Source organism: Hemicordylus capensis, chromosome 1 (genome assembly GCF_027244095.1).
Source record: "Hemicordylus capensis ecotype Gifberg chromosome 1, rHemCap1.1.pri, whole genome shotgun sequence".
Lineage (NCBI taxonomy): Eukaryota > Metazoa > Chordata > Lepidosauria > Squamata > Cordylidae > Hemicordylus > Hemicordylus capensis.
This window is the reverse complement of record NC_069657.1, coordinates 141,613,972-141,757,323: the sequence shown is the minus strand read 5'-3', so window position 1 is coordinate 141,757,323 and position 143,352 is coordinate 141,613,972. Positions and strand designations below refer to the sequence as shown.

Below are 143,352 nucleotides of genomic sequence, written 5' to 3'. Positions count from 1 at the left end.
TCTCTCTCCTAAATGGGGCTGCACTGCCCCATTTGGGAGGGAGATCGATCAGTCCCGCTGTGTTGGCAGCAAGACCATGAGCAGCTCTCCCTGCCTTAAAGCAGGGAGAGTCACTCCGGCTATGCTGCCAACACAGCACAGGCCGATTTCTGCTCCAAATGGGGCCGCGTGGCCCTGTTTGAGACCGAAATAACGCCCCCCACATCTGACGTCAGATGCAGGGGACGTGTCTGGGGCCACGCTTGCGGCCCCTGATTGGTGGCGGCCCGGGTTCTTTGAACCCATTCACCCAGTGGTGGCTCCACCCTTGGGAAGAGCAGAAGGTTTCAAGTTCCCTCCCTGAGAGAGATTCCTACCTGCAACCTTGGAGAAGCCACTGCCAGTCTGTGTGTAGACAATACTAGGGATGTGCGAAACGTTTCGGATACAAAATATTTTGTACCCAAAACAGCCTGTTTCGGGTGTTTTGTAGACAAAACAAAACACCCATTTTCCAGATCCAAAAGTTTTGTATACAAAACAAAATGTCCCTGTTTCGGCTACAAAACGTTTTGTTGTTTCGGACCTCCATTTTGTGGTGATCTCTGAGTCAGTCTCCATTTTGTGTTTGACATCTCTTTGAATTTCCCACCCTTCCAGCCTTCTGATCAGTGACCTAAATCATGGGCTGGCCTGCTGACAATTCCCTCCTTGTTCCCCATTGGCTCTTTTGCTTCTTCCCACTCTTTACTGACCCCACATTGGCCAGGGGAAGGGTTGCTAACCCATGGGGTGCTGGGTTCTGCTGTTTCTGTGGTGTTCTAAGTGTAGATTCTCTGCTAGCATATGAGAGTGGATTCTTGTTTTTCACTGAAAATCGCATATGCTACCAGAGAATCTACAATGAACACCTCAGAAACAACAAAACCCAGTACCCCACAGGCTTGTGGGTATGGGGGTGGTTGGCACCCTATGTGCACTACACAACCCCTCACTCTGGGCAACCCCAGTGCCCCCCAAGTGAAATTATGGGGCTGCTGAAACCTCCATTATTCCCTATGGGAGAAATCTTAAAGACACGTAAACTTCAACAAACCACAAAAGATCAGCCCTTTGCCCAATTCCTTTGAAATAATTCTGGAAGTTTCCTTGCCCCCATTGGGCACTACCACCTACCACACTCTGCTCTGGGTCATCCCTTTCCCCTTGATTTGAAGCGATACATTTGCTGGAATCCCCATTATTCCCTATGGGAAAATTCTTATAGATGTGTAAACTTTAAAAAAGGTCACCCCAAAAATCAGCACTTTGCCTAATTCCTTTGAAATTTGGGTGGTAGCTTCCACCCATTGGACACTACCACCACCACCCACTCTTTTTGCCCTGGGACCCTTTTTAAAAATCCAAATCAATTCGGATTCGGATTCGGAAAATTTGGCTACAAAACAAAACAGGGCTGATTCGGATTCAGAAAATTTGGGTACAAAACAAAATGGGGATGTTTTGATTTGGATACAAATCAAAACAAGAAAATTCCAAAATGCACACCCCTAGACAATACTTCGCTAGCGAGACCAAAGGTCTGACTCAGTATATGGCAGCTTCCTATGTTCCTAACAGAGATGCTCCAGTTCACTGTGCCAGCCAGCCTTATGATCCAAGGCTCAAAGAGCGGGGAGATTTCAAGAGGGAGCCTTATGTATACTCATCAGCATTCATCAGTGGAAATAGGGAGGTGCTTGAAATATCTCTATTGGTATACCAAGGATCACTTCATGAGCCACACCCCCTCCATGATTACATATTTGCCTTGGAAAAGAGGCCACTAAGGGGAGACATGATTGAGGTGTATAAAATTATACATGGAGTGGATTGGGTGGCCAGAGATAATTTTTTTCCTCTCTCTCACAGCTAGAACCAGGGGTCACCCCATGAAGCTGAAGGTCTGGTAATTTAGGACCGACAAGAAGAAGTACTTTTTCAAACAGTGCATAATTAATCTATGGAATTCTTTGCCATGGGATGTGGCGATGGCCACCAGCTTGGATGGCTTTAAAAGGAGCTTAGACAGATTCATGGTGGACAGGTCTCTCAATGGCCACTAGTCTGGTGTCTGTGGGCCATCTCCAACCACAGAGGCACAATGTCTCTCAATACCAGTTGCAGGGGAGCAACAGCGGGAGAGAGGGCATGCACATACCTCTTCCCTGTGGGCTCCCCAGAGGTATCAGGTGGGCCACTGTGTGAACAGGATTCTGGACTAGATGGTCCTTGTGCCTGATCCAGCAGGGCTGTTCTTACGTTCTTATGTTCTTAAGGTGATCTGCTTGGGCAAGGGGAAAGAGGCTCTCCTTTCTTCTGCCCTTCAGACTCCCACCCCAAATATGTTCTTGAGGTTCCCACAATCCTCAGAGAAATATTTTCAGGGGGCTACAGAGGGAGGGTGAGATCAGTGAAAATCACCGCTTTTGTGAATGGAAATCTTCTGCTCATTAAACTACTAGTCAGGATGCTGTTTGTTGTTGAAGGTTCTTCACTGCCTGCTGTATGATCCTACTCTGTAGCAGCCTGTCCTCAGCTAACTTTAATACCAAGGCGCAATTGTACTTTGGAAAAGATATACTTGAAAAGCAGGATTATCCTACAATGGGCTGGTTCACACAATCCATGCAATGCTGGGGCATTGGGAATCAGGATATTTGTGCACCATGTATGCTCCTGATTTCTGATAGTAAGAACCTGGAAATTTTGTAGCCCTTAATGCTTATTTACCTAATACTATAATTAATGCAGCCCTGATTGCTTTTGCAGTCCTTAATGCTTACTTACAGAATACTATAAGCTGTTAGGAGCTCAGAGAGGCCAATTACCTGCCTACCTCCTCTTTCATTTTTTTTAAAGGGACACCTTCAGCATTCCATGGCTTAATTGCCCAAATAGTCTGGGTGTCAACGTGGCCAAAACCAAATGATGCCACTCTGTAAACTTTGGGCAATTTGTGGTATTTGGCTACAAAGTTTCAATAACGGGAAAAGCCAGAAATGGTCACAGAGCAGATAATCAGATCATTCCTCAAATAAATCTGCTCAGGCACCAATAAAAGGTTAGAACCCATGGTAAATGACTAGGAAATCATCAAGGAAATCAACCCATTGAACTGGTACATGAATGAAATGAGTACAGCTGTGTATTATAGGTCTATTGAAAGCCACACAACTTCTACAATGATTGCTTAAAGACAGATGAAGAAGAACATGGCTTCTGGAGCTTTTCCAACACAACTTGAGGCTTGACAACAAGGCATTGGCAGGGTAGCAGGCTGTAACAGGGGAAGAGAGATCAGAAATTTAATAGCTGTTACCCCTTCCAGCTTCCCTGCCAGCTATTGACTACTGCAATGTGCTCTACGTTGGGCTGCCTTTGTATGTAGTTCAGAAACTGCAGTTAGTACAGAATTCAGCAGCCAAGTTGGTCTCCAGGGTTGCCCAAAGAGATCATTTTACAGCCATTTTAAAAGAACTACACTGGATGCCAATAAGTTTCTGGGTGCTGGTTATTACCTATAAAGCCCTAAACAGCTTAGGCCCTGGGTATTTAAGAGAAGGAGCCGGGTCTCACAATCCGTGAGACCCAGTTTCTTCGGGTGAGCAGGGAGAGCGGGCTAAGCCCATTCTCCCCATTCACGCGTGGAGAGGGAGCCCTGAGTGGCCGGATCGGCTGCCCACACGATTGCCGGCTCCGAGACGGAGCTGGTGGGGGCTGGGGAGCTCAGGGGTCGCGCGGCCCCCGGAAGCCCCAGTATGCCCTGCACAAGCACACAGGGCATACTGGGGAGACCCCTGGAGTTGGGAGGCGTTTTTTTGCCTCCCCTCCGGGGGTCTACTCATGAGTAGGCACAGCGCGAAGCCGCGATGCGGCTACTCATGATTTTGAAAACCAGGTTAGCAGAGCACTCTCTCCACAAACCTGGTTTTGGGGCAGGGGTTCTTGAGCGAGTTACCTGCTCTAGAACCACCGGGTTCTGATGATCTGCTAGCCTGATCTCTCCTAGCCCGATTTTTGCAGATCATCAGAATAGCCCCAGTGTCTTCTTCGCCATGAGCCCCACCACCTCTTAAGATCATCTGGAGAGGTTCGTCTGTGGTTGCTGCCAATTCCTTTGGGGGCCTCTTGGGGATAGGCCTTCTCTGTAGCTGCCCCTAGACTTTGGAATGCACTCCCTGTTTAAATAAGAGCCTCTCCATCAATGGCAACTTTTAAAAAGGCACTGAAGACACATTTATTCACCCAGGTTTTTAATTTGATTTATTGTTTTAATTTTTAATGTTGGTTTTAAATGATTTTAATGTTAATGATTTTAATTGTTTAATTAATTTAATGTTTTAAATGATTTTAATTGTAAACCTCCCAGAGATGCAAGTTTTGGGCAATATAAAAATATGTCAAATAAATAAATAAATAAATTATTGATTATTTATTTATTACTTTCTAGATCACTCCATCCAAAGGCTCTGGGCAGTGCACAGCAAGTAAAAAACAAACAAAAGCAAACTCTATTTAAAACACGTTGCTTAAAACAATATAAAAAATAGTTATAAAACAATTTTCTCTTTAAGTCAAGAATTAAAGTGCACCTTCAATAAATTAATATAATTAGGTTGGAAGCATAGTTTGAACTTAATATCAGTGGTATGCAGGTATTCCATTGGTGATGTGGAACAGAACATGGCAAAACAAATCAGCATTAATACTTCATACGGCACTTTGGACTGCTTAAACCTTTGGACAGTTTAATGGCCTGAGAAGACCAGACTGGTTAAATATTTCAGGAATGTCATCGACCCCTACTGACAAGACAGCTCACAATCTTCTGCATTCCTGTTAATGGATTACCTTTCCATGGCAGTCAAGAACAAAGGATGCTGCAGCTGGCTATTACTGCAGCAATATTTACTTAAACCAGAAAGGGACATTTCAAAGGGCAATTTTTCAACTGAGCATATACTGTTTTCATCAAAAAGGGATTCCAAACAGAAAGAGAATAGTAGTGGGTCAATGTTAGAGCTTGTTGTTAAGAGAGAAATGAAGAAAGCACCACATAATCGCTTTTATTGATGAGCAATAAATTCCTGATTCTGGAATTAACCTCATGTGAAACCAGGCCCAAACTAAACCTTGCTAGCCATCTTGTACAAAATGACTGTGGGGTCAGACCTTCAGTGTTGCCCCCCATGCTGGCCAGCAAAGTTCTCAAGTGGGCAGGTGAGATGGCTGGGCAACAATCTGGTCCTGCCCCTTTCTAGAAATTATTACCAAGTGTGAACTGGACAACTATTAGGTAAATATTGATATCCTCACATAGGTATGAAATTGCCTTTGGCAGTAATAAAGGGCTATAATATGGCCCTTGATCCCTCAAAATCCCTTTAAAATGCAAGGCCTCAGCAAAACACTCTAGGATACTTTATTCCACAGCCGGAAAGAGTGCTGTAATTTGAATCATAACCAGGAGCTGCAGTGACCACATTCATCATTATGCGGTTCCTTGCCACCATGCTAGTGCAGTTGGGAGGGGGGCAGGGTTGGCATGCACGGCCACCAGGGTTGACATGCACGTGCCTGGTCGAGCATGTGATTATGCTTGACCTGACCAGTCAGAGGAGGGGGCAGCAGGCTGGCACCTAAGGGCCAGTCTCACCTCCATTAGAGCGTTCACTTTTAAGCATAGCAACAAGCAGGACACTCTGGGGAGATCTCTGATTGGCTGGGTGGCCGTGTGAGCAGTGGCTTGTGTCTGCTGAGTCAGGGAACAGCAGTGGGGCTGGCCTGGGAGAGAATGCAACCGGTTGGCCTTTGCAGAGTTGGGCACGGAGGCCTGGGTGGGCAGCTGGAGGAGCACAGAGCAGCCTTGGGGACATAGGGCTAGGCCAGGTGGGGCCTGCTCTTGGCCCGGTGTGTGGATCCTTCGGAGGGAATGCCCCAGGCTGGAGCACAGCTTGCAAGCCACTGGGGTGGTCGGATGTGGCCAAGGTGTGATGCTGCTGGGGCAGTCAGCTGCAACCCTCTATCAGGACACAGGGGAGTGAAGCACATCCCTGTTTGGGGCTGGGTGGGATGTTGCCCCTCACTGGTACTTGGGGTAGGGTGTTGAGCACACACTTGCTGGGGCCTGTGTGGGATTGCTTCCCACAACTGGTTCTTAGGGAGTGGTTGTGGTTCCCGCCCACCCACCCCCCATGGGCTGGTCTTGTGGTAGGAAGCATGAATTGTCCACTTTGCTAAGCAAGATCCACCCTGGTTTGCATTTGAATGGGAGACTACATGTAAACACTGTAAGATATTCCCCTTAGGGGATGGGGCCTTTGGAAGAGCACCTGTCTGCTTGCATAGAGAAGGTCCCAGGTTCCCTCACTGGTATCTCCAAGACAGGGTTGAAAGAGACTCCAGCCTGCAACCTTGGAGAAGCCACTGCCAGTCTTTGAAGACAATGCTGAGTTAGATGGGCCAAAGGTCTGACTCAGTATATGGCAGCTTCCTATGTTCCCCAATTGGACGAAGAGGTTCACCACTTTTTGTGTTTCTACCTATAATTGTGGGCCTGAAGTCACATTGCTGCTGGCAAACCATATTAGCGGAAATGGATCAGAGAACTGGAATTGGCGGTTGCAGTTACATTGCAGTAGTGCTTGCCATTTCAGATTTCTAAAATGCTGCCTAAGAAGGGGACTGGTAAGGAGAAGGGCAAGGGGAAGCTCTCCCCCTGCCCCGGCAAAAAACAACAACACGTCCTGCCAAGACATCCAGAGCCAGAGTCCTCTTCTTTCTCAGAGGATAAAGGCCAGTGAGTTTTGGCCCCGATTTTATACTGCCTGGAAGCACTGGAGAAGTAGAACAAGGCTTGTAGTGGTAAGGGCTCCAGGCCTGTCACTAGCAAGAGTTCTAAGAAAATTAGAGCTAATAGAAGTTTGCAATTGTTTCAGTCTATTGCATCGACAAGTCTGGCAACGGTTGCCAGACAGCTCCTCTCCTACCCCCTGACCAGTGTCCAGTGTGAGAGGGTTTTCTCCATGGCCAGGGATGTGGTGACATCCTCCATTTGGATGCTGGCTGTTGGGGATGGAATTCCAGTGCATTGACCTTTTGCACCAACTCGCCTAATGACCACTAGGGGCATTGAGTAGAGGTAGTTAGTGAGGGTCCCCTTACCTGTCCCTGCTTTGCCTCTACTCTGTGACCCCTGCTTTGACTCCTCAGGTCAGGTATTTCCTGTAGTGAGTCAATTTTACTTCCTTTCTCCTTGGCGAGCAGATGGGAGCATCACTCTCTCTCTCCCCTCCTATTCATTATGTAGCTCATTGTTAGGATAGGTCTTTCCCATCTCAAAAGTACTTAACCTAATAAATCTTATTTACTTTATACTGCACTGCAATCTCCATGCTTGTTCTTGACTAACTGCAACAATAAGGCTCTGCACTACTTCATAACTGGAGTGGGCAGCTTCCTCTTGGTGCTTTGCTCAACAATCTCAACAACAATTTGGTGGAGTAGCTGGTCTTCCTGAAAGCCAACATCCCCCTGCTGGGCTACCCCTAGCTGGATGTGGAGAGTGAGTGACTCATGGTCACTCCCACCCGCTGCAACACCAGCTCACCTTGGCCAACCTGAATGTGTCACAGTCTGTCCATTAGTGCTGCTCACACACACACACACACACACACACACACACACACACACGGTGAGGTGGGGTTTGAGGTAGTATTTGGCTACCACTTCTGAGATTCAGCCAAGTGGCAGGAGTGGGGGGTGGGGGGTCATGTCAAGTAAGTATCAAGAGGTGCCATTGGAGGCAGGGGTGACCAGGTCAGCCCCATGCAGGGATGTGGCTACAGCTAACTGTTCACAAACAGCTGTGTACCTGTGCATTGTTGATATAGTTTCCCTCTGCCTCTGATGCTGTCTCTGAACCTGCACTTTCAAAGATGTAACCCCCACCACACACACACTTCAAAGGCTGTCCAGATGTGATTGAGAACTACATCCCACTCTGTCTAATTGGTGATGGCTCCCATTGCATTAAGCAGACATAAAATGAAAATTATTTTCCAGGTTACTGAATCAGGCAAGGAACCCAAGGAAGGCAAAACAAAATGTTCAGAGCAACCACATTGTAGTGTGCAACAAGTTGTTCTAACATTATTTTTAAAGTGTGGCATTTCCTCTTCACAAGCCTCACAACCCCTGGGCATACAGGCTTCAGAAGGATGGGGTTCTAAGCACCCTGTGCTTCCTCCATCTGTCAGGGAGAGGGAATGTCTTTCTCCTCCCCAGGAGCCCATACAGGTAGCCATCCTCCATCTACATAGGAACATAAGAAACTGCCATATACTGAGTCAGACCATTGGTCTATCTAGCTCAGTATCATCTTCACAGACTGGCAGCGGCTTCTCCAAGGTTGCAGGCAGGAATCTCTCTCAGCCCTATCTTGGAGATGTCAGGGAGGGAACTTGGAACCTTCTGCTCTTCCCAAAGCGGCTTCATCCCCTGAGGGGAATATCTTGCAGTGCTCACACATCAAGTCTCCCTTTCATATGCAACCAGGGCAGACCCTGCTTAGCTATGGGGACAAGTCATGCTTGCTACCACAAGACCAACTCTCCTCCCATCTCCACTGGCCTCCTCACTGGCTTCAAGCCCATTATATATGTTCACAGGGTCAGTTGCCACCCCTCTTAACCCCTCCCCTGCCTTCCATTGCCAGCTGGCATTGGGGGAAAGTCCCAACATAAAGAGTGGTTCCAATGAGCCACTTGTAGATCTTTTTTTAAAAAGTGCTTTTATTAGTATTATAGGTAGGAACAGAAAGGTTACATCTCTGAGAATCCAACAGAACCATACAAGTTTACATACAAGGTCTTATCCATCAAAACCAGAACATAAGAAAAATACAATAGTATTAATTGTGTCTCTGCCCCAACCTGATTGATCATCACACTACACTGTCAGTCAGTCTAAAGAGGAGAGAACCAACCGAGTTATGACATACAAAATAGAAATAATTCGAGCACAGAACCGGACATCCCCAGTACTCTGTGGTATGAGTTCCACCCCACAAACCCATAAGCTCAAAAAATGTTGTTAAATATTAATGATTAGATTCTATATTCTATAGGAGAGAGTATAAGATCCTTTGCTCCAGTTTTGTCCTACATCTGATTTGAAACCTGTATTAATAAGAATGAGGAATGGAATTTATCCAAAAACTTTCATTAAGTGAGTTAATTGAATCTTATAATATATATGTTTAATAAAATTTGTTTTATTATGTATTATTCTTCAATACTAAAGAAAGAGGGAATTTCTAAGAGGTCAGAGAATTTTAAAATCCTTGCTCTATCAAAACAGGTAACAGGTTTGTGACAGGAACCTCAGCAGCAGACTTCACCAGCAAAATACTATAAAGTTCAATTGCACCTCTCTTCCACTTGAATTTCAATGTTATAAATGACAGAGGAAGGAATCTAGATAGAATTGATGAGTTCAATCCTGCTAGTAAGAACTATAAAATAGATATGTAATTTTAAATGTATCTCAGATGTATGTCTCAAATATGTCTTAGTATGCAATATTAAATGTGCTTCAGTACCCTTTATAATACCAATACAATGAGGGGGAAGGATCCCTCAGGAAGAATATAAGTTGGTTATGCATGGCTCTGTGCCCAAACCACACCATAGATCATACCAATCCCTTCATACTGGCTCTCTTCTCCAAACACGATTCAGCACAACTACCCCATTAAAAAAAAAAATCCATGAGAGGTTCAGAAAACAGCAATACAGAAAAACATATTAGTATCGGTAGGCTCGACCATAAATCTAATCATCAGAGAAAATAGAACTTGAAACTCTCACAGAACACTCCCCCAGTGTTCAATTAATTATTAGACAACTGTATAGGCAAACGATTCCAAACAAGAACTACAGTGAACTACAATGGTGGTCTCAACAGCTGACAGAGGAGAAATGGAAAAAGTGATATATAGAAAATATAGCCATGTAGATGAATCAGCCATGGACAAACAATCTCAGCTGTTTCTAAAAATGCAATTCTTTCTTTTAGTTCTTGTGAATCATGCAAGGTCAGCAACAGTATAAGCCAAAGCCTTGTATTTATTTGACACCAAGACTGAGCAGCATAGCTTTAACACCACTTTATCACAGCAATAGATTTTAGTCTTGGCTTATGCACCAGTGTGACAGTGTAAAAAAGGTTTCCCCTTTTTAGTTCTTTTAATTGAAATGCCTGATGTGTGGGACAAATTATTTTCAATTATGTGGTATGAAGAACAGGGCTATGCGTTTTAGCATACCAAATTATAATGGAATTTTTAGAAAGAGCCTTGTAGCACCTGGAAGACTAACAGAGACTTATTTTGGCAAACTATTTGTGAGCCAGAGGCCTCTTCATCAGTTGTTTTAAGGGTATCTTTACTTAGTTTGTTGTATCTGACCCCAGGCCCAAACTCCCTCCCTGGGGGTTTGTAATTTTTTAAAAATCATTTTTTACCCCCTCCGGGGGAGTTGCCCAAGGGAGCAGGGTGTGTGTGTTCCGCGGAGGTTTCCCCTCCCCCCGCCGGCCTCCTTTATCCCCTTATTGGCCTCTTCAGCTGGTTTTCAGCCTTCCTCCTTCGGCACGACGGCCATTTTGGAGGCTGCCACGCCTGTGCAATAGGCCTCTACTTAGAACTAAGTTCATTCATCATTTTGCACCAAAGAAGATTAGGAATGAACAATAATGTTCATCAACTTAGAATCCACTATCACTGCTCATCTTTGTTCATTCATAATCTGCTTTGGTACAAAATGATGAATGAACTTAGAAAGAATCCACTCTCATTTCCCACCAAAGAATCTACTCTCAGAACACCTCAAACACTGAAAACAACAAAACCCAGTACCCCATGGCCTTGTGGTTTTGGGGATGGTTGGCACCCTATGGGCACTATACCACAACCCTCTCTGGGCCACCCTGGTGCCCCCCCCAAGTGCCGTTATGGGGCTGCTGAAATCCCCATTATTCCATATGAGAAAAAGCTTAAAGACGTGTGACCTTCAAAAAATTGCTAAAAAATCACCCCTTTGTCCAATTTCTTTGAAATTTGGGTGGTAGCTTCCACCCATTGGGCACTACCACCCACCCCAATATTTTGCCCCGGGAACCCCTTTTTGCCCCAAATTGATTCAGAAAACTTGGGTATAAATCGAATCTGGGGTGATTCGGGGGGGCATAACCTTTGTGTTAACAGTCTGATACAAACTAATTTATAGCACATTGAAGGAAGATTTTGGTGGGATGTCCTCAGGGGATGGTTTTATTTTGATCTTCCATCTTGTTGCAAGATGGCAGCCACCCAAACTATAAGCACTTCCACTTTAGAACTTGTGTGTCAACAGTCCAGTACAAACCCAATCCACAAATCATGGGGAGAGGATCTGGGGTATCCGAATGACAGTACTTTTTTCTCCAATCCACCAACTTGAAACACTCAGTTTATAATCACCATCCCTTTAGAATCCAAGTGTTTACACATCAATACAAACAAAATTCACAGTTTATAAAAGAAGTCCTAGTGAATCCTGACAAGGGTCTCCTCATTAAAATCCCACATTCTGAAAACAGGTGGCAGTCACACACATTATACGTACTTCCCCTTTAAAACTGTATTGTAAAAATTAAGGATGAGCCTGAATCTTTGAAGAGGTGCCAAATAATTTGGCTCCCTGCTGCTGAAATGTTTCAATGCAGGGCAAGGGGTTCCCTTAAGAGGAGGCAGGCTGGTCCTACCTGCCAGTCTCCCAAGCCTCCGCTGCCCCATGCCACCCCATTGCGGCACTGTTCTTACTGAAGGTAGTCCATGAACGTGGCAGCCTGTGCCGCTTGTCCCTTTAAAGTGCTGCACCGTGGAGACGGGATGTTTTCCCCAACATTCCTCACGTGGTGTCAGCGAGCAAATGACATCGGTGCCATTTGCAGGGTGAGCAACAGCATGTTGGCCCTGCAAATGGCGTCAACGCATGCACTGACTCTATTTGCGTGCCGACGCCGCATGAGGGATGCTGGGGGAAGTATCTCATTGCCGCAGTGCAGCACTTTAAAGGGACAAGTGGCACAGGCTGCCGCTTTCACAGACTACCTTCAGTAAGAACATAAGAACAGCCCTGCTGGATCAGGCCCAAGGCCCATCTAGTCCAGCATCCTGTTTCACACAGTGGCCCACCAGATACCGCTGGAAGCCCACAGGCAGGAGTTGAGGGCATCCCCTCCCTCCTGCTGTTACTCCCCTGCAACTGGTACTCAGAGGCATCCTGCCTTTGAGGCTGGAGGTGGCCTATAGCCTTCCGAGTAGTAGCCGTTGATAGACCTCTCCTCCATGAAGTTATCCAAACCCTTCTTAAAGCCATCCAGGTTGTTGGCTGTCATCACATCTTGTGGCAGAGAATTCTACAAGTTGATTATGTGCTGTGTGAAGAAGTACCTCCGTTTGTTGGTCCTAGATTTCCTGGCAATCAATTTCATGGGATGACCCCTGGTTCTAGTGTTATGTGAGAGGGAAAAGAATTTCTCTCTATCTACTTTCTCACCATGCATGATTTTATGTCTCCCCACAGTCGTCTTTTTTCTAAACTAAATAGCTCCAGGTGTTGTAACCTTTCCTCATAAGGAAGGTGCTCTAGGTCCCTGATCATCTTGGTTGCCCTCTTCTGCACCCTTTCCAGTTCTACTATGCCCTTCTTTAGATGTGGTGACTAGAATTGTACGCAGTACTCCAGGTGTGGCCGCTCCATAGTTTTGTATACGAGCATTATAATATTAGCAGTTTTATTTTCAATCCCCTTCCTAATGATCCCTAACATAGAAGTGGCTTGGGTGATGGGCAGGTAGGATCTGCCTGCCTCCTCTTAAAGGAACCGCTTGCAAGCCTCGGGGTGTTGCTGAAGCAATTTGGTGCACATCCCTAGTAAAAATTCCCTTAATGTGATTTTAAATCCCTAATGTGGCAGGAAATGAAGCAGAAAGCAGGTTCCACTAGCTCTTCTTAGAACTTGTTTTTTAAGGTAGCAATTTTTAATTTAACAATTTTATAAAAGTGTATGAGCACCACCTACAGTCCAAATTGCACAGCCTGAAAAGTAAGCCTCACTCATGTTGCCAGCATTGCCTTTCTGCAGGCTCCCAGAAGCCTCTCTGCTCATGTTTAGGACTACAGGGTCGTAGTTCCCACTCTTAGCATACTCAGGGCCTCACGGGATCTAGGGCTCATCACTTGTCAGTACTGGGACAAATCACTTTGCAGGCAGTGGGACAATTGCCCCCAGGTTCACCAGCTATCAAGCAAATTGGAAGGGAATTAGCCTCTTGCCTTTTCCTCTGTTGGGAATGTCGAAGCAGACCCAAGTTAACTTCTGAGTTAATGTCAAGGTCTCTCTGTTCAGAGCTTAACCCTGTTACCTCCCCTCCTTGGTTGCCTCAAACAAGCTAAACTAATAATCTCAGCAGGAAAGCAGATAAGGCACTGTGAACGCTGCTCCTCTCCCCAGCAAAAGAAGTTGATGGGTCATAGGAACTCAGGAGATGTGCTCATTAAAAACACTGAATGGTTTACTGGTTCTTTCCAACCTGACAGATAAATCCTTGCATGTCCATTCAGTCCATTTACATACAGGTTGTTCTTGACCTCTTCACACCATTGTGCTTATGCTAGCACATCCAACAAAGACAATGGATTCTTTTGAGATCCACAGGAATTCCCCTCCTCAGGAACAAGGAGGAATCAGCATTTTGCCCCAGGGAACATTTTGGGCTATAACTGGCCCCAGTTTCTTGAACCAGTGTGTTTCCTTTGGTGTCTACACCTTGGAGCCACCTGCTGTTTGGGCGATAACATCTGGCCATGTCTTGCTCGTTGTGCTATTTCTGCTCTCCTCAGCCTCCAGATTGGTCTTCCTGACTGGCCCAATTTGCCCAGCACACCTTGCTGCTATGAGAAGGTGGCTACATAAGACCAGATCCCATATGGATTTACCCCTGCTGCCTAACCCCTGAATGGCATTTGGTTTTCCGCTGCTGCCTCCCAACTCCTGCTGGTCTGTTCCAAAGTAAAGAGGTCCTTTGGTTGAATTGGAGCCTTAAGGAATGAGACAGTATAATAACCACTGTGCCCCTCTGGGCCTCTCCCTCTCCCTGTTCTTTCCTAAATCCCCAAACCTGTTTCTTGGAACCCTTCTTTCTTTAGCCAGCCTGGAGTTCGTTAAATGCAGACACCAACCTCAAATTGCCTCTTTGTAAGTTACGTGGTTAATCTCTGTGACACATCTTAGTAATAATATTGCCTTAATAAACTCTTTTCCCACGCTACCCCTAAAGCTTTCAATAAACCGTATTTGATTGTATTTGTGAATAATAATAAGATTGTATTTGTGAATCTCAACCTACTCTTTGTCAGTTCATTTCCCCAGGACTAGAACTTTGCACAAATGTATTCTGGCATGGGACTGCTCCACTCTAGCTTGTGAATTCCCCACACAAGCCTGAACACATTTAGGGGTGTTTTACACCCTGGAGCAGTTCCATTAACATTCATGAGTAACTTTTTTGCTGGACTCATGAATAACTTTTTTTTTTTGCTGGGGAATTATCTGTTTGTACTCTTGTATAGCCAAACACTTGCTCATTTCTTATTGGATGAAGTCATGCTGAAAATAAAAATATTTTAATATTTCAACAGGATTTTGATATCTCAGTTCATTCTCAATATAACTCCCAGAATGGTTGAAAGTCAGAGCTCAGTTGCAGAGAAAATGCTTTGCCTGCAGTTGTTTCCAGGTTTAGGCCTTGGCATCTCCAGTTCAAAGATGTGCTGTTGGCTACTAGTTTGGATGGCTTTAAGAGGGGTTTGGATAACTTCATGGAAGAGAGGTGTATCAACGGCTACTAGTCGGAAGGTCGTGGGCCACCTCCAGCCTCAAAGGCAGGATGCCTCTGAGTACCAATTGCAGGGGAGTAACAGCAGGAGGGAGGGCATGCCCTCAACTCCTGCCTGTAGGCTTCCAGCGGCATCTGGTGGGCCACTGTGTGAAACAGGATGCTGGACTAGATGGGCCTTGGGCCTGATCCAGCAGGGCTGTTCTTAAAGAAGCTCAAGTGGGAAAGACCTGTGACTGAAACTTTGGAAAGCTGCTGCCAGTCAGCACAGAATGTCAGCATAGAACCCCTTCTAACTTGGCAAAGAGGCACCTTTTAATGTGGTGATTCTCTTTATTTAGCAGGGGGAGAATAACTGGCCCTATCCACCCCCAGCACAGTACCTCCAGTGACTGTTGCTGGTGTCTATCGTATGTTTCTTTTTAGATTGTGAGACCTTTGGGGAAGCCATCTTATTCATTCATTCATTCATTCATTCATTCCTCTGTGTAAACCATTCTAAGCCATTTTGGGAAGGGCAGTATGGAAAATCAATCAATCAGTGCTCTGTTTCAGTGTAAGGCAGTTTCATATGTTCACTTCATATATGGTTTGAAGTATCATCTAAGCCTGCTTCTTATATTACATTTTAGGGACAAGATGACTCATGTGAATGACCCCTGTGTTTGCAAAACAGCTGCATACAAACAGCTTGTACTAATAACTATTATACACAACTAGCACATATCCATGAAATGAGGCACTCCAGTGTAGGGCACTCCAGTGTAATCAGTTCACAGTCTGGCTAGGATCTGTCATGTATACTCCCACAGTGTTTTGCATGCCTTCACAGATGTGGGTGTGGCTCGTGGGAATCGCCCCAGGCTTTTAAAATATAACATGAGAAGCAAGCTTTAGAATCTGAGTAAACCTTGCCAGTATCTAAGGAATACTATCTCTGCAGTGCATCTGAATCTATGTGTTTTGAGGGAGGCAGGGATGAGATTAACTTGAATATATCCTTTCTGCATGTTTGATTTCAGTAACAGCAAATGTGCTGCTACAACTACCTTTGAAGGAGACCCCAGAGACTCATTTTCATTTTAGGCACTAGAGGAAAGGATGTTTTCCATGCAGTGAGCAAGGGAGGACTGAGAAACAACACAATTAAGGCAGAGTGTTATTTACCATCAGGCATTTTAAAAATGTAGCTATCCATGTTGGTGCATTAGAACAAAAATTCTAAAAATTATGGTAGACAAATATCTTAATTAGAACCAACTAAAATGGCAAGAAGGCTATGTACATGAGAGCAGCCCTATCCAGGTTAGGGAAGCCTTACCTTGTGTGCAGTGCTGCAATAGAGTTCAATCTTGGTGCTGCCTTCCCCACAAGCCCAGGTTTTGTACCCAGGCTTTTACCTGGGTTAAAGGATGCAAGTGCACTCTTTACCCCATGTACGGGATCATGTTTATGCTCGGGCTGCATGCAGCCTGAGCATTCAGGGAGTCAGGTGTCTAGAGCACCTGACTCCTGAGAGAATCCCCCAAAGCATTGTGTTCATCACATGGTGCATTGTAGGATTCTTGCAGGCCAGGATGGGTGGGTGCTAGCCTCCAGAGATCCATGTTGCTCTGTGCAGTGTAGATTGTGTAGGCACGCAGGAGTGTGCTGAAAAGAACATCAGAGCTCATCTGGGGGGAAAGAAGGTTCCACCCCCTTACCCCTCCTGCCCACCTGGTTGTGAGCATAGCCTCATAAGGAAGTAAGCAAGAATCAGAGTGTCTGCTTCATCGTGTTCAAAGGCAATAATATGCCAGAATAGAAGAGCTGCTCTGTAATATCTATTTTGAGCAATATTATATTTTCAAAGAGGCACGTGGAAGGAAAATAAGGGGAACTATTAAAATAAAAGGTGCTCTTATACAAGTGCAACTAGAGGAAGGGCTTCATTTGAGACCGTTCATTTTTGTGTCAGAGCAAAGTGGCTTTTCTGTTAATACTTAAGCAGGAACTGGAAATTCATATTGATGAAGGTCTCATGCAAAAGGAGAGTTCAGATGGCTCTTATTTTAACAACTGGAAGAACTGTTTCAATGCCCACATCCTGGAAAGCAACAGAACAAGCTATGTGGTGGCCTTCCTTTTAAACATTGTTTTCATCTTCTATAAATTCATTTTATGTACAGGTGAAACTAGAAAAATTAGAATATTGTGCAAAAGTTCATTAATTTCAGTAATGCAAATTAAAAGGTGAAACTGATATATGAGATAGACGCATTACATGCAAAGCGAGATAAGTCAAGCCTTAATTTGTTATAATTGTGATGATCATGGCGTACAGCTCATGAGAACCCCAAATCCACAATCCCAGAAAATTAGAATATTGTGAAAAGGTTCAACAGTCTAGGCTCCAGGTGTCCCACTCCAATCAGCTAATCAATCCATAACACCTGCAAAGGGTTCTTGAGCCTTTAAATGGTCTCTCAGTCTGGTTCATTAGGAAATCACAATCATGGGAAAGACTGCTGACTTGACAGTTGTGCAGAAAACCATCATTGACACCCTCCATAAGGAGGGAAAGCCTCAAAAGGTAATTGCAAAAGAAGTTGGATGTTCCCAAAGTGCTGTATCAAAGCACATTAATAGAAAGTTATGTGGAAGGGGAAAGTGTGGAAGAAAAAGGTGCACAAGCAGCAGGGATGACCGCAGCCTGGAGAGGATTGTCAGGAGAAGGCCATTCAAAAGTGTTGGGGACTTTCACAAGGAGTGGACTGAGGCTGGAGTTAGTGCATCAAGAGCCACCACACACAGACGGATCCTGGACAAGGGCTTCAAATGTCGTATTCCTCTTGTCAAGCCGCTCCTGAACAACAAACAACGTCAGAAGCATCTTACCTGGGCTCAAGAAAAAAAGAACTGGTCTGTTGCTCAGTGGTCCAAAGTCCTCTTTTCTGATGAGAGCAACTTTTGCATCTCATTTGGAAACCAAGGACCCAGAGTCTGGAGGAAGAATGGAGAGGCACACAATGCAAGATGCTTGAAGTCCAGTGTGAAGTTTCCACAGTCTGTGTTGATTTGGGGAGCCATGTCATCTGCTGGTGTTGGTCCACTGTGCTTCATTAAGTCCAGGGTCAACGCAGCCGTCTATCAGGAGATTTGGGAGCACTTCATGCTTCCTTCCACAGACGAGCTGTATGGGGATGCTGACTTCATTTTCCAGCAGGTCTTGGCACCTGCCCACACTGCCAAAAGTACCAAAACCTGACCATGGTTTTGGTCAGTAATGACCATGGGATTACTGTGCTTGATTGGCCAGCAAACTCGCCTGACCTGAACCCCATAGAGAATCTATGGGGCATTGCCAAGAGAAGGATGAGAGACATGAGACCAAACAATGCAGAAGAGCTGAAGGCTGCTATTGAAGCATCCTGGTCTTCCATAACACCTCAGCAGTGCCACAGGCTGATAGCATCCATGCCACACTGCACTGAGGCAGTAATTGCTGCAAAAGGGGCCCAAACCAAGTACTGAATACATATGCATGCTTATACTTTTCAGAGGTCCGATATTGTTCTATTTACAATCCTTGTTTTATTGGTTTCATGTAATATTCTAATTTTCTGGGATTGTGGATTTGGGGTTCTCATGAGCTGTACGCCATGATCATCACAACTATAACAAATTAAGGCTTGCCTTATCTCGCTTTGCATGTAATGCGTCTATCTCATATATCAGTTCCACCTTTTAATTTGCATTACTGAAATTAATGAACTTTTGCACGATATTATAATTTTTCGAGTTTCACCTGTATGCATGTATGTATGTATTGAATGTATATACCTCCTAATATTGAAATCTCTAGGCAGTGTACAGAATTAAAACATAATATAAAATACAAAACATTTAAAATTCATTTAAAAAGATACAAATCACAATAGATAAAAACACATTAATTTTTTAAAAATTTGGACTCAGTTGAAGGTGTGGAAAATAGGTACGTCTTCAGGGTCCTCCTAAAAACAAACAGAAAAGGAGATGCTCTTATTTCAGCAGGGAACGTATTCCAAAGCCCTTTAATATAAGATTAAAGATAGATATATAATAGACATATACACTGATATTTAGAGATCTGAAATATGGAAATCCATGACATCATAAACAATTTAAATCACATTTTAAAAGACATCATTCTGATCTGCTGTGCTAATAAGATACTCCAATAAAGGTCTCATATGGCTACCTTCAGTAAATGTACCGGGGGGGGGAGGAGTATCACCACTCCATAGCTCACGTCCCACTGAACGCACAGGAATTTGCTGCCAGGCCATGTTTGCTTGTACATAGAATTCACAAAACTGGGCATGTAGCAATTAGGGGTGTGCAATTCGGGTTTTTGGGTGATTCGGCTGGGACCCGAACCGAATCACCCCTGTTCTGTTTTGTGCCTGAATCTGGGTCACCCGAATCACCCTTGATTCGGTTCGGATTCGGATTTAATCTGAATCCGAATCGATTGGGGGGGGGGTAAAAAGGGGCCCAGGGGCAAAATTTTGGGGTGGGGTGGTAGTGCCAAATGGGTAGAGTCTACCACCGCAATTTCAGGGGGATTGGGCAAAGTCCTGATTTTTGGCGAATTTTTGAAGTTTTAGTGACTTTGGGGCAGTTCGGGGGCATAGCATGGGATCTGGGCAAAAGGAGTGGGGTGGGGTGGTAGGCCTAATGGGTGCAGGCTACCACCCCAATTTCAGGGGGATTGGGCAAAGGGCTGATTTTTGGGAAATTTCTGAAATTTTCATGTCTTTGGGGCAGATTGGGGCAGATTGGGGCAGAATAGTGGGGTGGGGTGGTAGTGCCTAATGGATGGAGGCTACCACCCCAATTTCAGGGGGTTTGGACAAAGGGGTGATTTTTTGAGAATTTTTGAAGTTTTAGTGACTTTGGGGCAGTTTGGGGGCAGAAAGTGGATCTGCCCCAAAAGAGTGGGGTGGGGTGGTAGTGCCTAATGGGTGGAGGCTACCACTCCAATTTCAGGGGGATTGGGCAGCGGGCTGATTTTTCGGGAATATTTGAAGTTTGGGTGTCTTTGGGGCAGATTGGGGGCAGAAAGTGGATCTGCCCCAAAGGAGTGGGGTGGGCTGGTAGATAGTGCCTAATGGGTGGAGGCTACCACCCACCCCCAATTTAAGAGTGATTGGGCAGAGGGGTGAATTTTGGTGAATTTATTTTTATGAGGTTTGTCTTCATATGGTGAAGTGTGCTAAATTGATTACTTCCTCATATTATTCATAGTAATAGAGGGTGTGAAAAAGTGAAAGTGGGGTCATGAGAGTTGTCTAATTGAAAAAAAATCTCATTTCCTATGATAGAATGAGAATTCACACCTCAGAAGTTTTTTCTGAGGTGTGAATTCTCATTCTATCATAGCAAATGAGATTTTTTTCAATTAAACAACTCTCACGACCCCACTTCCACTTTTTCACACCCTCTATTACTATGAATAATATGAGGAAATAATCAATTTAGCACACTTCACCTTATGAAGACAAACCTCATAAAAATAAATTCACCAAAATTCACCCCTCTGCCCAATCACTCTTAAATTGGGGATGGGTGGTAGCCTCCACCCATTAGGCACTATCTACCAGCCCACCCCACTCCTTTGGGGCAGATCCACTTTCTGCCCCCAATCTGCCCCAAAGACACCCAAACTTCAAATATTCCCAAAATATCAGGCCTCTGCCCAATCCCCCTGAAATTGGGGTGGTAGCCTCCACCCATTTGGCACTACCACCCCACCCCACTATTCTGCCCCAATCTGCCCCAAAGACATGAAAATTTCAGTAATTTCCCAAAAAATCAGCCCTTTGCCCAATCCCCCTGAAATTGGGGTGGTAGCCTGCACCCATTAGGCACTACCACCCCACCCCACTCCTTTTGCCCAGATCCCATGCTATGCCCCTGAACTGCCCCAAAGTCACTAAAACTTCAAAAATTCGCCAAAAATCAACCATGAACCGAATCACCCGAATTTTTTGGGTCCGAAATTCGGGTGATTCGGCTCGTGCCCGAAAAATATCGGGGGACATCGGGGGTGATTCGGTTCGGCCCCGAATCACCCGAAATTGTTCATTTTGGGCACAGATCGTTCTGTGCCCGAAATTTTTTGCACATCCCTAGTAGCAATCACAACTTGGTATAGAGCAATGAGAAATCTCAGGAAACATCACTGATGTGTTTGAATTGTTCAGTGAATCTGCAGTTAGGTTTCAATCTGAACCTGCCAAGTTGTTGTATCTGCGGTCTTTACTTCGTTTATTTGCTGCTCTTTGTAAATATACTACATGAGATCTTACAAATGGTGATGAAGGTGGGATACAGAAATGTGTGTGGTACAGAACCATAAGTATATGGAAGAGTTGTGAAGTGGCGGGCTATACTGATAACGCTATTGATGACTGTCCTGTTTACATAGAAAGGCTGGAGCAATATCTTGAAGTGAACACAGACGTGTGCTCAAGGTGCTCCGTGTACCTGTAGAAGTGCTGCTCCGCAGCCGCGTCTTTGCGTTCTATGGCACCCACCACCTCCCTCCCAGTCTCCCCGGGCAGCAATGACATGCCAGACTATATAGGCATCCACTGCCCTGTTCATGGCCGCCTGGAATATCTGCCAGTCCTCCGCTTGGCATTTCCCCTACCTCACACTGAGCTCTCGAAGCACCTTGCAAGTTGCCCGCGTGGTTTCACATGCTGAGCTGGCTACCAGGTCCTTGGAGAGTTGCAGGCAGTCAATCTTCCTCTTGTTTCTCAGCTGCGTGCAGTGTTGCTTAGGGGCCTCGCTGGGGGTCAGGTAGCTCCTTGGGGGGATCGTGCAGCAGGAGAGGCTCTGCTGGCTGCTTCTCGGATAGGGTCAATGGTTGCTGAGGGTTCTCCCTCCTTGGAGTGCCTGGGGTTGGGGGAGGAGGGTAAAGCTAAACATTAACTCCTAGCACTCACTAAGCCACTGTGCGATGGATGAGCCACCCCCCCCCCGGCTCACCTCCCCACTCTCTCAGCATGCCAAGGAAGGAATCCACTCTTGGCTTAATGTCCCTCCATGTTACTTTCCCACCATCTGCACCCCTCCCTCCACGAGTATGTTGAGCAAAAGAAACCCCACAACCCTTGGTGGAAATCACCCACATCTACCCACCATTACCCACCATCCCACACCTTGACGATTGGAAAAAAGTGTAATGCTGCCATGCACTCACCTGTGCCACCCCGGCCAAGGTTCCCCTGGCCCAGCTTGTCTGGCTTCTCAAACCATTGCTGCTGTTGGTGGGCCAGCGGGATCATTGCAATGAAATCACTGGATCATTGGAGCCAGCGTGGTGTAGTGGTTAGAGTGCTGGACTAGGACCGGGGTGTCCCGAGTTCAAATCCCCATTCAGCCATAAGACTAGCTGGGTGACTCTGGGCCAGTCACTTCTCTCTCAGCCTAACCTACTTCACAGGGTTGTTGTGAAAGAGAAACTCAAGGATGTAGTACACCGCTCTGGGCTCCTTGGAGGAAGAGCGGGATGTAAAATGTAATAATAATGATAATAATAATAATAATAAAATCTTGGGAGACTTAATGCTAAGCTTCCAGTGTTCTTTCTGGTATGGAAATAACCCAGGAAGCCTAGCATTATGTGTCCCAAGCATTTTGTTGTGATGTGGAGGAGTCTCTGAGTCCACAACTCTAGTTAATTTAAGCAAGAACCTTACTGTTTTTAATACCCTTTTCATTGCAAGTTGAAGAGGTATTACAGCAACATAGAGAATCAGTTACAGGGCTCCCCCCCCCCGCCAAAATCCACTCCTGACTGGAGTGTGCCAGTCCACATATTCACTGGATTTAATCCGACCTCCCTGCAGGCTATCAGGGAACAGGGCAGACAGGACTTTGATTCTCCCCAATGGAGTTGCGAATTCTGGATTAGCCTGAGTTATGTCCAGAGTAGAAAAAACACCTCTATTTCCAGCAGCTTTTGAAAAAAAACTCTGGGGCTTCTGCTTTCTCCAAAGGTGTTGATGGAAGTGCTGATAGCTATGTAAAGGAGGTGCTGATGGATATGTGAATGGTCCATCTAATCCCTCAAATTAAAATGCCTGGAATCTGCTGTGAAGCAGATTTGCTCTTTAGATACCCCAGGCATAGAGCCATGTGTGAAAAACCGCCTGGATGCTGTAATGCTGCTGTCCCATGTCCTCCTGATAGATAGTTTTTGAGTAGTGACAATTTAAATGTGGAGAAGGAAGAAACAGTTTCTGTAGCTGCTACATGATAGCTATGGTACACAGCACTGCTGAAAAAGCCCTGTCTGTCTTGACTGAGCAGACTGGCAAATCTAACTGAAAAGCACCAAATGCAACCACAGTAAAACTAGGAAACCTCAGGTTGCCTTCTGCTCTTTGTGAAGGCCACATCTATGCAACTGGAGGAGACAGTGTAGGTGGAGAACTCAACAGAGGAACCATGGAAAAGTGTGATACTGAGAGAGATGAATGGGCCGTGGCAAGCCTGCTGCCCTGTGCATGGCACTGGAGTACAGCAGTTGCTCTTCATGAGTGCATTTATGCAAATGGCCTCTGTGCATGTGTGAAGGTCACTAAAATGGCCTCCAAATGTGTGCGGAGACCTGAACCAGGCCAGAAAAGCTATTAGCTACTCTGGGGGAGGCCTCGTGGGGGGGATCTGATGCTGCCTCCCCTGCAGCCACCACCACCACCAATAGTACTTGTAAGTACTGACTCACCTTCTGCCACCTCTAGGCTTAGGGAGGCTGCCCCGCCTCTTTACTGGTAAAGGGGAATCCTCATCGGATTCCTCTTTACCAGCAGATCAATGAACCGGTTCGGTTTGAGTTAGGTCTGGCCCACACTTGGGGGGGGGGGGGCGGTAGGTGCCCCTGAAGTGTGCACTTAAAGCTGAGTGAGCAGTTGCCATAACTGATAATCATTTCCCCTCCACATGGCAAAGGAAGGGCAGAATAAGCACGCTCTCCATCAAGCCAGAAAGTGACAATGCTGGACATACATCATTGTAGTGACCATGTAATTGTTCTTGGGTACTTGAAAGCTATGTCTGTTCCTAGGGCACTTGTAAAGCTCACACATTGACTAGCCAGAATCTCACATTCTGGAGACCATTAAAAAGAGACATGTATGTGGTGTGCTCACATTAGAACGTATGGGAAACAGAAAAAAAAAATGAGACAGATGAAATCTACTGATAAAAGTATTATTGATCATTAGGTTGGAAAAAAAAAAGAATATTCCCACTGATAAACAACATAGAATCCCCTTCTCCCCCACCCGCCTGTGCTTCTAAGGGGAATAGAATTGTAAAGGTGTTTGCTCCCCCTGCTGTCAGCTTTGTGCAAGAACACAGAGTGGGGTGGAAATCTCTATTTTTAAAAAGCTGCTTTAAAAGGTTGAGAAGCAGAGATCAACAAAAATTAACTAAAATCAAACTGGAATTAACATTAATAGAGGAAGGAACTAAGCAAATGCAGATTCAAAAGCAATTAAAAAAGGAAAGGAAAGGAAAGAACAAGCAAGAACAAGCAGAAAATGAAAGGAAAAGACTGCTTACAAAAGCTGAGAGGCAGAGATTAGAGAAAATTTGAAAGAAGAATGGAAGTCCAAAACACAGCGTGACAGACTCACGATGCGACTAACAGGAATACAGGAATGGTCTGACTCAGTATACGGCAGTTTCCTATGTTCCTATTATGCGTTGTGTGAAAAAGTAACTCCATTTGTTGGTCTTAAATTTCCAGGCAATCGATTTCATGGGATGACCCCTGCTTCTAGTGTTATGTGAGAGGGCGGAGAATTTCTCTCTATCCACTGTCTCCACACCATGCATGATTTTATAGACCTCTATCATGTCTCCCCACAGCAGTCTTTTTTCTAAACTAAATAGCCCCAGGTGTTGCAGCCTTCCCTCATAAGAACGGTGCTCTAGGCCCCTGAATTGTAAAATACACTTCTTTTGCCTTCCATATTTATGGTGTATATTTATGGTACTTAGTAATGAAAAACTAGTTTCAGTGTTGAGTAATAAGCTGCAGAAGTGGGGGCAGGGGTGTAAAAAATTTTTATGTGCTGTGCTGCTATGCGCAGCAGTGCTAACATACATTGGTGTGTGAGAGAGATAATTATGTGCGCACACTGCCTTGAAACTGCCACCCAGAACAAAACTGTTTCCACTCACTGATGATAAAAATTAGAGGGAACACCGCTCCTGGTTCCGCCAGCTGTGCCCTGATCCTCAATAAGAGCTGCCTTTTATTCTGGATGAACGATGCATGCCCACCTCAGAATTCCAGAGACTACAAAGGGTAGGACCTTGAGATCCAGGAGCGTGGCGAATTACACAGCCCATGCCCGATAGAATGTTGAAGATGGTATGGACCAGTTTGACCTGGTCCATAAATGGAATGCCTAAACTGTATTTAAATAGTACTTCTTGTACATTCTAGCCCAGGGTGGAGAGACAACATAATAAACATAGTTATTCCATCCAAGTGTTAACTCCACAAATGGAATAAACCCAACATCCAGGTGTGAAAGAAACCATTGGGATGTTATAGAGGTATTTCCTTGAAACAGGAACAAACTCTCAGCAATGTGGGATGGAGGAAGCACCCTGGGAATGAGAATTCCAGAAAGGGCAAAGCAACAAGGTGGCATCCTGTTATTGAGCAGTCCATCAGAGCAGACTGGGGCCATGAGCAACAATGAGGTAGGGATCAAAACTCAACCACAGATCTAAGCTTAGCCTAGGTGGGCTGCACTTATTATATGGACACCTGAGAGCCCGTGTTGTGTAGTGGTTGGACTAGGACCAGGGAGACCGGAGTTCAAATCCCTGCTCAGCCATGAAACTCACTGTCTCTAGGCTCTCAAGCTAACTTACCTCACTGGGTTGTTGTGAGGATAAACATAACCATGTTGTAACTATCAGCCTCTGATCAGCCCCTTCCCTCCTGTCCTGTCTGACAGGTTGGTGACCTCTAGGGATCAGCCAATCAGCACCAGGTAGGTGGGACCTAGAGGACCATGAGACAGGAAGAGAAGAGTTTCTTTGTTCAGAAGCAGCTAGGCTGAAGGTGAGAAAGGATAGGCAGAAGGCTTAGTGAGGTGAAATGGAGTTTTACTGCCTCATGGTCAAAAGCTAGCCTGGAGAATTCTCTCATGGAAGGACACCTGCAGATCCTTGAGAGACAGGATTGCAGGAAGCTTGACTCTTGTCGGGTTTGGGGAGTTTAAATGGGGGAGGAAAGCAGGGCTTCTGGAAATATAGCCTAGGAAACAGTTTGTTAGTCAGTTTGTGTTAGACTTCCATTTTCCTTTTATGTGCTCTGTATATCCTTGCAACTGGTCTAGGACTGTGTAGCTGTAACGTAACTAAGTTAAGAAACGATAGCCTGTGCCCATCCATCCAGGGCGCTGCAAACATCTCTGTAAACTTTTAAAGGTGCTTTTGTATGTTCCTACAGCCCTGTTCCTTGCAACTGGGGTGCTTTTTGAAGTATTCTTGCAACTACAGAGTGTTTCTCTTACCTATAACTAAAAGCTGAGAAAGTCTCAGGTGGAAACTGTCTGTAGTATTTTGAATAAAGTTTATTTTTCTTTTTGTTCTTTGCAAATTTTAACCAGCCCCTTTGAGTGAATTTTTAACTCAGGAAAGTGGAGCTGGAAAGGGGGCTACTCTGGTGCAAACGTCTCAATTTGATTGTTCAGCTACCAAGTTTTCTCACCACGTGTAAGTGGAAGGTTTTTGTACTTTTCCAGTAGTAAGAGAAGGAGAGTTTCCCTGGAAATTCACCCAAGCTGGGGGGAAATAAACTCTCATTAATAGGGTGTGGTGGCAGTGAATAAACTACTAAGTACAGGAAAGTTTGGGGGAGAAGCCAGAAAGCTCAGCGGGGAGGAGTTTCAGCAATTTGCTTCCCCTTGCTCTGAGACAAAGGCTAGGTATATCCGCTACACATGTACTGTATATTGCTCTGGGCTCCTGGGAGGAAAAGCAGGATGTAAATGAATGTTTGTATGAATGAATATGCCCATATTGGCAAGTGCTTATCTAACTTAGCCCGTCAATAAAATTGTACTGAACAGAACCGAGCTATTGTTTGAAACTAAACACAAAACCAGGATGCAGGTCTCTTTGGGCTCAAAACTGCATTGTTCTATCTCTGATGCACAAATACCCCAAACCTATAAGGGGTTCCTCATTTGTGTATTTATTAGAAGTTGATTCAAAATAGGTCCTACAGCAGCGGTTACCAACAGAGTAGGAGAGGTGATTCTTAGTCTACTGCCTCTTCCCTTAATAATAACATGATACAACTGAACCATGGGTTGAGGGGCAAACCTGTTTCTTTGTGCTGAACATGAATGAGGTGGCTGGAGTTTTTTAAGACTTTGGTGACCAGGGAGAGGCTTAACATCTCTCAAGGCCTGATTCTGAAACCTAACTCCGAAGAGGTGCGTCAAATAGAGAAAGGAATGCAGTGAAAGTTTGCTGCCCATTCCTTTGACTGGGTGTCAGTGATCAGCTGTATCAGTTGTATCAGTGTCCTTTAGCAAACTTCATGGAACGGACCCACAGAGCTTTGCGGCCGAGTGTTAGAAAGTAAAGATCAGCGAATGCCCAACACATGAGTCCGTCTGTGGTACGCTCCCGGAGCCATCAATTCCAGAGTCAAATCAGTGATAATAGCTGTGAGTCCCCATACACGGTGAGGCCCATGACGGAAGACGGGCAGTGTGTGGCTGTAGCGGCCTTTGTTGCAGAAGTGGGTATAGCCCTGGTTCTCTTCTTGCAGTAGATGGGAAAAGGAAAGAGTGAAAACAGCCTCAACCTGAAAAGCAAATCATAAAGATCGATGAGGAAGGAGCAGAAGCACTAGTCTCCCAGATAAACCATCACTTCCTCCCCCAACTTGGAATTGCCCTGTTCAAAGTACTGCACATCCTCCCCACCCATAGAAATATATCCTCACTCCTAAGTCTTCCACCCAGACACTCCGGGCCTACCAAGACATGATGGGAACACAAGGCCTTATCCTTAATGCCTTTTCCTGGTGTCATCCAGTCAAAGGAATGGGCAGTAAGCTTTCACTGCATTCCTTTCCCTGTTTGACTCACCTCTTTGGGGTTAGGCTTCAGTGTCAGGTGCTCCAGAGGACCCAAGTTGGCTAGCACAGGAGCAACTCCATTTCTCATCTGGAAGGAACCAGAGTTTAGAAATGAATTCCAGGCCTTCCCATGCTTTTCCTGCAAGGCATGCCCCCACATGATGAATCCCTTATAAAGGGATCAATCAAATCAAGCCCCTTGAGCATTCCTACCCCACGGACCCCCCCCCCCCCCAAATCCTCCATGCCTCTCCTATCAGACACCGCTCCATGCAGATTCCAACAGGTGAGCCCACCGCAAACCAAATATTTGTCCCTACTCCCTTGTGGAAACCCTTCCAAGATTAACCTTATCCCTGAGGATTCCGGGGCACCAATGTAACATTACCCTATCAGGCACTGGTCTCATGACTCCCCAAACGCAGTCCTTCCCTAACTGCAGGCCCAGCTCTTCATGAGTCTCCCTGAGTGCCGTGGCGATGACATCCCGGTCAGAGTCGTCACGTTTGCCACCTGGGAAACTGCATGAACAAATGAGGGTTCTTTTTAAGGGGACATTCAGGACTGGAAAGTCTAAGGAATCAGAAGTCACTTGGGGCTGAAGGGCACTGACAGCTTTCACAGAGCAAGCCCTATCTAAGACTGTGATAGAGGGCTCTTTGTTGGTCTCTGGGAGTTATGGAGTTTGGGCATGAACAAACAGAAGTTCTGGAGGTGATTCTTTAGCTTGTTTCCAGTCTGATTAGAAAAGAAGAAGGGGGTCTCAAGTACCTGACATCTCCTTTGTGCATGCCAGTCAGGGTGCTGGAACGCAGAGTGTACAAGATGGCTGGCTTCCCAGACACAGAGCACATGGACACCAGAACAGCTGCTGACACGGCTTCTTGTTTGTATCGGTTGGTGGATGCTTCTAGCAGCCCTCTGCACCTTTGCTCATTTTCCCAGGATAAGTACCTGCGAACTGGACCCACACTGCCTACAGGAGTAGGGGGTATAACCTGGCAGAGGTGACGAAGAGTTGGAAGCATAATGTCCTGTGGGGGAATGAGGATAGTGGTAAGCAGTAGTGCCTTTTATGTTTCTCCATAGTTGGAATGCTACAGACATAAAAACAAGGATGCAGTTTGTGTGCAGTGCCTGGGAACTACAGAGTCTTCTTGCATCATTCCAGGAGTGAACAGGACCTAGACTGCTTTAATTTTCACATGGGCCCCTTTTAATTTTCCCTCACCATCAACTCGCCTTATATTCCTTAATCCAGTACCCAGTAATACTTTTACTGCTACACAAGGTTCTGTTAGAGCACAAGGGGGAAAGTGGTGGTGGGGGGAGTCAGGCCTGTTTGGGAGACATATGACCCAACAAAGCAGCAGACATGTCCCAAGATTAGCATTTGAATACATCTGCCTGTGTCATAATCAATGTTCATTGCCAAGTCTGTTCCAGAGTCAAATTAGACACTTCAGAATCCTAGTTAAAATAATTCTCTCTCCCACCTTTCCAGATATATAGTGTTTATAGATTTTTCAAGCAGTCACCCACAAACGGAATGGTTTAACAGTGATTTATCTACCAATCACATCTTCTTCGAATGCCTGCAAAGTGCTGCTTCTTGTGTAACACCAGTTTGGATGGCCACTAGGGGTGTGAGGATCTGGTTTAACTGGCAGGAGCTTGAACTGGACTGGCACCTCAAAAGAGAGGGCCTGTCTGAGCACGAACTGTGAACCAGGACCGGTTCGAACGATTGGTTCAAATGAACTGGTTTGGCCCAGTTCATCTGGTTCGAGTGCTTTGCTTGTCAAGGAGAATCAAGTAAGGATTCCCCTATACAAGCAAAGGAGATTCCCTACCTTAAAAGGGTGCACTGTTCCCTCTAAGGTATGCACACGTGCATGTGCTCGCAAGTTTTCTAATGTCTGCTCAGTTAATTTTAGATCCCGCTCAGGTTGAATTAGGAAGGCCTCACTCTGAATCCATGTGTGCACACAGTACCTTGACACTACTGGCCAGAACAAAACTCATTCCGCACAGAGATGGAAAAAAATTAGAGGGACCACTGTTTGGGTGGCGGGCAAGAGAGCACCTTACCTGCTGTAGTGGAGGCTGTGGAGGAGGCTTCCCTGCGGTGGTGGTGGCGGCTCCCCGGCAGGTGGCCTGGTTCCTGTGCATGCACAGAGGCAATTTGTGTCTAGTGTTGTGTGAACACTGGTTCTTAATGTGCAGTGGGGATCATACAGAAGAAGGCACTCTCTAAGGTAAATCGGACTTAAGCCAAGTTAGGGTCTCCAATTGGAGACACCCTAGAAATTAACATTGAGCAGCATATTCAGTAGTTTTGGCTCCCTTCTTCTGGCAGGGCTCCAAACATTGTATTAGTTTAGCAAGGAAAACTGGCGTGTTGGGGAAAAACTGCACCTGTTAATGTTTCTGCCTATCAGGGAAAAAAGTTTGAAAAATAGGAGCCCTATGCAGAGTGGAGAAGAAAAAGGTGTTAACTATGCTCCACTGCTGTTTGGGTCACTCCCAGCATTAGTCCATTTCTGTATCTAATTCTCCTTAACTTCGACCCTACTCAAGCAGATATTATTAAATACATAAATAAATACATACATACATACATAAAACAAGGAAGTAAATAGGACTTTGACTATAAGCCACACAAGATTTTGGCTAAGAATAATTGCTTCGCTTGCTTTTGGGAGGTACAGTGGTAGTTTTGGAGTGGCAACCGTGGAAGGGAAGCTGTTCCTCTTGCGAGTGAGACGGTGGGCAAAGAGGAGAGAAGGCAGGCCGCGGCTTTGCTGTCTCGCATGCCTCTTCCTCTTTGAATCCAGGCATCGCTTTTCTCTTAAGGAATGCTGACACAAAATACAGGAACCTGCCCTGGGAGGCACGCGCAGAGGCAGCTGCTCGGAAGGAAAGCTGCCGAGAGAAGGTGAGCCAGCTTGGTTGACTTTGACCTCTCGCATGTCATCTCCTTGGGAGTCCCGACCCATTCATAGTCATCCGCGGAAAGAGGGGACCCAACAGCGATAGCAACCTGCCTGTTTCACTCACTCATCGGAGAGGGGAATGCGGGAGGTCCCGTTTCAACACCGCTATCCCCAAATGACCCGATAACGGAGTAGCTACGTTAGAGCCTTGAATTAACTGCTAGCCATACACGCTGGGGAGGGCGATTTGAATGACTTCCTGTTTATCCCGTCCCCTCAACAAACATGGCGGGACTGAAAAGCTGCCCAGCTCCCTTCAACAAATTAGAAGGCAGGAACGCTGCAACGTAAGCGAGCGCACTTCCGCCCGGCGAGAAAATGGAGCTCACCTTTCCAAGCGCTCATGAGTGTTCTTCAGTGAAAAGACCGATTTCTGCTCTTCCGAACATTCCGGGGGGCAAGCGTCGATGGCAGCAGCGCCCGCATCAGCCAATGGGATGTGAGGGGCGTGAACACCCCGCCCAGGCTGGTCAGCGACCCAAGGCTTCCGGCGCCGCTACTGCTCTTCCAACGGCCGCCGCTCTAGAGAATCGGGGCGGGCGCAGTGGTGACTGTGTGTGTATATGAATGTTCAACTGTGTAAAGTACCTTAGACCTAAGAAAAATACCGCTGAAAAATGCACATGCAACGTGGACCGTTCAAAGACCAGTCCCAATAAGTGTTCTAAAATTAAGTACCTCTATTATGTCTCCACTGACACTTACCACCCCCGCTCACTTTCAGAATTTTTATGGGCTTTTTTTGCGGCAGAACTCTCGCGACACGCTGCGAGAGTTCCCGGGTATCCGGTCAAGGAGACGGTGGCGGCGGCGGCCCCCGGCGAGAGCAGCCCGGGAAGGAAAGCGCGGCCCGGACGGAAACGTGAGAAGACTGGGGCAGAAGGCGGGAGGGAGGGCAGGAGAGACCGGGGCAGAAGGTGGGGCGGGGGAGGGAGCCGGCCCCCAAAAGCGCGCAGATGCTCTGTGCGGGTTCAGCTAGTTGAAGTAGTACTCTCCTCCTGTTTAATCCGATCTTCTTCCCTGAATGATGTTTGGTCATGCTGTAGATTAGCAAGCTGAGTGACTGCATCACTATTATTATTATTATTACATTTATATCCCGCTCTTCCTCCAAGGAGCCCAGAGCGGTGTACTACGTCCTTGAGTTTCTCTTTCACAACTGCCCTGTGAGGTAGGTTAGGCTGAGAGAGAAGTGACTGGCCCAGAGTCACCCAGCTAGTTTCATGGCTGGATGGGGATTTGAACTCGGGTCTCCCTAGTCCAAGTCCAGCACTCTAGCCACTACACCACGCTGGCTCCATTATAGCTGCCCGTGCCCCTGCCTTCTTTTGGCCACCTCCATTTTCAGCTATTTTTAATAGGGAGGAAGCAATGGTAAACCCTTCCTGTATTCTACCGGAAAGAAAACCAGCATTTTATTCTGAAACACTTTCTCTAGCATTTTGGGATTAGCCTGTTTTCTTTGGAACAGTGAAGACAAATACAGTAACTACGTGTGTGAACATCAACCAACAACAGGGCTCAAATGCACATATGACTCAATACTTAAGAAAGTAGTTGTTGAAAGGAAAAGGCATAGTATTATAGTGGACAGATTAGAAAACCAACCTGGATATATACATATTCAGCATTTGTGAGGTACATGAATATGAAAATCACACTTGATTGCTTTTCTCTCTGGCATCTTTTTTTTTTAATGTGGAGAGAACATTTTTGTAATGTTCTTTCATTTTTGTATGAAAGAACATTCAGTCATGTACGGCAGTATGAAGTGGTATACTCCAGACACATTAACCACCTTGGTGAGGGCCAAACAATGTTATGTAGGAGATCTGTGGCTATCTCCCTGTATGAAATGCAGCCATGGATGGTGACTGCAGTAAGACCAGAGAAGCCCCAGGGGAGGGATGTCAACTTTTCCTCCCAGGACTGTTCTCCCAGTCAAAACTGCCTCACTCCCTAGCTGTTGTTTGCCGCATGGGAGAAAAGAACAGGTACCTCTATTTTTAAACAACTGCAGGCATTTAACTGGGAGATGATGCAGGAAGGATAATTAAAAATCCTCTCTTCCGCCACTAAAGGTAAAGTGTGTCATCAAGTCAATTTCAACTCCTGGCACCTACAGAGCCCTGTGGTTTTCTTTGGTAGAATACAGGAGGGGGTTTACCATTGCCTCCTCCCATGCAGTATGAGCTGATGCTGGGGGGGGGGGGATTCGATCTGGTAACCTTCTGCTTGTTAATTAAGCATTAAGTGCTGTGCCACTTAAGGTGCCTCCTCCACCACTACTTAAGTGCTGTGCCACTTAAGCAACACTTAAGTGCTGTGCCACTTAAGCAACTCTTAAGTGCTGTGCCACTTAAGGTGCCTCCTCCACCAGGACTCTGAACAAATTGGCAGCCCTCCCCACCCATGACCGTTATGATATTCAGTTGCTAAAATCTGCACGGTGTCTGGTATAATTCCCATGGTAACAACCTGTTGTTGACTTCCACAGTATATGACATCAGGGAACCCTTGCATGGCACTGTTCACTTCTGTACATGGTTGACACAGAACCATTAATGCACAGTAATAAGTATTAAAATGGCTGCCCCATGGAATTTTGTCCCCAATTGTAAGCAACAGATCATTCAAAGGTCCATTTAGACTTTTTGACAAAATGAACATATGATAAAGTACCTGGCAGGTAACTAGACAGGTGATGTTAGCCATCCCTAACTCAAGTAAGCCCAGCCTGTCTCCCTTTTGTCCGCCTCACTAGCTTTCCTCTCCCCATAAAGTAGGGTCTATTTTGAGGTGACAGCAATGGCAGTCTCCTTCTCCCCTTCCGAGGGAGGTAAAAGAGCGATGTGTAGCATGAAATGCCCTTGCTTGTGAAATTTCCTTTGCAAACAAGGCATTAGGGTAAGAGAGCGTAGCACATATGAGGAGGAGCTTGGATTTCAGAAGGGCAAGAGTTTCTCACAGTTGTGTCTTCAGGGTAGGACACTGGCTACATTTGGAGAGACTGAGCATTCTCTATTCTTGCCAGTTACTTTAATAAACACCACTATATTCCTTCTCTCAATGCATTTCAGAGTTTTTTGTGTTCAACATAACACAAGCAACACAATCTGATGCTGTTCTGAGAAACTGGGATTTGTTTTTTCCTCGTTTTGAAGAAAGAAAGAAAATTCCACAGGAGTTGTGGACAGCAAACAGGAAACCGCTTCATTTGATGATTCGGTGCATGCACCACGGTATTTGCGCATGCCCAGTAGCCCCCCAAATGGAAATCCAATAAGCGAAGGCCCTTTCACGCTACAGATGCCGTTGGTGGTGCTGTGTGGGCTGCCGGGGAGCGGCAAGAGCCAGCGCGCTGAAGAGCTGAGGGCTGCGCTGGGTGCCGAGGCCGGCAAAGAACGGCGGGTCTTCGTGGTCGCTGAGGCAGAACCCGTGGGGGTCGGCGGTGGGGGCAGGGCTGCCTTGCGGGCAGAGGTGGAGCGGTATCTGAGCCCGCGCGATGTGGTGGTGGTTGATGCGGGCAATGAGCTGAAGAGCTTCCGCTATGAGCTCTATTGCCTCAGCAAGCATGCGGGGACCCCCCACTGCCTGGTGCTGTGTCTCGGAGGGGCTGCTTGTGCAGACCGACCCCCGCTGGAAGTGCCGGACTCGCGCAACCGCTGGGACTGGCCCCTTTTCACAGCGCCCGAGGACTTGGCTGAACCGCTGCCTCTGCCAGATATTTGTGCCGCCCTCTTTGAGCGCCGCCCGCCTCCCCGCAACCAGTCCACGCGCTCCCAACCCCTCCAGGCTGCCGGCTTCCTTCACCAACTCGACCGCCTCACCCAGGACGTGCTGGCTGCCCTCATGGCTGCTCAGAGGAATGGGGTCCAGCCCGGGCAATTTGTGCCGGTGGCCGTGGACGGGCTAGGCCAAGCGCCTCAAGGATTGCTGCTGAACAGACCCGTCAGCCTGGCTGAGCTAAGCCGGCTCCGCAGGCAGTTTCTCAGCTATGCCAAAATGCATCCGGGGGAAGGCGAGCAGAATCTGCCCCAGCTGGGAAGCATGTTCCTTCAGTACCTGAGCCGCAACCTGCAGTGAGAGGCTGGAACCTTCGACCTGGAAATGAATGGACTGGGCAGGCTCTTCTTGGCCAGCCTCTTATAATGGCCAGCGCTTGGGCTGATGGGGAGCTGGGAACTTTTCACTCGAGTGTGTGGGCAAGTATAATCTTTGCGGTTGTATCCCAGAGGATATGGATCTGTTAATGGAAAGGCTCCTGATCAGTTATCCTGCTGTCTGTCTGTTTGCAATGAGATGCCTAGTAGAAGGAAAGAAACTTCTGTGTTATGCAAACAAAGAAGTTGCATGAAATAGGACTTGCCCTCGGATGGCAGCTACAGCAATATGAACTTTAGTGCTTGGGTGTCCAGAAGACAAGAGCTTCTTTGAGCAGCAAATAGACACATCTGTTTGAACAATATAGTTCCAGAACTAAGTTGCAGTCATCCATCACGGACTGTTTTGGGGCAAGGAGGGAGGTGGCAGTTGATGGGTATTTTCAATGGATGCACCTTGCTGAATGAAGTTTGCAGTTTTCCTCTGTCAGCTTTTCTGCACCACTGAATAAAGCCATTTAAATAGACTTTAAAACAATTAAACAAACAGGTAATGGTCAAACTAGCTTTGGAGTGGGAAGGAGGAACTGAGCCTGGACATTTGGGTGGTGAAGGGCGGCGGGGGGGTGGGGGGTGGGAGGGAACTGGACTGGTGGAGAGGAAGACAGGGTGGTGCCTTGTGTGCATTGCCTGGAGAGATGGCCTGCCACTGCCACTGCCTCTCCCAGTGGACCGGTAGAGCACTCGGGATATCAAGCGCTCTGGCATGGGAGGAAGTGGCCTGGCGGCACACAGGCACCACTTGGAGAAGCGGCCTGCTGCTGCCTCTCCCAGCAGGTCAGTGGAGCATTCCAGGTTTTGGAGCCTTCCGCCAGGCCTGGCGGGGGAGCAAGCAGCAACGTGTGGGCACTGCCCGGAGAGGCACCTACCGCTGCCTTGCCCAGCAAGCCTGGCAGAGCATTCTGGACTTTGGAGCACTCCAGACGGGCTTGGCAGGGGAGAAAGCAGTCTGATGCACATGCACCATCTGCAGAAGTGGCCTGCCCCTGCCTCTCCCAGCGAGCCTTGCAGGGTGCTTCAGAGCACTCTGCCAAGCCTGGCGGAGGAGGAAGCGGTGGTGTGTGGGCATTGCCTGGAGAGACACCTTCTGCTGCCTTGCCTGATAGACCCAGCAGAGCACTCTGGACTTTGGAGTGCTCTAGACAGGCCTAGTTGCGGTGGGGGGGCACACATGCGCTGACTGCAGAGGCAGCCTGCCAATGCCCTGGCAGAGCACTCCAGACTTTGGGCAGTCCTTGGGGCCTGGCAGGAGAGGAATCGGGGCGGGGGCACACATGCACTGCCTGCTGCTCCCTTTCCTGGCAGACCCAGCAGAGTGTTCCAGACTTTGGAGCATTCTGGCAGGAGAGGAAGTGTTCGTGTCTGGGCACTGCCTGAAGAGGCGCCTGCTGCTAGGGGTGTGCACGGAACCTGACCGGACCAGTTCAGCCTGGCCCTCCTTTGGTTCGGGGGGGGGGGGGATGTTTCACTAAGTTTTTAAAATATAAATAAATACATACATACATACATTTTGTTTTACCTCTAGCCCCTTCGGGGGGCTTTTCTAGGCTGCGGGGGTGTCCGTGAAGGTTCCCCCTCCCCCCACCGGCCTCAGTAATCACCTCCGTGGCCTGTTTTACTGCATTTCCTGGCCAGTTTGGGCCTCAATAAGTTGGTGTGGTGGTCATTTTGCTCACTGCAGCGCATGCTCAAATGGCCTCTGTGAGGGCCTCACAGAGGCCAGTTGCGCATGTGCGGTGATGATTTTTTAAAAAATGGATGCCACACATGCACAAATGGCCTCTGTGAGGCCCTGGCCATGCCAGGAGGTGGTCGCTTTTAGTTATTGGGAGGTGGTCACTTTCAGGGCGGCCCAATATCACCTGGAAAGAAGATAATAGATGGATCCATTATGTGAGACAACCATATAATCCATTGTACTCATCCCAGCCCCCCAATAAGTATATTCTGCAGGGATATCACCATCTGTTGCCCCATTGAGAATATACAAGTTTGAGCAATAGGCCAACTGAGCCAAACGGTATCCAGCAAAGTCTGCAACATTATCCTTAAATTGGCGCTTCAGCAAGATGTTCATTTCATGTAAATCAGGGGAGCAGCGATGGTATCGTCCATATAAGGCCATTATTTATTTATTTATTATTTTATATTTTATATCCTGCTCTTCCTCCAAGGAGCCCAGAGCGGTGTACTACATACTTAGGTTTCTCCTCACAACAACCCTGTGAAGTAGGTCAGGCTGAGAGAGAAGTGACTAGCCCAGAGTCACTCGGCTAGTATCATGGCTGAATGGTGATTTGAACTCGGGTCTCCCCGGTCCAAGTCCAGCACTCTAGTCACTACATGCCATTTGACCCCGTTCTCGCATTAAAGTCTCCCCCAATTAGCACATAAGCTGTGGAAGATTCAGCCAGCATACTATCAATATAATTCTTTAGGTTGTGCCAATTATTTATTTATTTATTTATTTATTTGAAACATTTGATATACCGCCCACTCTGAAGACTGGGCAGTGTACAAAAACGTGCAAAACAAGACAGCATTAAAATTACATTCTAAATAAAACTAAAGTAACTAACGGGGTGGGGGTGGGGGGAATAGATAAACTACAGGGTAAAAGCCTGGCGAAAAAGAAAAGAAAATAAAGATGTAAAAATCGGCAAAGAAGAAGCTAAACAAATCTGCAGGGGAAGGGAATTCTAGAGAAGTGGGGCGGCAACCAAGAAGGCCCTTTCACAGATTCTAGCTCCCCGAACTGCTCGGAAATCGGGGACCGACAAAAAGGCCATCTGACCAGATCTGACCAGACGGGATGTAACTGGATGGGAGAGGCGGGTCTGTAGGTAAACAGGTGCCAAACCCCGCAAGGCTTTGAAGGTCAAAACCAGGGCCTTAAATTGAACTTGGTAGTGAATAGGCAACCAGTGCAATGACTGCAGGAGAGGTGCTACCCTGTCATATTTTCTGGCACCCATAAGTAAATGAGCCGCTGCATTCTGGACCCATTGTAGCTTTCCGATCGTCCTCAAAGGTAACCCTAGATAGAGGGCGTTACAATAATCTAGGCGGGAGATAACAAGGGCACGGGTCACTGTCATTAATGCTTGCCGATCAAAGTAAGGCCATAATTGACGAATCAGATGGAGCTGGGCAAAGGCACTTCTGGCTGCAGCCTCCACCTGCTGTTCAAGCAAGAGGTACGAATTCAAAAGGACCCCCAAGTCACGTACAAGCTCTTTCGGGGGCAGGGCCACCCCATCTAAAACAAGGCTCACATCCAGCTCTTGGCTGGTACGAGGGCTGAGTAAGTGTAGTTCAGTCTTGGTGGGATTCAGTCTGAGCTTATTTTGATTCATCCAGACCTTAACAGCTTCCAGGCATCGAGTAAGCACAGAAACAGCATCTCCAGAATGGTCTGGGATGGCAATATACAGCTGAGTATCATCGGCGTATTGATGAAATCTCACCCCAAACTGGGAAATGATCTGACCCAGTGGCTCCATATAGATGTTAAAGAGGACAGGGGCAAGAACTGAACCCTGGGGAACTCCATAAAGGAGTGGCCATGGGTCAGAGCATCTGTCCTCAATGCATACCAACTGGACACGCCTGCTAAGGTAAGAACAGAACCACTGTAAGACAGTGCCCCCGATACCCAACCCACGGAGGTGGTCAAGGAGGATAGCATGATCGATAGTGTCAAAAGCCTCTGAGAGATCTAGAAGGACCAGGAAAGAGACACTACCCCCATCAAGGTCCCAAAGAAGGTCATCTAGGAACATAGGAAGCCGCCATATACTGATTCAGACCATTGGTCTATCTAGGTCAGTACTGTCTTCACAGACTGGCAGTGGCTTCTCCAAGGTTGCAGGCAGGAATCTCTCTCAGCCCTATCTTGCCAGGGAGGGAACTTGAACCCTTCTGCTCTTCCCAGAGCGGCTCATCCCCTGAGGGGAATATCTCACAGTGCTCACACATCAAGTCTCCCATTCATATGCAACCAGGGCGGACCCTGCTTAGCTATGGGGACAAGTCATGCTTGCTACCACAAGACCAGCTCTCCTCTCCAGAGCGAGCAATGCTGTCTCTGTGCTATGCCGAGGCCTGAAACCCGACTGATAAGAATTAAGATAGTCAGTTTCCTCTAAGACGCTCTCAAGCTGGGCACATACAACCCTCTTTAACACCTTCGCTACAAAAGGGAGATTGGAGATCGGCCTATAGTTGTCAAGGACCTCAGGGTCCAGGGAGGGTTTCTTCAAGTGAGGGTGAACTATCGCCTCTTTAAGGGCTACTGGTATGAAACCCTCACTTAACGAGGAGTTAACCAATTCCCGTATTTACTCTTACATTGGGATTTTAACTGCTGCAGGGGTAGATAAACATTAATAAGCAGCATGTTGCTAGTACCTAGGTGAATAATAGCCATTGCCATTTGATCACACGCTGGAAGAGTCTGAACTACAGCATGTATGGATGTAGATACCATTATGCCCAAACCCGCACTAGCTCTACCTCTCCTTTGACTAGGTGTAGCATTTACTGTATAAATATCGAACCCATGGCAGTCAAAATCCTCCATCATCCAGGTTTGTTGCAGCAACAGTATTTCACACGTAATTAAAATGTTGATGAAGCTGGATTCATATCTCTTACTCCCCCACTCAGCAATGTTCCAAGAAATAAGCTGTAGGGGGCGCCAGTTCAGTACAGTACTATAATTAATTACCAAGATTAAAATTAAATTTTCGCTTTGCATTTTTAAATTAAAAATATAATTCCATCAAAATTAAATTTATTAAAGTGATACTTAGCATCTTATCAGGGCTTCACAATGCTGCAAGAGGTTCCTCCAAGAAGCTGCATAGGAATGGCTGAAGAAAGGCTCCCAAGAGCTTGCAAAGGCCCTACAGAAATATGTCCAAAAAGATTCCAAAGACTCTAGAGTAGACTGCTCAACCTTGGCACTCCTGCAGCGGGCCTAAAGTTGTGCCATCGAGTTGGTGTCAACTCCTGGCCGCCACAGAGCCATGTGGTTTTCTTTGATAGAATACAGGAGGAGTTTACTTTTGCCATTTCCTGCACAGTATGAGATGATGCCTTTCAGCACCTTCATATATCGCTGCTGCCCAATATAGGTGTTATGGGAGTTGTAGGCCATCTGCAGCCACCTAATGGCACAGTGGAGAACTGCTTGCCTAGGGAGCAAGAGGTTGCTGGTTCGAATCCCTCCTGATATGTTTCCTAGACTATGGGAAACACACCAGTGGGGATTCGAACCAGCAACCTCTTGCTCCCTAGGCAACGTACTTCCCCACGACGCCATTAGGTGGCAGCAGATGGCCTACAATTCCCGCAATCCCTAGCTATTGGCCACTGTGGCTTGGGATTATGAGAGCTGTAGTCCAAAAGCAGCCTGGAGGCCAAAGTGAGCAGGCCTGCTCTAGAGCAGTGGCTCCTAAAGGCTCTCAGTGGCTCCCTAAGAACACCAAAGGCTACCCAAGGCTGCAAAATGCTTTTTAAAATGTCTTTTAAAACCACAAAACCACAAAACTTGCAGACCAAAGCACTCCTCCGTCCTCCTCAAAACTCCTCTCATTACCCACGAACATGTGCAGGAAGAGCATGACCACAGAACATCAGAACTATGCGCAAAAAGCCGTGGATGCATGAAATCCTTTTGCAGGGATTATGAGGTCGAGTCTGTATTTCCCAACACAGATATGCCATGGGTAATGGAATTGCGGATAACGAGGGCCACCTGTATTCCAAACCCATGGATCCAGAGGAGAGCTAGCTTGTGCTTTTCCAAGGATCCAGTCTGCCAGGTCTCTTTTGCAATGCATCTCACTTAGACCAGGTGTGTATAGAGGATATCCCTCCTTTCCATGCCCTCAGGAGTCTTTTACATGTTTCCTCTTTCCCATCCAAGGTATGCTTGGGAGTGTGTGTGTGTTTAAAGTTCCAGTCAGCCAGATCAGAAACTTTTAAAATATCTTTTACTAGGAGGAGTGGGAGAGGAGATCAGCCTTTCTCCAGAAGAAGTTGGGTTCTGCAGTTCCTTACCAGAATAATCTATTTTTCAACAGTAGGATTAAAGAAGGGAACCAGCCCTTCTCCCTGGCTCAACTCCTCTCCAGAATAAGAAGAGGATCCCCATAGAGACCCCTGGCTCGTAGGCCCACCCAAAAGACCACACTTATAAGCAGAGGTGCACCTTAGTAATTTTGGAGCCTGGACCTAAAGGCCTTTTGGGGGCACTGCCCCCACTGCTGGCTAAGCTGCAATGCACTATTTTTAACACCAGAACATGCTCAGGGAAAGCTGGAGCATTTCCAGATAGCACGCTTTACTGAAAGGCTTTACTGTGGGTTCAAATTTGCCCCCCCCCAACTGACACAAAAAGTGGGTTTTTTAACCCCAGACATAAATCAGGCTATGCTCTAATGCACGATGAAAAACCTGAATCATGTCTGGAGTGCTCCCTGATAGCTCGCAGGGACTTCAGGGTAAATCTGGCCAATATGAATGCACACCCTCCATTTCAGAGGAGAAGTTAACTAAAAGACCCATCTGGAAGGTATTTCCCATTGACTTGCAGAGAAATACCACATTTTGAATGGACAATCCTGCCACTTAAATTAACTGAATGCATACTTTTTATACCAGAATACACGCAAGGAAAGGTGGGATTTATTTATTTATTTATTTGTATTTTTCGAAGTAATTCTGAACAAGGAATTTCCCACTGACCTGCACTGCACATAACTCTTCAGAAGGTGGGGCAACAGGGGGTGGGGGTAAGAAATTTGCCGGAGTTGGTGGGAACCAGTTTACCAGGCAGCAAATCTTCTGGTTGTATTGGGCAGGTCAGGCAGCACAGCAGCCAGCCCTAACTGCCTGCCCAGCTGTTGCTTGTGCAAGTTTCACCGGCAGGCTTGGCCACCCGGCATGGGAGGGGAGGGCCACTCAGCATTTGGAGGCCCCCAAGGCCAGCATTGGGGTGGGGGCACGCAGTGTTCCTCTAATTTTTTCTCATCACTGAGCGGAATGAGATTGGTTCTGGGCGGCAGTATCAAAACAGTGTGCTCCCATATGCATTATTAGGTGCCACTATGGATAACAAACACACACAGAAGGAAAGAAGTGTGTTTTACAATTCTATTCTATTTATAAATGTATAATCTAAAACATTAATTCTATTTATAAAATTGGATTTTTAGCTTTAAAGTGGCAAACTAAGTATGCTAACTCTGGGGTTGAAGCTGAGCTCTTAAAATTCCATCAAGACAAAATTTATTCTGGCTGAGCTTTGCTGAAAGTAGTATCTTGATATGGCGATTTGTTTTTGACCTATCCAGGCAGAACCACATACCTACTGAGTTAGGCTTCCATTGCTCCATCCTATATAATAAAACCCTAAGGTACCTGCGTCCGTGTCTCTTGCGGGTGTTCTGCGCATGCGTGGCGCACGCGTAAAGGCATCCGTGTATGCAGGGGGCACCTGATTGGTCTTGGCGGCACACCCAGGAGAACCAGCGGGCCAGGCTGTGGGCGGCCATGGTGGCCGCGAAGCCGAGGTGGTGGGCCTGGCCAGGCAAGGCGAGGAGGCGGCGGGGGAAGCCGGGCGAGGTGGCGGTGGGCCCGGCTGGAGCTGCGGGCGGCGGCAGTGGGCCCGGCCAGAGCCGCGGGCAGTGGTGGGCGGCAGGCCCGGCCGGAGCCGCGGTGGGTGGTGGGCCTGGCCGGAGCAGCGGGCGGCGGGCCCGGCCGGAGCTGCGGTGGGTGGTGGGCCCAGCCGGAGCCGCGGGCAGTGGTGGGCGGCGGGCCCGGCCGGAGCCGCGGTGGGTGGTGGGCCTGGCCGGAGCAGCAGGCAACGGCGGTGGGCCCGGCCGGAGCTGCGGTGGGTGGTGGGCCCGGCCGGAGCCTCAGGCGGCGGTGGGTGGTGGGCCCGGCTGGAGCTGCGGGCAGCGGTGGGTGGTGGGCCCGTCCGAAGCCGCGGGCGGCGGCGGTGGGCCCGTCCGGAGCTGCGGGCAACTCTTCTAGCGCAACTCTTCTAGCGCCCGTTAAGGTAACGGGCTTAATGACTAGTTCTATTATGTTATCTGTCACTTATGAAAATTTGATAATTCTTGGGGAATAGTGCTAGTAGATTCCTCTTGTGATCTTGAATAACTGGATCACATATAGAACAAAAGCCTTCAATTTATTAACTGGGAAATATAATTATAGCTGTTTTCATTACTTAAACATGAATCTTTGAGTCTTTTTTTTCTTTTTCAGAAAAATTCTGAGTCATATTTTAACTATTAATAGGTAAAATATGATACTCAGAATTTTTCTGAAAAAAACATGCCTGGATACTGGGGCAGGCAACTCTGGATTGACTAATTTGAGCCCGTTGAAAGGAAGAGATTTTTTATAGAATATGAGACTTTTATAGAAATAAGAGGTTATATAACAAGGTTGAGAATGAACAACAAATGGGATGCCAAATACCTTGGCTAGTTTGGTTTCAAATTAGATCCATATTGATGGATAGTAGAGTCAAGAGTTCAGTTACTCGCTCACAAATTTTGAGAAATTAATACTTAGCTATCCAGATCAGTCTTCTAAAGGAATAAGTTCAAATATCTATAAAGTATTAATAAAAGTAGAAATTGGAGATCCTCCAGTAGGCTTGAGGAATGCTTGGGAAATGGATTTAGGTAAAAATATAGAGGAGATGCACTGGCAATTATTATGGAGGCCAGGGGGCTTTCATCAGCCTCTATTTTTTTTTAAAATCAACCTCTAAGAACTTCACTGGAAAATACTACATTGTTCTTATTTAACACCTTCGGTATTAGTCTGATTTTCTCCACAAAATTCTATGCAATGTTGGAGGAGTTTTTGGGAGAAATGTTTTGTTGAAATGGGCAATATAACAAATCAAATAGTGGAATACTCTCCAGATCTAGGTTTATTACATATTTTCACAGGAAACAATACTAAACTTGAAGTTAAAGAACTAGTTATCTCCTTAATCCTGGCTGCTAAAGCAATTATGACACTGCAATGGAAATTGTTGGATAATTTAAATCTGGAGAGATGGGTATGGAGGAGAGAGAAGGTATGGTCAATTGCAATTTTAGAAAAAAATTCAGACAAAGTAAAGATAATGACAAATCAGAGAAAAGAATCACAGTGTTGTATTTGGAAAAATTATTTATTATATAGAGCATAATGAAGATAATTCTGATCCTGTGTATGAAGTTTGGAAAGTATGATTATTCTGATATGTCGATAGTATTGTTTGCTTGTGTTATAAATATGCTATAATAATTTGTATTGAAATAAATTGAATAAATGTAAGATTGTTCCAATAATTTTTTTAAACTCTTATTGCGATCATTATTGAGTGAATTAACTGGTATACAGGCGACGCAATATGCATGATGAATCTACCACTATGTTCCTCTTCAGACCTTCTTTATTGCGTAAAATAGAATTAAAACATTTTTAAAGAAACCAGACATTTCTATGTAAACACGCCATCCTCAGTGTTCAATATCCCTCTGTTTAAACTCCATTTTAATAGTTGAAACTCTCCCTAATGCAATCAAGAGACTGCTGACACACACTAACGAGGGAAGAAGCGAGCACGGGTGCGGGGGGGGAGAGCAAATTCTTTTATACACCATTTAATGGCCTATGTACTTTAGGATTTCTTTCAATTCTTCCTTTCCATTGACTCCAGGTCTCAGTTTATCTAAATATAATGCTTCTCTAATCTTTCTTTTCAGTGTACAATGTTCTGATTCCAAAATGCACACTTTAATTGGCACCGTTATGCCAATATGTTTGTTTTATGTTTGGCATACCACATTAGCCTTGATCCAATATTTGCTTAAACTTCTCTGGCACTGCCTAATGAAATTAGCTGAAATAAAAGCCATCTTCAGAACGGGCAATCCTGCTACATATTCAGTCCCCCCTGATCTTCTTAAGGGAAATTTATACCCATTAATCTCTGCCAGGTTTCTGGCTCTTTCTATGGCCAGCCCTCTATATTCCTGAGGGGAAACTTCAGCTGCCCTTTTAACCATATTCTTCACTGTTTGTATTTTAGTTGTTCGTGAGTGTGCAATTTGCTATTAATAATTAAATCTCTTTTGGCTGGATCCTATACCATTTAGTCTGTAAGTCGTTCATCTTGAGATAGATTTCTGTCACTAGGAAAGGTAACCACACTTGATTATTTGGTGCTTCCCTAATGAGTCCCTTTTTCTGCTGGGTGCTTTCCAGATGGGTGCTTAAAATTGCGTCGCTACTATAGGCATGGTGTGCATTCATATGATCTGGGTTTTGACACCATCTTGCATACGGGAACAGCAAAGTGCCATTCACACCTCTACAGCCTGTATTTAGATCTTATACTGACATTTCAGGCTTCAATCTGCATAGAGCCTTTGAAGTCAGGTGGTATAGTTTAGTTTAGTTGTTTATTTACGATCTTAGATCAAACATCAGGTGGTATATAAAATAAATAAATAAATACATAAATACAATAAAGTGTTGTATGTGTGTTACAAAATAGTAGCTGATTTTTAGGATTTTGAGAACAGTTTGCAGCCTTGCTGGGTTAACCCAGAAGGAAATGATTTAGTTCAATGGGATTCCTTGCAAATATAGGATTGTAGCTGTAGAAGTGTGGCTTGCACGGCAGACTATTTTCCACCAATTTTTATTTATTTATTTTGCAAGAGCTCTTGCACAAATCACGGGACAGGTCCAGAGAAAGAGCACTGCTGTGCACAAGGCTTGGTTGGGGAACAGGGCAGCGGCAAACTCCTCAATAGGTCTTCTGTGTCCATGCACAAATTCACCGGGGTGAATTTCTCTCTCTCTCCTGGGAGCAAGTAAAATCCGACGGTGGCTTTAAAATGTTAGGGTTAACTATAGGATTTTACACCACTTCCTCCCACGTAGTTTGAAAAGCACCCTGGTAAAATAAACATAGTACCTTTGGAATTTGGTGCATATCTTGATCTTTCTTGCCATGACTTTGAGGGGCAAGAGGATGTGAAAAAGTCAAATCAACGAATAGAGGAAATCCAGTCTTGGGAAACACATGGTGTGGTTTTGTGTGACTTACTTTAAGATCATGAAGAAACTCTGCTAGTTACTAGCAGTCTGTCATATCTGGCAGTTGCCGTGAAAAACTGGGATTGAATGAACCTAAGATCCTTGGGACATTGAGAGTCGGGGCCCTGCTCCTTTCTGAGAACTTCAATCTGTGACCTGAGATAATTCCGAGAACAGTAAGTTTTGTTCCTTAAAAGGAGAGAGCTTTCCCTGAGTGTGGCCAGTTCCAGTAATTAAAAACTAGCAATTAATAACCTGCCTTCAATAATTTTGGTGATGAAATTCCAGTATTAAGTAAGGGCTTAAGATTTGAGTTCACACCGTGGAGGGTTTGGTTTTGTTAGCTGGAATTTAGGAGTGGATTATAATGAAAGCAGATCAGTTTGCTCTTTTATTCCAGTGGAACCTCCTGTTTCCAACCCCATCAAAGCTGAGCAGGGCACCATGACTGGGACTGTTGGGAGCATGGACACTGGGAGAAGAAAGCAATGGATGAAGGAGATCTAGGCAAGCAGGAGCTGTTCCCATCCCCCCCGCCCCAGCTCTCCCACATGCCTCAGTTATGTTGAGTCTGCTGTCAGCAGACCTTTCAGCATTAGATTATGAACTCCAGGTTAGCATAATTTGGTGGCTAATGAGATAGCTTTCCTTCCTTATTGGTTCTGTTACTGATTCACACATACACAAAGCATCACTTTGTGAAGATTGGTGGCTGAATGTGTGAATTGCCTCAATGAAAAATTTTCGATGTACATTGGTGTGAAAGTTTTACATGTTGTATTCTCTGGTGGCTATTAGCACATGATAAGTACATGATAGTCATGTTGCAGTCATCAAGTGATGGACATGTATGTGTGAACCAAGCCTTAGTCTTAAAATAAAAAGTTGCCAGTTTTCTGGGTAGCATTGCATCTTTGCAGCTAGGGGTGTGTACAAACCAGTCTGCAATGAACTGGGCCGGTTCAATGGTTCAGCTGTGGAACGAACCAGCCTCCAGGAGAGAGGATGTGGTCCGCAATTGAACTGGACCAAGCCCAGTCTGGGGAACGGGGGTGAGAAGACACCTTTAAAAGTAGGTGCTTACTGATCCTCCACTGCCAGCTAGAGCACTTACTTTTAAAGGTACCATCTCGCCACTGCTACAGTGGTCCTTGGAAACTGTTTAAAGGCAGGATTCCCTTTTGCTTGTAAAGGGGAATCCTCACCAAATTCCCCTTTACAAGCGTAGCTCATTGGACCAGGTTGAATCGATTCAAGCTGATTTGATTGAATGGACCAGCAGTTAAGTTTGAGTGAACTGGTTCTCAGACCAGCAGTTCAGTTTGAATTTGGTCCAAATTCAAACTGATACACAAAAACTGGTTTGTGCACACCCCTAATCTTGGCTGAATGCTACCAAAAGGCCAGTGCTGGTCACATTATTCTTTGTTTGTGGGCAAATGCAAATGCTATAATACACTATTTCTCTACTCAAATTGATTTATTTTAATCGGATAAACAATTACAATTAAGGTTATGTTTTAACCTTAACTTCTTATACATCAAGATATAAGAAATACATCAAGATATTGTCAAGCTATCAAGAATATCAAGATCCACTTTTGTCCTTTTATTTCATTGCTTTCATTTTTGAAAGACTGTTGTTGATGGTATTAAAGAACTGGACTACTGGCATAATTTTGGAAAAAGACATTAGACTGCATTCTTATCCATGAAATGTAGTGACACTCTTAAAACTGAAATAGCTGATTTAGGGAACTTCCACAAGCATTCCTTGCAGCATCACTCTTATTGCCGCTTTTCTGGTATAAGTTGCAAGCAGAATTACATCATTGCTTCCACATTGCAGTAGATACGTTTTGGGGATATTGCAGACTGATGCTACACTCATTTCTCCTGTTTCCCTTGTGACCACTTGTATCTAGGTGTTTGCCTATGAAACAAACAAACAATAACCAGAACAGGAATGCTAAGAGGTTGCATCCTTAGTCATTGCGCAGCTGTACTTTTGTTCTTAAAAAAAAAAAAAGTCCATTAATAAATGTGATTATTTTATTTTATTTTATTTGTTTGTTTTATTTGATTTATCTTCGACCTTACCAAAGATGGCTCACAGCAGTTTACACTAAAATAAAACCAAAGCAATTAAAATAAAAAAAACAATTAAAAGCAGATTAAAATGACAATTAAAACTAGATAACATTGAAACTAAAGATCATTAAAAACCAGGCTAAAAAGATGGTTCTTTAAGGTTCTCCTGAAGGCCTCCAATGAAGACAATGCTCTTATATCCATGGGGAGTGCGCTCCACAACCTAGGGGTGACAACAGAGAAGGCCCTATCCCAGACTGCCACCAGACGAACTGGTGGCATCTGAAGATGGACCCTTCCGGGTGCTCTCAATGAGCGGTGGGGATCTTGTAGAGAAAGGCGTTCTCTTAGGGAACCTGGACATAAGCCATTCAGGGCTTTAATGGTAATAACCAGCACTTTGTACATTGCCCAGAAACATATCGGCAGCCAGTGCAACTATTTGAGAACAGGCATAATGTGGTCTCTCCAGGATACCCCAGAGACCAATCTGGCTGCCACATTTTGAACTAATTGAAGTTTCTGAACTACATACAAAGGCAGCACTACATAGAATGCATTACAGAAGTCCAACCTGGAGGTTACCAGCTGATACACTTCTGTTTTCAGGTCATTCTTCTCAAGAGATGGGTGGAGTTGTTGAATCAATTAGCTGGTAAAAAGCATTCCTGGCCACAGTTTCAACCTGAGGCACTAGGAGAGACCCGGGTCCAAGAGTACTCCCAAGCTATGAATGTGTTCTTTCTGGAGGAGTGTAACCTCATCCAGAACAGGAAATTCTATTCCATCTTGCAGATTACAACCCCTAATAATGAGCACCTCCGTCTTGCTTGAATTCAGCTTCAGTTTATTATCCCTCATCCAGCCCATTACTGCCTATAGACAGGCATTTAAGGGACTAATGCCATTTCCTGATGTTGATGACAAGGAGAAATAGATTTGGGTGTCATCAGCACACTGATAACACCCTACACCAAATCCCGTTATGACCTCTCCCAGCAGTTTCAAGTAGATGTTAAAAAGCATTGATGACAGAATGGAACCCTGGGGGACTCCATATAATAGCTCCCACTTTGAAAAGCAGCTGTCACTAAGCTCCACCATCTGAATCGACCCAAGACATAGGAGCGGAACCACTGTAAAACAGTGCCTCCTGTCCCCAAATCCCTCAGGTGATCCAGAAGGATACCATGGTTGATGGTATTGAAAGCTGTTGAGAGATAATAATATTGGACATGGAATGGCAACAGGAGTTAAGCATGGCCCCAAAATGACTAAAATGATGGAGACATGCCTTTAGCACCAAGCCAGCTGATTACTGTCAAGCCCTAATAGTTCCCAAATATTGCAGAGCATTTGCGTTGGCCCGCTTAGATGTGTTGCCCTCAGCAGTGCTATATGGCAGATACTCGTATGGTGGGACTCCCTACTCTGCACCAGAGGTGTATCTAGGGAAAATAGTGCCTAGGGCAAGCACTGAAATTGCGCCCCTGTCCAAACATCTGACACTCATCTTTCAGATATTTTTTACCATAATATCAGCTCCAAAATACAACTCCAGACACTTTCAGGAGAAACAGGTTGTAAGCAACACACACATACATACACACATACAACCACACATGTGGCACATATGTGCCAGTCACCTTCCCAAGGAAACACAGCACATCCATGTGCTGGGCATGCCTCCATAGAGGACCCCAGACCCCACCTCTCATGTGGACTTCTGGAGCCTGACTGATGGAATTGGCCCCCACACAGCTGTAGCTCATCTGGGCAATCTGAACTGTGGCTGAAGCTGGCAACAGGACCTCAGCAGGTGATGGTTCTCTGCTGCTCAAGGCAGAATCAAGCCCGATCCTGCCAGAGCACCCCCGCCTAGCCCCGCTATTTACCCTGGCTATTAGCCGAGGTTAAGGGAGTGAACACTCCAGTTTCTTGCTCTTGTGTGACCTTGGGCTGCTTCCAGATGGCTGCACACAGAGATGGGCACCTAGAGTGCCCGTCTCCTGGAGGAATTCCCCAATGCATCACCTATGTCGTGCGGTGCATTGTGGGATCTCTGGAGGTTGCGATGCATCTGGGAGCATAATCCGCACTCCCAGAAAGGTCAAGTGCTTGTCTGGGGGGGGAAGGTGAATTAAGCAAACCTTCCACATCACCCACCTGGTTGTGTTAATGGCCTCAAGAGCTTGTTCTTTTCTGCATAGATGAAACCATGAACAAACTCATTTACTATGTATTGATTAAAAATTTTTAAGGACTTTGAGGTCCCAATAAAATTTCTTTGAGGGCAGGCCTAGATCACAGGTCACTGTTTTAAAGTACTGGCCACGACTGCTTGTAACTTGGCTCTTCTTTGTCCATCCTCACAGCAGGATAAAATAAGTTTTCTTTTAAAAGAGGACTTATTGGTGATGGCACCCTGAATAGCCTCTTCAGAGGCTTGCCTGACATCGTCACTTTGTTCTTTTAGACACCAGGTAAAGACCTTTCTGTTCACGCAGGCTTTTAAAAATTGATTTAATTTTTTTTAATATGTTTTGTATTGTATTTTCTGTTTTTTACTGTAATTTGTCTTGTGTTGTATTTTAATTGGTTGTTTTTACTGTTGTGTTGTGAGCCACTCAGAGAACAATTTGTTAGGGAGCGGCTAACAAAGAAAATGTGTTATTATTACTGTTTTATTATCCTTTCTATTACTTCTACAGCATCAAACTCCCTACTGCATAACCCATGAACAATCTACCAAGTGGAATATGCATGGTCATCTCCCAGAATGGCGTCAATACTGTCCAGCCTCTGCAAGTTCTACCTGGTTCTATACCTGGTTCTGTACCTGGTCCTATGGATTCCCAGTCACAGAGCTTACAGAACAGATTCCTCAAGGGAGAGCCCAAAGCTCTGGGGGTAAGACATCATGTTTCCATAATGAAAGGCTAGAGAAGGGAAGATGTCACTGCAGACTTGGGAGCAAGAAGGGATTTTTATAGAAATGGAAAGTGGGAGAAGAAGCATCTCTGACTCTGACCATTAGTTCCATCTTTTCTGTGGATTTATGAATGACTTGAGAATTAAATATTTATGTGATAATGATTGTCGTGAAGAGCTCTGGAGGACAGGATGGGTATGGAATATGCAGAGGCAGGGATTCTACAATCCAATGGAGATTCCCCTGTGCATCCCTTAGTTACCCTTCATGTTCTTTGCAAAAGAAAAGTCAGGAACAGGAGAGAGCTATATTTTCTCCAAGAGACAGGGGCGTATCTAGGGGTAGGGCAGGCAGGGCACGTACCCCGGGTGCCACTTGAAGGGGGGAGCCATTTAAAAAAAAATTTTTTTTTTTTTTAATGGCCACTGAAAACAAAATGGCCACTGTGCATGCTCAAATGGCCTCTGTGAGGCCCCCATGCCAGGCCTCGCAGAGGCCATTTGAGCATGTGTGGCAGCCATTTTGTTTTCAGTGGCTATATATATAAATGGCCACCACACATGCTCAAATGGTCCCTGCAAAGCCCTAGAGGCCAGCGAAGGGAGCGGGAACTTTTGCAGACCCACCCCACAGCCTTTAGGGGCTACAGGTTTTTTTTTTTTAAATTAATATAATATAAGTCACTGTACACATATTCAGTTTGGCACTATGTACAGAGAATCAGGGCTTGTGAATAATGAGCTGAAGCTTATGAGCTAGGATTGTATTCATTTGCTCTTTGCTTCTTGTTATAAGTGAGTTAAATGTGATGTCTTAATAATATGGCTATTAATGGTGAGTTTGTCTTTCAATCAGTGTGAAATTAGTATTAATTAGCCTTAGTATTAAGGCCCACTGGGAGTTTCTTGCTCTTTTTCTCTCATTTTAACTGTCTTTCTGAAATACTAGAATATATTCCAAGCAGTGACACAGTTTACTCTGCATATCTTTTAATTACTTTCAGAGTAAATAGGGAAAAGTCAAATTCTCCATTTCTTTTAAAAACTTATGTAATAGTGATGTTACAATGCATAGTAGAGAATTAGACATTAGTTTTCCAAGTATACCTCCACATAGTATTTGGGTATTTCATGAGCCCCAGCATACTGAAATTTGTAGTTTTCTAAATTGTTTTTGAAAAATTAAAAGATTAACGAGCTTGACTTGTATTTTTCAGCTGATATTATGATAAAGTTATCTGAAAGATGGGTGTTGGATGTCTGGACAAGGGGCGCAATTTCAGTGCTTGCCCTAGGCGCTATTTTCCCTAGATTCGCCTCTGCCAAGAGGTGCCAAAGAGGAGGAAAACAAATTCTTGAAAAATTGTGTTTTGCACTGCTGCTGTGATAATGGATTTTCTTCCCACAGGTTGTCCAAATAATGATCGCCTTGATGTCCATTGTCTTTTGGACTAGTATGTCTGCTGCCAGTCCTAATACTCCAGTTTTGCTGCTAATGTCAGCACCTTTATTTGTGAGTGTTCTTTCTGTCGTTTCATATGATGAAGACTGATAGATGCATTCAGAATGCAATTTGATCTGAGGGTGGAGGAGGTCTGAAACAGGGATAATCACACTGATGTCCAATGCACTTCTGTCAGATTGTGGCTAGTGCCAGCTGCTGAGGGAGCCAAACAGCTGCCTGGGTCCAGCCCCACTCGGAAGTCCCCTTCAGATACGCCCGTGTGTGATGTCACACACATGGGGGCATGGCTTAGGCTCCGGAGAAGCCCAGAGTGAACTGTCCCCTCTCACGCTTGGGCTGCCAAGAGCCCGGGCAAACTCTCTGTTGGTTATTTCAGGCAGCGCTGGCTGCCCAATAGGATGTTTTTCCTTTTCTCTCTCTGAGGAGAGAAAGGGGAAAATGTCCTATCGGGCAGACGGTGCTGCCTGAAATAACAAGCTGAGAGCTCGCTCGGGCTCTTGGAAGCCTGGCCATGCCCCCTTTGTGTGTGATGTCACACACAAAGAGCCATGCCCCATTTGCATGTTTCTCTTTTTAGAGGGAGAGAAAGGGGGAAACATTCTACCAGGCAGCTGGTGCTGCCTGAAATAACCAACAGAGAGTTTCCCTGGGCTCTCGGCAGCCTGGGAGTTCGAGGGGGGAGTTTGCTTTGGGCTCCTCCACAGCCTAAGCCATGAGGCTTCGGCGGCCCCTTTCATTAGTGGCCCGGGATCTATGAACCCATTCTCACAATGGTGGCTACGCCCCTGGCCAGTGCAACTATATAAAGGAAAGCATGTGAGAAGGACAGAAGGGTAAGTTAAATAAATGATATCTTGGAGTTGAATTAACACATTATAAATTACATTGAAATTGAAACGTATTATAACCTTGAGAGTAGGCTAGATTACTGTTATGGGAATTTTGAGGATTTCATGTGCAGCTGAGCTAAAACTTTTTAACCTCCTATTCTGTTTGTTCAAACAGCACTTCTCATTTTTGCATTTGTTGTGACGACATTTTAGTGCTGCTCTTCTTGGTACCATTTCCTTCTTCTTTTTACCCTTCATCATATTTGTCCCACTGCCATTTAATCTTATTGGCTGTAGCAAGCCATGCCATGATAATGACGATATCATGAAGCTGGGCTGACATAATAGTGTCACAGAGGAGAAAATAAAATCAAAAGATTGGAATAAGATCAAATCTTTAATAAGTGGCTATGAAGTTAAGAAGAGTGCACACAGAGGTGGACAACATGGAACAAACACGAATTTTTATTTAGCAATTTCATTTCCCTAACTAATTTGTTTGTAAAACTAATTTATATGGTCAAGAAAGCAACTCTTTGAACAGTTTGTGATTTTGTATACAACACTTCACCTATTTGGTGCAAATTCTGATGTGTACAGGGCTCCATCCTTTTAAATAACTATTTACCAAATTTGCCTCTGTTCACCTACAACCCTTTCTCCCCACAATCCATCTTAAGCATGCTTCAATTTCTGTTGAAATAAATGTGTTTATTCAGATTCACCTGTGCATTGGATTTTACCCTGTTAGGGCTTGCCAGCTGTGGACAGTGTTGACATTTCTTACACATATGCTTTATAATATTGTGGTTTAAAGCATTCAGGGATATTTACTTCTTTTAAAGTATTGGAATGACAAGATGTACATTTTTATTGTCCTCCATCCCCTGGGTTTTAAACGTTTGGTTAATCTCATGCATGTGTGTGTTGGTTCTGTCGTCTCCACATTGTACTTGTTGATCTTTGTTTCCTTACTATGTTTTGCCCTAGAAACATTTAAAGTTATTCTGAGGGTGGGGTGGGGTGGGAGGTGACAGCTGATTGTCATGCTTGCCCTACTTCTTTAACAGCAGCCGGATACACCAACATCATTTAGCAGGGCGCTTTCCAGATTACATGGTAATACAGCCGTAATTTACTTTGGCTTGGCAGAATCATATTGAAACTGTAGACAAAGGATGTTGCTCAAAGCCACCAGCAGGGGGAACTGTCTTTTCTAAACTCCTACAATGGGAAAATACATTGTTGTTGTTTTTAATAACAATGTTGTAGGACTCAGTGGCGGCTCGTGAACACACCACTGGGGGGGCGGCAGGAGGCACCTTTAAGAGTAAATTAATTCAGTGCTTACCTCTGCTCCCGCCACACCTGAACACTGTTCAGCGAAGCAGCATGCCGCCCAGCAGCCCCTGCGGCGGGGAATTGCCTCCGCCACTCACCTGGTTTCATGGAGCTGAGCCCCTGCCAGCGGCCAGGTGAGTGGCAAAGGCAATTCCCTGCCGCCAGGGGCTGCTGGGTGGCATGCTGCTTCACCGTACAACGTTCAGGTGCAGCGGAAGAGGAGGTAAGCACCGAATTCATTTACTCTTAAAAGTGCCTCCTGCCACCCTCCCAGGGGTGCGTTCATGGGCCGCCATTAGTAGGACTGCAATGCAGCAATAAAACCTGAAAGAAGGCATTGGCAATAGGGATGTGCGAATTGATTCTGGTATGAATCAATTTGTACCCGAATCTATCTGATTTGCGTGATTTGGAGACAGAACAAATTGCCCCTGTGGTCCATTGGATAGATTTGGGTCCAAATCGAATTGCGCCAGATTCGAATTGATTCTAGATTCGGATTCCTCCTATTAATTTCCCCAGATTCCAAGCGCTCTCTCTTTTTTTTTTAAAGTTAAGCTCTAGCCCTTGTAGAAGTGGAGTTATGGAGCAAAATGTGTGGTCACTATTTTTCAAGTGTTTGGATTCTTTGGTGTATAATAAATTTTCTAAAATGAATCCCTATGAGGATTCATTACATGCCTTCATTTTTTATATTTATTTATTTAACATATTTCTATACCTCCCAAAACTCATGTCTCTGGGTGGTTTACAACAAGCAAACAAACAAAAAATTAAAACTTTAGTTAAAATAAATGACAACCAAAAAATTAAAACAGTAGTTAAAACAAAATAAATGATAAGTAAAAGTTAAAACATTACAACACTTTAAATTTTAAAACAATATTTTAAAACATATTTTAAAATGATGTTAAAACTGTTAAAACAATATTTAATTAAAAGCCTGGGTGAATAGGTGCATCTTTCAAAACTTTTTAAAAATTATCAGAGATGGGGAGGCTCTTATCTCAGCAGGGAGCGCATTCCAAAGCTCTGGGATAGCAGTGGAGAAGGCCCGTCCCCGAGTAGCCATTAAACGAGCCGGTGGCAACTACAGACAGACCTCTCCTGATGACCTCAATGGGGGGTTGGGTTCATAACCAATACCCAGGGCCCAAGCCATTTAGGGCTTTATAGGTCATAACCAGCACCTTGTATTTTGCCCGGAAACTAATCAGCAGCCAGTGTAGATCTTTCAAAACAAGAGCAATATGGTCTCTCTGAAATGACCCAGAGACCAACCTGGCTTCTGCATTTTGAACCAGCTGTAGTTTCCAGAACACACAAAAGGGCAGCTCGACATAGAGCGCATTGCAGTAATCCAGTTTGGAGGTTACCAGCAGATGTACCACTGTTCTGAGGTCATTTATCTCAAGAAACGGACACAGCTGGCATATCAGCCAAAGCTGATAGAAGGCACTTCTGGCCACTGCCTCAACCTGGGACACCAGGGAGAGGCTCGGATCCAGAAGCACCCCCAGACTGCATACCTGTTCCTTCCGGGGAAGTGTGAGCCCATCCAGAACAGGCAGATGAAACTCATCTCCCAAGTTTCGACCCTGCACAATGAGTACCTCCATCTTATCTGGATTCAGTCTCAGTTTGTTATCCCTCATCCAGGAGGCAGATCCATTACTGCCTCCAGGTAGGCATTTAGGGAGGTTATGCCCTCTCCTGATGATATTATTTGTTTGTTTGTTCAATTTTTAGACTGCCTTTACAGAATAGCGGAGAAGGAGAAGTAGATATGGGTGTCATCAGCATACTGATAGCACCCTGCAACAAATTTCCTGATGTTCTCTCCCAGTGGTTATTTGTTTTGATTGTCTTTGGACAGTGCCAACTGTCAACTGCCATGTGCCAACTACACCCTCCTCCAACCCACAAGGCAGTGGGGTACTACTCAGTGTATGTTCTAGGAATTTTTTCAAGTTTTTAGACTCTTTGGTGTCTAATAACCTTTCCTCATAATGAATCCCTGTGAGGATTCATTACACACCAAAGAGTCTAAACACCTTCAAAAATTCCTAAAATATAAACTGAGTACCCAGTGGCTTGCGGGTTGGGGGGTAGTTGGCGCATGCAATGCCACTAATTCCTCACCCACAAAGCAGTGGAGTCAAAATGAAGAGAAGTAATGAAGGTGTGTAATGAAGACACCAAAGAATCTAAACACTTCAAAAATTCCTAAAAAATAAACTGAGTGCCCCAGTGTGTGAGGGTGGGGGGTGTAGCTGACACATGGCATTGGCAGTTGGCACTGTCCACTGACAGTCAAAATGAACAGATGAAATGAAGGCGTATAAGTAATCCTCATAGGGATTCATTATGAGGAAAAGTTATTAGACACCAAATAATCTAAACACTTCAATATTCCTAAAAAATATGAAGCTATTCCCACAATCACTTGGAATTGAGCTAAGGGAGCTTAGCCCACTTCCCAGTGATCATGGGAACCACCAGGCGAGCTCGGTGTTCCCAAGGCAGCTAGCCCACCTAAGTCCCCCTCCCCCTAAATGAGGTTAACGGGGTGAGCGCTCCATTAGCCTCATTTTTTTGCTCGTTTGTCACCATGGCATGCGACGACACATGAGTAGACCCCCAACCGGGAAGCTGCAGCCAGCCTCCCAGGCTCGGGGGTCTCTCTAGGATTCCCTGCACACTCATGTGGGGCATCCTGGGACTTCTGGGGTTTGCACGGCCCCTGATCCCCGCAGTCCCCACCGGCTCCAGCACGGAGCTGGCAGTCATATGGGTGGCCGATCTGGCCACCCAGGGCTGAACTTTGATTGTCTACAGGGAGAGTGGGCTAAGCCCACTCTCCCCGCAGACCCGACAGAAGCTGTTCTCATGGATCATGAGAAGAGCTTCTATAAATTGAGTACCCCACTGCCTTGCAGGTGAGTGGGGTGTTGTTGGCACATGGCGGTTAACAGATGGCACTGTCCAATGACAGTCAAAATGAACAGAAGAAATGAAGGTGTGCAATGAATCCTCATAGGGATTCATTATGAGGAAACGTTATTCAACACCAAAGATAAAGTATCCAAACACTTGAAAAATAGTGACTGTACATTTTGCTCCATAACTCCATTTCTGCAAGGGCTAGAGCTTAGCTTTTTTTAAAATTAAAGCTGGGGATCCATGTTAGGGTTAGGGCAGGGCAACTTTGAATCCCCATTATTTCCTATGGTGGATATATACAAAACTAGTAAAAATCAAGCCAAGTGTCCCTCTGCCTTGAAATTTGGATAGTAGGTAGCACCCAGGGGGAACTACCCACCACCCAAATTTGATGCCCCTGTGATCTTTATAAGTGGTTCGAATTGATCCAAATTTGAATCAAATTGAATCAAATCCAAATCAAATCTTGGGTGATTTGGAGGGATAGATTTGGACACAAAAAAATTCAGGGTGATTCAATTCAGGCACAAATTGAATCAAAAAAATTCATTTGTGCACATTCATAATCGGAAATGTGAATGGCACCTTGCTGACGGAGCAGGGTCTGCAATGTCGATACACAGGCAATACGGAAGTACACTTAATGGACACACAGTGACACTGTTGGAGTGCCAAATCTGGAAAGGGCCCAGGTGATTTCCCAAACATGGAGATAAACAATGGGGAAGGTTCACTTGCTGAAGTGTTGCTTCTGCTGCTACAGGCACAAGACCTAAGCTAGAAAAAAGAGGACAACTGGAATAGCAGCCCAAAGAGGAACCAGGGCACTTCCCAGATTACACTGTTCAGCAATAAAATGCTTTGGCTTGGCAGGATTTTTTTGAAAATGTAAATAGCTTGTGCAACCCCCTATAATGGGAAAATACAGCTGTTTATTTGCGACGCACATGCAATATTGTAGGACTAAAACTCAAGGATAAAATCTGAAAGAAGGCATTGGAAATGTGAACCGCACCTTGCTGGCAGTGCAGGGATTGCAGTGTCGAAGTACAGGCAGTACGGAAGCACATTTAAGGGACACATAGTGACACTGTTGTAGCGTGTAATCTGGAAAGCACCTAGGAGAGTCAACTCCTGGTTGGTCCCAGGTGCCTCAAAATCTTGAAAAGTCTTTGCCAATCTCTAGCTTGATACCTCCTTGACTATGGCTGTAATCCCATACATACCGGGGAGTAAACCCCAGTGATGCAGTCACAAATTCAGAAGTGTAGGCTTTTTCCATGACAGCCTCCATAGCCATGACAGCCACACCCACCTTGGTGGCCACAACCCCTTTTAGATAAATGCAGTCATTTGGGGAGGTTCTGTTAACAGAAGTCAAGGATATTTTCCTAATTATACAGAGCTTGGACCTCATGGTTATTCACCCAAAAGAGAAATCTGGATTGTCAACCACAAAGGGTGGAGGATACATTTTGTAACAGAAGGCTGGAAGGATGGTAATAGAATCAGTTGTAGTCCGATATTCAGCTATGTAACAAACTGCTGGAATAGCAAGAACAGCTTGTGATTTCCATTTAGAAAGCAGGGGTGGAGCCATCATTGGGTGAACAGGTTCAAAGAACCCGGGCCGCCACCAATCAGGGTTTGCGAGCGTGACCCCAGACACGCCCCCCTCCCGCGTCTGACATCAGACGCAGGGGGTGTTATTTTGTTCCCAAACGGGGCCTCACGGCCCCATTTGGAATGGAAATCGGCCCGTGCTGCATTGACAGCATGGCCAGAGTGACTCTCCCTGCCTTAAAGGCAGGAAGAGCTGCTCATGGTCTTGCTGCCAACGCAGTGGGGCCGATCGATCTCCTTCCCAAATGGGGCCACGCGGCCCTGTTTAGGAGACAGATTGGCCCACGCTGCATTGGCAGCGTGGCTGGAATGGCTTTCCCTGCCTTTAAGGCAGCGAGAGTCGCTCCGGCCCACGCTGCCCAACACAGCGTGGGCTGATCTCCCTTCCAAACAGAGCCACGTGGCCCAGTTTGGGAGGGAGACCACACCCCCGTGTCTGATGTCAGATGCGAGGGCAGGTCCAGGGGGCCAGCCTCCCTATGCTCAGCCAGCCTCCCTACGCTCCTGTTAGAAAGCAAAGGGCTTTGCGTCCCTGCTGAGACCCTGGATTTTAAAAAGTACTGGGACTGCATCCCTGCCGGTCCCTGCAGCACAACACCACTGGTAAACCCCACTGAACACAGCAGGACTTCTGAATAATGCATAGATTGTGCTGTCAGTGACCTAAGGTGTAAATCCTGTGCAAACTTATATCCTTTGACTTCATTGGGACTTATCTCCAAGGCTATATAACAAACTCTGCTTGGGCTTGTGTAGTATCTGACATTGTGCAGAACAATTTGAGATCAATCAATCAATCATCTTTATTATGGTCCAAGACCAGCACAGGAGATTTGAGATCTTGGCTGTGATTAGAAACCTTGCTTCAGTCTTGAATTATTGTTTGGTTATACGTTGTGCTGTAATAAATGGAGTAGGTGACTGGAATGCAAAAGGGATATAATTAACCCATGTTTTAGAAAGACATGTCTATAACTTAAGGATCAATTTCTCTGTTTTGAATAGTACCTCATTTCTGGGTCATGCTCAGTTGCAACTGCAAACAAATTCACACCAAAGCGGGTAAGTGATTCTTTTAACATTAATCCGTATATGGAATCGGGAAATTTCACTTTTGCTGCTGCTGCTAATACAGTACATTACAGACCACCCCTGTTGTGTCCTAGGCGTTTTTCACACAGCAGGCTTTACCATGAGTTTACTGCGAGGCTTTACTGCGAGTTCAAAGTTGCCCCCCAAAACTGATGCAAAAAGCGGATTTCTTTTTTACCCTGGATATAAATCGGGCTACACTCTAATGCTCAATGAAAAACACATATCATGTGTGAAGTGCTTGCTCCCCAGTAGCTTACAGGGACTTCAGAGTAAATGTGGCCAATATGTGAACACACACCCTCCATTCTGGAGAAGATGTGAGCTAAAAGCCCTGTGTGGAAAATGCCCTGTGTGCTGAGAACCTAAGAAATAATAAAGTGCTTGGATGCTTTAAAGGCCAGAAGACTGGAGATTTCAGCATGCTAAGTCCCGAGCCCCATTTAAGTGTTGTTGTACTGGGTAAGGAGAAATGGTGCCTCAGCTAGTCCAGCTCAGACACTGATATGCTCTGTAGCTATGTCCCCACTCTTTGTCAGGAAAATTTTTCCATGTCATCTGGAACAACGGGCAGTCAGCATTCCTGATCATGGGGAGAATCTCTCCCTGGGTGCAGTGCTTGTTCCTGCAGGCAAATGCTGTGCTTTGGGAGAGCTGGGTTGGGTGAGCGGGGAGCATGTCGAAGAAGTGCACCAGAGTAAGGGACAGTCTATCTGGCAAATTACCATTCCTCCCTTGTGCAGGTGCAACAGTCTTCCTGGGTACAAAAATGCCTAAACAAGACTTTTATGTTATGAGAAATGTGAGTTACTCAAGAAGGATCTAGACTACAAATTAATATCATTTTTATTTATTTATTATATTTGTACACCACTCTAAACCTCTATCTCTGGGTGGTTTACAACAACATAAAACAAATTAAGATGGACATAAAACCTTAAAACGGTTTAAAGCCACAAGTCTAGTTAAAAAGCTTGGGTGAAAAAATGTGTCTTTAAAGACTTAAAAGTTGTCAGAGATGGGGAAGCTCTAATTATATTTATAACATTTTAATGGCCATGGCTTTCCCCAACATTTGCTGAGAGTGCGGAGAAGTTTTGGTTAGAGATCCTTACAGAAAATTGACTTAAATATAAAAGCAAATTGATGATTTATTGTTTGATTTCATATGTCAATTAGTTCATTTAAAAACACACACACCCCATAATTAGAACCTTGATGAATCAGACCAAAAGCCTATCTAGTCTAGCATTCTGTTTCCCACAGTAGCCAACCAGGTACCTCTTAGAAGCCCACAAGCAGGAGATAAAAAAATGCAGCTTTCCTGCCATTGCTCCCCTGCAACTGGTATTAAACTGAACCCGAAGGTAGTATGTAGTCATTTTGAACAAAGAAGTAGCATATTGCATCCTCTCCTCACCTTTCAGATCTCTTGTCTATGAGATGGGATGGGATAGAACAGACAGACTGCCCATGAACTTGGAGGTAGCATGGAATCATTGACACCAGCAGCCACTGACAGGATTATCCTCCATGAATTTGTCTAATAATTTGTCCAAGATGGACAAGTAATTTGTCCATTACACAAGGGGGCAATTTGCCAATCTGCCTTCTGTCTCCAGCCCCTGTACTCTCAAAAAATCTGCTCCTGAGTGTTGCGGGATCCTCAGGAACAGGATGGTATGCTGCTCAGAAGCCTGGAGAGGAAAGAGAAATCAGCAAAAATCACACACAAACCCCTCTTGCATAATCACATGTTCTGTGAGCAGAAGACGGAGTTAGGATACAACCCATTATTTAAGTGACTGAAGGAAGAAAACTGGCTGACAATTTTGTGGGAAATTTGTCATTTGTTTTCATTTTTTTTGGAACAGATTTTGACACCAGTAATATGTTGTAAGATGCAAACCACCTGAGCCATTTTTGGAAGGGTGGTATATAAATCAAATCAAATAATAAACAAACAAACAGCTAGCTTTAAAAAACCATCTAAGCTAGTGGCTATCACCACATCTTATGGCAATGAATTCCATTTTCTCCACACTATGCATTGTTTTATTAGACTCAGTCATGCCCCTTCCCCCCCAGTAGTTGCCATTAAAAAAAATTAAAAGCCCTAAATATTATAATTTTTTCTTTTTTCAATATGCAATATGCTTTTTGACATGTGGTATGTAAGAGATTACAGCTTTTTTCTCAAAGCAGCTCACGTGGGGGCGGGGGGGGGACGGAATCATCCCTGCTGAGCTGCCTGGGTGGGCTTCTCATAAAACTATTCTGTATTTCTGGTAGATTTTAAAATGTTGCCACCAGATCTCTCCTACAGGCTATTCTGAATGGGAATTGGAGTGATCAAAGATTCCCGTTAGCCTTTTCCTCCTTGCTAACAAGCAAGCATATAAAGCCAATTGTTCTCCCAGGCCTGCTGCCTGCACGTGGAGTTAAATTGTTAATTTGGCCAAGCTCTCATTGAGACACATTATACACCAGAGATAATCCCCTCTTCCTCCTGCTGGGTCAATAACCACCCTTGGAGGCTTGAAAAAGGTAAAGAACAAAGAAAAAAACTTTTATTCAAAAGACTACAAAAATAGGTTGTCTTAAGCTTCAGTTTTAGGTTGCATTTAAGAACGCTTAAATGGTTGCAGAGCCCTTTTCAATTACTACAGACTGGTTCCGTCTGAGGCTTTTGTTGGTTAGGTAAACTTAAAAATACTTAGTTGGTTACAATAATACTTCAAAGGCACCCCGAATGATACTGGGGCAGCATACAGTAAAATCTTAGTTACTTAGTTGCAAATAACAGATTTTTAGGAAATGCAAAGCACATTCCAAAGAAACCGAAATTCTAACACAAATTCTTACTAACACACTTTCTCCTGCCCTCAACTTCCGAAGCCACTAGCCTTGGCTTCCTTTCCCCTTGAACTCACCAAGCTCCTGATGAGAATCAAGCATCCTGAAATCCTGTCTCTCCAGGATCTACAGTTGCCCTCCTGCAGCAACACCCACCTGGTGTACTGATTGGTTGAGCTCTGTTCACCAGCCTGTCAGTTAAGACAAAGGTTCACTTCCTGTTAATTCTTTAGAGGGAGGGGAGACTGGTCACTACATGGTGTCAAAAAGAATATTGCAATAGGGTGCACTATGCACACTATTCCAAATGTGGCTGTACCATATTGTATAAGATTGGTACAATATACACACTGTATACAATATACGCATCTTATACAATATACACATTGTATAAGAGTGGTACAACAATAGTTTTATATACAATCCTTTCTTCTTTCACAGCTTCCATATTCTGAGTTGATGTTTCCACCATGATCCCAAGATTTATTTCCTGCTCAGGGGAATGTGTGTTGTTGGGGTTTTTAAAACCCAGATGTGCATCACTTTACACTTACATTGAACCTTGTTTGCCATTTTGTTGCTCATTCACCAGTTTGGAGAGATTCTTCTGGAGGCTCTTCACTGTTGGCTTCTTTGTATTCTGAACAGTTTGGTCTCATCTGCAAACTTGGCCATCTCTCTGCTTACAGTTTCAGAAGTTACAGTTCATCTTTTTGCTATCAGAAAAGAAGGAAAGATAAGATGCACCCTAATGAAAGAGTTGCTGAGGGAGGAATTCTAATATAATTGAAAAGGGAAAAATAGGTGGTTGAATAACAACAAGAGGAGTGGATGATGGATTCTCTTAGTTGAAGCCACACCCTTAACAGCTCACCTGGGTGTTCTTCACACAGCAAGCTTTACTGCAGGTTTACTGCGAGACTTTGCTATGAACTTGAAGTTGTCCCAAAAAATCAATGCAAAAAGTGGATTTATTAACTCTTCCCAGAGGCCATTTTGGTGGTGGTGGTGGGGAACAGCTGCTACTGGCTGACAGAGGAGCCGCCACCATCACTTCTGCAACTGGTAAGCCACCATGAACCTTTTGCTGTAATTCCCCCAAAGATTGCCAACATCTCCCTATACTTTTTGCAGTCCTACTAATGGGACCATGAAAGTGGGATGGGAATTTCTCCTCAAGCTTAGCATTATGTTGGAGGGAAGTAAGAAGTAGGGGTGTGCATTTTGGAATTTTCTTGTTTCGATTTATATCCAAATCAAAACATCCCCGTTTTGTTTTGAACCCAAATTTTCTGAATCCGAATCAGCCCTGTTTTGTTTTGTAGCCAAATTTTCCGAATCCGAATCGATTTGGATTTTTAAAAAGGGTCCCAGGGCAAAAAGAGTGGGTGGTGGTGGTAGTGTCCAATGGGTGGAAGCTACCACCCAAATTTCAAAGGAATTAGGCAAAGGGCTGATTTTTTGGGTGACCTTTTTTAAAGTTTACACATCTATAAGAATCTTCCCATAGGGAATAATGGGGATTCCAGCAAATGTATTGCTTCAAATCAAGGGGAAAGGGATCACCCAGAGCAGAGTGTGGTGGGTGGTAGTGCCCAATGGGGGCAAGGAAACTTCCAGAATTATTTCAAAGGAATTGGGCAAAGGGCTGATCTTTTGTGGTTTGTTGAAGTTTACGTGTCTTTAAGATTTCTCCCATAGGGAATAATGGAGGTTTCAGCAGCCCCATAATTTCACTTGGGGGGCACTGAGGTTGCCCAGAGTGAGGGGTTGTGTAGTGCACATAGGGTGCCAACCACCCCCATACCCACAAGCCTGTGGGGTACTGGGTTTTGTTGTTTCTGAGGTGTTCATTGTAGATTCTCTGGTAGCATATGCGATTTTCAGTGAAAAACAAGAATCCACTCTCATATGCTAGCAGAGAATCTACACTCAGAACACCACAGAAACAACAGAACCCAGCACCCCATGGGTTAGCAACCCTTCCCCTGGCCAATGTGGGGTCAGTAAAGAGTGGGAAGAAGCAAAAGAGCCAATGGGGAACAAGGAGGGAATTGTCAGCAGGTCAGCCCATGATTTAGGTCACTGATCAGAAGGCTGGAAGGGTGGGAAATTCAAAGAGATGTCAAACACAAAATGGAGACTGACTCAGAGATCACTACAAAATGGAGGTCCGAAACAACAAAACGTTTTGTAGCCGAAACAGGGACGTTTTGTTTTGTATACAAAACTTTTGGATCTGGAAAATGGGTGTTTTGTTTTGTCTACAAAACACCCGAAACAGGCTGTTTTGGGTACAAAATGTTTTGTATCTGAAACGTTTCGCACATCCCTAGTAAGAAGTGGGGTCCCTCAGGGATTTGTACTAGGACAGGTGCTTATTAATTTATTTATAAATGATCTAGAAGTTGGGGTAAGCAGCGAGGTAGCCAAATTTGATACCAAACTCTTTCAGGTAGTGGAATCCAAAACGGATTGTGAGGAGTTCCAAAAGGATCTCTCCAAACTGAGGGAGTGGGCAACCAAATGGCAAATGTGCTTCAGTGTTGGCAAGTGTAAAGTGATGCACATTGGGACGAAAAACCCCAACTTCAAGTATACGCTGATGGGTCAGGCCTAAGGTCTATCTAGTCCAGCATCCTGTTTCACACAGTGGCCCACCAGAGATGCCTTTGGGGAGCCCACAGGCAAGAGATATGTGCATGCTCTCTCTCCTGCTGTTGCTCCCCTGCAACTGGTATTGAGAGGCATCATGCCTCTGAGGCTGGAGGCGGCCCACAGCCACCAGACTAGTAGCCATTGATAGACCTGTTCTCCATGAATTTTTCTAAGCCCCCTTTAAAGCCATTCAAGCTGGTGGCCATCACCACATTCCATGGCAAAGAATTCCATATAGATTAATTATGTACTGTGTGAAAAAGTACTTCCTCTTGTCGGTCCGAAATTTCCTGACCTTGAGTTTCATGGGATGACCCCTGATTCTAGTGCTGTGAGAGAGGGAGAAAAATTTCTCTGTCCACCTTCTCCACTCCATGCATAATTTTATACACCTCGATCATGTCTCCCTTTAGTCACCTCTTTTCTAAAGTATAGAGCCCCAGATGCTGTAGCCTAGCTTCATAAGGAAGGTGCTCCAGGCCCCTGATCATCTTGGTTGCCCTTTTCTGCACTTTTCCCAGTTATACAATATCTTTCTTAAGATACGGTGACCAAGTTGTACGCAGTACTCCAGATGTGCCCGCATCATGGATTTGATTAAGGGCATTATAATATTAGTAGTTTTATTTTCAATCCCCTTCCTAATGATTCCTAGCATGGAATTGGCCTTTTTCATAGCTGCCACAGACTGAGCCGACACTGCCAATGAGCTGTCCACCATGACCCCAAGATCTTTCTCCTGGTCAGTCACCAACAACTCAGATCCCATCAGTGTATATGTGAAGTTGGTAGTGGGTCCCCCCACCCCATGTGCATCACTTTACACTTGCTTACATTGAAATGCATTTGCCATTTTGTCTCCCACTTGCCCTGTTTGGAGAGATCTTTTTGGAGATCCTCACAATCCGTTGTGGATTTCACTACCTGAAAGAGTTTAGTATCTGCAAATCTGGCTACCTCGCTGATTACCCCAACTTCTAGATCATTTATAAATAAATTAATAAGCACCTGTCCCAGTACAGATCCCTGAGGGACCCCACTTCTTACTTCCCTCCAACATAATGCTAAGCTTGAGGAGAAATTCCCATCCCACTTTCATGGTCCCATTAGTAGGACTGCAAAAAGTATAGGGAGATGTTGGCAATCTTTGGGGGAATTGCAGCAAAAGGTTCATGGTGGCTTACCAGTTGCAGAAGTGATGGTGGTGGCTCCTCTGTCAGCCAGTAGCAGCTGTTCCCCCCACCAAAATGGCCTCTGGGAAGAATGCTACATTGTCATGAAGTATCATTCCTGGGTGAATTCTGAGAGAACAAATGGTGGCAGCCATCAGCTGACAGCCATTGGAAGGACCACTGCTGCTGCAAAACTGTTGGTAGCAGTGAAACAGGAAGTTGGCAAAACATTAAAAAAAACACCTAGTTTTGTCACCCTTTTGTCCCCAATCTGTTCAGATTTGAACCCAAAATTCTTCCATGAGAACTGTCAGCTCAGTGCTAAATAACCATGTCTCTTTTTGCCTTCTCTTCAGGTGAAATGCACCCTGGGAATGAATATTGTCAGCTGTGCCGTTGCAGTGTTAGAGATAATTTTCATATTGTCATCACAGCTGGACCGAAATCAGATTATCAACCATGCCTTTCTTTGGGTAGGTTTTGCCATTCCTGAACAATAAGCATGGAATCTCATATCACATGCATAATTCTGCATATGAAATATCTCAAGCTTTATATTCAGCATCAGAAAGAAAGAGTTCCCATCAGACCTGTGCAGAAAGATTCATATTGTACATCTGTAGAATTGAGAAATCAGAAGCATAGAAACAATTTTAAAAGAAAAACAAACTGCTACTTACCGACCTATCTTCATAATGCTGCTGCAAATAGACATGGAGCCCTTTCTCATGTGCAGTGAGAAAAGGCTACCTGGTGTTTTTCTTTTTGCACGGAGGAAGCTCAAAAGCACTTACCTCCCCGCAGACAATCCTCGCAACATCCCAGCTGAGCACCTGCTCCTGCTGGCAGTTCCGAGGATCAGGGCCCCGGGATGTGTTGACCCGCCCCCCAGAGCTCCAATAATACACCGTGCGAGAATGCCTCCTGCTCCGAGTCTGCTAGCTGCAGCTGCTTGCAGCTGTGGTTGACAGATGATCTGGAAAATGGGGTTAAGGGAGCGCTCGCTCCCTTAACCTTATTTTCAAGGGAGGCTCTGTAGGTGGGTTTGCTGCCATGGTGCCTCTGGGATCGGGCAGGCATGCTCCCTTAGCCCGTTTTTGCACATGCGTGTGAATAGCCTCATGATGTCTGATCACAAACATTTGCATTTTTAATCCAGAATGTAAATGACTTTATTTCCAAACGTGTGGGTGGGTGGGGGGAGTATAAAATATAAAGCGCTGATTTGATTTATAAGCTAGTTAGAGCAGAATAAAGGGACAATTGAGAAGAAGATTGATCAATTGGAGAGGGTTGAGGAGAGCAATGACGATGATGACTTATCTGGAAACCAATCGCATGAGTATACTTAGCCTGGAGGAGCCTGAAAGGGGATAATGATAGACATTTTCAAATATCTGAAGGATTGTCCTACAGAAGAAGAAGAAACACTCTGGTGCTCCTAAGGACAAGACTAGACTTAATGGGTTGAAATTAGAAGGAGCAGATTCTGGCTAGACATTAGAAAAAATTTCCTAAGTATAAGAGCCGCTTGATAGTGGATCTTCCTGCTTCATGCAGTGGCTGCCTTGCTAGAAGTCTCCAGACAGAAGCTGGATGGCCATCTGTCAGGGACCATGCAGCAGATTCCTCCGTAGAGCAGGACATCAAGAAAGTCTGTTCCAGCCACTGTCTCTAGTGATCCTAGTGGGGTGGGGGTGCTTTTATTTTATTTATCTCTACCTTAATTTAAGTGATGCCAGAGATCTGCCTGATATCTCTGGAGCTGAAGTACCCTATGATCAGGGCAGGCACAGAGCCAGCTAAGCAGCGGCGTGGGTCCAGCCCCGCTCAGTTGCCCCTCTGACAACATCCCATGCGTATGACATCACGCGCATGGGGCGTGCCTGAGCCCTGAAAGAAATCCCCTTCCCGCCCACGAGCGAGCGCTTGCCCATCCAAACGCTGGAGGGAGAGAAAGGGGAATAGATGCTTTCAGGCAGCAAGGGCTGCCTAAAATGATAGGGAAGGGCTCGCTTGGGCTCTTTGGAGTATTACAAAAAAAGTTGAAACCAACAAAAGGTCAGGATGAAAACAGAAAGAAGAATACAAAAACACAATACATTTCTAACATACTGATCAGGTGGTAGTGTGAAGATCAGGAGGCTAGTTTCTTAGGGCTGCAAAAAGATTGTTCCGCATCTTAAGCCATTCTGAGAAGCATGTTTGCTCTTCTTTGACCCAGCCAGGCAAAAATAAACCTCTGGCCCCATGGACCCCTGCTTGAGTCCCTATCCTCTGATTGTTTTTAACAAAGTCTAGTCTTTTATAATAAACCATCAAAGGAAAAACACTTATTAGTATATGTCTCCCATCAGATATTGCACAAAGCCAGGGATGTTCTAGCCATCCTCTTTGGTTGGAAGTAGCATTTCCATCTCTACTGATTTTCTGGGTAGTACCTGGATTTTAAGCATGTCACCTGGATTGCTTAGCCCCTCCCACCAGATTCCCGCTTTTATTTAAAACAACAACAACAACAACCCCAAAAAGCCCTTGTAGAAGCGGAGTTATGGAGCAAAATGTGTGGTCACTATTCTGTTCAACTGCAGGACTTGGAGTAAGGCAGTAGGCCATCTGGGAGAGTTACACAAGTACAGTAATCCCCTGAGGAATGTTGCCTTTGTTTTTTTTATCAGCAGGGGATCTCTATCAGGCAGTTGAAATGATAGCTTGCTTTTGATGTAAATCACTGCCTGACTACTAGGCTGTGTATTGTAATGTTGAAGGTCTTTGGCACATTCCATGCATGCCTACTTAGAAATAAGCACTTTTAGTTTCAATCAGATCTTCTCTAAGGTGAGTGTGTACAGAATTGCAGCTTTAACTGAAAAGCTGTGCATTTTTTTTTCTATTGCTCTTGTTAATATGCCAAGGAAAATGGTCAGGCAAAGATATCTTCCTCAACAGTTGTTGGTAAATATCCAGAGTAAATACAAGTCATCTGGAAAGTGCACCTACTAATTTGCACGATATGCAAATTCTTTGCAAGCCAATTTACATGGTATGCAAATCAGGGTGCCCAGATTTGGAGAGCCAGTATATGGAAACCCTAGTTGGAAGGTTATTTTCTGTGCACGTGTAAATTCAGAATAGATGGAGGCACTCCCAACAAGTATTCCTGCCCCCACCATACACATCTCACTTAAATAGAGAAACCATGACCTGGGCTGGTGGTGGCCTATTTGCATCAATTAACTTGATGTCTAGTTGTGATGTCTCCTTGGCAACTATTAAACAGATGTGAAGTCTTGACAAATAGAGGAGGGGGTAGACATGGTTCCCTGGTTTCAGAGAAATTGAATCTTACAAAGAAAAAGGCTGGTGCTAGTCAGGGTTTAGAACATAGTTTTAGGCCCTAACCAGGGAAAAAGAGTGGTGGTTTAACTAACTGGGAAAGGAGGCCTGTTCTCCATAACTCTCCATGGTGCTATCATGGGCCATTTAGCCCAACTGTTCTTACTGCTTTAAATATAATCAAAATTAGGAAGTGCTGAGACAAAATGGATATTGATAAGTTTCCCCCACACCAGAAAGAGCCCATCATGTTATGGATTTGTTTCAGACAGTCATGAAGTCAATCAAATGTAGGCAACAAAGTCAGTTAAAAGTAAGACCAAAATATCATGCAATTTTTTGTTTTTGCTGTTGAGAGTAATAATTCTGTGTCGCCTAAGAGCATGTCCATGCAGAATTCGGGATGGAGTCATACATCCAACCCCAGCAAGCCAGATGGCTACAGTGTTGCTCTGCACAACATTTAGATATGGAAACAGCTTGTCCATTCTTCCTGTGTGAATGGTTTTTCCAAGTGACACTGAAAATAGCTTGTGCAGCCTCTCTTGTGGCTTCTAAGATTTGTCCAAGCTGGTCTTAAACTGAAACTGTAGAATGATGGCATCAGCTTAGAAAAGGCCTGCCCACCAGATACTTTCCTGGTTTTGCTGCCTACTTATGACTGCAAGACACAAAGGTTGTCAAGTGTGTGGCAAGCACAATGCAAGGCCGGTGTTCGGCTTGGCAGGCGACTACTTGTGCAGACTTGGCTTAGACCATTGGCTAAATTGTGTATCTTTTTCTCAGACATTTATAAGCTTCCTGATCATCTTTACTGTTCTGGAGTTCTCTATTGCTTTGTCAACCTCCGTGTTTGGATGCAAGGTCCTGTGCTGTGGCCCCACAGAGGTAAATATTCTGGATGCTGTAAGGCTATACCATACGGCAGCTCAGAGTGGCAGATATTCCCTTTTGGGGGGGAAATATCTCATTCTGATCTCAAAACCCCTGAACTTTTAGAATTCCTCTGTTGCGAGGCCTCAAGGGTGGAAGCAAGTGACCACTCAGAAGAGAAACATATTTGGGTAGTCTAATATATAGCTCAGCCCATGGCAGGCCAATCCTGGTTATTTTGGTAGTGAGGCTATATAGTCTGGCTATATCAGGGGAGCTGAGAGAAATCTGGGTATCATTTTTCCTATTACAACACAACTCATTCTAGAAAGGGGATGGGATTTGTACACATGGCTCAGGAATGAGATTCACTGTTGTGCTAGAAAGAAGGAATATTGCTTCCCCAGTATCCTTTCTTAATATACAGCCAAGAGCAGTAGCTCTGATTAACAGATGGCTTCAACTGTTCTTTAGGGTTGCACGTTTCTGTTTCGATTTGTACCAAATCCAAATCAACCCCATTTTGTATTTTGTCCGAAATTAAGCCTTCCGAATCACCCCAGTTTTGTTTTGTATCAGAATTAATCCGAATCTGAATTAATTCAGATTAAAAAACCAGTCACATGGTCAAAAGAGTGGGTGGGGGTTATAGTGCCCAATGAATGGAAGCTACCACAAAAATTTCAAAGGAATTGGGCAAACTGCTGATTTTTGGTGAATTTTTGTAGTTTGCACGTCTTTCAGATTTTCCCCATTGGGTATGATGGAGATTTCAGGAAAAGTATAGCTTCACGTGGGGGTGGGGGTGGGGAGGGGTGGCCCAGAGTGGAGTGTGGTTGGTGGTAGTACCCAGTTGGTACAAGGAAGCTACCACAATTTTTTGAGAGGAATTTGGCAAAGAGCTGATTTTTAAAGAATTAATGAAGTTATGCATCTTTCAGATTTTCCTTGTAGGGTATAATGGAGGTTTCTGCAGTCCTGTAACTCCACTTGAGGGGCACTGGGGTGGCCCAGAGCAAGTGGCGGTGTAATGCACATAGGGTGCCGACCACCCACATGGGTTGCCAACATATGAAGTACAGGGTTTTGTTGTTCTAGAGGTGTTCTGAGAGTAGATTCTCTAGTAGCATATGAGAGTGGATTCATGGTTTTTCATTAAAAATCTCATTTGCTACCAGAGAATCTAAACGCAACACTTCAGAAACAACAAAGGCCAGTACCCCAATGGGTTAGCAATCCAGGGGGGTGGTTGGCACCCTCTGTGCACTACACCACCTTTCGCTTTGGGCCATCCCAGTGCCCCCCAGGTGGAGTTATGGGGCTGCTGAAACCTCCATTATTCCCTATGGGGAAAATCTTAAAGACGCGTAAACCTCAAAAATTCATAAGAAATCAGCCCTTTGCCCTATTTGGAATCTGGGTGCACCACCCTTGGGGCACTGCTACCCAACCCACTGTTTTGCCCCTGAAGCCCCACATTAACAAGTTGAAAGAGTGAAGAGAATGATGAACAACAACGACACTTAATTTTTTGGCACAGTTACTTGAGAATTTTGCAGCAGGTGGAGCCTGTCCCTGTGGCACTAGCAGAGCAGCACAACCCATTTGTGGATTCAAGCAATCTTTCAATAAAAACATTCCCTCCCCATGGAACAGTGACCATAGGTCATTTGAGATAGCAAGATAGATCAATGAACTGCCTTGGTACTATGGAACAGCTTCAAATGTTCATTTATCTGAAGTGGAGTGAGCCGTAGCCCAAACAAATCATCCTACTGTTCAGAATTGTTGAGATTTATCATCATTGCATTTAAGAAAGTGCAAAACCATGGATCATGGTTACAAGAAAGAGAGAAGCAACTAAGATTCCTGGGGATGTCAACAGATTGACAGGGGTATTCCCTACCCCACTCCTTTTGTCTCCTGTAGTCCCATGTGGATGACCTGTCCCTGCAATGGCAAAAGTTGTGAACCACTGGCTTAGACATCATGTCCCACCAAATTACATTGTGGCCTAAATTACATTAGACTGCTCAACTTGGGCAACAAAACTTAGACACCACTATAACTCATAAAAATCAGAAGAAAAACAAAATAGCTCTTCAAAAGATCCCTGAACAAGTCAAGAGATTCTTTCTAAACCTTTGGAAAGAAAAACCTGTGTAATTTCAGAACTTTCCAAACCAGCTTCTCGAAAAGCTTCTCCACACAATTTATACCATGGCTTTTAGCAAGAGCTTTCGAATTGCATTGAGCTCCCAAAGATATTTGGGTATTTCTGTCTCAAAATGCTGTCTTCCAAATCCCTTTGCAAGGTCAGTTTGCATTTCAGTGACACTGAATACAACACATACTTAACTAAACCATTCATGCTCAACAACTTTTTGCATATCTTATCTTCTGCTAATCACTCAGTGCCTCAGCTGGAGTGGAGAGAGTCAGAGAAGTCAATTTCAATTGCAATGCTTTTCCAAAGAACAAAGCATTCTGTCCAAAACACAGTCATTTCGATTTGGAAACAAAAATCTGTTTTTTAATTCTTGATTTTGTTTTGGTTACAAACCTCCGAAATTGCCATTTTCGCGCACAAAATGTTTTGTACCCGAATCGAAATGCACAAGCCTACTGCTCTTGCTAACACTTCTTCAAAGTTACATCCAAAGAATTCTGTAGGCAGATTGTACTTTGCTGCATTGAGATTTTAAAAGGTTAAACTTTTTTTCCTCTTTAACTTTTAAATCTCAACTGCACCAAAAGACAAGAGTGAGATCTGACAGGCATGCTGGAACTCTGGCAGCATTCTGCAGCAGCAAGAGGGATTTTAATTGGAGTTCTGATTGTCAGAGTTCCTACCTGTTGTGGCTAAACCCCTTCTGATAAAGCCTAACAGAAGGCAAATTTGGTCTCACATTCCTGTCAGACTCAAAATGACTCACAATCCTATTCTATACCACAGACTTGAACCAGTTCAGTAGCCACTCCCAGTAAATCCTAGGAACTCTTCTTTGGTGAGCTGGAGGCAGTCCCAGGATCTCTACCAGAATCAAACTACACTTCCTAATATTCTTTCCTAAGACTCATGATAATGAACATGCTTATGACCAGTAATGAAACGCGGGCATTGGTACAGATTTATGTTGATCAGACAGTTTCACAAAATATGTCATCATTTATATTGACTTTTAATTATGCATTGTGCTTTGCAATATTCTTTTAATTTTCCTTATTTATTTGTTTGTTCTTGCTTAAATTCCATCTCTTTAAGGGAGTGTTGGATTCAGGGTACTGATTTTAAGCTGTCTTTATCAGGTGTGTCAGAACTATAAGGAGAGGAGCAAGGAAAGGAATGGATTGTAAAGCTATAGATGTGGGGTATTAATTTGTAGAGAAAGGGTATGCTGTGTTCAGTGGTGCTGTGCTCAGTGGGAAATGATATTGTTTTGTTTTGCAGCAGCCTGTTTTTGTTTCCGTTGAGGCAGTTCCAGCACCATATTCTCAACACCCATATGAAGTGTTGAGCTCCCGACCTCAGGAGTATGATACTTTACATTTGCCATGAAGAAATCCACACACCCTTTGACATGGATGATTTCCCCTCACTTGGAATGCACTTCTAACCTGTTTTGAAACAGTTGCACTGCCTGCCAATATGTTTCCGGGCAAAATACAAAGTGCTGGTTATTACCTTTAAAGACCTGGACGGCTTAGGTCTGGGTTACCTTAAAGAGTGCCTTCTTCTGCACGATCCCCACTGCACGTTAAAGTAATCTGAAGAGGTCTGTCTTCTTTTACCACCAGCACGTCTGGTAGTGACTCAAAGGCGACTCAAAGGCGGGCCTTCTTTGTAGCCTCTCCTGGGCTGTGAAATGCACTCCTGGCAGAAATCCATAATCTGAGTTCATTACTGGCCTTCAGGAGAGCCCTTAAAACCTATCTGTTTAGCCTGGCCTTCCAGGGTTTTTAAACTGTTTTAAAACTGTAAATGTTTGGCCTGGTTTTCCAGGGTTTTAAAAACTTCTAAATGTTTTAATTGTTAATGGTTTTTATGTTATTTTTACAGTTTTTGATTTTAACTGTTAATTGATTTTAGTAGTTTTTATTTTAATGTAAACCTCCCACTTTTGGGCAGTATAGAAATTAAATAAATAAATAAATAATAACCTTCTCCCTGCAGTGGCTGTAGAATGTTACAATTTTTAGTACATTAAAGCATTTTATTATTGCTTTTGGCAGTATGCCCACCATCTTCAGAGTTGTTCAGGGTTGTGAGAGGGCTAGTGTGTGCCCCTCCTCCCTTGATTCAGAATCTGGAACCATCGATTACCCGCTGTGATGTGTTTAATGCATTCTTTGTGGGGGAAATATCCCATATTCGGGCTGACTTAGACTCCGTCTCCACAATTACTTCAGTGTCTGATGTGGAGGTGTCCAGCGACTCCTCTTGTGTGGATCAGTTTCAGTTTGTGACTCCTGAGGATGTAGATGAGCTGATTGGAATGGTGTGGCCTACCACCTGTTTTCTTGACCCTTGCCTGATATGCCTTATACTATCTGGCACAGGGCTTGTTGTAGAAGGCCTGGTAGAGATCATAAATGCTTCTCTGAGGGAGGGCAGGATGCCTCCTTCCCTTAAGGAGGCAATTATTAGACCACTTCTGAAGAAGCCTACCTTGGATCCCTCAGAGTTGAGCAATTACAGGCCTGTCTCCAACCTTTCACGGCTGGGCAAGGTAATTGAGAGGGTAGTGGCCTCCCAGCTCCAGACTCCCAGCTCTAGACCCATTTCAGACTGACTTTTGGGTGGGCTATGGGGTGGAGACTGCCTTGGTTTGCTTGATGGATGATCTCCAGTTGGGAATTGACATAGGAAATGCGACTCTGTTGGTTCTTTTGGATCTCTCGGCAGCTTTTTATATTATCAACCATAGTATCCTTCTGGAGCGTCTGAGGGGATGGGGAGTGGGAGGCGCTGCTGTGCGGTGGTTCCGCTCCTACCTCTTGGGCAGGTTCCAGATGGTGTCCCTTGGAGACTGTTGTTCTTCAAAATATGAACTTGTATATGGTGTCCCTCAGGACTCCACATTGTCTCCTATGTTGTTTAATATCTACATGAAACCACTGGGAGAGATCATCAGGAGGTTTGGTGCAGGGTGTTATCAGTATACTGACAACACCCAAATCTACTTCTCCATGTCAACATCATCAGGAGAGGGCATAGCCTCCCTAAATGCCTGCCTGGAGTTGGTGATGGGCTGGGTGAGGGATAACAAACTGAGACTGAATCCAGATAAGACGGAGGTACTCATTGTGCAAGGTAGAAACGTGGGGGTTGAAACTCAGGGAGATAAGTTTGATCTGCCAGTTCTGGATGGGTTCACACTTCCCTGGAAGGTACGCAGTATGGGGTGCTTCTGGACCTAAGCCTCTCCCTGGTGTCCCAGGTTGAGGCAGTGGCCAGAAATTCCTTCTATCAGCTTTGGCTGATAGGCCAGCTGTGACCGTTTCTTGAGATAAACGACCTCAGAACAGTGGTGCAACTTCTGGTAACTTCCAGACTGGATTACTGCAATGTGCTCTATGTGGGGCTGCCCTTGTGTATAGTATGGAAACTACAGTTGGTCCAGAATGCGGCAGCCAGATTGGTTTCTGGGCCATCTCAGAGAGACCATGTTACTCCTGTTTTGAAAGAGCTATACTGGCTGCCGATAAGTTTCTGGGCAAAATACAAGGTGCTGTTTATAACCTATAAAGCCCTAAATAGCTTGGGCCCTGGGTATTCAAGGGAACATCTTTTTCATCATGAACCCCGCCACCCATTGAGATCATCAGGAGAGGTCCATCTTCAGTGGCTACTGGCTTGTCTGGTGGCTACTCGGGGATGGGTCTTCTCCGCTGCTGTACCAAAGCTTTGGAAAGCACTCCCTGCCAAAATAAGAGCCTCCCCGTCTCTGACAACTTTTTAAAAAAGTCTTTAAAGACCCATTTGTTCCCCCAGACTTCTAATTAAATAATCAGTTGATTCTCATGACTGCAGGAAAGCGGGCTAAGGGACCTGAGCCCGCTTTCCTGCAGTTGTGTGCTGCCACGGGAGCCACACAGCTCCCAGCAGCAAACCTCAGTAAGCACCCCACCTTTAAACGAGGTTAGCGGAGTGAGTGCTCCGCTAACCCAGTCTTGCTATGCTGCAGCTCTGTGGCACGGTGACACAGGAGTAGACCCCCAACCGGGAGGCTACAAGCAGCCGCCTGGCCTCGGGGGTCTCCCCAGAATGCCTTGCGCACTCGCACGGGGCATCCTGGGACTTCTGTGGGTCGGGTGGCCCCCTAAGCTTAGCTCTCTGAGCTTAGAGAGCTAAGCCCGTTCTCCCCACAGAACCTGGTAAGGATCTACACATGGATCATGTGTAGAGCCTCATTGTTTTAATAGTTTTAACACTGTTTGAAAATATAATTTTTAAATTGTTGTCATGTTTTAACTTTTTTGTTATCATTTATTCTGTTTTAACTAATGTTTTAATTTTTCTGTTATGTTGTGTTTTGCTTTGTTGTAAACCACCCAGAGATGTAAGTTTTGGGCTAAATAAAAATTTGTTAAATAAATAAATAAATAAATAAATAAATAAATAAATAAATCTTAGATGTCTCATTATGAGTCTAAGCTATCTGCCGTGTTTTATAATGAAACCCTACTATACTTGCTCAAAACTTTCTCAAATATGTTTCCAACCCTACTACACAAGAGAAGGAGAACTAAGACAACACAGATGCCAAGGTTGGAGGTTACCCTCTTCCACAGACCATCTCAAGAAGTGTTCATTGGGCAACCTCCTCCTGTAGCGACTTTCTTGTATTATGAGGGAAGAGCTCTCAGAACCATATAGAGGTCATTCACACAATCAATAACTGTGTCCTACCCAGGTTTGGGAGCTGTGTGTGTTCCCAGTTTTCAGTTGTGTGGAAGCAAAGTAAGAGGAAAACATGGGTAGAAGTGATTGAGGCACTTTACATGATCAGTGTGAAGCGCCATTCAGGGCAGTGCAGGGACAGTGGGCTTACTGGATCGGCCACCCACACAACTGCCAGCTCCGTCATGGAGCCGGCTGGGGCTGCGGGGATTGCGGGCTGCACAGCCCCAGGAAGTTCCAAGATGCCCCATGCAAGTGTGCGGGACATTCTGGAGAGACCCCCGGGGCCAGGAGGCCTTATTTCAGCCTCCCAGCAGAGATCTCCTTGTGTTGCTGTGGCACGGAGCTGCGCCGCGGCAGCACACGATCAACAAAATGGGTTTAGCGGAGCTCTCACTCCGCTAACCTTGTTCAAGGGGGGTGGTGGTTTTGGTGGTTTTCTGCTGGGAGCCACGGGGCTCCAGTGGCAGTGGACGACCAGGGGAAATGGGGCTAGGCTCCCTTTGATTTCCCCAGGTTGTGAGAATAGCTTCATTGTGTGGAAACAAGATTCCACACAATCACTTCTACTCAGGCTTTCCTCCTACCTTGCTTCCACACAACTGAAAACTGGGAGCACAGACAGCTCCCAAACCCGGGTAGAATACAGTTTTTGATTGTGTGAATGACCTCATTCTCTCCATCACCTATCCTGAGGGATGTCCCCTTTAATACCAATACCAATTCCTCTAAAACAGGGCTACTCAACGTGTGGGTCCCCAGATGTAATTAAACTTCAACTCCCATAATTCCCAACCAAAGGCCACTGGGGCTGGGGATTATGGGAGCTGAAGTCCAATAACATCTGGGGACCCACACGTTGAGAAGCCCTGCTCTAAAACTTCCTTACCTTCATGAATTGTGTCTTTACCACGCTGTCACTTCCAGAAGTGGAACAGGTGCAACAGGAGATTTGTTGCCGCCACCAGAATACACATCAAAAGAATGGAGCATGACCCTCTTGAGTGGGTATTGATCTCTTTCAGACAGGCGAGGTCAGGAACATAGATCTCTGGATAATATTATTTCAGCCCTCAGTAGGCTCATGGCCTGTCATGACACAATATTTCAGAGAAACTGCTTTCTGGCCTGAGCTTTAGTTTTGCCTCCAGGGTTCTGCACAGCAATGGTTCTCAACCTTTCATATCTCACGTCCCACCAACCACTCTATCAAAAAACCAGGGTCCCACCATGATGGAAACAAAAAGCTTGCTTTTTTCTGAGAAGGACATTTATATGTTTACAGGCTTGCAGTTGTTATAGTTATCATTTATGATCAATTTTAAGGACATTAAGAAAATTGCAGTAGTATTGCTGAGAGTAAATTTTATTGCTATGATTAAAACATAAACAAAAAATAATTCATTAGTTAAAAACTACAATAATACTGTTGACAATAACTTTTACTACTGCTATAACTGTAGGACAAACTGTAGCACAAAGAAAAGAAATAATGTCATCATCAGGAAAGATGATATGTGTACCACTGGTTGAGAACCACAGCTGTATCTGATCCTGATATTTTGTGTAGCAGTGTAGGTGCTTGACTAGTATTTTAGGTTGCTTGTCTATGATCACTGAATCCATGTATTGCATCTGCAAGTTCGATCCACAGATTTCCCCCTATTACTGGGCATTAGCTTCCCTTCCCGAAGTATCACCCAATTTGTCTTTTAGCCAGTGGGTGTCACAAGCAGAGCTGCAGACATCCCCTGTTTTGAAGTGTTGTTCCTTATTCTAGAGCAGTGGCATGGGCATCTATATATTTAATTCTGGCTGAGCCTTGGAATTAGGGATGTGCGAACAGTCCGATGGTTCAGTCCGGAGGGGGTGGGGGTGCGTCCGGCAGCTCTGGGGCAGGTGTTATTGTTGTGGTGGGGAATATAAGAACTGGCGTTGGCAGAGCAGCTGGCCATAACAGGGGAAGGGAAACCACTAATTTAGTAACTGTTTCCACTTCTGGCTGCCCTGTCAGCAATCTGGCCACAAGGAGCAGTTACAACTAACCACAGAACCTATCCTTGCTCCTCTGCAATGCCAGGTCAGTTCAGAATAAGACCGAAATCATCCATGACTTGATTATGGATGAGAAAGCCAACCTGGCTTGTATAACTGAGACCTGGATGAGGGAAGCTAGTGGCCCAGTTTGGGTCCACCAGGCTACTCTGCTGTGGAGCAGGCTAGGAGATGGGCGAGGGTGAGTGGCTGTGTTGTCGAGCAGACTAGGAGATGTGTGGTGGAGTGAGTGGCTGTGATCCATAAGAATACCATTTCCCTCAGGGCCCCTGTGTGACAGTTGACTTTTGTTTGTTTGTTTGATTGATTTATATACTGCCCCTCCAAAAATGGCTCAGGGCGATTTACTACAAATAAAAACAATTAAAATCAATTAACAGTTAAAATAAAAACTAAATCAATTAAACAATTAAAATCATTTAAATATTAAAAAAGTAACATTAAAATCATTTTAAACCAGCATTAAAAATTTAAACCATAAATCTAATTAAAAGCCTGGGTGAATAAATGCATTTTCAGTGCCTTTTTAAAAGTTGCCAGAGATGGGGAGGGTCTTATTTCAACATGGAGTGCATTCCATTCCAAAGTCCAAGGGCAGCAACGGAGAAGGCCCGTTCCCGAGTTGGCGGCAACTGGAGGCGAACCTCTCTAGATGATCTCAACAGGTATTGGGGCTCATGGTGAAGAAGACGTTCTCTTAAATACCCAGAACCTACTGTTTAGGGCTTTATAGGTAATGACAAGCACCTTGTATTTTGCCTGGAAACGCATGGGCAGCCAGTTTAATTATTTCAACACAGGAGTGATATGGTCTCTTCTGGATGATCCAGAGACCAACCAGGCCAGTGCATTCTGGACCAACCTCAGTTTCCGGACTACATACAAAGGCAGCCCCACATAGAGCGCATTCCAGTAATCCAGCCTAGAAGTTACCAGCATATGTACCACCATTTTGAGATTGTTCGTCTCAAGAAACAGACGCAGCTGGCAGATAAAAAGCACCTCTGGCCACCGCCTCATCCTGGGACACCAGGGAGAGGTTGGGATCCTCAGACTGCCAACCTGTTCCTTCCTGATCCTGTGGTTTCCCCATTATCATGGATAGACCACTAAGGTTGGTTTCACATCCGCAACCTAGCCCTGCAGGGGTGGAAGACCTATTAAGATGGTCCACCCGAGTTGGGTGCAGTAGGATTCCAGAAAACCTTGGAGGGTTTTAATGGTGGTGCTGTCAGTGATTCTGTCAATGACCTCGTGGGAACCTGGAATAGGGAATTCACCAGGGCAGTAGACATGATTGCTTCTAAGTGTCCTTTTCGACTTGCTTTAAAAGTGGCCCCTTGGTTTACAGAAGAGTTGCGGGGTCTGAAACAGCAAGGTAGGTGACTGGCACACAAGTGGAGGAGAACCCAGCTCGAAATCGACAGGACATAGCATAGAACCCATTTGAAGGTTTATGTGGAACCGGTGCATGCAGCAAAAAACCAATTCTGGTCTGCACACATTGCTTCTGCAGGTTCAGGTTCAGCAGGGCTGTCCTGGGTTCTGAAGAATTTGATTCAGGCTCCTTCCATTTCAAACCAGTCCCCAGAGGCTTTGTTCTGCTATTATGCTTTTAATGGGTTCTTTGCAGACAAAATCTCTTGTATTCAGGCCAACTTGGACTACACTGTTTTTGCAGGTATCCAGCATTCCCTCTTGCAGTATTAGACTGGATCATTTCAATATGTGATGCCTGAGGATGTGGACAAGCTGCTTGGGGTGGTGCAGCCTACCACTTGTTCTCTGGATTCTTGCCTGACCTGGCTGCTTCTATCTCACAGGGAAATTGTTGGAGATGGCCTATCAAGGCGGTAGGTGGGGGTGTCCGTGGAGGTTCCCCTTCCCCTTGCCGGCCCTTACTCCAGAAATTGGCCGGTTTTTAGGCTTTCACCCTTGGCATTGTGGCCATTTTAGAGGCTGCCGCACCTGCACAATAGGCCTCTGCGTGGCCTGATGTGACCTCAGACAACTCCCCTGCAGGTGGTAAGTTAAAAAAAAAATTAAAACTCAAAATCCATGAGTCCATTAACCTCCCCGCCCCAACCGGACCAGTGGTGGGGGAGGTTTCAAGGTGGTGCTGAACCAAACTGGCCCGGTCCCGTTAAGACTCGAATCGAACCAGACCATCCGGTTCCATGCACACCCCTACCCCTTACCTGCAATTAACTCTTGAAATTTTAGGGTTGGATGAAAAAGGAGCTGGGAGTGAGCAGTAGGGGCGTGGTTTTGGTCCGGGGTCAGACCAAACAGGGGGCGGTTCAGTTCGACCCCGAACAGTTGAACCTAACTGATTCGATGTCAAACCTGTTTGCACATCCCTAGAAAGGAGCAAGTTTATTGTTTTCATCTATATTTGCTGAGGTTGTAGGGAGGGAAAGGGTTGTAGGGAGGGAAAGGTATAGAGACCATAGGTCTCTATACCTATGGCACGAGACCACCTAATATAATATGTTCACCCAATATTGAGGCCAAACATAACCAAAAATCTTCATAGTCAAGAAGTTTAGGGTGCAATCACAAAGGGGGTCTCATAACAAATAATCTTCCTGAAAAAAATGCAAAACTTAAAATTAAATCATTGGGAAATTCCGTAAAAATTAAAGTCAATTTCTTAACTTCAAAATCATTCAAAAATCTTCAAAGAGACTATCCATTCTACTATACCCACTGGAATGTATAAAAGTATAGTTGTCCTTCGCCAATCGGGGTTTTCCCAACTGCGGATTTAAGTATCCGTGACTGGGAAATTGTGACTGCACTCACCAACTGTTACCTGAGCATCTGAATTTTAGCGGGTTTTTATTTGGTGGTTTTGGGGGGCAATTTCTGGGGGTCAGGGGGTCATTTCTGGGGATTTGGGGGCAGTTCTTGGGCATCTGGGTTGATTTCAGGGGCCTAGGGTGATTTGGGGGGTACAGGGGTAATTCCTGGGGGTTGGGGACATTTCTGGGGGTGACTTTTGTGGATCAGGGGCAATTCTATATATTTTTAACCTTATTTTTGGTCTTTGCATGACTGCGATTCCCCTAACCCCCTGTTTGCCATTGGTTTCAATGGTTCGTCTACCACAAATTCACCAACTGTGACTGAGGAACGGAACCCTCACAGTTGGCGAGGGACGACTGTATACCAACTCCACTAACTAAAGGATATTTAGGGGGAAGGCCTGTCTATCTACCAAAGGCAAGAAATCTAAATAAATTAGGAACAAGAAGGGCCTTGTCTTGCAATTGTAGGGTCTTGCAGAGGTAATTCCTGAGATCCATTTCTTCCAGAGTTAATGGAGGCTAAGTAGACTTATCAGTGTTTCCTTTTACGGCAGCACCCTGGACATGATCCTTGAATTCTGACCAATTATTGGAGTTGTCCAAAATTACTAGACATCTTCCACAAATACAAAAATATTTCATTCTGGCCCACAGCTTTTTCTGGACTGATTAAATATGCAGGGTGTAAATCGAGCATAATCCCAATTGAAGTTTGATTGACTGGGTGCCAAAATAATTGTCCAAATAAGTAACATCAATTATGAAAAGGCAACCCAATCCCACCTTGATAATCTCAAGGTAAATTACCTTAAATTCTGAAAGATCAGGTATGTAGCTTGGGAGTGTTCCTGGACCCAAAGCTCTCCCTGGTTTCTCAGGTTGAGACAGTGGCCAGGAGTGCTTTTTATCAGCTTCAGCTGATATGTTAGCTATGTCCATTTCTAGAGGCGAATGACCTTAAAACAGGGGTACATATGCTGGTAACCTCCAGGCTTGACTACTGTAATGCGCTCTATGTGGGGCTGCCTTGGTACGTAGTCCGGAAACTACAATAGGTACAGAATGCAGCAGCCAGATTGGTCTCTGGGACAACATGAAGGGACCACATAACACCGTTTCTGAAAGAACTGCACTGGCTGCCGATATATTTCCGGGTGAAATAGAAGCTGCTGATTATTACCTATAAAGCCCTGCTTCCTGTTATGATCTTCTGGAGAGGTCCAGTTACGGTTGCCACCGGCTCATTTGGTGGAGACCCAGGACTGGGCTTGCTTTGTGGTTGCCCCAGGGCTTTGGGATAAGCTTCCTGCTGAAATAAGAGCGTCTCCTTCTCTGTTTGTTTTCAGGAAGAACCTCAAGACCCTCCTGTTCTCTCAGGCTTTTACATAGAATTAATTTTAATAATTAAAAAAACTTGTTTTAATAGTTCTATCACATTGTTTTTATTGACATTTATTTTAATTTGTGACTTTTAAATATTTTAAATTTTGTACACTGCATAGAGATATGCATATCAGGTGGTATAAAATATGATAAATAAATAAATTCATTAAATAAATTCTACACTTCAAATTGGAAAAGAAAACTCACTCATAAAATGTTCACCTGATCAGCAGATAATAAAACCTTTACAACAGGTTGCCCTGCCCAAAACAGTGGTTACATCAATCGGTTGCTGGTCAGACAAATATTCTAATAGTATGTCAAACACACATTCTACCTGCCTCCGAGACCTGCACAGATGAGGGTATGAACCTAATATAGAGAATCCCCCTCCCCTTGCCTCGTGCAAGTGGGAGGGTGTTTGTCCCAGCCCGGGACTCACGAGCCCAAGAAGGAGCCTGATTGGTTGGCTGGCTCGTGGTGGGCGGGGCTTGCTGAGAGGCCGAGCGTTTCCCCGCTCTGGCCTCTCAGTCGGCTGTTTGTTTCCGATCAGGAAGGAGCTCGGTCCGGGAGCTCCTTCCTCGAAGGCCTTAGTTGGGGGAGTGCGCCCGACAAGCGGGCGAGGCAGCATTCGGCGGCGTTCCGTCGAGGGGGCCATAGTGTCAGCGGTGGCCCCGCTGGTAGGGGGTTACTCCCGGGACTGCTCCCGGCTGGGTTGCAGCTGCAGCAGCAGCGTCTTTGGGCCTCTTCAGCGCGGCGTCGGCACTCGGCTTCCTGGGCGTGGTTCTCCTTCTGGGCGTTTGCCCTTTTGGTTTGTGGGGTATTTGGGGGGTTTCCATCAGCCTGGGTGGCTGGGCAGCGGCCCCTTTTCCGTTCCCTGGAGCACTACTTTTGATGCCAACATTCTTTTATTTGTTTGGTGGGTAGCAGGTGGGTGTTTGTGCTCATCAGTGCCCTGGTGGGCCTGGCCTGGTTGAGAGTCAAAAGGCCTTTTCAAGCCTTCTCCTTGGGTGGGGGGCTCTGGTGCTTTCCTGGATAGGATTGAGTATTGTTTTTGATTCAGGACAAGGGCTTGGCTTTTGTTCTATATCCTTGCTACCTTCATTCTGTGCGTGGTTGGCGCTTTTTTCCTCCAACCCCTTTTGGAATCCCACTATTTGGAGGCAGTATGCCGGGGAAGGCCAAGGGCAAGAAAGGGGGGCGCCCTGTTAAGCAGCCCAAGAGGCCTGCTCCCCCGCAGTCCTCCTCGGAGGAGGAGGATGAGGAGATGACTCTGATACGGGGGTTAATTAATAGGATGGAAGCTTTAGAGAAAGCAAAAGCAGCCCCCTCCGACAAAGGTGCGGGTCCTTCAGGTGTGGGGGGGGTGCCTCCTCCTAAGGTCCCTCGGAGGACCAGGGGTTCTGTGAAAAGCCAGCTGCTAACTTCTCTCTCTAGTAGGCTGGCTGCGCTTGAAGAAGGGCTGAACCCTGCTGGACCGGGCCCTTCTGCTCCTGCGTTACCGCTTCCTGAACCTGAGTCTCCAGTTCCGGAGTCGCCTTCACCATTGCTACCTCCGCCTGCGGCACCAGTTGTTCAGCCTCCAGTGGATACGGCTACTCCTTTGGCCCAGGGTGAGCCAGCAGCACCTACACCGCCCGGCGTCACCGGCCAGTGGCTTTGTCCCTGGCCGATGCCTGCCATGGGTGGATGGGGCCCAGCTTCTTACTGGCCCCCATATACACAACCTTGGGTGGCGGGTTCCCCGCCGGTTTTTCCTGGAGTTATTGCAGGCTTACAAGGCGCTGCGGAGCAGGTCTGGTTGGGCAACCGGCCCTCCAGCGGGTCGCTCCCACTCCCGGGGGTGGCCTCCTCTGCTGGATCTGCCACGGGGGTGCAGGCGGGTTATTATCCGATGGGGATTCTGCCGTCACCTCAGCATGCGCCCTATGGTAGCATGGGCCTCCCGTTAGGGGATCACTTACTCCCTTCTACAAAAGAAAAAATCCTTAAGGGTGAATATGTGGACATTTTTAGCTTGTTGTTCAGGGAACCTGAGGTTAAGCATAAAGAGGGGGAATCTTGTAAGGAGCACGAAGCCACCAAGAGAAAGCCGGTCGAAAAGACTTGGAATAATTGGCTTTCTGGCTTCACGATTTATATGGGGGTTATTGTCCAAGCCCAGCCCGCAAGGGGCCCTGCCCTGTTAAAATACATGGATATAATTCACAGGGCGGTCTCCGACTTTGCTGGATCTTCCTGGGTACGGTACGATGAGAGTTTTAGAATGAGGGCTGCCCTTGACCCCACATTGCCCTGGGATGCTCCGTTGCAGGAGTTGTGGCTGGTTACTATGTCTCCAGCCCGGCCCATAGAGGGAGATAGGTCTGACAGTGGGCATTTGCTTTCTAAACCATCGGGGGTTTTGCCCTCAGGGAGTCCTGGGCAACAGTGGGTTCAACCCCACCTTGTTTGCTGGGAGTTTAACTCCAATGGCAAGTGCTCCCGTTCCCCTTGTCGGTTTAAGCATGCCTGCGGGGTCTGTGGGGCGAGGCACCCCAGTTCCTCCTGCCCCAGGGCCAAGTTTGGGGGTTCCGGGGCTAAGTATAGGCAGGGGAGCAGTAAAAAGGGTGGCCCTCCTCCACCCGCTCCGAATAAAGGGTCCTAGCCCTATCAAGGTGAAGGTGCTTGAGCAGCTGTTGCTGGACTATCCTGACCAGTCAGCAGCTTCTTATTTGTTATGTGGCTTCCGGGATGGTTTCAGAATTCCCTCTTCGGCCCGTAGGGGATTAGGCAGTTCTCGCAATCTGAGATCAGTGGTTGGTAAGGAGGAAGTTGTTGTTAGGAAAATTGGTAAGGAGGTGGCTGCGGGCAGGGTGATGGGGCCTTTTGCCAGTCTCCCCTTCCCCAGCCTTAGGGTCTCCCCATTAGGGGTGGTCCCTAAAAAGGTTCCTGGTGAATTTAGGTTGATTCACCACCTTTCTCATCCCAGGGGGTCCTCAGTAAATGATGGCATCCCTGATAGCTTATGCTCTGTACGTTATACCTCATTTGATGAGGCCGTGGAAGTGGTCAGGGGTAGGGGCCCCGGGGCCCTTTTGGCGAAGTGTGATATTGAATCCGCCTTTCGCCTGTTGCCAGTACATCCAAATGACTTCGAGCTGCTGGGCTTTGCATTTGCTGGCCAATTTTATTTTGATAGGGCTTTGCCTATGGGCTGCTCGATTTCCTGCGCAGCATTCGAAACATTCAGCTCCTTTTTGGAGTGGGCAGTTAGGCGCCAGGCGGGTCTTCCCTACACGGCTCATTTTTTAGATGATTTTCTTTTTACAGGCAGGGGGAATTCGAGGGAGTGCCACCATTTACTTCGCTCCTTCATGGAGCTAACAGACCGGCTAGGTGTCCCTTTGGCACGGGATAAGACGGAGGGGCCGGTCACGTGCCTCGCCTTTTTGGGGATTGAGTTGGACACTGTTGCCGGTTGCTCCAGGCTGCCTCAGGCCAAGCTGCGGGTTTTATTGGACATGGTTAGGTCCCTTGGTCGCGCCCGTAAGGTCTCCCTTAGGGATCTCCAGGTTGTTTTGGGTCACCTCAATTTTGCCTGCAAAGTGGTGGCTCCGGGCCGGGCCTTTTTGCGCCGGTTATGTGACCTGACTGTGGGCGTTAGGGCTCCCCATCACAGAGTACGAATTACGGAGGGTGCCCGGGCCGACCTGGCTCTTTGGGAAGCATTTCTCACTGATTTTAATGGGGTGTCTTTCTGGCGGGATGTTAGACTTCTGGAAACCGACCTGCAGGTCCACTCTGACGCTGCAGGTGGAATAGGTTTCGGGGTTTATTTCAGGGGACGTTGGTGTTCCGCCAGGTGGCCCGAGGACTGGTTCAGGCAGGGGGTTTCCCGGGACCTGACTTTCCTAGAGCTCTTTCCAATTGTGGTGGCCGTGCATATTTGGTCCGCTGAGTTTGCCAACTCCTCAGTTGTGTTTTGGTGTGACAATCTGGCAGTTGTCCAGATTGTCAATAGTCAGACTTCCCAGTCCCCGAGGGTCATGGTTTTGGTTAGGGCATTGGTATTGCAGTGTCTGCGGGCTAACATCCTTTTCCGGTCCCGCCATGTTCCGGGTATCCGGAATGACATAGCTGACGCTTTGTCTCGTTTTCAGTTAAACAGGTTCAGAGCGTTAGCGCCCGAGGCCGCCCTTCACCCGGAACCCATGCCAGCTTTTCTGTGGGAACTTGGCAGGCGGAGGCACAGCGGGCCATAGCGGCATCTCTGGCGCCTAGCACCAGAGTGAGCTACACAGCCAAGCTTGAGGCTTTCTCTCTTTTTCGAAAGACTGAAGGTTTGGCGGAGGTGTGGCCGGTCCCTGTAGAGCAACTTCAGCAGTTTTTGGTCTTCCTCCGCAGGGCGGGGCGTGCGGTATCCACTTTGGGGGGCTATCTTGCCGCGTTAGCTTTTGAAGCCCAGGTTCGTGGGGTTGGTGATTCCTCCACCGACCCGCGGGTGCGGCGCATGTTGGAGGGTTGGGCTAGGGGGGAGCCTAGGACTAGGGACCCCAGACGCCCTTTTACTCTGGAGTTGGTGGCTTCAACGCTGGGCCAACTAGTGGGGTGCTGCTCTGGCCCATGGGAGGTGTCGCTGTTTAGGGCTGCACTGTTGGTTGCCTTTTTTGGGGCCTTCCGTCCAGGGGAGTTGCTTCCCCGCAGCGGGTCTTCCCCCAGGGACCGCTGCTTGCAATATTCTGATTTATCTTTCGGTGACGGGGAGGTGCGTTTGCTCCTTCGTCGCTCCAAGACGGATCAGAGGGGCAGAGGCCAGACGGTTCGCCTCGCGGCGGCCGGGAATATCAATGTATGCCCCGTGGTGGCCCTGAGGCAGTACGCTGGGCTGGGCCCCTTTTCGGGGGGATGTCTTTTTACCCACAGCAATCAGACTCCTCTGACGCAGTATCAATTCTTGGCGGTGGTGAGGAAGGCTCGGTTGGCCGCGGGGGTTGCGCTCCAGGGGCTTACTCTACATTCATTTCGTATTGGTGCGGCCACCACCGCTACACGTATGGGGCTTCAGGAGGTCGAAGTTCAGAGGATTGGACGTTGGAGGTCCGTGGCGGTCAGGCGTTATGTGCGCTGACAGCGGACAGGTGTGGGCTCTACTGACCTGTTGCTTTCTTTTGGCAGGTGCTGGCGGGGCGGCGGTCCCGGTCCGAGTCCTGATGTGTGGCCATTCGTTGGTCTTCTGGGCTTTCAAGCGGGCCAGCACCACCCGCTGGGGATCCCAGTTGGGTTTAGGAAGCAAGGCTTCAGTTTATTGGTTGGGCATGAGGGGCATGCTCTGGAATCAGTTGCTTCCAGCATTGAGGGAGCATTTAGATAGGTTTCCCATTCCCGACATCCTGGTTCTTCATTTAGGGGAGAATGATTTGGGCCGGCGGCCTGGCCTCGCCATCCTTCAGCAAGCCTCCTCGGATTTGTCTATTTTGCACAGCTGGATGCCTGGCGTGCGCATAATATGGGTTAATTGGCTCCAGCGCAGGGTGTGGCGGGGTGCTCATTCTTGCCTTAGCTTGGAAAAGGCACGCAGGAAGATTTCAGCCGCAATAGGTAAATTGGTTTTGGCGGCCGGGGGGTCTGTGGTGCGGCAGCCAGATATAGCTGCTCGCTTTCCCGAGTTATTCCGCCCTGACGGGGTCCACCTGTCTGAGAAAGGTTGTGATTTGTATCTGCATAATATCCGGGAAGTGATTGCTGAAGGTTTGGAGGGGGTGGGGCAGGAAGGTCAAGCGAGGGCTAACCTTCCTGGGTGGCGGTAACAGTGCGGGCTGTGGGTAAGGAGGTCTAGATTTCGGTGAGCACCCTTGGACATTTTAAGGTGGATTGGTCAATTGCTTCCTTGTGGCCTGTGCGGCACGGGAAGAATTACATTGCCAAGAAACCTGCTTCAGGACTTCACCTACCTTTGGGCTGTGCGGTCCGGGGAGGTAAAGATCTGAAGCTGTCCAGATCCCCTCTTCTAAAAGGGGTGGTTGGCTTTGAAGGAATTGGACGGGAGCTACCTGCCTCTTTCCTGAGCCAGGGTGTGTCGCCCTTGCAGGCGATGGGTAGGACGTTTTGAATCCTAGCCCACGCCTAGGTGCCCGCACTGTTTTTATGTTGGTGATTAATCACCTTGTTTCCAGTCCGCCACAAATGTTGTTATATTAATAAAGCGTGGCCCGTTTCTCCCATTAAAAAATGTCTCTGTGTCTTCTTGGGCTGGGGTCTGGGTACAATCCCCCTCCCCTTGCCTCGTGCAAGTGGGAGGGTGTTTGTCCCAGCCCGGGACTCACGAGCCCAAGAAGGAGCCTGATTGGTTGGCTGGCTCGTGGTGGGCGGGGCTTGCTGAGAGGCCGAGCGTTTCCCCGCTCTGGCCTCTCAGTCGGCTGTTTGTTTCCCCCTCCCTCCCTCCCTGTTGCAGAGCGGGTCTAGTGACTGGTCGCCTATGGGCCGAGTAGGAATTTTTTGCTCTCAACTTATTGGCTGTTGTTGGGGGTTTTTTCGCCTACTCTGTTCTGCAGTCAGTTGGTAGTTAGGTTCTAGGTTGGCCACGTTGGCGGTAACAGTGCGGGCTGTGGGTAAGGAGGTCTAGATTTCGGTGAGCACCCTTGGACATTTTAAGGTGGATTGGTCAATTGCTTCCTTGTGGCCTGTGCGGCACGGGAAGAATTACATTGCCAAGAAACCTGCTTCAGGACTTCACCTACCTTTGGGCTGTGCGGTCCGGGGAGGTAAAGATCTGAAGCTGTCCAGATCCCCTCTTCTAAAAGGGGTGGTTGGCTTTGAAGGAATTGGGCGGGAGCTACCTGCCTCTTTCCTGAGCCAGGGTGTGTCGCCCTTGCAGGCGATGGGTAGGACGTTTTGAATCCTAGCCCACGCCTAGGTGCCCGCACTGTTTTTATGTTGGTGATTAATCACCTTGTTTCCAGTCCGCCACAAATGTTGTTATATTAATAAAGCGTGGCCCGTTTCTCCCATTAAAAAATGTCTCTGTGTCTTCTTGGGCTGGGGTCTGGGTACAATATAGAGGAGGAGAAAAGGGCAGGAGAGAAGGTGGGGTTTAAGGAAAGGGTAAAGGATTTTGAAAGGAAAGGATTAAGGAATTCTCAACCACATCAACTTCAGCATCTTCACATATATTGCCCCAAGTTTTGGGAATGTTCTGGCCCTCCATTACTTCTTGCACTTCATCAACATTAACACATTGGGTTTATACAAATGAGTTAAAACTTTACACATGGTAGCATCAGATATTTCATTTTCAGTTTCTACTGACATACTTTGTTTCATACCCTTTGTTTTATTATAGGTCAAGTATGGCTTTTCCTTTTGCATAATAGCCAATTTGTCTTTTAATTCTTGTAACTAATTTTTGTATTCAATTCTAATTAAACATTGAGATCTCAGAGCCACATCTAAGCCTTTTAATCTGGTTTCAAAGATTTTCTGCCTGATTCTCATATTATTTGAGTTGGGTATATACCCAATTGCCCTTTTGGAGTTATCAGGATTTTTATCTTTTTGATCCTGCATTTCCTCCAAATCACCTTTGTTCATCTTAAGAGCATCTCTAACCACACTATTACCCAGGGGACATTAGGTTAGGGCTAGGGTTAGCAGGCTTGAATGCCTCTTTGCCACCCATAGTGGAGGCCTTACCGCTGCACAGAAGCCCATATCTTCTCCTAAGATCTATCTTCTGGTTAACCTCAACTCAGAAAACTAAGACCAGTCTTTCTTTCTCTTCCCATTTCTATTCTTTCTTGCTACAGTCTCACTTCTATTTTCATGAAAGCAGCTTGGCAACATCAGCCCCCACTTCCCCCTCCTCCAGTCTCACTACTGCAATGTATGCTCATTACCCATACATTGGTAATAGACCTTTAATATCTATCTATCTATCTATCTATCTATCTATCTATCTATCTCTCCTTGCTCCCAACTCTGCGGTGCTCTAAGGTGATTCTAATGTTCTGACCTGATCCAAAATGATTAACACTTTCTGATTTGGTGCTGGGCTCACTCTCCTGGATGGATAGCTGCCTGTTTCATAAGAACATAAGAACAGCCTTGCTGGATCAGGCCCAAGGCCCATATAGTCCAGCATCCTGTTTCACACAGTGGCCCCCCAGATGCCGCGGGAAGCCTACAGGCAGGAGTTGAGGGCTTCACCTCTTTCCTGCTGTTACTCCCCTGCAACTGGTACTCAGAGGCATCCTGACTTTGAGGCTGGAGGTGGCCTATAGCCCTCCAACTAGTAGACATTGATAGACCTCTCCTCCATGAAGTTATCCAAACCCCTCTTAAAGCCATCCAGGTTGTTGGCTGTCATCACTTCTTGTGGCAGAGAATTCCACAAGTTCATTATGCGTTGTGTGAAAAAGTACTTCAATTTGTTGGTCCTAAATTTCCTGGCAATCAATTTCATGGGATGACCCCTGGTTCTAGTGTTATGTGAGAGGGAGAAGAATTTCTCTATCCACTTTCTCCACACCATGCATGATTTTATAGACCTCTATCATGTCTCCCCGCAGTCATCTCTTTTCCTAAACTAAATAGCCCAGGTGTTGTAGCCTTGCCTCATAAGAAAGGTGCTCTAGGCCCTTGATCATCTTGGTTGCCCTCTTCTGTACCTTCTCCAGTTCAACAATGTCCTTTTTGAGATGTGGTGTCCAGAATTGTACGCAGTACTCCCGGTGTGGCCACACCATAGTTTTGTATAAGGGCATTATAATATTAGCTGTTTTATTTTCAATCCCCTTCCTAATAATCCCTAGCATGGAATTGGCCTTTTTCACAGCTGCACATTGAGTCAACACTTTCAACGAGCTGTCCACAATGACCCCAAGATCCCTCTCCTGGTCAGTCACCCAACAGCTCAGATCCTATTAGCATATAGTTGAAGTTGGGGTGTGTGTTTTTTTGTCCCAATGTGCATCACTTTACACTAGCCAACACTGAACTGCATTTGCCATTTTGTTGCCCACTCACCCAGTTTGGAGAGATCCTTTTGGAGATCCTTACAATCCATTTTGGATTTCACAACCTGAAAGAGTTTGGTATCATCTGCAAATTTGGCCACCTCGCTGCTTACCCCTACTTCTAGATCATTTATGAATAAATTAAAAAGTACTGGTCCCAGTACAGATCCCTTGGGGACCCCACTTCTTACTTCCCCCTATTGTGAAAACTCTCCTTTTATCTCTACCCTCTGTTTCCTGTCTTTCAACCAGTTTGCAATCCACACTTGTCCCCTTATCCCTTGACTGCTAAGTTTCCTCAGGAGTCTTTGAGGAGGAACTTTGTCAAAAGCTTTTTGGAAGTCCAGGTATACTATGTCAACTGGATCACCTTATCCACACACTTGTTGACATTCTCAAAGTACTCCAAAAAGTTTGTGAGGCAAGATTTACCTTTGCAGAAGCCATTCTGGTTCTCTCCCAGCAGGGCCTATTCTTCTATGGGCGTTACCATTTTATCCTTGAGGATGCATTCCATCAATTTGCCTGGCTCAGAAATATGGGCATGTTGGCAGGTATTATGTTTATAAATTTTAATGTTAGCCCTGCCACAAAACTGTAAGCTTCTGGGACCTGTGTGAGCTTCATGGTCCTCATATGGAAGATTGAAGGCATAGCAATACAATAACTTGGAGAAGGGGAGCTCCTCTCTTTGCTGCTACCTTTCATTGGAACTGAGCGCAGTGGGTGGGTGGGGGGCACACTGCTGTCAGCCAATCAGCTATATTAAAATCCTGAATTTCTTCACTGTTATCTATGGGCAGCTCTCACTTCTGCCCCAGGGCATTTTTCACACATCAGGCTTACCGGGGGTTTCCTGCAAGGCTTTACTGTGAATTCAAAGTGCCCTCCCAAAAACGATGCAAAAAGTGATTGATTAAGTGCCGTCAAGTCGGTGTCAGCTCTTAGTGACCACATAGATAGATTCTCTCCAGGATGATCTGTCTTCAACCTGGCCTTTAAGGTCTCTCAGTGGTGCATTCATTGGTGTTGTAATCAAGTCCGTCCACCTTTCCGCTGGTCCTCCTCTTCTTCTCTTTCCTTCAACTTTTCCCAGCGTTATGGACTTCTCAAGGGAGCTGGGTCTTCCCATAATGTGTCTGAAGTATGATACTCTGAGCCTGGTCATTTGTGCCTGGAGTTAAAATTCTGGATTGATTTGTTCTATGATCCATGTGCAGAGGCGTAACTAGGGGAAATGGCACCCGGGGCCAAGCACTGAAATGGCGCCCCCCCCCCACTGCACCCCCCATCGCCCCCCCATCATACTACATTATACTTAGGTTTTTCCTCACAAGCGCCCGCCCCCGCCGCCAAGCCAGGCCACTGACTGGCCGCCAGGCGCCAGCAAAGCAATGGGGGGGGGGGGCCGCAGGCAGCGTGGAAGGGACCACTCGTGGGGAAGGGGGCACCGACGCGCTCCCTTGACTGCTGCAGCGCTGCTGCAATGAGCAGGAAACATTTGTATTAACACAAATTTAAAATTTTTTTTAAAAAAATTGGTCATGGCGGCGCCCCCCCATGTGACCAGAAAAGATGGTGCCCGGGGCACGTGCCCCCCCCTGCCCCCCCTATAGTTACGCCTCTGTCCATGTGTTTGTTTTCCTGGCTGTCCATGGTATCTTCAAAAGTCTTCTACAGCACCAAAGTTCAAAAGCGTCAATACTTTTTCTCTCTTGCTTCTTGAAAGTCCAGCTTTTGCATCCACCCTGGATATAAATCAGGCTATACTCTAACACGCAATGAAAAACCCAAATTGTGTGTGAAGTGCTCCCTGATAGCTTGCAGGGACTTTGGGGTAAATCTGGCCAATATGTGAATGCTGGAGGAGATGTGAGCTAAAAAACCTGTCTGGAAAACACCCAAGGGAGGGAAAAGATGGGCTTTAAAAGAACCAGAAGTTGGGCGGATTGTTTCAATCTGTGATTAAGACACAGAAAGTTGAAGGTGTCATTGGAAAGAAAACAAAACACAGCAAAATGGTCAGGGGGTGAAGCCTCTAGCAGCTTATAGTAAGAATCCTGGATGTGAGGGTTGGATTTGGAGGGATGTGTGCCATGAGGTTTAAAAAACTCTCCTCCTCGCACTAACCAGAGATGTTTCAGAATGAAGGAAAGGAAAAGGGACACTTTCCCCCTTTCTCACACTTCCATTCCTTTTTATAGCCAATGTTATAACTAGTTTAAAGTTGTAGAGGGAAACATATACTTAACTGCCTTTAAAGGCTAGATCAGTGTTTCTCAACCTTTTTGGAGTCAAGGACTGCTAATTTTTTTGTGCGGAGTTTCAAGGACCGCTACATTCTTCGTGTACAGTTTCCCAGACCAGCAGTTAGTAAAGGGGTTTCAAGTTTATCTATTAGTACTATACATGGCCAAAACTGACCATGACTTGCCTCATGGGGGCCAAGGTAAATTTTTAGGGTGCTGATTATTAAAGTAACACTTAATATCAATCAATTAATTAAATCAAAGTGAAATTAATTAAAATGAATGTAATTAAAATTTAACTTTTGAAGTTCTGGCAGGCCAAGATTAATTTAAATTAAAATAAATTAATTGAATTAAAAATTCTTATAAAATAAATACAATAAAATCTGTACAAAAAAATAGCAATAAAATGCATTGTTCTTTGCTCCCATCTGTTCCCCATTCTTCCCCGGTCATCAAAACCCCTGAATGCCTGGAGAATTTTGTTGCAGGATAGGAAGGGAGCAAGAGAGGTTATTTTGTGGGGGAAGAAACTGGAGATAAATTAATGGGAGAGAAAAACAACCTGGAACACCCAAAGAAAGAGAGGTTACAAATGGAACAGCTATATTCCTAAATCAGCCAGCCAAAAAGATTGACAAGCCTGGGAGCTTCCAGTAGCTCCAGAGCTACCAAATGCCACACTGCACTTGGCGGATGGGTGGGAGGATATACATGCATAAAACCCAAATCTGGTCGTCCACTATGGGAAGCAGAATATTAGACCTTTACTGGATCCAGCAAGGCTTTTATTGTGCACATATTAAAGGTAGACAGACGTGTTCCCAGACTTAGAAGGCAAAAAGCATCTTAAGGACTCAAGTGGGGAGCTTATGAAGAAGAAGGATCTCTTTGTATCTTAAAGATATCAGGACTGAAAATACCTTTGGATTATATCTTTGCCATGCGTGTCTTTGTGTTTTATTTGCTGTGTCACACCCTCGTTCCCTTAGTAAGACCATTAGTGTAACAGTGCCCTGGCTCCAGTTGTCTGCCAAACGTTGAATTGCATTGCAAATCAACCTGAGTTTATCACTTACCATTAACTGTTCAAAGGCAACAGTGGAACATGACTTCTAGCAACCTCTTGGAAATTCTGTCGGAATCTCCCTCCCTCCCCAGCATTTTTGCTATTTGCCCGCCCGCCTCCTCTGCCAGAGCTTGCACTGCTGCGCGGCAGAGGGGATGGCTGTGGGGGTGAGTGAGCCTTCTACCCACCCTCCGCTGGCGGCGGCGGCGGCGGCTGATACAAGAGGGGCGTTGCGGCCTGCTGTCTGGCCCGGCGTTGCTTCCTAACTGCGAGGCACGCCTGCGCAGTTAAGTCTATTAACTGCGCAAGCGCACGTTGCAGTTAAGAAGCAACGCTGGGCCAGACAGCAGGCCACGGCGTCGCTCTTGTATCAGCAGCAGCTATCGCCACTGCTGGGGTGGGGGTGAGTGGGCAGAAGGCTCAAACACACCCCACAGCCATTTCCTCAGCCGCTGCCGGGGTGGGGGGTGGGTGGGTAGAAGGCTCACACATACCCCACAGCCATTTCCTCAGCCACGCAGCAACGGCAAGCCTGGCAGAAAAGCCGGTGGGCAAAAATGATGGGGCGGGAGGGAGCCTGGCGGGGAGAGCAAGCGCTGCAGAGCGGGGACAGGGAGGGAAAGCTGCCGGTGGCAGGAGGAGGCACGGCCCGGCACTCAACCCGTCGCGGACCGTCACCGGTCCGCAGATCGGCGGTTGAGAAACACTGGGCTAGATCATGGAAGCCATATACAACTTCGCATTTTTGCCAGATCCACCTGCAGTCTTGTGACTTAGCCACTAGGTGCCACAATTTGTTTTACGAAAACAGAATTGTCAGACTGTCCTTATTCAAAGTATTGTTGCAGGCTTTAGGGTAGAGGTGTTGAAAGGTCTCTCTTCAGGAAACCCGTTCCCGTATCAGCTGATCTAAGGGAAAACCCTGCTTGTCTCCCACCCCCTGCACCTGGTAGAATGCACAGTAGAGATGTGGGAAAATTATCTGCCATTCCTGGTACTGATTGTCTATCATCACTGAGGAGCCCCTAATAAGCTTCCTTTTTAGGCTCACACTCATGACTGAAAGCCTACACACACCAAGAGCCAAACTTCATGTAAAGTTTGACCCTACTTGTTAATTTTGTTAATGTAAATAGCAGCTGGAGGGATTAATTAACCCCTTTCCATTCCCACAGCAGCCCCTATGAAAATCATACCCCCTAATCTGGAGATGCCCCCTGGTTGGAACCCCAGATCCATGACACAACCACAGAGTGACGTGTCCAGCAGCCTCCTCTGAAGGCGGGTGTTTCACTGGCATCTCCACATTGGGCGTGATTGTGGCCCTCCAGTCACACCCACCGTGCAGAAGTGCAGCAGAATGGACCCTCCCCCCAGCAGAATCTGATTGGAAGGAAGGAAAACCAGAGCAGCAAATCATGCAGACACACAGCAGGCCTCCTCTTTTATGAATGGGTACTTTGAACTCGCAAAATTTAATTATTTACTGTGACTGAGATGACAGACAGCCCTATGTCCATTGGATGTAGTGCTGCATGGCTGCCCGGAAGCAGTTTTAAGTCATTCTGCATTGACCCCATCATGCTACACCATTCGAGCTACACCTTCAAGTTGCAAAGCATTCCCAGGGGGTCCCTAACATGTCTGACATGTTGAGCTGTATTTGTATCCAGCCTTTCCAGGACGTTTTCCAGTGTACACGTGGCCACAGTTTCACAATGTGTCCGCTAAGTGCCCCTCTGTCTTGCCTGTGTGTCTTTTGACATTGCAGTCGTCGTGCTGTCAGCAGGGTGTCACTCGTATTTACCATGCCCTGTTTCGGAATTTATGGATGCGTTTTAGCCCTACAGCATTCTAAATGCATTGCAGGAAAATAGATGTATTTTTCCGTTGTAGGAGGCTTGTCCCATCATTTGGGCATTGCAATGAAGTGTTGTTTGAATGGTTCAAATCACAGTGTGACAATTTGGTCACTTATTTAAGAGGAAGCCTATTCAACTGAATCATTTACTTCAATCCTATTTGCTTACTGCATTTTGAGCCATTTTGGAAGGGCGGTATACAAATCAAATCAATCAATAATAAATAAAAATTTGTTTACAGAGTTTTCCCCCTTGATTACTGCAAGCAAGGAAGCCCAGTGAACTGAATCATTATTTATTTCTACAGCCCCATTCTGCTCCGTTATGTTCTAGTTCTTATTATTTCTATTTTCCCCCTTTATTTCTTATTTTTTATTGTGTGAAGGGGGATCAGCAGGTGGGCGGGCTTTTCCAGAGAGATTAGGGGGAGGGGGAAATCAGGCAGTAAAGTTCGGCACACGGTGTAAAACCTGGCCCCCTCCCCTTGGTGCGGCTGTTGGAAAATGCAAACATATTTCTAAAGGCTTGCAAAGCGAACCAGTTCTGCAGCACATGGAGTCCTCATTGCCAGAAGGTCAGAGGGTTGTGGCCACTGCCACCATCCTCCCTCCTTAGGAGAAGGCCCGGCAGGAGGGAAGCAGCAAGGGTGATGGTGGAGAGGACAAAGGCGCCCTGCCACCGCCAGGCTCCCCGGCCCTAGCGAGGCTCTGCCTGGGCTGCTGACGGAGGAGGGGTGGTGGAGGATGCTGCTGCTGCTATGGCCGCCCCCCAGCAACCCCAGTGGAGGAGCTGAGAGGCCGCGGACTACCACCGCCATGGAAGAGAGCATCTACCCGGGCACGCCAGTTCCTCTCTTCCCCCCTTCCAGGCTCGCCACAGGATTCCCTTTTGCTTCCTCATTTAAAACATTATATATATTTAATTTATTCCTGGAATCATTTGTGCAAGGATGCAACAGTGAAAGGTTTTGTAACAGTGCTTCCCCCTGCTGGTGGTTTAGTGCAAGGCAGCCAAGAAATTTTATCTATATATCTATATCTATAGCTATAGCTTTAGCTATAGATAAAATTTCTTGGCACAGATTGATAGCTCTATCTATCTATCTATCTATCTATCTATCTATCTATCGGTTGTCACGTCACATACACTCCACGACTCCCATTGGCCCAAATGGAGCAGGAGGAGGGGCAGATAAATGTGTTTCAAGGAGAATATGGACACTCCTGCCTGGAAAAATCGATGTAATTAATTGTAATTAATTGTTATGATAGTTTAATTGTTTTTAAAGATTTTTTAAAAATTGGTGTTAATATTTATATCTCTGTTTTAATTGTTATTGGTTATAATGGTTTCTGATTTTAATTGTAAACTGCCCTGAGCCATTTCAGAAGGGCAGTATAAAAATCAATCAATCAATCAATCAATCATTCAATCAATCAATCAATCAAATAAATAAATAAATAAAATATGTTGCAGTGGATGGAAAATATGAATGGCTGGCCACCAGTTTACAATGGAGCATTAAACATCCCTTTACTCTTGTTTTGAAACCTATTCTGTCACACTTTGCAACGCATTAACCATTGCAAATCTCGTAGTCTGGAAAATGCCCAGGAGTTCCACCCTGGAACTCAAGACAGCATAGCTAGGATTTGCAGGCAGAATCCCATCCAGGCCAGTCCTAGACCTGCTTAGCTTCAGCAAGATGCCCCAGACACCCTGGAAGCCTTCATGGCTTTCTCGTGGCTCAACACAGCGTGCCCTGACCCTTCTGTTGCTGTCGATCGAATTCCCTGTTCGCAGCTCTGTGATGCAGCACACCTAGCTGCCCCGTGGTGAATACACCCTGCACTCTGTCTGCCGTGGATGTAAATCAGCATGTTTCTTTACAGCCAGACGATGGGTTGCCACAGCTGAGGATACAGCTCATTGTGCAACCTGCTCTGCCTCAAATGAAAAGGAGCCGCAGAAGAAATCATGATGGAACGCTTTCAAACCTTGGGGGCTGAGCTTTACGCGATGCTTCAGCGGCTGGTGCTTTTTTTAGCTGCACTGATTCCATCTGTGCCTACTTAGAGCTGTGCCGTTTGTTTGCTTTCTCCCAGATGAAAAGCCTGTATGGGGATGAGCTGTCAGTCTCGCTGAGCTCTGTGTCCTCATGGCACGATTGCAACCCAAGCCTGATCCTGCACAGTTCTCTAGGTTCTGCCACATGCTCTGGCAACATAACAGGCTTCCTTCCGCTACTGCAGTTGCTCTCTCTCTCTCTGTCTCTCTGTCTCTCTCTCATGCTCTGAGTGCAGATGGACTTGCCTCCCTCCTTCCCCCACTCTCTCCTTGCATCACTATCAACACTATCTAGTTTGCAGAGTTCACACTGAGCAGAGAGGAAGGTTGCTAGGATGACTCACCAGAGCTTTTCCTCTTCATCGGGAGAAAGCTCCCTAGGGGGCTCTGTCCCAGATATCCCCCTTGCCAGATTCTGCAAAGGGTTTCATGTCGGTCATGTGTCATTCAGTTTTAATAGCTCTGATTCTTTTCATACAGGGTGGCATTCACGTTTGGACAAAGGGGCAGCATGGGCCTGTTCCATGTGCAGCTGATGTCCCATTGGAAGGCATCAGGACTCATGTGCTGCCTTTAGCTGTGTAGCTAATTCATGTTTGGAAGCATGGAACAGAATTTTCACTTACAGTCTGAGCCTAACCATGCTTACTTAGTAAAGTCCTATGTTCAATGGGTAATAGGTTCCATGGGTTCAATATATTGCCTAGTTAGTGTGTTTAGGATTGTCTCTGAACTGTAGGAAATTTAGTGCATACTTGCCAATGGAAGGTCTCTTCCATGGCTCATAATTTCTCTCAGCCATCCAAATCTCGGATACCATTTTGGCACACCAGACTCTACTCTATGTGACAAGATTCATATACAAGTCACAAAAGACAAAGCCTTATTCAGACCCTGAGGTCGAATAAGGGCTCACAACCAGCTCCAGAGGCAGATTAACGTAATAGCAAATGTAGCATTTGCTATGGACCCCGCGTTTTTGAGGGCCCCACACGCCCAGCTTCCAACTGGAAATTAAAGTTAAAACTTTACCTGTTTTATTTGGTCCATGTTAGATAAAATATCCCTTTTCTGCTAAATGTGCCTTTTAAGAGAAGGCCCAGCACAGCATCTGTCCAGTGGCTGTTGCTGGTGCCTACCACATTTTTCTTTTTAGAGTGTGAACCCTTTGGAGACAGAGAAGCATCTATCCACTCTTTATTTTTCTATGTAAACCACTTTGAGAATTTTGATTGAAAAACAGTATATAAATGTTCACTGTTGTAGTAAGTGTGTAGAAAGTGCACTGCTGTATACGTGTTCAATACCATGTGTTAATAACTGTATGTGTGCTCAGATCTGAATGTGCATACAATGTACACAGGTTGTACATACATGCAACCAGGAGTGTAGCTGTAATTGAACAAGGTGGGGCAAATGTCCCTAGGCCTCTGAGGGAGGGAGACCTGCAGGCTGGGTGACTCTGTGCTCTTCTGCATGAGGAGTGTGTGATATAATTTGCAAAGGAGCAAGAGAGATTTTGTGCTGAGGATATTTTGCTTATCAGCAAGTCCTTAAAGTTCTTCTGCAGCAAGGAAGTGGGGGAATGGGGGTCAGGGGCCTATCCTTACTTCTTGTCCCAGGACTTACTCCACCTTGCTATGCCTCTGCATACAACATAATGTGTGAATAGGACTTTCCTCTTGGTGAGTTGATAAGTGGGTGGTGTGGATGTTAACTAGTGATGGGTGACAATATTATTATTATTATTATTATTACATTTATATCCCGCTCTTCCTCCAAGGAGCCCAGAGCGGTGTACTACATACTTGAGTTTCTCTTTCACAACAACCCTGTGAAGTAGGTTAGGCTGAGAGAGAAGTGACTGGCCCAGAGTCACTCAGCTAGTTTCATGGCTGAATGGGGATTTGAACTCGGGTCTCCCCGGTCCTAGTCCAGCACTCTAACCACTACACCACGCTGGCTCCATTCAATATTCTTGGCAGGCAGGACACCTATTTCCACCTTAGCCATTAATTGTTCTCTTAGGGCATGCCTACAAGTGCTACGTCTGCCTATTCAGTCCCCACAAGTTCCACAGAAATTGCATCAATCTCCACGAGTTTCTGTGGTGGACCAGGAGAGTCATGAGATCAGTGCAAGTGTGGGAATGAGGAACAACCAGAAAACCCTGTGCAACATGATGTCTCCTAACTGGATAGTGTTGCTGCCCAGGCGCGTAACAATGATAGGGCAAGGGGAGACAGTTGTCTGGGGGCCCCACTGCCTGGAGGGGCACCCCAGAGGCACCTCATGTGACTCCCCATTGCCCCCTGCCCAGCCCCAAGGCCCCTCAGCCACTTGCCCTCTTCGCCGTCTCTCCTGCTTGTTCTGCTGGCCCGCAATCGAAGCAGCAGGCAAGCTGCCAAGAGCTCCTTTTCTCCCGCCTCTCAGCTGATCGGCGGGTGGGCGGGGCTTCCACGGAGGTCTGGTGTAGGCCGCAGTGAAGCCTGAACTCGAGTAGGGCCCAAGCCAGCCAGGAAGGAGGAGGCAGCCAGAGTGTTCTCTGCAGCAGAAGACCCCTTGCGGCCCTGCTTAACCCAGACCAGCATTTGCCAGGTAGAGTGTGAACTCCTTTTTGCGGTTACCTTTCCCGCCCCCCCCCATATATAGGGATCTGCTTGCCATAGGGCTTGGATATGGGTGGGGGGAGGGACCGAGAAGTCTCTGAATATTTATTTTGAAACAGCTTGGAAAATTTGCTGACTTAAAAAAAACTATCTAAAAAGTCCTATAAGTGGCTTGTTTCATGGCAGGAAATTGCAAAAACTTCTGGAACAGTATTTTATTAATTTTATTTATTCATTCATTCATTTATAAATGCACTTATGTTCAAGTTGTTTTGCAACCCAGAAGGTCTGAGTGAGAACTGTGAAGCATGTGTGGTGCGTTTATTTTATTTTTCTTGTGTGTGAACTGCTCCCCAATAACTTGCAGGGACTTCAGGGTCAATCTGGCCAACATGTGAATGCAGCACCTCCATTCCAGAGGAGATGTGTCTTAAAGGGCTTGAAAAGCCTCCTGTGAAAAACCTCCTGCAATCAAACTTGACTGAATTTGTTCAGAATTCTGGGAAAACAAACATAGGCTCACCCTGCATGGTTGAAAGTCTCCTTTGCTAATCTGCAGCGAGGGGCCCATTTTAATCATTCATCTTTCTAGTGTGTTCTAGGCATTAAAAGTAATACAAATGTATAGTACTCAATGTATATCACTATATATTGTGATGTGTGTGTGTGTATTCAGTGAAATGTATTTGCAGGCAGCATACTTATTTTGGAATATCAGACTTAAATCCTTGGGGGCCTGGGGTGTGCGGAGGCCCTGGACTTTGGGGGGGGGGCATTTTAAAATCTTGTCTCTGGGCCCACTCCAACCTTGCTACGCCCCTGTTGCTGCCACTTTTGCAAGGCAGGCTGTGTCAATACCTCAAAAAGTGAGATTCAGGACTGGCGTCAGAGGTCATCATTGCTAGGTGGCTGCCAAGAGCTCAGGACCCTCAGAAGGGCCTACTGATGGTTGCTGAAATCACCTCTGTGCCAATAACCTTTTTGTGATGGTGGAAGTGCAACTTTCTTGGCGCCCAGCCAGGTAGGAGGGGGCCCATGGAGGGCAGGGGTGCTGACAGCCCCCTGAAAACTGAAGCTGGCCCTGATTGGTTCATCCTGCCAATCCCCTTCCTCAAACATGAATGTATGGTGGCATCTCCATGTAACCACCATGTAAATATGGGTGTGTGAATCAGCACCATTCTAACACACTGTGGAAATAACACTTTTGTGTTCCTGCAGACATGCTGGTCATGTTAACTACATTCTGTGGTAGCCCCATTTGCTTCTGCACACCTCCCAAGCACATGTATCCCATGCCTGCCAGCCATTTTGCCTTTGAGTAACTTTGGCTAGTCAGACTTGCAGGGATGTGGAAACAAGAAACATAAAAGACTCTTGCTTCCTGTTCTTGACCTTTTGAAAAGAGTGTAGGAAATGGGGTTTCTCTGTAGGGAGATATATGTGCTCCTGACCTGGAGAGAACTCATGCATCTCCCTCTGGGCAAGATAGGAGAGCTCCCAGTTTGGATTTTACAAAGGAGTATGACAATGATATACGGACAAGGTACTTAGAATGACAGGAGCTAATTTGATTGAAGGTTTTATAATGTGCAGCATGGCAGGCAGTCCCAAGAGAGTGTGTAGTGTCTGCCAGGGAGGCATAAAGAGAGCCAACTTAGACACAGACTCGGATTGAACAAAGAACAATGTGCCTGAATGTGCTGTCCAAAAGGAAGAGCGAAACACTCAGCAGACTCCATTAATCAATTGACAAAACGTGAATTATAAGAAGAGAGTGTGGAACATTACAGGAGCGAGGGTGCCCTCAGAGCAATAGTGCTAGGAGATTCAAAGGGCCAAGAGAGTCAAAGCAAGGAAGCTGGGCCTTATTACAGGGAAGGGCACTTTTCACCATGGCTCACCAATGGCTTATTAGACCAAGGGAGGAGAGCTGGTCTTGTGGTAGCAAGCATGAATTGTCCCCTTTGCTAAGTAGGGCCCTCCCTGTTTGCATTTGAAGGGAAGGCTACATGTGAGCACTGTCAGACATTCCCCTTAGGGGGTGGAGCCACTCTGGGAAGAACATCTAGATTCCAAGTTCCCTCCCTGACATCTCCAAGAGAGGGCTGAGAGAGACTCCTGCCTGCAACCTTGGAGAAGCTGCTGCCAGTCTGGGTAGATAATACTGAGCTAGATGGACCAATGGTCTGACCCGGTATATGGCAGCTTCCTATGTTCCTATGACCTGCTGTAAAATTAGTTCCCAATCCTGAAACATGTTGTTGTTAAACATATTTATAGAGTGCTTTCCAACAAAGCAGTTTATTTGGCAAAAGAATGAGAGAGGGGCTCCTGTCTCCAAAGGGCTCACTATTTGAGAGGAAACTCAGGAGAACAGAGCAGCAGCCCCCGGAAATATGTTATGCTGAAATGAAGGGGACACTTGCTCTCCACCTGCTAAACATAAAAGAGCCACCAGTTTAAAAGCAAGAGTCAATATCAATGGGTCAGATCCTGAGTAAGAATGAAACCTGTGTACAAAGCATGCAAAAGGAAATTAGGGGTTACAGTCGCATGCCCGCCTCCCATAAACAAGGAGCGGGCTACGACTTGTAGTCAGGGCTGCCGAGAGCGGGTTCGGGCCCTGGCTGAGGCCCCTGCCGCAAGGCCCCCACTGCCGCCATTGTGAGGCCTAGCCACTGCCACCACCACCACTACCACCACCACGAGGCCAAACCACAGATCTTTAAAATAATCCTACCCTCCACGTGTGCGGCTGGGGAGTGAGCCGAGCACCCCCATGTGGCAGCGGTGGGCAGAGTGGGGCAGCCCGCTGAGCCTGACCGTCCGGCCCGGTGGCCCTTGAGAACTGTGAGGCGCTCCACTGGGCCTGCACCGTTGGAATAGAACACTGACGCTCTGCTCAAACTGCACAGGCCTGCCGGAGCACCTCGCAGTTCTCAAGGGCCACCGGGCCGGACGGTCAGGCTCAGCGGCTGCCCCACTCTGCCCACTGCCACTGCCACAGGGTCGGCATGCTCAGCTGACCCCCCCCCCCGGCCGTGCACAAGGTGGCTAGAATTATTTTAAAGATCGCTGGTTTGGCCTCACAACAGCGGCAGGAGGCAAGACAAAAAACAGATGCGACATAGTCGAGCCCCGGGCCCCCTTCTGGACCACTGGGCCCCAGGAATTTGTACCGGCTCCCCACCCCCTCGTCAGCCCTGCTTGTAATCCATCAGTATTTTTATGTTAATACTGCATCTTATGAGGCTAGTTTGTCTGGCACCATGTGTATATTTATAGGAATTGTGGTGCAGTTCAATGTTGCTTTTATAGAACAAAAATAGCACATTGTTCCTTACCAAGAGCAACTAATGGATTCTCCTAATGTTTCCTCCATTCCAGCTAAGTACTTTCCATGAAATACTACCTGATTGTCTGCTAAACCCAGGATTATTCCAGCACCTATCTTTAATGAATAGACAAATTGACATGAATATTTGCTTGGGATTATTTGCAGTCAAGCCCATTAGTTGATTGTATTCTTTGCTTTTCTTCACCTACTGACGATTGGGTTCTCCGGCCTCACTTAAGCCATTGTTCACACAACAACCATTTCAATTTCTCAGATCCTAAGCCACTTTATTCTAAGCCCTAAGCCACATGGTGTGCTCTAGACTCCTGCCCTTCATGGCTAATAAAATCTGCCAGGGAGGGTATAGGCAGGTGGTTGGAGGCTATAATCAATTCTTCATTAAGAGACGGTAGGAGACCACTGTGCCTTAAGGAGGCAGTGGTAAGACCACTGGCATCCACTCCTCAGTCTCCTTCACAGTTTTTAGGAAACAAGTTAAAACGTGACTCTTCACCCAGGCTTTATATGAGAGAACTGTTTTTGCTGTTGCTCCTCTGTGTCTTGTGTTCTGCTGTTTTATATAGGTTTAAAAAAATTTGAAACAGAGATGTAGTATTTTTATATTTAAATCTAATATTTGTACTTTCAATGGTGTATTGTTTTGACTGTGCATTTTAATTATACTGTAAACCATTTTGGGATTATTTTACTGAAAGGCAGAATATAAATGAAACAATAAATAAAATAAAATTCTCTAACTGTAGGTATTTCCATTCTCAATACATGTGATTACTGCATGATCAATGTGTGCTGTCATTCTGAGGTAGGCTAGTTGAGTTATAGTTCAGTCTTCTGTTCAAATATTCATCCTTTTGTGTAGGGTTTTTGCCTGGCTTTTGGCTGCTGCTTAAAATATATTGGACAACAGGATGCTCAAGGCAATGTCAGCATTGCTGATTGGCCAGCACTACTGTGCATGTGGAAGCCAGCCCTGGTGGTGTTATGCAAGAGCAACAATGTAAATTGCACTGTACAGGTGCGGACACACTGTTTTAAATAGTTGCATAACTGCACTGTTGTGCAACATTGCCAGGGCTGATTTCCACATGCACAGCAATGCCAGCCAATCAGCAACATGGCATTGTTTTGCTCACCAGCAGCCATTGCAGATAATGCTTGTGATGGTTACAGATTGTCACTAATTGAAACTGTAGTGCTCTTTGGATATCTGTAGAGTCATTGTAAACAACGAAATGAGAGACCCAGACTTCTTTGGGGGGGAACAGCCTGTCCAGTCATTTCTCTATGGTAGGGAAACAGAAAACTTTCTGATTTCAGAAGGGGACTGCATTTATGTTCATACAAGCAAGTAACCAAAATGGAAAGCCACAGAGAGTAACCACGTGAGAAGACCTTCGGGAAAAGAGGGCTGTCCCAAAGTGTGGTGGGTAGAATGTTCAGCCACATGAATGTTCAGCCACTTCAAATGGTTAAAGAAGAATGTGCAGAGTAGATACTACTACTACTACTTATATACCACTTTTCAACAAAGTTTCCAAAGCGGTTTATATAGAAAAATAAAGAATAAATAAATACGATTGTTCCTTGTCCCCAAAGGGCTCACAATCTAAAAAGCAAATTCAGTAATCCAAAAACCTTTGGTTTAAAATAAGAGTTAGCTATTTTACATTTTCACTCTTGCTCTAAAAAGAAAGGATACTGCAAATTAAGTTGACCATCTTAACCTCCGCACCATATAAGCTATAAAAACTGCAGTCTGGTATATGTTGTTGGCTTTAGAAATGAGGCTCCATGCACCCACACTTTGACTTGGTCTTTCAGTTGGACATTAGACTAGGAAGGGATGCATCCAGGCAGACATTTAACAGATGCAGTTTCCCTAATCACTTCCTAAAGAGGCCCCTGATGAATTTTTGCCTGATGCATCTCTGATCAAGGCAAACCAAAAGCTTTGTAAAACCTTCAACTAAGAGAAAGTCACACACACACAAATGCAAATACAAATGCTTTAACAACTGTGTCCAAAACGACAGATTATCTTCCCAGAAATTTCTCACAATTCTCCCGCTTGATTTAATTTCCTGCAGGAAGGTGTTATCAGCAAAATAGTGTAAAAGTTGTACACAAGTGACATAGCCATTCACAGACACAGGTGCACACAGAGACAGAAACGCACACAGAGACAGACATAGAGGCACACACAAAAGCACAGGCACACACAGACACACACAGGCGCGCACACAGAGGGGCGGATTAAGCTCTTTGCTGCCCATAGGCAACCAAAGATTGCCGCCCCAGTGGCAAGGGGAGGGAGTTTAATTAAACATTAATTAAGGCCCGAAACAGGGCAAGCTCTCTCATTTGGGAAGTAGGCGAGCTTGAGGTAGGGCCTGTCACCGTCCTCGCCACTTAATTGTCTGTCGCTGCCTCGTTGCCTGCCTGCCCTCTTTGCCACCCATTTCTCCTTTGCATCCCACATGGCAGGCACCCGTGCTGTGCTGTCAAGTGAACCCCCCCACACACACACACATTAAAAATGTATATATAATATTTCCTTTAAAAAATGCTGCTGGGAGATATTTGCCACTGTAGGCAGCCGCCTCCACTGCCTGTCCCATAATCCACCTATGCATGCGCGCACATGCACAGACACAGAGACACACAACCCTCAGCCATTCTGGTGGGCTCCTCATCTGGGCAAACTGGTGTTCCCTGCCAGCTGCCCCACCCCCAGGGCTCAGATGGCCTTCACACATGTGCCGAGGCCATCGGAGCCCCGGGGGATGAGGCTGGGGCAGCTGGCAGGGAATGCCAGCTTGCCAGGGCTGGGGTGAGGTGCATGCCTGAATAAGCGAGGGGCGCACACCAGAACAGAGAGGCAGGCAGGAAAGTTCCCTGCCAGCTGCCCCAACCCCAGGGCTTGGATGGCCTTCGCACTGGGGGTGGAGGCTAGGGCACCCAGCAGGGAATGCCAGCTGGCCAGGGCCAGGACGAGAAGTGGGCGGGAGAGCGGCAGCAGGGTTGAGGCAGTGAGGCAGCAGAATGAAGTGGCAAGCGGGAACAGCATGCAGGAGCGCTGCAGTGTGCAGCAAGGTCATAGCAGGAAGTTAGCTGCCATGTTTATTGTGGGAAGCACTGTAGACTAGGGATGTGCGAATCGATTTGAGTAAAAAACCATTTGTACCCAAATCTACCTGTTTTGGGTACAAAACAATTTGTGGACAAAACAAATCACCCTGTGCTAGCTGGCCAGATTCGGGTCCAAAACAAATCGCCCAGATTTCGGACCTGAAAAAATTGTAGATTTGGACCTCCATTTTGTGGCGATCTCTTGCTGTCTCCATTTTGTGTCAGGAAATTTTCTTTAAAACCCGACCCTCCTAAGCTTCAGATTGGTGACTTACAGTGTGCAATGATTCCCCCCTGGTTCCAGATTGGCTTCTTTCCATTCAAATCTTGTGTTGCCAGAAGTGACTGACCCCACATTGGCTAGGGGAAGGGTCAAAGAAGGGACAAGGGTGGGGGGTGGAGTATGAAGGAGGGCTTTTCAAATATATTTAAGGAGACAGGCAGCCACCATTCTGCTTTTCTGGCTCATGGGAGAAGAGAGAAAGAGAGAGCACCAGAGGAGCTTTGCTTTGTCTTGCCTGCCTGCTGCCTGGAGTGGATTCTCTGCTTTTTGTTCCTGCTTTCCTGACTGAAGGAAAGAGAAGAGAATTTTTTCCACCCCCTTCCTCCTACTGCTGAAAGAATCACTTCCTGTGCCTGCTGTCTGTGTGAATTGATGTGGGTACAAAATGATTTGTACCCAAATCTACTTGTTTCAGGAGATTTGTGGAGAAAACAAAGCATCCCTGTGCTAGCCGACCAGATTCGGACTCAAAACAAATTGGGGGTGATCTGATTCAAGTTCAAATCGAATAGAAAAACTTGATCCGTGAACATCCCTACTGTGGACACGGGAACCTCAAATTTGCTACTGCACAGACTCTGTTAGCACTAAATGCATTTTTCTGCCTCTTAGAACTTTGATTATCAACTTTGATTATCAATTGTAAAATAATCAATGGGGTCAGGGGCGTAGCTAGCCCGCCGGCGGCCCGTGTGCAGCCGTGGCGGGTGCCCCGATAGCCCCACCCCCTGCGCCTGACGTCAGATGTGGGGGGCGTGGCCTGGCTCCCAAACAGAGCCTTGAACAGGACTCTCGGGAGTCAACTCAGTTGTAACTGCTGAAGGGGCTGCGCGGCCCCTTCGGCAGTTAGAAGAAGGCTGGTGCTGCTTTTGCAGCACAGCTCAGAAGCGGCTCTTCCCTGCTCTTCCCTGCGGGGCTCTTCCCTGCGCGGCCCCCATCAGGAGCTAGTTAGGCTGGCCCTGCGTTTGCATCATGCAGCCAGGACCGACACTTCCCTGCCTTTGCAGGGGAGAGAACTGTTTAGTTCCCAAAGGGGCCACGTGGCCCTCGCTCGGGAGCTAAACTGCCACCCCCGCGTCTGACGTCAGACGCGGGGGGCGTGTCGGGGCCGCTCTCACGGCTCCTGATTAGTCACCGGCCTGGGTTCTTTGAACCAGTTGGCCCAATGGTGCCTCCGCCCCTGAATGGGGTCCCAGGGGGAGATACAAAAGGCACTTTTCTGGCATTCAGTCTAAAGGCTGAAACTATGCAAATGGACTACAAAATCATTTAAATAGCATTTCCTCGGTCCGCAAACATGTTGCCAACCCCTTAAATTCATTCAAAAGAGAAAAACTTTAAACTGCTCTCTCTAAGCCATTTTCCAGTGGATCTTTCACCGTCTTTGCAGGGGAGGTGTCTTGTGTCACCTAGTGAATGTGTGGTGATGGCCAGTCAGATCAGACAAATGGTTTTGATTTTATAAGCAATAGGAAGTTTAGGGCTTATAATGGTGGGACATTGAAAACATTTTCCAGGGCATTTCCCAAATTACATGCTGCAACAGTTTCAAAATGTGGCTGCTAAGTGACCCACCGTATTGCCCGTGTTGCGACATCACAGCTGCTGCACTGTCAGCAGGGTGCCGTTCATATTTCCGATGCCTAGTTTCAGATTTTATTGATGCGTTGTAGCCCTATAACTTTGTATATGCGTTGCAGGAAAGTAGCTGTATTTTTCCATTGTAGGAGGTTTGCCCTGTCTTTTATGCATTGCAACATGGTGTGGTGTGCATGGTTCAAATCACGGTGAAATGATTTGTTGATTTTTACAGCCCCTTTCCATCCCGTTCATGAAATTATCTTCCCATGAAATGATTTTTTTAAAAAAAATTCCACCTGGGTTTTTTCGCAAAGGTGTAACCCAATTTTCATCTGCTTTTGGCTTTTGATTTCGATCACATTTGCTTTTGTTTTTCATCAGACTTGTTTTTTGGACACGTTCATGTCTCCTCCTCTCTTTTTTGTGTGATGTGGGTTGGCTGGCTTATTCAGAAGATCAAGGAACTGTTGATATGCAAAGTCACTGCAAAACCTACAGCCACTACACCCTGTAGGGCAAGGCAGGGTCAGGATTACAGCTACAATACTTTTGAACTGCACAACATAATATGATATTTCAAGATGAACTTGCATTGCCATGGAGACAATCCAGGCAGGGTTTTCTTTGCACGCTAGAGCTATTCACATTAGATGGTATACATATACAGGCATCTTGAACATGTGCACACAGGTTCATGTGAATGACTGTCCATTATATGCATTCATTTAAACAATCAATTCAGGGTCTGGACCCCTCAACACTGTAGCCAACAGATCACTGTTCTATGGGATGTGCATTCAATATCACACGTAAACATTTTCACATATGCAGATCAACAATCCTGTGTGCACAGTACACAGTCTGTGTATGCATCAAACATAATGTGTGGATGCAGCTACTGTGTTGCAGGAAGTCTTGGGGCTACTTCCTTGACACATTTTGTTTCTATTTCTTCATGAAATACCCATATTTAAGACCTGTAATTATGGCCTGTTCTGTCACAGGGATTTCTACAGCTTTGCCTAGATTGTATTAAAGGTAAAGTGTGCTGTCAAGTCGATTTCGACTCCTGGTGCCCACAGAGCCCTGTGGTTTTCTTTGGTAGAATACAGGAAGGGTGTACCATTGCCATCTCCCGTGCAGTATGAGATGATACCTTTCAGCACCTTCCTATATTGCTGTTGCCCGATATAGGTGTTTCCCATAGTCTGGGAAACACACCAGCAGGGATTCAAACCAGCAACCTTCTGCTTGTTAATCAAGCCTTTCCCTGCATGCAGAACACACACAAGTGCCTCTGCCCTTCTGCTTGCTGAGGAGGCAGTTGTGTTAGAAGCAGGCTTCACCTATGAGCGGGGGATGAATACCCCTCTCACATGCTTTCCCGAGTTCTGCATCTTCTGCTGCATCTCTCTGTGTGACATCATCACTGACAGAAGCCAATAAGCCCGTCCTTTCCCTCCAAGAGTGCTGGAGCTGAGCAGCCAGGCCAAACAAGCTGTCATCTATGCTCAGCCTGTGGGGCTGATGCAGTGGAGTGTTCAGTTGCTAGGGACCCTGTAGGCCTGGGAGCAAACACACCAGCTAATCCCATGCAGGGAATGGGGACCTTCCGACTGGGGAGAAGGACCGTGATGTACACCGTGGAAACCATCCCTAAAGGGAAGAACCGAGTGCTGGGGGTGAGTGACAGAACTGTGGATGGGGGTGGGGGAGCACGCTGGGGAGGGAGCTGTCTTGGATGGGGAGGAGGACGGGATAGGAGGGGAGGGGATGGAGTCACCTGAAACGGCAACAGATTGTAGCCCCTAATTTAGGGGAGCAGCATTAAGCGTCTTTGTGTTTCTCTCTGTGTAAGAGAAAACGGGGAGGGAGAGGGAGAGAGAGGGGGAGGCAGGGAGGAGAAAGGAGAAGCTGCCTGAATGCATAATCATAATGTTCCCTTGGACAAATGTGGGAATCTATTATGCCTCTCCTGTCTCAAATTAGTGGGAATTTATGGCCCATTTGGTTAGAGTCCTTTTTTGAAGGCAGTTCATTCTCAGGATGGTTCTGACCTGCCAGATGTGTGTGTGTGCGTGTGTGTGTGTGTGAGCGCGCGCGTGCACTAAATATTCCTACAGTGCAGTTACTCTGCAGGCAGCAAGGAAGGTGGGAAATGATGCTACAAACCCCTGCCTTTGGAATGCTTGGTACCTTATCTCTGAGCAGGTGGGGCACAGACTTAAGCATGAATTTAAGAGGAATGAGCATCACCACTTCTGTTCCTCGGGAAGCTGAGAGTTATAGGAATATAGTATATTAAAATCAGCAGAACACGGTCAAAGAAAGTCTGTGAGCATGGTTCAAAAGAGAGAATCTGTTGTTTCAATGGCTGCTAGCTACGGTTGCGAAACAGAACTTGCATGTTCAGAGGCACTACACCTCTGAATACCAGTTACTGGGATCAAACAATAAGTGGGGTAGGGGAGTGTCATCATCTTCATGCCTTGCTTGTGAGCTTCCCAGAGACATCTGGCTGACTGCTATTAGGACAGAATGCTTGAACTAGATGGACCCTTGCTTTGAACCAGCAGGGCCATCCATAAGTTCAGGCAGTGGTGGGACTAGACCAGGGCTGCACAACCTTGGCCCTCCAGCTGTTGTTGGACTACAACTCCCATCATCCCCAGCCACAGTAACAACAACAAAAGTAGCTAGTAATCAGGAATGATGGACTTTGTAGACCAACATCTGCAGAAGGGCCCAAGTTGTACAGCCCTGGAGAAGGCTGTTTGGAAGCCCTGACCACAAATCCCAGATGTGGGGAGGGTGGGGCATGTGGGTTGTGAATACTTCACACTACTCTGCACATGGCCAGGGGTATTATCCTCTCATAAGATGCTCCATTTCAGATGCTCCAGACAGGGCTCAGACCTCGCTTTGAAAACAGATTCCTAGACTGCCCCTGGCTCAAAAGAAGCCCTCCCCCTGATCCCAGAATGGTCCCCTGTCTAGGCTTCCACACATTATTGGCAAAGTTAAAGCATTCTTGCACTGCTTTTGCAATAAGTGAGATAACTGAGAGCAACAGCATCCCTCCACCCATCTCCAAAGAGCTTTGGAATTTTTTTTTAAAAAGGGACAGAAGTAAATAATGCAGAGAAAGAGGTAAAATTAGGCCCACTCCTGATAACCACATTGCTAAGTGGACCTGCCAGATATGATGTATTTTAAAGGCTGGAGTGCACACAGTGGTGTACAATATCGTGTAGTTACATGCCACAAAGAAGGTTTTGTATTATACAGATGTATGGCAGGGCCTTTAAGATTCAGGTAGGAACATAGGTTGATGACCATTTAGAACTACATATAATTTGCATGCTCTGCAGACTAAGTGAGCATCTGTCGAAGAAAATCTCATGGTTCATTCCGTGCTGTAGTGCTGCCAAGGAGGCATGGAAATCTCCCATGCAGATGCAGGGCCTTTTTTTGGTACCTGCTAAAAATAGGTGTGCTGTTGTTCTGGGATTTCCCAGACTGGCTGCACTGATTCCCTTCCTGCTGCACAGACCGCACAGGCCCTAACTGGCATATAGGACTGCGAAGGAGCAGAAATGCTGTCAGAGCACTTCCAGCCCCTGCAAAAAGGCCTTGTGCCAGAGGAATTGCTGTCAGCACGTTGTTCCGCTGCCTTAAGTTACTGTCCTAAGTTGCACCTGGCTGAAAAGGATGGAATTTCTCTACTTCCTGGCCATCTGCTTCCAGAAGCTGGCACCAGCGCAACTCATATGCTGTGTCTGTTTTTCTCTTCCTCAGTCTCACAGTCCGTGCAACATCATGAAAGGACAAATGCTTTGAAAAGAATATTACATTGAGATTAAAATTAGGGAAACAGTCAGCATTATGCATGCTGCACTGTGGGGTCCAAGTTAGTGTCAGGGCTGCATAAAATAGGCAGCTGCACAAGCAGCACGTCTGCAGATTTCCCCATTCAGGCAATGAGGAAAGCTTCAGAAATGCTGCTTGCATAACCGACTGTTTTTGTGCAACCCCAACATTGCCTCTGAAGGGCTCAGCAGCCTCACAGCACAACATTACAGACACATAATGCTGCGCTGGATGTCAGCCACACAATCCCCCCCCCCCCCACTGGATCTAAAATAAAATTAAAAGGGGGTAGCCAATGCCAGGTTTTTCTTAAAGCAAAGATACAAAGCACAGTCAAGGAAAGGTAATTGCCCCAGAGCCATTCCAGCTGTGTGTGGTGGTCTTAAGATGGCAGATTCTCCTTGCTGAGCCAGACAAACAGATACTCTACCAAATGGGGCCTAATCAACCAGCAGTGAAGTTGTGGCCTAACTAGCTGTTGGGTGTGGCGTAAGTTTTCCTAGGCAACTGCCTACATCAGTTGCCTCCGTGTAAAACCCAATAGTGTCCCTTAACCCTGAAAAAGTGATCTGGCAGCACTAGCCCTGTTCACAGTGGTCAACATGGCATACAGTTCTAACATCTCTGTTAGAACTTGTGCTACTGCTGCAGATCTGGACGCCCCCATAGAGAACTGGTGGTAGGGAACACTGTAGAGAATGTGCAAATGGGGAAAATTGTGGTAGAGCTGCTTCCAGTCTGCATCAGCAGCACTGCAAGTTCTAACAGAGATGTCTGAACTGTGCATCATGTTGGCCACTGCATACAGTTCTGTACACAAGTACAACTATTATGTTAAACTGAATGGATGTACAGCAGTACTCTTCCTATCTGTACTATGCATTCAAGGGACTGGTATCCAGGTTTGCTTTTTAAATGAAAGCATTTATAGTTATGCACAAAAAACATGTACATGTGCTTTTGAATACACCTGAATGCATGTAGCCATATTCAGACAAGATAACGTCTTAATATGGCTGCTGAGAAAGAGCCAGACGTAATCGAGACTTAGTCTCAATGTCAGCCAGTATCTGGACCAGATACTGACTAGTTTTAGGCTACCCCACTGAGGATTAATATTTGCATAATCAATACCAACTGAAGTTGAAAATTGGATTTTAACAGTCCATTTACATGTACCACCCCCCCATCCAAATCCAGAGCAAGCCATTTAGGATGTTCCAGGACGCAGTCTGTGTAGAGGTGGAGTGTGTATATATATACTCCCTCCCCAGTAAATCATTCTATGACAAACCTACACAGCTTGTGATCCAACTGGGAACAGACCAACAGCCATGCATTGTTTCCAGCCTAGGGCTTCGTAAACACCCTGTTTTTGCTTCATAACCACCCAGGCAGGTAGCAAAAATAAGGGCTGACATTCAGAGCAAGGAAGCACTAGTGAAGTGAGAGGAGGACACTAAGAGCACTTCCAGACTAACTGCACCAGTACACTAGGGAGGGGGCAATTTTTGACATCCTCCCTTTCCCCAAGAAGCCCTCTGTGCCACCCAAAAACACATCCCTGAAGACTGCATAGCCCTTGGGGGACATATTTTTGGGTGGCACAGAGCACTTCCTGGGGAAGGGGCAGTCATTAAAAACTGCCCCTTCCCTGGTGGACTGGTGCAGTTAGTCTGGAAGTGCTGTGAGTGTGCTCCTCTTGCTACACCAGTGCTTCCTTGTTCTGAATGTCAGCTCTATATATTTATAGAGCTTCCTCGTTGGCTGCATGTGTCATTTTTGGTGGGCAGGGTTTAACTTGGTAGATCACGAGTTCTGCAGGCCTATTCCTCCCAGAATATGACTGGACAGAGTGGCTGCTAGGTTAACCAGAAGTCAACTCAGTCAAGTAATTGTCTGCTAGTGGGTTTAAACAAATCAGGACAATCCAACAGAAAACAGTGTTTGCTGAGATGATGTCCCCTTCAATCCCACTCTTCTCTGCTCACAGGTTTATCTGGATCAGTTTGGCCCAGTTTGATGTAGATTTTATTGGGTGCCCTGTGCTATCTGCTAGCATTTGAATAATACAAAAGTGTTAATTAGAGCAGATTTGTAAATGTCAGATTTCATTCAGCTAACAGATGACAGTAGTTTTTCTTATGAACATGTGGGAAGCATTTAGAACATGAAGTTCTTCTGAAATATGAAATCAATGAAAATTAAGAAAGCACTTCCTACATGGAATGATGCTGTGGGAATTAATAGTGATCATAGAATCAAAACATGCAAATCAGTCAGCAGATTCCTTGGTGCCAACCCTTTGAAGCCACAAGCCAGCATAGTCACGAAAGGGTATGTTGTGTGTGTGTGTGTGTGTGTGTGAGAGAGAGAGAGAGAGAGAGAACTAATCCATCAAGTGCCGAGTATTATTCCCCTAATTGTTCCCACAGACCATCCAGATCATGACTGGCTTCATACACATTAGCTTTGGGATCATTCTCAGCACCTTGACCAGTGTATATACCTCATTCTTTGTGTCTGGAGAGATCCCCTTCTTGGGAGGAGCATCCGTGAGTATCATCGGACCGGACCTTGGGTAGATGACAAGAGAGGCGTCTTCTTAGCTTCAGGGAAGAGCAGACAGATGGACAGAGAAAGAGGGAGTCTTGGTATGCCTTGTGTGAGAAAGAGAAAAGGGTAGTCATGCCATGGAAGGGGCACCAGCTGTAGAAGGAAAAGCCTGCAGGTCCATCAGGAAGCTCCCAGAGATTTCAATGGAGATTTCAGTCAGTGCCGTGGAGGGAAGCCATCAGATGCCTGCCTGGTTTCTAATAACAACACAGATGCACAGATGATGTTTTTCATCTTCCAAAAGTGTGTTATCCATTTTGAATCTCATTAAGTGTTTTGCCTAATAATGTCCCATGTTCTTAAAATATGTTATAATACTGGATTTCCTTCCTTCCTTCTCCCTCCCTCCCTCAGAATTCATTTTTGTTGTGGTGTCCAAAACTGCTTTATTGTATTATATTAGCATATTGTTACTAAAAATGAAAATATTTTCATTTTTGATAAATGTCCATTACCTAGTATTTAAAAAAGGAAATCAAAATTTTATTAGCGGTTCTGTGGAGAGAATGTTTTCTTCTCCTCCTAGAGATTGAAGGGGTGACTGTAAAGCTTGTACTAACATCTCATGAATTCCATGGAGTGAATATACCACTTGCTTCTGAGAAGCCAACAATGAAGTTTCAGATAATTCATGTTAGAGAGACTGGATGGATATTGTCTTCGTGTGTGTGTGTGTGTGTGTGTATGTGTTACACAGAATCTATATCCTGTGTGGATCTTAATTCCAAGCCCCAAAGAGACAATTTTCTTTCAATATAGGCCTCTTTTATGTCTTATCTTAGGAGTCTCTTTCTTGATTGCAATTGCTCTGGGCCTCCCTGTATAATTATGTAGGAACAGATGAAGTACAGGCTTTGTCTTGAACCTTTGAGAGGCAAAGTACATATAAAATGTGCAATTATATGTTTGCAATCTCCTGCTAACTGAGCGAAGAGGCACCTTTCTCAAGTGGTGTTTCTCTTATATTTAACATGGGAAGATCAACTGGCCCTGTCCAACCCCAGCACAGCATAACTCCAGACTCTGGTGGCTGTTGCTTCCTGGTCTCTACCTTATGTTATTGTTTTTAAGATTGTGGGCATTTTGGGGACAGGGAACCATTTTATTTATGATTATTTTTCTGTTTAAACCACTTTGAAAACTTTGGTTGGAAAACGGTATATAAATATACATAGTAGCAGTAGTAGATATGTTTTAATGAAGCCCTGACTTAAGAAAAGACAAAAGAAAAGAAAAGCAGCCTTGGGGGCTGCCATTTCAAGCAGAAGAGTGACAGAGGGAGGGATGCTTAAGATTTCCCTCCAGCTTTTTTATTCCTCAAAATCACTGCCCTGCCAGATTTCCAGATGTAAACATAAAAGTAGAATCTGAGGTGAGGGTGGAACAGCCTGAAAAAGTCAGTGAGGAAAAGGGTGATCACAATTCACCCCATTCCTCTGCTCAAAACAACAACTTCCCAAGGCTGCTTTTCATTCTGGGGGAAAAAATTGTGTGTGTGTGTGTGTGTGTGTGTGTGCATGCATTGCGTGCATTTGTCTATACAGGTGGCCCTCGTTATTTGTGGGAGTTCCATTCTAGCCTATAGGTGCGAATACGGAAACCGTGAATAATGAAAACTTATCCCTATGGGAATCCAGGGGTTAAGTTTCTACACATACATAAAGGGCTAAAAAAGTGGGGAGGGGCAGAAATAAGAGAAATAAAGTACTGTACTTTGCTCTCCAGCTCTCTAGCAATGCACCCCCCAAGCCCCCAATTCCTCTGATTTTTCATGAACAATCATGGGAATTTTTTTTTTTAAGAGCCACAAAATGCACTGGAAAATGGTGGCCAGAAATGACATTGGAGGTCATTTCCGGCTACTCAAAACCATAAATAGGTAATTTTTAGCCTATTTTTATACCACGGAAAAGGAAACCAAGTCTCTAAGACCTGTCCACGAATTAACAAAACCATGGTTATTGAAACCACAGGTGATGAGGGCCACTTGCAATGTGTAGCTTGCCCTAAACCAGGACCCAAATCTACTGTGAACATGGAAACTGCAGCAGATCTGTCAAATGGAACAGCTTCTGTGCAAGGCCACACTGCAGAGAAGAAGGTTCTACTCCCATTACTTCTGCTTGAGGTGGAAAGATCTCAATTTCTAAGCATATTTTGAAAACAAATTCAGGGTTTCAAATCTGAGACTCAAACTGGACTGATTGGGATCTTATGTGAGGGTCTGAACCTTTTTTTTGCATGTACGTGCAGTGTGTTCTATGAAACTATAGTGAGCTCTTTCACACAGCCTCCAGGAGCTTTTTCGCATGGTGCTTTTACTTGGAATCTCCCCCTGGAAGGGAGTGTGTGCTTTCACACTTCGGCCAGATTCTCACCGAAATCCCTGCAAAATATTTGGGAGCACTTCACAATCAATGCAGATTGTTCCTTCCGAGTTTAAGCTTAGCCCATTTTATGTCTGGGGTTTAAAAAAACCCTGTATTTCAGTGGCTTGTTCGGGATAAAGTGAGAGTGGCTGCCAGTCAAGCTTTTGAGATACAAGCTTTTAAGATGTAAATAGGAAGTTGCCTTCTGTAATGTCGCAATTCTTATTCGAAGTGGCTTCGCTTGTGGCATACTCCGAGAGCTGAAGCATGGTGTGAAAAAATCTCAGCGGCCGCTGCAAAGGGAAACAAGGAAGGCAGGAACTCACTTGCCTTCCCTGGCAGATGAGCAGTGGCCGCCCTCCAGTCCGCCCCACTGCGCGGCCACATGAGCAGTGATGCAACAACACAAACACAGCAGGACCTGGGAGCGAGAGGACCTGGGAATGAAAAACCCCAACTTCAAGTATACGCTGATGGGATCTGAGCTGTCGGTGACTGACCAAGAGAGGGATCTTGGGGTCGTGGTGGACAGCTTGTTGAAAGTGTCAACTCAATGTGCACCAGCTGTGAAAAAGGCCAATTCCATGCTAGGGATCATTAGGAAGGGGATTGAAAATAAAACTGGTAACATTATAATGCCCTTATACAAAACGATGGTACAGCCACACCTAGAGTACTGTGTAGTACGTACAATTCTGGTCACCACATCTAAAGAAGGACATTGTAGAACTGGAAAAAATGCAGAAGAGGGCAACCAAGATGATCAGGGGCCTAGAGCACCTTTCTTATGAGGCAAATCTACAACACCTGGGGCTTTTTAGTTTAGAAAAAAGGCAACTGAGGGGAGACATGATAGAGGTCTATAAATGTCTATAAAATCATGCATGGTGTGGAGAAAGTGGATAGAGAGAAATTCTTCTCTCTCTCACATAACACTAGAACCAGGGGTCATCTCATGAAATTGATTGCCAGGAAATCTAGGACCAACAAACAGAGGTAATTTTTCACACAACGCATAATCAACTTGTGGAATTCTCTGCCACAAGATGTGGTGATAGCCAACAACCTGGAAGGCTTTAAGAGCGGTTTGGATAACTTGATGGTCTATCATCGGCTACTAGTTGGAGGGCTATAATAGGACACCTCCGGCTTCAGAAGCAAGCTGCTAAATACCATTTGCAGGGGGCAACAACAAAAGAGAGTGCATGCCCTCAACTCCTGCCTGTGGCTTCTAGTGGCATCTGGTGAGCCACTGTGTGAAACATGATGCTGGACTGGATGGGCCTTGGGCCTGATCCAGCAGGGCTGTTCTTACATTTCTTATGTTCTTATGACTTCACCCTCCCACATCCCAGGGTGCCCCGTGCTATGGGTGCAGTGGCCTGCTGCCAGAAATGGCAGCAGGTGTGTGTGTGGGGGGGCATTTAACCCGGCAGCAATCACCCAGACAATCGCTGGGTTAAATGGCTTCCCCCGCCCAGCTAAACAGCAGGTTAAAAACCTGGGTTTGGTGTGGGGGCAGTGCCCGGATAGGGCTCAATCCTAGTGCTTCAAATGTGCAGCTTAGCCAAGGCTGGGCTGCCCTGGCCAGGCTAGGCTCATGTGTGAATAATCTCAGTGTATGCTGAAGAGAAATGAGTGTTTGGAATACTGCAGTAAAACGAAATGTACATGTGCCAATATGCCAGCAACTGATCTGGGCTTTAAAACACATGGTTGTCTTTTGAAACAGACCAGAAGCTGTATTCAGATTCCCAAGTAGCAGTAACGGTGATGAGGGGGTGGCTTTGCTAAGGCAAATGAAGACTTGGCCCTACCATCTGTTTGGCTCCTGCATATTTGGTTCTCATTGGTTGAGAGACCAGGAGTAGTATGGACATGTTTGTCAGGGGAACGCTACTGAAAACAAGCTCTCTGTGATGAATACTCCATGCCTGAGCTGTAGGTAACATGAATGAGGCTTAGGGCCCAACAAAATCGCCAGAGGTCTGTCACATCTGGTTTAGCCCCCCAAGTGGCTCTTGCTTTGAGTCATTTGTAATGTGAATATTAACACTTACAATAGCCAGCCTGTGCATTCACATTAAACATACTTCTCCTTAAACTTTAAACCTACCTCTCCATTAAACATACCTCTCCTCACAACAAGATGTGGTGACAGCCAACAGTCTGGATGGCTTTAAGAGGCTTTACCAACCTGGATGGCTCCAAATTCATGGAGGAGAGGTCTATCAACGGCTTCTAGTCGAAGGGCTATAGGCAGGGGCGTATCTAGGGTAGGGCAGGCAGGGCACGTGCCCCGGGCACCACTTGAAGGGGGCACCATTTTTAAAATTTTTTTTTAAAAAAATGGCCACCGAAAACAAAATGGCCCACTGCACATGCTTAAATGGCCTCTGTGAGGCCCTAGGCCATGCCAGGCCTTGCAGAGGCCATTTGAGCATATGCGGTGGCCATTTTGTTTTCAGCTGCCATTTTTTTCAAAAAAAAAAAATACATGCTCAGATGGTCCCTGTGAGGCCCTAGAGGCCAGAGGGGGGAAGGGAAACCTTTGCAGATCCCCCCATGGCCTTTAGGAAACCCCACGAAGGGACTACAGGTAATTTTTTTAAAAAAATTAATATAATACAAGTCACTGTACACATATTCAGATTGGCAGTATGTACATCTGGGCTTGTGAATACTGAGCTGAAGCTTATGAGCTAAGATTGTATTCATTTGCTCTTACTTTGCTTCTTGTGATAAGTGAGTCTTAATAATATGGCTATTAATGGTGAGTTTGTCATTTAATCAGTGTGAAATCCTTAGTATTAAAGCCCACTGGGAGTTTCTTGCTCTCTTTATCTCATTTTAACTGTCTTTCTGAAATACTAGAATATATTCCAAGCAGTGACACAGTTTACTCTGCATATCCTTTAATTATTTTCAGAGTATCTGGGAAAAGCCTAATTCTCCATTTATTTTTAAAACTTATGTAATAGTGATGCTACAATGCATAGTAGAGAATTAGACAGGCACTTCTGTTTAGTTTTCCAAGTATACCTCCACATAGTATTTGGGTATTTCATGAGCCCAAGCATAGTGAAATTTGTAGTTTTCTAGCATTTTTTTAGTCTGGCTACGTCCACTGCTAAATAGTTTTTGAAATATTAAAAGATTGACGAGCTTGACTTGTATTTTTGGGCTGATATTATGGTAAAATTATCTGAAAGATGGGTGTCAGATGTTTGGACAGGGGACGCAATTTCATTGCTTGCCCTAGGCGCTATTTCCCCTAGATACGCCTCTGGCTATAAGCCACCTCCAGCCTCAAAGGCAGGATGCCTCTGAGTACCAGTTGCAGGGGAGTAACAGCAGGAGGGGAGGGCATGCCCTCAACTCTTGCCTGTGGCTTCCAGTGGCATCTGGTGGGCCACTGTGTGAAACAGGATGCTGGACTAGATGGGCCTTGGGCCTGATCCAGCAGGGCTGTTCTTATGTTCACATTCTCCTTTGTCTGAACAATGAGATGTTAGCAAAGTCTAAACAGTGCAAGAGAGATTTAAAAGCAATTTAAGCCTCACACATGGGAATACACCGAGAGAGGCTGGATTGTGTGATTTAACATCGTGGTGTTGAATGTCTCCAGCAGCTGCTGGCTGTATCTGCTGGTAGTGCTGCTGTTGCTGATGATCCCCATGGAAGCTGTTCTTGCACGTTGACTCCAGAGTGTGGAGAACTCATCATGAGGAGCTGTTAATGATAACATCTGGGGGGCCATTCCCATAGTTACAGAGGCTCAGTACCACTGTTTAAACAACAGGCAAAAACAACAGACAAACTCACTGCTTCCAAGCCTCTTTAAACCCTCCTGGAGTAGTTTGCATAGGTGGGAAGGTGACTGTGCCTTCACACTTCTTCTGCTACCCCCATCATTCCCAATGGGAGTAGCGCCAGGCATGCAAGAACACACTCCTTAGTAACCACAGAGCCTCTCCACTTTCACAAGCCGTGCTAGTGGAATTTAAAGGGCTTTGGAATTAGCAAGCTTGCTTGTGGCTTAGCCAGTATTCAACTGAGTGCTGGCTTTGGGGAGGTCAGGAGGCGGCTTGAGAAGGAGGTCACAGTTTAGCTAGAATGCTTGGTGAAAAGTGGGCAGTTTACTAGCCCAATGCAGTACTTCCAGGCAGCTCTTGAGGAGTCAGGCTAGAGTCAGTGGTATTATAGGGCCACATGGGCATCTATTGGCTCTTTGGGTCACCTGATCACGTTGGACTGATCACCTGATCAGGTCACCTGATTATGGAAGGCTTCAGTACACTTGCCAGATGTCCACAGGGCTCCTCTGCAGGGCAAGGCAGTTTCCTCTGCTTGTAAGCTGCTTTGGTGGTGCAGAGAGTTAGTTGGATCCCACTGACACAGTCCCTCGAGCCTTACAGGAGGCTGTTTTGGTGTTCTCCCTTTTGCCAGAATCATGTGCACCAGGCCATGCTTCCAGCACCTTTCTACTCTATTTGATGGCCCTTTCTGTCTTCACACTCTCTTCTCTCACACTCTCATCTCAGGCTAGTTGCCAGTATTTCCCCACAGATTGCCCCAATAGTCTCTCAGTGCCCCTTATGTCGTGTCATCGCTTCAAGTGCTGATAACAATGCAAACAAATTATGTCGATACATTACAGGAATCTGATTGGGGAGGGACCATAGCTTCTTGTTTGTTTATTAATCTGTGCTGCACCTGGATGGTGGGTAGTGGCAGCAGCGAATGCTCTTCTGTGATGGTACCAGGTGAGACATGGGACATTTAAAATGGCTCCACTATTGAGAGAAACGTCCACTGCGGCCACTGCCCAGTGTCACCTGGTAAGTCAGGGCCCAGTGGGGAGGCTGACTAGACATGCAGTGGTCATCAATGGCAGCAGACATTTCTCTTTCAGCATTGCCACCCTTGTGCGGTGTTGGAGGAGGAGCATCTGATCACTTCCCTTCCTCCCATGTCTTGCATAGTGCTTGGCTACCCAGAAAGGTAAAATGGGAGTGGCCATCTGCTGCTCTTTTACCTGTACTGGATGACCAGGCACCAAGGTATGCATGTGCTCATGTGCCACAGTGGGAGGGTGCCCATGCACAGTGGGGGCCAAGCACAGCATCTTGATCCCTGGATATTGTTGCTGACTCTGATGCCTTGTGACAGAAGTTTCCAGGTCAATTCCTGGCATCTTCAGTTTAAGAATCTGAGGTAACTGGATTGGAAAAGACCTTTATCTGAGGGGCTGGAGAGCTGCTGTGAGTCAGGGTAGATAACCCAGTAGTCTGAGTCTGTTGCCTGTTTCACATATTCAATTGAATCTAGGTTTAATGTGGGTTACCAACATTAGTGTGATTGTGTGAACCCATGCCAAGGTGGTTTATGGTCGAAGATGAATCTGATTGCCTCCATGGTGTGTGTTCATACAAACACACTAATGCCAGGAACCCACATTAAACCTAGATTTGAACCACTGTGTGAACCAGGCCTGTGTAAGCCAGAATGTATTACTTATTGAAGCTATACACACGTGCACTGAAAACTGGGCTAAGGAAGCACAGCCCGGGTTTGTGTGTGTGTGTGTGTGTGTGTGTGTGTGTGTGTGTGTGTGTGTGTATAGCGCTGGGAGCCGTGCAGCTCCCAATGGCATAGCAAAAAGCCTGCATAGAGAGCCCACCACTTTGCCCAGGTTTTGGGTGTGAGGGCACTCAAAAGGTTGGGCTATAAATGCTCGGGTGTTGGTGCCACACAGCTTCATGCAGCACCTACATACAAGTAGCCTCCTGACCGGTGTCGGGATGCTCCCCATAATGCACTGTGCACTCGCACAGTGCATTCTGGAAGCTCTGGGGCCTCCTGGCCCCCAAACCTCACTGCTGCCTCCCTACTACTGGCAGAAGCTGGCAATCAACTGGGTGGACAATCCGGCCGCCCAGCAACATGGACAGGATCGTCTGCAGGGGAAGTAAGTTTTTAACTGCTTCCTCCCCTTGCCCTGTCCAAGCCCATTCTCCAATCATGAGAATGGGCTCGTTGTCTTGTTTGAGCTAAACACTGCACCTTTGAACCAGGGGTGCACAACTCAAATGGGTCGGAACCAACCATGACTTGGTGTGTGGGGGTTGAAGTCAGTTTTCAGTGCATTAATGATTATATTTCAGTTAATTAACAATATTAATGAAAGCAATGATTAGTACTTGTGGATCTTGTTCCCACCCATCAAGGGACGGATAATTTTAACCAAGGATAATGGCTGTGAAACAGGGCCTGTTCTTCCTCAATTAGTAGGGCGCCTGGAGTGAATGCCAGTTGTCTCCTCCCCCTAAATCACTGTTGCTTTCAGGCTGTGATCTTAGGTATGTTTACTTGGGAGTAAGTCTTACTGGGTAGACTGTGGGATATATTTCCAAGTAAACATGCATAGGATGGTGTTGTAAGGCAGTTTCCAGAGAGAAGAGGAGATGGGTCCACCTCGGAGAAGAGGGAAGTGATGGGAAGGAGCAACCCTCTGCCTCCCTGGGGTGCACTCTGCCTGTGCCTGCCTGATGCTGCAGCAGCAACTGGCTCACTTTCTCATTGGTCCATCATTGCCCCATGCCGCTCATCTGGTCTCAAGTGGCCCAACTGCATTGAGCTGTTGCTGCGCATCAGTTGGACAAGCCAAGAGTTCTTCATGGCTCCTGCTGTTGCTGCAGGATATTTCTACCTGGGTGTCAGCAAAAAAAGGTCCCCAAGTGCCAGATCCGAGGCCCGAGCCTTATCTTGTGCAGGCCTGATTTAAACCTATATTCTCATGTGTTGTACCACACATCGGTGTTTCATGGAATCAGTTGTTACTACCCATTTTGAGAAGACAAGCAACCTGTGGGGCTTGTCAGCACCTTCCTCTGCTGCCGTGGAAGCAAGAGCATTGGCATTTCATCTCTCTCATTGAAAAGGGGGCAGGATAAGCACTCAGTGGAAAAGGAATCTCCATGCCAACACTGAGCCTGCACTCAGGCAGCCTGCCACAGTCTGATCAAGGTCCATGCTGGGCCACCATCTGGCTCTGCCACTGCAGCACGGACCGACTCCAAGCTGTGTGTGCCATATGGCTTCTCTATGGTAAGTCTGTGATGTCAGCGTGCAACCATTCCAGAAATGCAGTGCCTCGTGGCTCTGCTGCTTGTGTGGATCTTTCCTTTATCCGTCAGCCTTGTCACCTTCTAACATAAAAAGAACAGTTGCAATGGTCAAGCATGCAATAGCAGCACCTTATGCAGCAACTGTAAGCACACTTCATAGGAAGCAAGTGTTACTGAGATGGATGTAGGATTCCATGGCTAGACCAGCTAATGGGAAGAAGAGCCTAAGATGGATGGGGATTCCTGAAAAGGGGCTTACTAAAGGCACAGTCACAAATAGTTCCCATGGAAAGGAAAGGAAAATCTTAAAAAGCTTATGCGACTGCACAAAAATCTTAGTGATGATCTAAAAATATAAAAAGGACATATTTAAGAAATGGAAGAAAGGTCAGATCAGTACAGAAAGGGCAGGAGAAATACAGACAAGGAGACTCGGACTTGTAGGGTCAGGAAAGGTAAAGCTCAGAGTGAGCTGAAATTGGCAAGGCATGCTAAGAACAACAAAAGGGGCTTTTTCTGGTGTTTGGAAAAGAGAAAGGAAATGGTAGACCTGCTGCTCTGTAAAGATAGTGAAATGAAGTTGGGTGATGATGGAAAGACGGACGTGCTCAACTCCTATTTTGTCTCTGTCTTCTCTCAAGAGGAAACGACATACAATCTCACAAAAGCAACATGAATGGTGAAGGGTCCGAATGGTGAAGCAACATGAATGGTGAATATTTTCCAAGAATATTCTTGGAAAATAATATTCTACAATTCAATTTCCCCCAAATATTCTGCACCTGAAGCAGGAAAAAACCATTAAAAGAATAAAACGGCATCAGTAAATTTTCAACCACGGATATTCAAAGATGGCCAACATTCGAATTCATAAAATCCTTTTGCTTCAGGGCCCAAAGATTGTTCTGTGAAAGCTTAAATCTGTTTTTTTTAACATATGAATGGAAGCTGAATATTACCAGCAGTTACCAATTTAGCACCAGGAATTCATATCACTCAGCAGGGAAGGTAGAGCCATGCCTTCTTTGAAAAAGACAGTTTGTTTTAAGGTATGGAAGAAAGAATATATATTTTTAAATTATCAATTTGATTTTTGATTAATCTGACCAGGGATTGGCACAAGGTCGCCTGGTTAGTTTAGTGGCTGAGAAAGAGAATTAGGCATGGGTTCTTTTCCGACTGCACTGAAGATGGCCGTGTGGTAATTGCTGGTAACTGATTTGCAAAAAGGTGCAGATTAACTTTTCATTTGCAAATGAAGCCACAGCATGAGAATTATTCAGAGAACATTCTAAGAATAATTGGAAGTCCAGCAGAATATTCTTGGAATTTCCCTCCTCATATATTCGCAATGAGAATCATTCAAAAATACTTGTGGCATATTTGTCCCAATTCTAGTCAGGATTGCAATTCAAGATTGAAAATAAGTTAGTCAGGAAACTCTTAACTTCCTTAAATGTCTTCAGGACTGGATGGATTGCAATCTAGGGAATCAATGGAACTTATTGATATACTGTTAGCTCTGCACATAATCTTTGAGAAATCCTGGATAATGGATGAGGTGCTACAAGACTGCAGATGAACTAAGGTCTCAATCTTCAAAATAGGGGAAACTGCAGTCTGATCAGTCTGACTTTGATATCAGGCATGATCTAGAACAGATTACAAAGTCATCAATGTACAAGCTGTCATGAACCCTGAGTCTGACATGGGGGAGTCACAGGATGAAGGGGTCATGACCCCTGAGCTGGACATCACGGGCTCTCAAGGTGAAGTGGTTGTGACCCCTGGGCCTGACTCTGACCGAGAGGACTCACAAGTTGAAGCAAGCTTTGAGGGGCCTTCACCCTCACCAATGGAAATGCCAGCAACTGCTGACCCCCCTACACACCCTTGCCTATGTCCTCCAAGTCAAAGGATGAACCAGAAGCACCCCAGTCCCCAGCAGCAGCCACCAGCTATGCCACAGCCAGCACTTAAGAAATAGGGCACAGCCCCTTTGAGACATTCCAGCTCAGGTGGGGCTGCAGTGCTAGTTCAGTTTTTAAGGCCTCAACTTGCCACTGCTATTTGCTGAACCAATTTTGTTGTGGATTGGTGCTCTTCTGTCTCATGTTTTTGATTTCCCTGGCTTCTGACGTTTTGGACTTGAACCTGCCTACTTCTAACATACTGATCTTTGGCTTCTGACCTTTGCCTGTTTTGACTTTGCCTCACCTGCCCCTAATGGACTGATCTCTGGCTCCTAACGTCTTGCTTCTTTGACTTTGCCTCTCCTGCTCCCACAGTGTGCTTACTGCCACACCTGACCTGCTCATAGGGGCATAGCTAGGGGAGAGGGGGCCTGTGTTCACCCCTCTCCCTGACGGCCCCTCAGAGTGAGGGAGATAATGAAGAAAATAGGGAGGGTGGAGCTGGAGGACCCTCAGGAGCTGGGTGGCCCAGGTTTGAACCCATTCGCTCAACTATAGCTTCACCCCTGTCTGCTCAGGTACAACACAAGCATCTTGATAGCAACATGATTAGTAGAATGTAGTATGGATTTATCAAGAATAAATCCTGCCAAGCTATCTTCTCTCCCTCTTATTTTTAATCAGATTATTAACTTTGGGCATTGTGAGGGTGCTGTGCATGTAATTTCGCTTGATTTCACAAAACACCTGACATAATTCTTCATGGTATTTTGGTCAACAAATCCATCAGATGCAGGCTAAATGATAATGTCATCAGGTGGATTAACAATTGGCTAGAAAACTCTACTCAAAGAATACTCCTCAGTGGCTCCTCATCAAACTAGAGGGAAATTTTCAGGGCTGTCCTTAGGGCATGGCAAGCAGGGTGACTGCCCTGGGCCCCACTCTTTTAACCCCCATTAGAATTAACTGGAAGGGGGCCCCCGCACTGGCGGATTTGCCCTTGACCCCGCACTCTACCAGGACTCTCTAAGGACAGCCCTGGAGATTTTGACCAGGGTTTTGCAGAGCTGGGTCTTGTTATCAATGACAGATGAAGGGGTGGGGGGAATCCTCATCACATCTACAGATGATACAAAACTGGGTGGAATAGCCAACACCTCAGAAGGCAGAAATAACACTCCAAATGACCTTCACAGAACAGAAAACTGGGCTGAAACAAACACAATGAAAATTCAACAGAGAAAAATGCAAATTTCTGCATTTAGGCAAAAATAAAATAAAATTCAAACGCACAGGTATGGGATGGGGGATACCAAGCTCGGCATCAGTACATTTTGAAAAGGATCTCAGAATTGTAGTCAATCGCAAGCTGAACATGAGTCAGCCATGTGATGCAGCTGCAAAAAAGCCTAATTTAAGCTGCCTTAATATAACCACAATTTCCAAGACACAAGAAGTAACAATTCCACTTTATTCTGCATTAGTCAGACCTCATCCGGAGTATTGTGTCCAGTTCTGGGAACCACAATTTAAGAAGGATGTAGACAAGAAGGTGCCACACTTTAGAAAGGATGTAGAGAAAGTTACATTAGGAGAAATATCCTCATAGTAAGAGCAGTTTCACAGTGGAACCCATTATCTGGCAGGAGTGGGGAGTGCGGGATGCACAGCCCTTACAGATCTGGTTCAGTGCTGTAAAGCACCAGACTCCTTGTGATGCTGCAACACTGATTCTGTGGATGGAGCCCTGAATATAATGTCAGCCACTGAATTTACAAAATTGCAAAGGAGGAGAAGAAAACATTGAGAAAGAAGTGTGAAATAGCCCAGTTTCGGGTTTGTGAAACAGCCAAGGCGAACTTCTTCTAAAACTAGTCAGCTGAAAAAATTACTAAGACATCTATGGTAATACTCATTGTATGGGTGCAGTGGCACAAATTCAGCATCGGAGAGAAATAAAAAAGGTTCCGTTGTCAGGCTGGCAGGGAGAGGTAAGGGAAAGCAAAGTCATTTGTGGAAAAGGTCCTACTTCTTTAATGAAATACAAATGTTCACATTTGAAAATGCTATGGGATCTGGAAAGTGCCACCTCCTTGACTGATTGGTATAGATCTTGAACTAGCTTGAGGACAGCTACAAGCAGTAAATAATGTTTGGGGGCATATGGGGTAGGGTGGACCTTGACTCCTTCTCTCTACCTTTGGCTGTCTTTTTCGAGCAAATTCACCAACTTCTTCCCCTCAGTTTCATGTTGCTGTTGATTAGCTTCATACCAGGCTGTAGCCTGATGCTCACCCTTCCAATTGTCCTCTCTAGCTTGGTTTTCAACAGTTACCTATTAGCTTTCATCTGTATTGTCTCCCACGTGCACATGTGAGGCTGAAAGTAACTCTTGTTTAAATGAGTGTGTGATGAGAGTATGAAACCAACACTCTGCTCATTTGCATTACAAATGCCTTTCTTCTGCTTTCTAGCATTTAGCAGTAATTGTATGTTCAAATGAACGAGAGACAGGCTCAAAAGACCATTGAAGCCTCACATGTGAAATCACCCTTAGAATGTGTTGGCAGAGTCACTTTCCCTAGATGTGCATTTGTTTCTCATTCCTGAATAGGGCTGCAACAAATATTTGCCTTAAAATTAAGACAGCCAGACAAATTACTGGGGAAGGGAGAATCCTCCTCTCACTCTCACTCTCTTTGCCTTCATTGTTGTCAGCCTCATTTCCCCACTGCTATTTAGTCCAATTGGCTATGGCGATTAGTTGAGGTTCAAGACTTCTGTGCGCCTGAGGCAGGATGCCAAATGCTGTCTCCTCCCACCCCCATGCACCCTCCTCCCCTTCTTTCTCTCTTTTTTAAAAAAGCAGAGGGTAGGAGAGTGTCTTGCTGCCTCACTGATATGCTTGCTTGCCTCATAGAAGGGCCACCCTGATGGTGAGTCATATGGTCTTATAAGCAACCTTATATTGAGTCAGACTCTTTGTTCATCTAGCTCATTATTGTCTACACAGACTGGCAGGAGTTTTCCAGGGTTTAGACAGTCTTTCCCAGCTCTACCTAGAGATATGAATACGACAAATATTTATATATGGCTTTTCAACAAAAGTTCCCGAAGTGGTTTACAGAGAGAGAGAGAGAGAGAGAGAGAGAGAGAGAGAGAGAGAGAGAGAGAGAGAGAGAGAGATTATATGGCTCCTTGTCCCCAAAGGGATCACAATCTAAAAAAGGAATATATGGAACATAGGAAGCTGCCATATACTGAGTCAGACCATTGGTCTATCTAGCTCAGTATTGTCTTCACAGACTGGCAGAGACTTCTCCAAGGTTGCAGGCAGGAATCTCTCTCAGCCCTATCTTGGAGATGCCAGGGAGGGAACTTGGAACCTAGATACTCTTCCCAGAGTGGCTCCATCCCCTGAGGGGAATATCTTACATTGTTCACACTTCTAGTCTCCCATTCGTATGCAACCAGGGTGGACCCTGCTTAGCTAAGGGGACAATTCATGCTTGCTACCACAAGACTAGCTCTCCTCACTTATGCCAGCAATTGAACTTGGAAGCTTCTGCATGCAAAGCATGGCTCATATGACTCATTGTATAGGTCACCACCGGGGCCGGCTCAGGGGCTTTTGGCACTCTAGACAAAGTCTGGTTTTAGCGCCCCTTCCTCCACATTTAATATAGAGAAAAATGATCCTGAAAATGCTAACAGCACAATCCTATGCATGTTTACTCAGAAGTAAGCCCCACTGTGTTAAATCAAGCAGTGTGAACAAGTGGGGCCAACAACTGTGAGGGCAATGGCACTGACAAGAAATGGCATTGAAAAGAGCAATTTTATTGAATGTGAAACAACCTGAAAATGAAAATTGCAAACATGGGACCATTTTTGGGGCACTCCTGAAACCTTCCCCAACATGAACCAAGGCAAATGGTTTCAGCCCTAGTCTATTCTGGAGCCACCACATCAAACACACTACACCGTCTGTGGCTTCAAGGCAGAGCAACCATAGCATGGCTCAGATCAGTCACTTGAGTTGTCATGTGCCTAGGATCTACATGGCTTCAGAGCAGGGTGAAGGTGTCAGCTCTCACTCATCCTGCATCTCCATCTTCTTTTGGAGGGATGAAGTGCCCTGCAGCTACTTCCTGCCATGGGAAAGCACAGAGACAGCCTTAGTTTTGAGGCCCAAATGAGAGGACTGAAGTAGAAGATTGCAGTGTTCACAGATGATACACAAAAGTGAGTTGTCCCAAACAGTAGAGGCCACTTACCTGGCCAGATGTTGAGACAACTCATTACAAGGTGTACAAGTGGCAACAGCCTCTCTCTTGAAAGAATGCAAGCAAAGATCGTACCAATCTTTCTCTTCATTCTTGCCACAGCCATCTGAGGAGGGTCCTGTGATGGTGGGAAGGGAGACTAGGTATCATGTGGTGGCTATCGATTACATACTTGTTTCCTTCCTCCCAAATAGTACATTGTCTCTGGATGCCTCTCCATTGGCGCTGAGAAGAGCCCTACAGAATGTGCAGTGAGTTGATTTGATGTACTTCTCTCTCTCTCTCTCTCTCTCTCTCTCTCTCTCTCTCTCTCTCCTGTTAATTGCAGATGAACCCTCTCACCAGAGCTGTGTACATCTGAGATGAATAGCTAAGTTGCTAAGACTTTTTTCTCTGCATTATGTATGGATCCCTCCACCCTACATTATGTATGGGTGTGTGTCTGACATTAAACGGTATAGGCTTAATATATTGTACACATGTAGAGTGTAAATCTATGTTCAAAGCATATATAGTAATATATTTCCTCGCTGTTAGGGATGTGCACAAAACTGGTTTGCCCGGTTCGGTTCGGATCCAAACCGGGTCCGAACCAGGAGGGGGTAGTTCAGTTTTGGTTTTGTTCGAACCACCCCGTGGTTCGGTTCAGATCCAAACCGGTTCAGACCGGTTTGGATCAGTTCGGATCAGTTCGGACACCCGAAAATTGGTAGGATGGTAGCTGGCACCCAGGGGTACCTGTCACCCAAACCCCAAAGCAATCGGACACTCGTACGATTTCCTATGAATTTTTGAAAATTATTTATATTTTTTTCTCATAGGATATAATGGGACTCGAACCAGGCCATTATTCCTTATTGTGGAGCACCCATGGGTGCCAACAACCATGCAAACCCTGAAGCAATCAGACACCCCTATGATTTTTTATGAATATTGTGTCTCAATGTGTATATTCAATGTGTCTCATTGAAAATCTCATTTGCTATCATAGAATCCACACTCAATACCTCAGAAACAACAGAACCCTGTACCCCATGGGTTAGAAACCCATTTGGGTGGTTGGCACCCCATGTGCACTACACCACCACTCGCTCTAGGCCACCCCAGCACCCCCCAAGTGCACTTATGGGGCTGCTGAAAGCTCCATTATAACTTATTATGAGGAAAAACCTTAAAGACGAGTAAATTTCAACAATTAACCAAAAAACAGCCCTCTGCCCAAATCCTTTGAAAAAATTCAGGTAGCTTCCTTGCCCCTACCTGGCACTACCACCAACCCCACACTGCTCTAGGCCACCCCTTTGCCCCTGACGTGCTGACACCTCCATGCTTCTTTATGGAGAAAAACCTTAAAGACGCGTAAACTTCAAAAATCACTTAAAAATCATCCCTTTGCCCAATTCCTTTCAAATGATTCTGATAGCTTCCTTGCCCACCCTAGGGACTACCACCCACCACACTCCACTCTACGACACCCCTTTTCCCCCGACATGAAGCTATACATTTGCTGCAATCCTAATTATTCTCTATGAGGAATTCAAAAATACTTTAACAATTCACCAATAATCAGAGGAGTGTCCAATTGCCTTGGGATTTTTTGGGTGGTAGGCAACCCTGTCTGTCTACCACCTACCCCGCTTTTGTGCCCCTAGGTGCTCCACAATAGGGGATATGGACTGGTTCAGGTCCCATTATACTCTATGAGAAAAATAATTAAAAATATTCCAAATATTCATAAGAAATCATAGGGGTGTATGATTGCTTCAGGGTTTGCATGGTTGTTGGCACCCATGGGTGCTCCACAATAAGGAATAATGGCCTGGTTCGAGTCCCATTATATCCTATGAGAAAAATATATAAATAATTTTCAAAAATTCATTAAAAATCGTACGAGTGTCCGATTGCTTTGGGGTTTAGGTGCCAGCTACCATCCTACCAATCTTCATGTGTCCGAACCGGTCCTAACTGGTCCAAACCGGTCCGAATCGAACCACCCCCGGTTCGGATCTGAACCAGTTCGCACATCCCTACTCTGTATCCTATGTTTGAGGGCACTTGCTCACTCTTCAAATGAACAACATGTACAGCTGTTCACACACACACACACACACACACATCCCTAAATATGCACATACAGCAAAGGTCACCCAGTGAGCTTCATGGCTAAGTGGAAATGTGGATCCAGGTCTCCATCGTCCAAGTACAACTATCTGTGCACTATGCTGCACTGGCTCTATCATCCATTTTGTAGGCTACTCAAACAATTAGACTGAGTTTCCATGATCATGTGGTATAACCATTGTTGGACTGTGCTATATCAGATTACAAGTGGGGAAAGAATGACTGAATACTTTCCCCATTTATAAAGCAAATGAACTACCTACTTCTCTGCACACAGAAAACTACATGTCAGGTTATAGCTGAGCGGTCTCTTTAAAGTTTTCTATGCACAGAGATTTTTTTGTGGGAGGAGCAGAATATTCAAACAAGTGGCCCCTCTCCCTACAGTTTGAAGTGGTATAGCCCAGGAATAGTGGTTGATATAAGGACGATTACTCAAGGTATTTCCCCTGAAATTAAAAGTGTTTCATCGTGAAGTAAAGAAGTATCATGAAGTACAGACAGATGGAGTTCTTGAAGACTATAAAAGTAAAACTAGAGATTAAGCAAGTGTTCAGTTCTCAGAGCAGCTAGCACTAAATATCCAATATTCTTCTCCCTTCTCTACAGGTAATACCTATATTCCATTTTTGTATTTTTCAGGTAAAAGGCACCCAAGCCATGAATATCATCAGTGCCATCTTTGCATTGCTTGGAATACTGGCTGTTATTGTAGATCTGAGCAGAAATGGATCATTTCATTCTGATAACCATCACTATTCCTTGGTGATGGTAGGTTTATACTTAAGTAACAACATTGCTCCTGGATGCAACTCCTTGAAACTAACAGAGGGATTGGAGGGGCTGATACAATGTTTAGGCTTGGTTCAGACATAACATGGAACCATGGGTCTAATGGACTCGTGGCTCCACGCCCCCTTCCCCCATTCTTCCAATCGTGTTTGGATGTTGGGGGAGGGGCCTCTCTGCAGTCAGCAGGACTGCAGAGAGGCAGAGGAGTTGGCTATGAGGGCTTCTTTCTTGACAGAAGGACAGCCTGCACAGCCAATTGTGCCGGAATGAGGGAGGAGCTTCCTCCCTCAACTCCAGTCCTGTTGGGCCCAAATTGCAGTGCCAGTGTTCAGATGTAATCCTGGCATCACAGAACTGGAGGTAAGGGTGCCAAAACTCCACTCTGACCAAAGGTTCAGAGTGGAGTTTGGGAAGGGAAACTGCAGGTCCTTTCTCACCCATAATTCCAGTTTCCTGAATTCGGACATGCAGTTTGAGAGATCAGAGGTGAAGGGACCTCCAGTTTCCCAGTACGTCCGAATTCAGCGTTATTGTTTTAAATGAAATGTGGAAGAATAATACAAAACAGCTTGTAGCATTTGCAAGATGCAGGTATATTCAGATGGAGGACATTTTTTATTGTCAAGCATACAGCGTAAGTATGAGTGAGTCATGTCCCCATGACTGTACTGATCCCCCCCCCCATTCAAAATGGCAGACCAGCATGAAGTTTGTGTGTGGCATAGTCTCAACGGACAATCACCGCCACCCAGGCTATCTGACACAATATTCTTGTTGTAATTAATACTTGCCCCTTAGCACTACTACAACACAAAATTGTCCTACGGCATATTGTGTTGACATATAATCTCTTGACCATGATGATAAAGAGACTGGAGCAGGCCATAGGATCATTTGTTCAGTTTCTCCAGTCCTTCTCCTCTACATCATTCATTCCCCCTGCTCTCCCTCTGCCAGTCTTAACCATGGTTAGGAGTTACAACGGCACTTGTGTTAACCATGGTAAATGCTGCTCTAATAACAAGGCTCCCTCTTAAGTTAACCAGTTTCCAACAATTATTTCAATCCTGGTTAAGAGGGAACCTAATCCAATCAACATTGTGGCACTGTTTATTAGTAATGAATCTTGAAAGGTTTCTGCTGAGGCTTTGCCCTGATGGTGGTAGGAAAAATAGTCAAACAGCCTTTCTTATATATTCATTCATCCTCTCCCCCTCCACCATTCCCCCCCCCACACCCCTTCAAAGATCTTGCATATTTAAAACTTGTTTTATTTGCTTTAAATGTTTTAATACATATATTTATATCCCATATTTTAAAATGCTGCCTTTGCAAACCAGATTCCAATATTTAAAAGCACAATAGAAACCAAGGAAGGTGTTCTCTGAAGTCAGCTACTTTGGTCTACTTTGGTCTACACATGCAACCTGATCCTAGACATGTTTACTTGGAAGTATATCCTGCTGTGTTTAATGAGGTTAACTCCCAGGTAAGTGCCTGAAATATTGCAGACTTGGAAGCAGAGCATCGTCTACTGTTAGATCTAGTTACCCACACTAAAACCAAATCAAAGCTGACTCATACCAAATCTGAATGTTGCCCCTTAAATTAGAATATCCTGCAAGAAAGAAGTCTTAAATGACATATTGAGGTCGTGCACACGACCTCATTGAGGAGGGTGGGTGGGCTGCGGGGAAGCCAGGAGCTCGCCTGCCCTTCCTAGCAGATGAGCAGCAGCTGGACTCCCCTTTGCCACACCACATGCCCACACGAGCAGTGGTGGGTGGAGGGAGATGCTGAGAGGGAGGACTCTTCCCCCCCGCCACATCCTCGGGTGCTTCATTGCCGGAAATGGAATGAGTGGAAGCTGTTTAATCTGGCAGCAATCACCCAATTGATCGCCAGCCAAGGTTAAGCGAATCACAGGTTCGTTTAACCTCTGCTAAACACTGGGCTTCAAAATGAGGCTTGGTGTGGGTGCAGCACCGGGTACGACCTCACTCTTGGCACTTCACACACACTGTCTAACCCAGGCTGGGCTGCCCTAGCCTGGGTTAGGCTGCATGTAAACCCTTCTGGTTTACTTGAGAGACCTTCTTGGTACACAGAAAAGATATGTGTAAAAATCTATGACTCTAGGTGCAGCCCAAAAGATTTCAGCCCCGATAAATTTCAGTTTGCTGGCTGGCTTGTAACGTGAAATGTTTTCTTTTGGGAATAGACAGGCAACAGGATCGCCATTGTATTGCTGACATTCACCATCCTGGAATTTTGCATCGCATGTGCCACTGCATATTTTTGGTGCCGAGCAACCCGCTCTGACGCCAATGAGGTGACTGCTTTAATTCTCCTCAGGATTGTAATTGTATCTCTGTTGGGTGAAATAAGAGTGCAGTGATTACTTTTGCTGTAATCCATCATACCAGCTTGAAGTGTCTATACAACACATTATAGGGAGAAAGATGACCAAGCTATTTGGGGCAGATAGTAGGAACTGGGGTAGTCCTTGGTTGGTCTTCTATTTGATGTCTTTGGTTGGAATACCAGAATTAAGAGTTGATCCAATCAATACTGTTTGACATCAGTGGGAAACTGAATCAGAGAAATGTAGGAATGGTGAGAACATGAGCGGGCCTAATTTCTTCTGTTTTCCAGGCCATATTGATTGAACCAAATGCCATCAGGACAGATACTGAAGTACCTTCTGTGGAATCATCAACAGCAAACTTTCCACCAAGTTCCAATGATGTAAGTTACGATCTAAAAGTAGAGACTGTGTAGAAGACGCCAAGGAATCTGGATGGAAAAATCACACTAGCCAACCTCTTTTGAGGTATAAAAGCTGGCCCTTTCCTGCATGACAGATTACCTTCAATTACTGTCAGTATCCTAGCTGCCAGGCCAGTGAGGCCAAAGGGACTCTCTCTCTCCTTTCTTCAATATGGCCTTGGTTCCAGGCTAAGACAAGAAGCATGTGGCTTGATATGCTCTGCTTTGGACTAGGAGGTAACACACAGACTCCTTTTTGCATAGGCTATGTATGGAAATAGCCATGAGTTTGGCAAATGGATCATTAACATGTTAAAATGTGTTTGAAGACTGTCTTGATATAGTATTGGCGGTGGTCACAAGACCCAGAGTGGAAAATGAAACAGAAGCATAGGCAAGCCACGAGTGCATTTTCTCTGGCTGGCCCCATTGCTGATCCTGGTACAAGATGAAAGCAACCAGTCTGTGCTGTTGGTTTGGATGAATCAATGCCTAGTGTTGCAGTTGGGCTGATAGACTTTATCAAACTCGAGTCTCCTGAGGAGTAGCCAACTAGTAATGAGACTGCCTTGGCCCCAATCACAGCAATTGCCCCTCTTGTGCTTCCATATGGAAGCATGGGTGTAGTATAATGAAGTGTACCTGAGACATCATTTGAATTGCACAAATGAAGCTGATTGGTCTTCTGAATTTTATCAGCAATGCTGGATGTTCTTGAGCACTGCCTACTTCATCTATTTCTCGTCATTGTACATACACACCAATAAAGCTTATTCATATAGCAGCTTCTGCTCGGGAGAATTTTCTGCTGGTTTATTACTTAGAGGGGGGAAACACACCCTCTTTGTGGTGACATAGCTTACAGCTATGAATGAGCTAACACAGCAGTTATGTATCTCCTTTTTCACTAGCTTTGGCCTGCTTCAGCCACTGAACCATATGCAAACATCCTGTCCAAAAACACTAGAGAGCATCCTTTCTACATTCCTGATCAATGATCTCCTCCAGCTTTGGTCATTCTGAAGCTGGTCACTGCCATCTCATGCCTGGATGCCTCATATAAAATGACAACTGAGGATATCGGAAAACTTCTGGCAACATCTTTGCAGTCATTGGCTTCCATGATGAACTTCTAGCATTTCCTCATATGATTCTAGGTCAGCTGTAACACTGAGGCAGGTCCAGGGTTAAGAGATGCAGGTCCCTATGGGACTTATTTCTGCTCCTGTCTTGGCAAGAAAAGGTGAGCCCTCCTTGTTTAAAAAGGAAGTGACTTTCCAAACAAGTAGTGTCTGCTACAAGGAGGAAGACATCTGGGTTGCAGTCCTGCACCTAGCTAAAGCCCCACTGAACTTAAAGCCCCATCGAACTGAATCCGTTTCAATTGCCTATTTGAGTGCAGGACTGAAGCCTCTGAGCACAGTCTATTGGAAAAACGGAAATTCTTCTGCAGAAGCATGATTAAAATAAATGGGAGCTGAACAAGAATGTGAAGTCCTCTTGTGCAGCTCCCATTCATGTCAATGGGGCTTGGGAAGAAGAACGTTGAGGTAGCTTATGTTCTTGATTTCCATGGGTGGTGAGCTTTTTGACGGCATGTTGTGTAAGTAGTAGTTGGTGTTTTTGAAATCCTGTCATTATTGTTAAGGAACTGGGAATAGCTAGATGAGGACCCATTTTATTGACTTCTGAGCATCTTGGTTAACATTTCTTCAGAGCATGGGTTTTGTTTTGTTTTTGGAAGATTTCTACTGACTATCTCATGCCTGTCTGTGAAACAGGAATACCTAGTTTTGGGTGACCTCACAGAGGTCCTGTTCTTATAGCTGTTCCTTTGGTCCTTTGCAGGGCAAATGTAGATTTTAGATTCTTCAGGTGATTCACTCTTTGTATGTTTGATCTTGCTTTTTGTGGATATATTTTTTAAAATAAAATAAAACATGAACCTGAAACAGCACATTTGTGAGTTTTGAATGTTCTTTGTTTAGCACAAGGACACCCCTTCCTATAGTTACTTCTCCTACTCTATTCAAAGCAAAATGGGCCACGAGGAGCCAACTCACCGTTCCATTGTCCTCTTCATTGAAGCCTGACAGCTGCCCCGCTGAGAAAGTTCAAATGAAATTTAGGGAAGACACTTTTAATTGATTCATGATATTCCTATTATAAGCTCAACATGGATTACGGTTAAAACAAAGGAAAACAAAGACATCATCCCTTTCAAAACTCTGATCGAAATGTAAAATAACATTAAGGTCTGCTTTCAGATTCTGAAAATTTTGAATTATGCATACCAAAAGCCAGATCTCTGAATGTGAATTTTAGCTGTTTAAATTCAACATTCATACTGAAGCCAGTCCAGTCACACTCATCCTGCACTCACAACGCTGGTGACAGTGATTGCCCATGCTGCTTCTCCACCTCACAGATATATTCATTACTGAAATTATTTAAATTGGACGGTACTGCTACAAACTTCAGTACAGACTAGTTGAATCCTGAAACTGCTCAGCTTAAATTCTTGACTCAGCTGGGGATGGGGGGTGGGCCTTTTTCAGAGGAAAGTACAAGGCTGTAAACGCAAGTACTGCAGTGCACTGAAAGAGCTTATTTTTAAAAATTCCGAGGAAACAGTAGGAGGCTGCTGCTTAATATAGAAACACGGAGCAGAGCTTTATCTGGTAGGAACTTGGTTCTTCTGTCTTCAGTGAAATGAAGCTGATTTCTTCTGCCTGGGAATCTGGCTTTCAGACTACTCTAATTTAAAGGGAAGGAAAAGGCATTCTATGAAAGCTCCAGCAAATGGGGTGGGTGGAGCATGTGTGTGGCACGTGTGTGTATGCATGTTCCATAGTGAAAGCTATAGAAAACTGCCACTGTCAATGCAGTAGCATAAACCCACAAAGAGACTGCAGAGCAAACACAAGGAGGCTGTTCTCACATGCAGCTAGGGAAGCCCCAGCCTGGGTCAGGCTGAATGTGAGAACTGCTGGGATTGGGCTGATCCTGGTGGGGCAGCACTGCCTAACCCAGCTTTTAACCCTGCTTTTAGCCAGGGCTGAAGGTGCAAGCGCACCCTTAACCCCAGCTATGGGTTTGTGTGTTCGCTTGGGCTGCCTTCAGCCCAAGTGGACACAGACGGGCAGAGGCGCTCTTACCTCTGGACTTCCAGGTGGAAGCCCAGGGCCTCCACACCTCCTGCCCCCCAACCCTTTTAGTCTGTCCTGGGTGGTGTGGTCACATAAAAATGTGTTTAAAATACTATTCGTGTGGCTGTGTGGGGTCCCCAAAAGCCTTTAGGTTCAGGCTCCAAAATTACCTAGGTGCACCTCCACAGACGGGCACCTAGAGTGACCTTCTCCTAGGGGAATCCCCCAATTCACCTCACACGTTGTGCCTGTGAGATATCTGGAGGCCAGAACTCATGGTCCCGGCCTCTGGAGCTCTGTGCTGCGTGGCACAGCACAGTTCATCTGGGAGCATGGTCCACTCCACAGTCCCAGCAACATTTGGT

General features: G+C 45.8%; 4 protein-coding genes across 13 annotated transcripts; 3 read left to right on the top strand and 1 right to left on the bottom strand.

The window, feature by feature from the left end:
• Positions 1-27,202: 27,202 nt before the first annotated feature.
• NUDT8 (nudix hydrolase 8) lies at positions 27,203-31,587 on the bottom strand. 8 transcript variants are annotated; one of them, XM_053273229.1, is made up of 6 exons: positions 31,446-31,564; positions 30,212-30,284; positions 28,892-29,154; positions 28,509-28,641; positions 28,131-28,208; positions 27,203-27,844 (listed from the first exon to the last, which is right to left on the bottom strand). In XM_053273229.1, the coding sequence occupies exons 3-6, from the start codon at positions 29,146-29,148 to the stop codon at positions 27,623-27,625; spliced, it is 690 nt and encodes a 229-aa protein (XP_053129204.1). In that variant the 5' UTR covers positions 29,149-29,154; positions 30,212-30,284; positions 31,446-31,564; the 3' UTR covers positions 27,203-27,622. The 8 variants fall into 8 exon arrangements, with proteins under 8 accessions (XP_053129204.1, XP_053129207.1, XP_053129206.1 ...); XM_053273232.1 differs by lacking the exon at positions 31,446-31,564 and adding an exon at positions 31,168-31,362; XM_053273231.1 differs by lacking the exon at positions 31,446-31,564 and adding an exon at positions 31,181-31,362.
• A 73-nt stretch (positions 31,588-31,660) lies between these two features.
• On the top strand, positions 31,661-35,746 carry KTI12 (KTI12 chromatin associated homolog). Its single transcript, XM_053273238.1, has 2 exons — positions 31,661-31,978; positions 34,197-35,746. Exon 2 carries the CDS (start codon positions 34,369-34,371, stop codon positions 35,200-35,202), a length of 834 nt encoding a protein of 277 aa, XP_053129213.1. The 5' UTR covers positions 31,661-31,978; positions 34,197-34,368; the 3' UTR covers positions 35,203-35,746.
• A 7,423-nt stretch (positions 35,747-43,169) lies between these two features.
• On the top strand, positions 43,170-91,757 carry LOC128335194 (membrane-spanning 4-domains subfamily A member 4A-like). 3 transcript variants are annotated; one of them, XM_053273179.1, is made up of 7 exons: positions 43,170-43,347; positions 51,206-51,404; positions 52,834-52,938; positions 60,633-60,689; positions 67,762-67,878; positions 71,528-71,629; positions 86,204-91,757. In XM_053273179.1, the coding sequence occupies exons 2-7, from the start codon at positions 51,231-51,233 to the stop codon at positions 86,204-86,206; spliced, it is 558 nt and encodes a 185-aa protein (XP_053129154.1). In that variant the 5' UTR covers positions 43,170-43,347; positions 51,206-51,230; the 3' UTR covers positions 86,207-91,757. The 3 variants fall into 3 exon arrangements, with proteins under 3 accessions (XP_053129154.1, XP_053129144.1, XP_053129135.1); XM_053273169.1 differs by lacking the exon at positions 86,204-91,757 and adding an exon at positions 75,066-75,405; XM_053273160.1 differs by lacking the exons at positions 43,170-43,347; positions 51,206-51,404; positions 52,834-52,938; ... (1 more) ...; positions 67,762-67,878; positions 71,528-71,629 and adding an exon at positions 85,167-85,446.
• Positions 91,758-113,410: 21,653 nt separating this feature from the next.
• Positions 113,411-141,795, top strand: LOC128349154 (membrane-spanning 4-domains subfamily A member 12-like). Its single transcript, XM_053305131.1, has 6 exons — positions 113,411-113,651; positions 118,275-118,394; positions 134,351-134,407; positions 136,920-137,048; positions 139,291-139,401; positions 139,725-141,795. Exons 1-6 carry the CDS (start codon positions 113,562-113,564, stop codon positions 139,848-139,850), a joined length of 633 nt encoding a protein of 210 aa, XP_053161106.1. The 5' UTR covers positions 113,411-113,561; the 3' UTR covers positions 139,851-141,795.
• The last annotated feature ends 1,557 nt before the right edge of the window (positions 141,796-143,352 follow it).

What these genes read in the sequence shown, in the direction of transcription:
- KTI12 (XM_053273238.1), top strand. Translation starts at nt 34,369, where the DNA reads ATGCCCAGTAGCCCCCCAAATGGAAATCCAATAAGCGAAGGCCCTTTC.
- LOC128349154 (XM_053305131.1), top strand. Translation starts at nt 113,562, where the DNA reads ATGCAGGGAATGGGGACCTTCCGACTGGGGAGAAGGACCGTGATGTAC. An exon ending in GGAAGAACCGAGTGCTGGGG is followed by an intron (nt 113,652 to 118,274) that starts GTGAGTGACAGA and finishes TTGTTCCCACAG; the next exon opens with ACCATCCAGATCATGACTGG. An exon ending in AGAGCCCTACAGAATGTGCA is followed by an intron (nt 134,408 to 136,919) that starts GTGAGTTGATTT and finishes TGTATTTTTCAG; the next exon opens with GTAAAAGGCACCCAAGCCAT.
- LOC128335194 (XM_053273160.1), top strand. Translation starts at nt 87,238, where the DNA reads ATGGCAAGTGCTCCCGTTCCCCTTGTCGGTTTAAGCATGCCTGCGGGG.
- NUDT8 (XM_053273190.1), bottom strand. Translation starts at nt 31,119, where the DNA reads ATGGGTCGGGACTCCCAAGGAGATGACATGCGAGAGGTCAAAGTCAAC. An exon ending in TATTTACTTCCTTGTTTTAT is followed by an intron (nt 29,155 to 30,741) that starts GTATGTATGTAT and finishes ATTCCCCCACAG; the next exon opens with GACATTATGCTTCCAACTCT. An exon ending in ATGCACAAAGGAGATGTCAG is followed by an intron (nt 28,642 to 28,891) that starts GTACTTGAGACC and finishes TTGTTCATGCAG; the next exon opens with TTTCCCAGGTGGCAAACGTG.